Below are 126,254 nucleotides of genomic sequence, written 5' to 3' on the forward strand. Positions count from 1 at the left end.
TTTTTATTTCTTTTTTTAATTCTTATCTTAGACTCCGCACTCCGCACTCCGCGTTTTCGGAACAGCCCGGATGTCTGTGGACGGTGCCTTAGTGGACTGATCTGACGGTTGTCGGCGGACGACTGAAGTCTGTCCGAAGTAAATCATTTCATAATCCAAAACTAAAGCGGAAAATGTTTGACAGAGCTCAATTCTATACCAGTGCATATTAGATTTTCTTCTCTTTGTAATTAAACTGTAACCTAGTTTCCATTTAATTTACCCAAGTACTAAGATTTTAAAAGGTTGTTTTAGTTCCTTAACATACGGCACTCAAGAGCAAGCAAGCTTCGTGTCCTTCAGTGCCACTAGAAGAATGCAACTGTCTCATTACTACGTCCAAACGAGGCTAACCCTGCACGTTAAAAAAATTATGATATTTTTAGGAAAGGCCTATTGTGGCCGCTTTCTGTGCAGTTAATTCCCAAGTTGCAACTACCGCAAATGAAATGGGTTTATTATTGCCGAAACATTCAGATTCCAAACAGCGAAGTTACTATTGATAGCTATATTAAGTAAGCCAATCAGAGCCACTGAACTGACGTTTGTCGGAAGACGATTGAAGTCTCGCTGAAATAAAAGATTGCCTAATCCAAACTGAAGCAGAAAATTCTGGCAGACTAATTCTTACATTATTATTTTTTAAAGTAAGGAGCAAAAGAATCGTCTCGTTATCGTCAACAAGATTCCTTGAGTGGTGCTGCACTCACAGACGACACAATGGAACCGTAATCTTTTTATTGGCATAGCCAGAAAACAACGGGCGACGAAAATTCAGTTTTCGACAGAATATTCTTTTGTGGCTCATCAGATCACCGGTCTCCGAAGTCAAATTCAAGTGAGAGCAAGAAATCTAATCAGTCAACTGTCCAGGGAAAGCAAAGGTAACAAAATGAAGCGGTCAACGTTGCCTGCTGGGGAAATTCTAATTCGCAGCGATGATAAGAAAAATGAAGAGGGGGTATTTAAAAGAGAAGAGAACGTTTGGCGACGAGCGAGCGAACAGATCTACATCGGACATGAAGGAAATGCTGTCGTCCAAAGCAACTGTTCCAGTAATATTGAAATCCAAAGAAACGACGAAGAATCGGGTATCCAGGGAAATGTTTACAAGTCTTCTGTACCTTACAGTGCTGGTGAAGTAACTGAAAACAGGCCCAAAAACAAAGGACGACAAAGAAGATTCAAGCCGGCCTCTATCGCCATGTCCGAGATCAAACAAGCTGGCTTAAAGGTGCCATTTCCTCCAAAAAGAGTGCAATCAGAAATCTACCAAAGTAACACCGCCGGTTGCAATGAATTGGAGAGGCACCCGGCATCCTACTGTAACAACACACATGAAGAGCAAGTGGTCATCAGTGGTGGAAAGAGATCAAGCGGCACTGGACGACAAAGGAAGTTCAATCCTGCTTCGGTTGTGAATTTTGAGACCGAACACGCTGGCACCAAGATGTTGTTTCCCCCAAGACGTTTGCAGTCAGATACGTTCCAGAACAACACTGCTGGTTGCAACGATTTCCAGAGGAGAGACCGCGAATCCTCATGCAACAATATGCAAGAGAAAGTGGTGACCTGTAATGACGAAAACAGAGCCAGTGGCACTGATCAACAAAGAGAGTTAATTCCAACTTTGTTACCCATTTTAGAGTACCGACAAGCTGGGATGAAAGTTCCATATCCTCCATTAAATTATCAGTCAGATATCCACCGACACAAAGCACCAACTTACAGTGAATCCCAGGGAAAATCCTGTTACAATACTACTGAGGAAAAAGCCAGTCGTGAAGCCAGTTGGAATGAAACACAGAGGAAAGAGCACAAATCGTCATATTTTAATACAAATGAGTACCTTGTCTTCTGCAATGGTGCAAACAGGCCCAATGGAATTGCACGACGTAGAAAGTTGAAACCCTCTCCTGTGGCCATTTTGGATAGTGAACAAGTTGGCTTGAAGGTGCCGTTTCCTCCAAGAAGTATGCAATCAAAAATCGTCCACAGTAACACAGCCAATCGTGGATTCCAGAGAAAAGACGATCGAACCTTCTCTTACGATACTCACGAGGAGCAAGTCCAAAACAGACCAAGTGGTGCTGAACGCCGTAGAAAGTTCAATCCAGCTTCTGTGGTCAACTGGGAGACTCACCAAACTGGCTTCCAGATGCCGTTTCTTCCAAGACGTATGCAGTCAGATGTCTCCGAGAATAACGCCACGCGTTGTATTGAATACTCGAGAAAGGACCATGAAGCCTCCTTTCACGGTACTCATGACGAGCAAGCCGCCAGCAACGGGGAAATAAACAGGCCCAGAGGTATTGCACGGCGTAGAAAGCTCAATCCAGCTTCTATTGTCACGTCTGGGACCCACGAAGCTGGCTTTCCTCCAAGACGTATGCAGTCATATGACTTCGAAAACAACGCCACTGGTAGTAATAATATCCAGAGAAAGTACGGTAAATCCTTGTGTAACAATATTAGCGAGGACCTGGTCACATGCAATATTGAAAAGAGACCCAGTGACACTGCACGACGTAGGGAATTCAATTCGGCTTCTGTGGCCGTGTCTGAAAACCAACCAGCTGGTTTGAAAGTGCAGTTTCCCCCAAGATGGGAGCAGTCAGATGTGATCCCAAATTATGGCTCTGCTATTTGCCAATTACATCAAAGAGAAGGCCACGATGACTATTACAGCTGTGTTCACGAGGAACAAGTAACCGACATTAGTGAAAACAACGCAAGTGCCATTAAGCGACATACAACGTTTAGTTCAGCCTCGGTTGCCAGCGAACAAGTTCGCCTTCCATTTCTTCCAAGTCTCAATGACCGGCCTAAACGCCATCCAAGAGGAAGAACGCCAAGAGTCGCCGTGTGTAGTGGCGCTGAATCTGCTGCTCTTGAAAGTGAGAGGAGAAGGGCTCGGGTTTTCCTGAGGAGATTTGGAGAAAGAAACATACCAGACACTCCACACAACCAGCATTAAGAATAGTGACATCATTCCAGTGAAACTGCTAGGTGTTAACTATTTAACCTAAAACATTGTCTGAAAGCAATCGAAACAGTAGGTTTTTTCCGGCAATTTCGGTCGAAAATTATGTACTACGTCTTAAGGTAGCCCTTTCGTGCGTCCGAAACTGAAACAGAAATTAGGACCGTCGGGAAATTAAATTCTGTGCCATTTGTTATTTCTAGAGGCACTTGCAGTCTTCCAACAGGGACAATGAATTCTTAATTTGTGGTAAGCACCATCTCATCTCGTAACCTTTGAGAAGTTTAAAACTGGCTTACGGGGAGATTTTTGAGTTCAATCCTCTATACACGAACCACAATTACGTTAGTCTGTTAAAGCAAGATTGTTGAAATCTGTTAGGATCTGCGCGACAATTTCGGGAAGGAAACCAGTGTTTGAATTAGTGAAAATTTTAGTCCACGGATCTAGCCAGGACCCCATCAACTGAGAGGGAGAGGTTTAGTTCCTTTAGATCATTTGGCTGGGTTACAGATTTTCGAATTGAACCCTTGCCATTATTCAACGGTCACCTTTACCGGTTTCTTCCGACTTTTACCTCGTTCTAATTTCTTACACAGTCGAACCCTTATTAATTTGTCACCCTCGGGGAAATTAGAGGTGGCCGCTTAATAAGGGTTTGTTTACCTTGAATATTTTCACCATCGGGTTAATTTTTTTCAGTGAACATGGGAGTCACTTCAAAACAATTATGATAAACGTGTGTTTGAATGTTTTTATCACTCGTCAACCTCTATTTCGCACTCTTATCTGCCATCGCCTTTTCCAAAACAAAGTTAATTTACGTGTATTAAATTTTGGGTGGCCGTTTAATACGCGTAAAGACAATACAAAAGGCCTCATCGGGACGACCAAAAGGTGGCCGCGGCCGCTTTTTAGAGGTGGCCGGTTCAAAGTGGTTCCATTTACAGTATGACAATAATTTCGGTATTTTAATAACTGGCCGCTTAATAATAAGGGGTGACTGCCTCATAGAGGTCGACTGTGTCGACATTTATCAAGTTTTATCCAGTTTTCTGGAGTTTGTCGAGGTTTTTTGTCGATATTTGTCTACTTTTATCGGTTTTTGATTAGTTGTGTCGAAAAATTATCCAGTGTCGTCTAGTTGTATACAGTGTTACAGAGATAAACTATAATTTCTGTCAGGTAAAACAACTATGACTACTCGCCCTAGTTCACTATTAGCGAAAGTCAGTTTGCCTGCGCCTCGTTTACGATTCGCTCATAGAAAACTCGGGTTCGTAGTCTATTTGTAAAAACAAAACAAAAAAACGTAAACATAACCAAAAAACCTCATTGTTGTATTTAAAGTGACAGATGACGACAAGCTGTGGATGTGGTTCTTCATTAAATTTTAGTTGATGAGAAAAAGAATACAAAGAGCAAGGAGTGTTTTGAAAAGAGCAAATCCCCAAGTGACGACAAACGAGGCTGTCTCTATCCCCAGGGGATAAAGGGTCTGCATCTGTTTTCCACGAAAATGTTCAGTCCCGGAACAGTTTGACGTTTCCTCATTGGGTGAAGATGGCATGACTGTTTTAGTCACGCCACGTTTTAATTAACTCGTCGTTGCTTGCGCCGGGTTTCGATCATACATACATTTATCAAACATTGACAAGCGGAGATAGCCCCCAAAAGTACTTGGTTCTGGACCCTCAGGCAACACCTTTTTACCACTAAAAAGAGCGTATTATTATCTAAAGTATTTTTGTAGAGGCTCTCCCAAAACTTGTTCAATCTCAGAAATAACGCGCTGACACTGCTCTTCGACATCAAAGCACTCATCTGAAACGCAAAAAAAGTATCGAGTTTTAAGTCAAAGCCTACAGCTTCCTCAAGCAAAAATCTTTGGCTAGCTTGCGTGACTTACCTTCCATAAGCTCCGCTAAGAAAGGGATAGTCTCTGGTAAAAGCACCATGAAGTCCTCCCCCAGTCGAGCGTGGAAGCCCTCTAACACTTTCAGTGCAGCCAGCCGAACCTTGAAGAGTAGTAGATGAACAACAAAGATAACATGATTTGTCAGCGTTTTAATTCTCCACCCCAGAGCGATTCTCTTTTGCGCATGACTGATGTCTTGCATATTCCAGAAAGCGTTAGCATTAGAGCATTAGCCCTTATATTGGAAAAGGGGGGACTTTTGAGGCCAGGGGAAATTGTTTCACCTCATCGGGGCTGGAAAGCACGAGAATCTCTGTTTACAATATTTGACTCATTAACACAAGCAATACAGTTTCTGATGGAGCTACAAAAACATTAGTTCTGGATATTGAAAGGGAATAGCACGATTAACTGTCCCGGGGAATTTGAGCCTGATGTATTGAACACGTTTTGTGCGACGCGGGTTTAAAAACTCAAAATTTCACAACAAGTGTATGAGCTCGTTATCGCTTTTGCCATTCAGAAATTTTGCAGTTTTTGAAAGCCACCTTCTTCTCGAATATTACACCCAAAGAGCCAAAAATTTCACAATTACTAAGTTTCACAAGCTCTTTAAATGTTTGTTGTCAATTCGTGTCTAGCGTGATGCCTGCTCTGCGCGAAGTCGTATGTTAATGAGAAAAAATGTTAACAATGACGTCAGCAAAGATTCTCCTGTACCTAAGAATGCCCAGTCTACAAAGAAACAAGCCTGAAATAACGTTATTCAAATACAAATCTAGCTGAACTAAAACTTACCATTGCAGAACTATGTCGGGTTTTCAGTAGCACCTGATAGTTCAAAGGTTTCCACTGCGCATCGCTGCCAGAAGCCATAGCAAAGTGAGCGAGGCATGGGGCCAAATGGTTAGAAAGACGCTCTTTAAATTTCTCTTCACCTCCTAGTGAGTTTTCGATCTGATCACAGAAAAAATAATCTTATCAGCAAGAGCACGGATAAAAGATTTCGCGGTTACAAAGAAAGAACTGCGCACGACCACGTCATCAGTATGGAACATTTCGAGTCTAATTAGGACGTCTCTCGAGGGAGAGGGGAGAAGGGACAGACGAATTAAGCGTGCGATGCCCCCCCCCCCCCCCCAAAAAAATTACCTTTAGTCGGGCTTTCTTCACTAAATTTGTACGCCATCTTATTTTAACCGTCTAGGTTACTAGGCTTGCGTTCGAGTTTTTCTTCTTCAAACCCTTAAAATGGCCCAGTAAAACGCACGCAGTATTTTAACGCATCATATTACTAGACTGTTGCGCACATGCTTTACACGTCTGGTCTCCCTGTGGCACCATCCAACATCCCGCAACATGTGTGCGACAATGTTGCAATATGTTGAGCACAATATGTTGAGCACAATATGTTGTACACGTTTGGTGTCCCTGTGACACCATCCAACATCCGGCAAAGGGTTGGCCTCACATGCGACAATGATGCAATTAGTTGCGTTTAAATGTCGGAAGCGTTTGGCCAACCCTTAACAGTGAACCCCAGTGTACGACCCACAACTTGTGACTCAACTCTGTCTATCACTGTCTTACACTACAGCCATCTTGTTGGTATTATTAAGAGGTTGCATTTTCGTGACAGTGGCGTCCTAAATAGCCATTGGTTAGTGCTAGAAGTGTCACGCAATACCGTTACGCGCGAACGAGCAATACCTGATCCACAAGTGGCTGCATCAAGCACTGAAAGCGATCATTATCCAGGAATCCGTGTGTGTCATACATGAAGCATTTGTGCAGACAATCTAACACATAGTTAAGCAGTGAGCACGTCTTCTGTATTCCTCTTTCTTCAGACAAGTCTGGGAAAAATGTTCCCTCTAAGGAAGCAAGAAAAATTTAAAATATCAAAAATTTACATAATTTTCAAGAGTAATCAATAGCTGATTTGCCCCAAGGTGTTTTACTTTTGATGCACACAACAAATCAGAGACGGAGAACGGAGGTTTCCGATGTGGCCTACAGTCTCGGCAGGCTCAAATTTTGTGTATAAACAAGTGTGTTATTTCTAAATTTGTTTCTTATTTTTTGTCTAACCACCAGAATGACATCAGAGGAATACAGCATTACGAATAAATGAATATATCAATCAATAATCAACCGATTATCTAATAATAAAACATTGATAATACAATGACGTCTCTGATCAGTGATAAGTTACGACTAGAATACAGGTAAAGAGGCATTCTATGTAACTGACGGATAAATGTCAGCATTTTACAAAATGATAGTTCCGGTTTTCCGTAATCAGTTGGACCAAAAAAAAAAAGGAACCTCGTCAGTTTGAGTTGATTCATGAAACTACATTAGTACTAGCCTCTTGCAGGCGTTCAGTTAGTTGGGGCACAGCACGAAAAACGGCGAGCGAAAAAATAGGGCAGAAGCGCTTCTCTCCTATTTTTGCGTTCCGCCGTTTTTCGCGCAGCACTCGAACTGAACGCCTGGAAGAGGCTACATTATCTGTACGTATCGATTCCCGACTGACCCAAAATCCAAAAAAGTGAGATAGACTGGACGTTTACCTGTCTTTGAGATGTTCGTGGCATCTAGCAGAGAAGCACAGTTCTTCACAAGATAACCAGCAAACAGGACAAACAAACCTTTCAGCTTCACAGCCACACTAAAGGAAGACAAGCAGTTCAAAACTGAAGTCAGCTCAAAGGTTTTCGAGATCTTTCCAACCCAACTGAGGGGGATGGGTAAAGTAAAGTGCGTGACGAAAAGAGTAGAAAAGAAAGTGTGATACTGTGCTAATTTATGTAGAGAATGTACAAGAATGCACGTATAAGAATGTGCACGAATGAATAAGAACTTGTATAAGTATGTCGTAAATTATCCGTCCTTAGTCGGTTGAGAGATGGAGAGATGTAACTCGACGGTTACAATCTCTTTGGGATTTGAGCGTTTCTTCTTTGAATGCTCTTCTCGTGCTGTTAAGCTGGGGGAAAAGAATGAAAGACAAAAGGAGGGGGGAAGACTGACAAACAGAAGAAGAAAGAATCCATGGTCAGCGGGTGTAGACAAATCACTTGACGAGTTAACAAGAAAGTCTTTGAGAGTGAAGAATGATCATTGCAGTTAATTTTCCAATTTAAGCAATTGGAAAGAAGAAGCCTGAAAAAATCAGGGCTTCAACGGGATTCGAACCCGTGACCTCGGCGATACCGGTGCGATGCTCTACCAACTGAGCTATGAAGCCACACATTGGGAGCGAGGTCAATTAATTGAGTTCATAACTTCACATCATTTCACTCCTCACGGGAAGATATGAACTCAATTAATTGACCTCGCCCCCAATGTGTGGCTTCATAGCTCAGTTGGTAGAGCATCGCACTGGTATCACGGAGGTCACGGGTTCGAATCCCGTTGAAGCCCTGATTTTTTCAGGCTTCTTCTTTCAAATTGCTTAAATTGGAAAATTAACTGCGATGATCATTCTTCACTCTCAGCTGCAACCGCAGTTCATATATGAATTATTTCATATAAACTTCACATCATTTCACTCCTCACGGGAAGATATGAACTCAATTAATTGACCTCGCTCCCAATGTGTGGCTTCATAGCTCAGTTGGTAGAGCATCGCACCGGTATCGCGGAGGTCACGGGTTCGAATCCCGTTGAAGCCCTGGTTTTTTCAGGCTTCTTCTTTCCAATTGCTTAAATTGGAAAATTAACTGCGATGATCATTCTTCACTCTCAGCTACAACCGCAGTTCACATATGAATTATTTCATATAAACTTCACATCAAGAAAGTCTTTGTTGGAGTTTACCTAAAGAGACACCTCTCCCAGTGGAAAGTGGCGGTTCTAAGCTTTCACATAGCAAGTAAAACAAGAAAAAAAGCAAGGAATTTTCTTACCTGTCGCAGAGACGATAGAAAACAAGAAGCCGCTCTTTCCGGGAAGAAGCTCTAGTCGCCCAGTCTATCAGCTGTAGCAAAGAAACGTAGAAGTGATTTGAATGGCAATGTGATTTCTCCCTTAGATTTCGTTTTTTTTAAAAATATATTTCCAAGAGAGCGAAAGACTGTATTGTCAGCATCAAATAAAAGTAAAAATACGACAGAGAAATCGACACCAAATTAAGTTAAGGTACTTTCTAATAAAAACACTTTTTTCGGACTCGAAAAAATTTAATCTCACCCGTAGAAACATCGGTCTAAAGGAAGCTTCTGAGAGCTTGACCACAAGACACAGGAAGGCTTCAATCACACTACCTTCTGCTTGGTTTACAAGATCATCGTCTTCCTGTAAAACAGACCAGAGAATTTACCATGAGGTAACAAACAACTACATACTTTCTTGTTTTGACGTCACAGCTTGACTAGCTCCGGGTCCTAACCCTCGCGGTTTCTGACCCAACCGGAAGTGAAATTTTACGTTTTCAGATGGCTAAAACGGGGTGAAAAAAGACCGATATCATTTTTTTTCGATTTCCATATCATGATCTCATGTAGCTTCCATAAAGCAAATAAAAAATATGTATATCTGTCATATACACTTGAACAATTTTCTTTGTGTCTGTCTTAGACGTAATACCCAACAATTTGACGTCACTTTCGTTCTAAAATTTCAAACACTTGCTTCTTGGTCGTGGTGAGCTCTAAAATCCAGCGCTTCTACGAACAAGGTAAACAGGTTTGACTGGTAAGTCTTGATATCTTCCTTCTTCATGGCGTTCACACATTCTGCAAGCACGTTCATCAGTGTCGCGACACACTCCTGCAACACAACACAATGAGCCCTTAGTGACTGACCCCAAGGGAAACAGTGAATTTTGTTCCCCCGAGACCCTCAATTGAGGTCGAGGGGAAACAAAACTTACTGTTTCCCGTGTGGCCAGTCATCAAGTGTTTTGTTATACCTCCCAACTCAAAAATGGAGCAAACTGCGACAAAATTATTTGCTTGACGTCGGCTGGCGCACACAGATTTGCCGCGGTTTCAAGGTGCACGACCTGATCACATGCGAGTCAAAAGTTCAAGTAGTTGTTTCCCTAGGGAGTTAGGGAGTACGTGAGTTCTGACCCATGACACGTGACACCTTCAATCGGGACACGTATTTGAGTTGTGAGGTATAACAACAGGGCTTACATAAAGGCTGATAGATGGAGTCAGAAATTGTCTAGGTGGCAAAAAGGTGCTAGCGAAGCGAGCAAGAAAATGTCATTGATTAAATGATGACTTTACAAATCAAATAAGAGAATTGCGACTCACGAGCGTGGGAAAAAGAGAAAATCTGAGTCCCCGACGGTATTCAAACCTGTGACCGCCCAGATACTGGTCCAGCGCTCCAGTCACTGCGCTATGGAGACTCATAGTGAGCTGAGCCAATTACCATGATTGCAGGACGGTCTCTGAGCAATGACTGAGAGTTTGGCTAAAACAAATACCTACTATGTACAGTTTCTGTTACCTTCTGTTTGGTGACAACATTGTTGTAACACTGGGACACGGCGGTAATCAAAACCCGGGGTGAAATGTTACAAGCCAGCTCTTTTCTGTACGTAAGAGAAAGACGCATTAGAACCTACATTCATACCAGGTACATCAAACGCTTGCTCTAGTCTACAGAATTTATTGGGGATCCCGAGCGAGCCTCATCGTGGTTTCAAGTTTGTTCAAAATTTAATCCATCTCCATTTTCTATGCCTTAAGGTTATTCCACTGAAATAGAATCTGCACTGAGGTTTTTGTGAAACTTTGCCTATTGATTGTTTATATTAGAGGAACTTAAATTTTGAAATAAAAATGAGGGGTCCCCATGTTCGTTTAGGAGCAACAGCACCTTGTTTATACCCATATAAATCCTTATAATAGCACCATGATTGTAGTCACGATTGCTTGCCAAATTAACGTTTCCGACGATTGCTTTTGTTCTACACCGAGAATTGGTCCATACTTATTTCACACAGAGAAATTCATTACTCAATTCAAAACAACAGAAAAAAAATGATAGGTCACCATACTCGTTTGCGAGAAAATGACGATTTACCTCTATGGCGAGGTCCAGCCGTGAAGAAAAAGCCGCCATTTTTTAATGCGCGCGCGCTAATCACGCCTTAAATTATGCGCAGTAGGGATGCGCAATGCAATACTGGGGAATGACCTTAAGTGATCCTCACTTGCTAATGGGTTCTTTTAAAATTTCCAGATGATAGTCAATCAAATTTTTCTACAAGGGTTAAACAGAACGTTTTAGACCACTTACGAAGACGCAGTGAAAACTTAAGCTCGGTCGGTCATCACTAGCGACGCAAGCATAAGCATAAGACACTTATGCGCTAGTGAGGACAGCTGCGACATAAGCATACGAATATCAAAACTTTGCGTTCTTCTTATGCTTATGCTTTTGCTGATGTCGCGATTGCGTCTAGTGGGGACATGTTGGCATAGGCATAAGCGAAAGACTTTCAGCAAATCAACGAACACTTCATGCTTGTACCAACCATGTCCCGACTGAACATAACACCAACATGAGCATAAGCATAAGACGAACACTTATGCTTATGTCGGACCATCCCCACTAGCGCATAACCTTCTTATGCTTATGCTAGCGTCGCAAGCGAGGACAGGGCTTAAGCGATGGAAAACTCCCATGATTTTCACTCAACTGTTCACTCAAACTATGAAACAGATACTTACCTGAGCAAAATTAATCGATCCTTTAATTGTACTTCAACAGACGAGTGCTTTGTAACCTCGGCTTGTTTCTGCTGGTCCTCAGTAGCCTCCCCTCCAATAAGCGATGGTCTCGTTACCTGCACCAAAGTATTATTAGTTACCAAATGGATGAGGATCAGGGTTTAAGTCTAAAAACTGCTGAATTGCATCAAAAGGGATTTTACAATAACTGCAGAGACTCTCGCGCACTCATCGGCTAATTTTTATTGTCAATAAGCGGACGGACACATGAATTTATGACGCAACGAGCGCCGAGAGCGGACAATTTGACGATTTGTTGTTGCAAAAAACAAATTGACGGCAGTTTTTCATTCGTCTGTCTTGTCACTGACAATGACTTTCGTCATAACATTGTCAAAGGAGTCTGCGTATCCACTCGGCTATCGCCTCGTGGATCCACAGCTACTTTAACAATGTTATGACGAAATTCATGATCAATAACAGGACAGACGTATGAAAAACTACCGTCAATTTGGTAAAGTGACAACAATAGTCTAAAAAATCGAATAAAAGCCAAAGAAATAAATTAACCACAAATTTGGATAAAGCCAGTTGACTTTTCGAGCAGAGATACTCATCGTAGCAACTTATCTATAGTCTGATTGCCACTACAACACAAATCCTATGTCCCATTCACACCAACTAAACTAGGTTCAGGTTTTTTCAATTTGTCGATAACGCTTTCCATTCATCTTGAGAAGACAAATTTCAAACCTCCTTGCTACGATATTTTAATCAAATGGGTTTTAACCTTGTTTAGTTGTGGGTGCACACTGTATGAGGAACTAATTTTTAACCTTGTTCAGTTAAACCACTTTTAAATATGTTTAACTTGTTCGTGTGAACAGGGTATTAGTTCTGGGAAGTTTCCTTTCACATGCTGTTAAGACATCTTGTTAACAATAAATTATATTAGTTCGTTTTGCCAGTTAAGCCTGGAAACCTCTGCGAATGACAGCGAACAAATCACCAATTTTTTAAGCGGGTGCAACTCGGAGAATTCTTGAGTCTAACAAAATCAAGCCCAATAAAGATGAAGACCAAATACTTATTGACTCAGTTAGGTCGTGCTGGCCGGGAAAATACTTCATTTTGCCGGTGTCATTTTGCATGCACCTTGTTAAACTCAGTCCGAGACCCTGAGGGAAATAACTTCCGTTCGGTCCTGCCACTGAGTTAATCGGCTCATACAATTTCGATTCCGCTGTAGAGAACCCACCTGAATTAAGATATCCACTAAGTAAGGACTGAGAAAGTGGGGTAACGCTTCGGTAGCCTTACACAGAGCTGTCACGCAACACAGCGTCAGAAGATTGTTCCTGAAAAGAAACGATCATTACAAGTTAAGAATTATAAATTATAAATAAATAAATTCCTTCCAGCCACAGATCCCAATAAGTAAAGTACAAATTATTCCTTACGGGATTGGTTTAGGGTGTTAACCAACCATATACCGAGAGCGCTCTCTGTTCAACCCAAAATTCCAGAACTTTCGAAACGGGGCCAAATGGTACAAAAATCTCCTTGGAAAGTTCGCGGAAAATCTGAAAATTGTTAAATTTCCGAAATGCGAACCATCCAACCGAAAAATCCAGAAATTGAGGATGAAAATCAAATGGAACAGAAATTCCTGGTAATAAATTTTCGGAAATTTGGGTATAACTCACGGGGTCGCCCCCTTTTTCGCCACTGGAAGTTTTCGGAAATAAAAAACCAGAAGTTTCGGTTGAATTGAAAGCGTCTAAAGATTTAACTTGCTATATATGAATACTAATTTGCCGGCGCACAAAGGGATGTTACATGAATATGACACAACGCCATATGGCATCGAGAAAATCATATGCTGTTCAAAACAGTGAGACATGACGTGGTAGAGACAATTGCGAGCAACACATGTCCTTGTGTGAAGAGTACATTGTTACTAATAACTTAACTGCTACGAGTAACTGCGTCTTGTCACTGCACCGTTGGTTGCACTTTGTAACTTTCCTTGCTTTTGTAGTTTATTCTTGTATTTTTTAATTTTAAACCCATTTCATTTAACGGGTTGACTTCCTTCTTGGTTATCAACTCGTATGATTGACATAAAATACACCGATCAGTACTTTTCAGATGGTGCGTCATAGAAAAGAATCAAGTTCATATTTATTAATTTAACAGACAGGCCAATGTTTGCGCCTCAAGCAACTCTTACGCTTCTTTCGTGCCCCCAAACTCCCCACGTGCACCAGAACTCGATGAAGTACATTACAGGGCCATTTCCTTGTTATGTCTTGCCTCCGTGTCAAAACGAACCTTCCTGCGAAACCAGTCATATGAAAAAGCGTTTGGACTACAGGTTGATTTTCATGCAAATCAAACTCATTTTCATATCCATGATATGACAGGTTTTGCAAGAAGACTCGTTTTGAAACAGAGGCGACAAAAGGTAACTCGGACATGGACTATTGCTTAGAAATGCTTGCAGCCTAAAAAGTATCTAGGGATAAAATGAAAGCATAGAAGGGGTCAGTGACGGGGATTTGGATAAAAATGGAATTTAAAATTTAGGTTTAATTTTCCAAGTGCGTACAGCAAATGAATGTTCTGTACCTTTCGTTCCCAGTCCTTTTGAGTAACTTGATGACAGACGGCACCAACTGGGGTAGGAACGAAATGCAGTGTGCCTTTAAACCGCTGACCGCTTCTGCTGCACAAAGCAAGGCACTGGAGGCAACCTACGAGTCAGGAACAAAATATTGACTTAACAACTGCATCATGCTGTATGGAAGATGGGTGCCTGAGATATCCAGGGGCCTCCACTGTGACCAGCCGGGCCCTAGACAGTATAACGCTCCCATGGCTGGCAATCCCCACAACCCAGCCATGAGCTCCCATGCAGTCTTCCAGGCACCTGTCACACTGAGTTAACGGTGGAGATGGAGAGGGGAGGGGCAGACAGATGTCGATGAATAGACCAAAACGACCGTTCCAGGGACCGCCACGCTGGAACACGCTAGTACAGTGGCGAAGAGCACTGAACATACAATACCATATGAATACCGCTGACCGAAAGTACTAGCTACTCTTTGTTCTTAACTTTGACAAATTGTATTTAACAGCATATAAATAACAGAGTGGCTGCGCGATATTGGTCCAGGTTAGCATTATCCTATCACAAGGTTTACCATGAAAAGGTTTACCATGAAAAGGTTTACCGGTGAGGACCTGGTGAAATGCCCAATTCTTGCTGCGATACGCGCCTGAAAAGAATCATGGCAGTTACAGTCAACGGTGCCAAGTCTAACACCCCATTCACACCAACTAAACTAGTTTAACTAAATCAGGTTTAGGATTCTACAGTTTGACGATTTCGCTTTGCAGTAATTTTGAGAAGACAAATTGCAAATCACCTTGCTACCATATTTCAATCAAACTACCATGATTTCCTGCAGGCATTCTCGTAGAGGAAATTGAGCATTGTTTACGATTCGGATCCTGCAACACTAACGTCACTACAGATTTTTTTGTCTACCGATACTATAAAACGCTTATGCAGACCACTAAAGGAAAACATAGATCTGAGCTCAAAGGAATTATGATACATCACCACGTTCTCCCAACTAGCCTGAGAAATTTATGCAAGACAGTAAAAGAGAGCCAACACTAATTCACCTGTGTATTAGCATCCTTGGAAGAGAACACCTCAATTGCTGCAGACATCACCTGAACATACAAATTAATTATTAACATTATTAGACGAGGTTGAGCAAAATATCGTTATTTCTCAGTGGCGAGCAGATCTATTATTTGTCGAACCCGAAGGCTGAGTCAAATACCTGATCTGCGAGACACCGACAGATCACGATATTTTGCGATAACCGAGTTAAATAATAATAATTTTATCATTCGATCACCAAGTTCGTTTTCATATTTAAATCACTCTCTGACAGTTAGCTCAAGGAAGCGGTCCACCATTTTTCACACAAGAGCTGGATAAAATTACGCATGAGCAGAATTGTATTTGCAGATGGTACTACGCGTAAGCAGACCATTATTTGTAGCCAGTTACTTGCAGATCATGCAGTGGGTTCTTGGTTAGTGAAAAGGAAGAAAAAATGCATCGAACGATAATAATTATTACTGAACATTATTGCGCCAAAGCATAACGACGTTTATACAGTACATAGAGAATTGGAGTGACAAAGACAGAAATACTAGGCCGCGAGAGAACTTCATCGAAAATTCACCAAGAGAGTTTGTTTCGTTAGGAGCCCGTTTGCTTTATCCTAAGGTGATTCAACTATTTTATGTCTCCTTCTATTGGTATATTTCCTGCTATAGGGTTTTGTTATTTATTCTGTATCTATTATTTTATTCTGTATGTTAACTACAGTCATTCCCTTTGTTCCAAATTGCGGTGAAAGCGTTTAGCCTAAGTTCATGAAAAAAAAAATCTTGGAACTTTGCTCTTTTTTGCAACGAGAGAAAACTCATTCGCGATATGAACAAAGCAGCGTTTGTGTCACTGTTTTAACTTGAATAACCTTCATTTGATCAGACAACAGGGTACAGACAGATTAATTGACAACAGATCTACGTACCTCTTTAAACTCGCCAGGATAATCCTTGCACAGCAATCGTGAAAGAAGCTTCAAACTGTACAGTGCTGTTTGTTTGTTTATAATGGACTCCTCACTCTCTCCAGTGCCCCTCGATATTACCAGTAGCTCGGTTACTAGGCTCAGTAGTGCCTTCACCTGTAGATACCAAATTTTACCAAGAATATTTAACGTTGTTTCTGTCAACAAAACAACATCTTGCTTAGAGACAGGTGGACATTAAAAAGAATTCAGAAAGAAGAAAACTTATCTCAGGACATTAACACTAGAGGCAGTTGACAAAGAAGCTTCCCCCACTGCCGGTTAATGTGTTTTTGTACGCCCCTAAACGTGTTATTAAACTTGTTTATGATGTTTGCTTTTTGCCAGTTTTGTTTTGCCCTGTACTTCAGACGCTAAATCTTGTTCCCTGTTCGGCCCATTTATGTGACAAGACTCAAAGAATAGTTACGTTGTTCTTTGTTAAATGCTTAACGTGTGTTAATCGAGTAACCGAGAGGCAGAGAACTTCTAGCTTCATAAGTGTTCTCCACACTTCCTGGCTGCATCCATAATTCGACGAACTGTGCTAACTCGTGGGCTTTTACCGTCAACACCGATTATCACAAATTACATTATCGAACATTCGGAATTCACCCGGCAGAAATGACTGCACTGCAAACTAACCTGTCAAAAGAACACTTATGGGTCAATAGACTTGATAAACTATAAGAAATACCTGGTCACTGGGATAATTGCCAGCACTGTTACTCAGTTTACTGTTCAGAAGTTCCATCGCTTTGCGTCTCACTGTACTGTTGTTGCTGTGAAGAAGCTTCTTGATGACATCAAAAAACACTGATGCAGGTAAAAGGAGATTGACCTTTGAAACAGAAGGCAATAAAATAACTGGTCAAATGTTACCTCATAGGTGATTTACGATTGAACTTAGACTGAAACAGGAGGTTTGGTATAGCTGATTTTTGCAAAAAAATTTCGGACGTTTGATTTTCGGGCAAATTTCAGACAACAATTTCGGACACTTTGCTGAAAAAAAAATTGAAGCCTACAAAACACGAATTACACTGAAACAGCATCTGTGAAAATGATAGTTTTTCTGCAGCCTCAATGTTTTAAGAATACACCGACGAGACAATAACAAATTCTATCACGGCGTCATGTTTGTCAAGCAGTGTTCGCTCCATAAAGCCCGGCATAAATGAAACTAAGAGCTTTGGAGCTACTTCAAGGGTTATACTATACTGTAAATATTTCAGACGGCTTTATTTTCGCACACTTTTTTGTCCGAAAATAAAATTGTCCGAGACATTTTGCAAGTAATGTACACACAATTTGTGCAAAACGATAGTTCGATTAGACACAACTCAAACGGATCGAATATTTAGCAATCAAAGTTGATAAAACAGCTAGATTTGATTGGATTGTGATCAGTAATCACGCACAAATTCTGAATTAAGTTCAATTCTGTTTATGTGAATGTTTAACGATGTTTAACTTGGCCAGTGAACAACCTCACGGTTTGAGCATCTACAAAAGTTCATAGCAATTTTTTTTTAAGTTCGTCGTTTGTAAGCCGTGGTAATCTTCTCCATCCTTACTCATCCTTGTTCCTATATGGTTTATTATTACCTCTTTGGTGTTTTTCTATCCTAGTAAACAATTATTTTCAGGTTTCCTCCAATTTAAAGACAATTTTGTACGTGGCTAATATAACTCAAAATGCCGTAAATGAGCTTTCTTGAGGCAAGAACGTACTAGGCAACCGTGACACTAAACGATCTTGTATCCATAACAATGACAGGCAAGTGATGGGCAAAATTTAGAAAGGGCCACGGTTCTATAGCCCATTCGGCTTCGCCTCATGGGCAATTGACCCGTAGCCCGCAAGGGCTACGGGTCTAATTGTTAATTAGTGTGCAGAGGTTGGTGTGGTCGACAAAATTCAGTTGCAACGTTTCCTTGTTTCTCCGAAGTTTTGAAAGAACATTTAGAAATGGACAGTCAAATTCCTAAGAAAACTAAAAGGACGGCATTTACGATTTCTTGAATTAGAAAAGTTCGAAATTTTTGAAAGAAACTGATAAGCGCGCGTACACAACTGCAAATGTCAAATTGACAATTCAGTCCGAGAGAATTCTCTAAAGCGTGAAGCTTAAGACTAAGACCAGAAATAATTGGAATCGTTATTTGAAGGAAAGTCCACTTAGAATTCTACAAAAACAATTAGATTATTCGCCCTCGATTTCTATGAGGTGATAGTTGATAAGGCCGACGGCCGAATCAACTATCACCTCATAGAAATCGAGAGCGAATAATCTCATTGTTAATTATTGCAGACTAAAAGCTATAGACTTGTCCCCAAAGGTGAGGCCACATCTCAAGGTCACAGGAAACTAAAAGAGTCACAAAGGAGCCTTCTTTGAATGGGAAGGTGGGTGCAACATTTACCACAAACACCTAGTAGACACTTTGCGTGATTTTTGATACCTTGTCAATAATTTCATAGGTCTTATGCAGCAAAGCTTTCCAAAATTTCCCAGTAGCATCCTGCGATGCTTGCTCGCCATGTTGTGCCGATTTCGTCATAAAGTTCAAGGTATCCTCTAGAAGCCTGAGGAGAAATACATAAAACACTTGAAGAGTTGAATGTTGCTGAAAAATGCTTTTACAACATGTAAGAAACAAATGCGAAAATCTCATTCCAACAGGTTTGCAAAAGGTCACATAGCAGTTAACTCATATGCTTTGCTGTGGTCCAACATAAAATAATGGACAAAAGTCTTCGGACAAATTTCCTTTTTTATCGCTTTTACACACACGCCAGACGCGAATACAACTTCAGCTGCTCAACCCCAACCAACTTCAGCTGCTCTCCCCTCAACCCAGACACAATGTTGAAAATTAGTACCTTCTCCTGCGTCTCAACATTATATAAGGTGGGTAGGTGGGGAACAGCATTGCGTTTAAAAATAATTAGCAATACTTGTCTCAAACTTCAGTTCAAACTTCAGTTTTAAAACACTGTTCATTCGTTAAATTACTGTACATCAGTGTCTCAACGACTTTTGTCGACGATTGTAGGTCAAGCTACTTCTAATGATTCTATCACAATAGATTCGCCTCCTAGAAGAATTTACCCCAAGAAAACAACAACAACAACGACAAGCAAAAGAGATTACCTGAGGAAGAGAGAATTTAACATTTCTCCTTCAACGTGGACCTGTAGTACAAGATCGAACAGCGAGGGTCAATCATTAAAATACAATCAAGCACTTAGCAGAAAATATTTAAGAAAGAATAAAAAGTCAGAAACCGTGCCCCGCGATTGCCAATCCATGTGTTTTCGACAATTTATAACACAATTATTATCTTTAACACACTGCTCAATTTTCAGACTGCATTAAATTTTGTATGGATTTCCTTTAAAAATTTTTGAATTCTTAAAAGCTTAAAAGCTTTTGTTCACAACCTAATGTGTCTCCGATGTTTTATTTATAACACATAACTTATTACTGACCTTACTGACAAACTCCTCGCTGTCAAGAAGTGAAGGAATGAGGCTAAGGGAAGTGTATTTAAACTGCCTGAGGTGTTTAGCTGAGTGGGTGTCCACGTCAAACAGAGGTGTCACAGCCAGAAAACTGCTGGCACCCTTTCTAGACATTCTGAGCTTGCGACGAACTGTAAAGAGTCAGTCGAGTCATAAGAATAAAGGTCTTAGACATGATAAACAAATAACTTATTGAAAACAGCTTTAATCAGTAACAAATTACATAAATCAACTTTTATCACCTAATACTCCAAGACAGCATCTCTACAGGGTGTGCCTTACAGAAAAGGAATTTCTGATTTTCAGTGGCATCCAGCATCAGAAAGGTACTCAATTCATGTGACTTTTTTTTCTCAGGAGGAAATTTCCTTCAAACACGGGGAATACACATTTCATCACACACTGGATGTTACAGATTACATACGGTTTCCACAGTTTGAACCAGTGGCAAGTAAAATAAAGTACATTAACCACCTTTGTACCTTCTGGTTTTTCAAGTGGTAGCTGATCAATGTACTGCAACAGTTTTAACATAGCCTCCACCTATAAACAACACAAACAACTGTTTACAACACATGGTTACAAGCAGGATTGTCAGAAGTAGTAGTTTCTGCCGTCGAAAATCATGATATACTTAAAATACCAAACCTGATTGGCTATTCCTCTAATTCGTCAGAAAAGATGGCAACTTAGTCTGCAATGCAGGCGTATTTTAGCGAACGAGCGCATTTTGATCAAGCAAGCGCCATCTTGGATTCAAAATCGGAAAAGGCTTGGGGAGATACAAAGAGGCGTGGCAGCCAATCTACTCGATCGCGAGCTAATACTGATAACAGGCTAACTGCAACTCAGTCAGCTCCTCCAACAAATGTTGTTTTACAAATGTTTCAGTTAAACGCAACTTCCTGAAAATCGCAAATATTAGTACCCAGCAGCAAAAATTAACTCCCGCAAAAATTTGGTGCCACACGGTAACCTACAAACCTAATTGCTTAGACCACTGTAGTTCGTGTTTCTTAGTACAGTGGAACCCTGTTAATCCGGTCACCAACGGGCCACAAAAGTCTGGCCGTATTAACGGGGTGGCCGTATTAAAGGAGTTCTTTAAATAAGAAAATGACTGATTGAGCTTTTGTTCGGGCCAGAATAAAGTGGCCGTAAAACGGGGTGGTCGTAAGGCGGGGTTCCACTGTATAAAATTACCTTTTGCGCTTTCTCACTCAATGCCAACATTTTCTTTCCTTCAAATACGTTACCTGAACGTTTGCATCGAAGCTGTTGCAAAGCCTTAAACAAAAGTCTGCTCCAAGCGGGTTTTTAACAACTGCAGTCTACAACACAAGAAAGCAGATGTCAGTTAAATGATTGAAGTTTGCTCACTTAACCCAAGTTGAATCAGAAGGGTGTTCACTTCTTCACTTCCAGGAGCCACTAGTGAAGTGCTGACTGGAAACCTTTTTTTTCTAAGAGCCACTAGCGAAGTTTTAAGTGAGGGAAAACGGGGGGGAGGAGGTAAACACTGCTAATGGTGCACGTATATACCTTCACTGCACTTCCTTCAGCCAACTAAATTTCTAGTAAATAAAACTTGACAGTGAAATAGCTAATTGAAAGGCATAAAACATGAATTCTTATTGGACAAAATAGAAATAAACAACAAAATAATAAACATATAAATTACAGTATTTAGAGCCAGCCTTAGCTGGTTTTCAGGCGGGTCATCTATCGAATCGGAATTTTAAGGGCTGGTTTTTTGTGGAGGAAGGAAAACCAGGGAACCTGGAGAAAATCCCTCGGAGCAAGGCGAGAACCAACAACAAACTCAACCCACATATGACACCAGGCCGGAATAGAATCTGCGCCACATGGTGGAAGGTGAGCACTCTTGCGACCGCGCCATCCCTGCTCCCCAGAGTTTCATAGTTTCAAGCGAAACCTCCTCGATATGCCCCGGAAAGAGGGTAAAAAAATCGTTTGCATTACATTTGCACAATACTGTGCTCATATTAAAACTAACCTGGTTTTCATCAGGAGTAGCTTGACTATGAACAACGTGTTTCTCCAGTAAGAGAATGACAGCCGTGTGAAGGAACTGGGTTGAGCCAACAGTGCAGATGAGATGTGTGAACAGTGGCAGCTGGCGGTGCTCAGGAATGTGAGGTGACGCGTCTACAAACACTCTTATTAACATGGCCACAATGTCATTGAGTGATATAGAGTCCTTTTTAGTCAGCTGTGGTAACTGTTCTCTCTCACCTGCCTAGAATGTAACATTCATTTCAGACTCCAAGCAGGATGTTTACACATGCTAAACTGTAGACTAAATGCTGCCTACTTCAAGGAGCTCAGTCATGGCACTTTGAGTTATTTTGCCGTGTACAAAATTGAGGAAAAATAAGGAAACCTGAAAATACACGAAGTAGTTTACTAAGCTAGAAACACACCAATAAAGGAACAAGGATGGTTAAGGATGGAGAAGATTAACATAGATTACAAACGACGAAGTTGAAAAATTTAGGCTGAACTATTCAAGTTGCAGAAACCGTGACATAGCTACTTTAAGGATCCCATTTTCATTTTTTTCCACTAGTTTGTGTAATTCTGGAGTTAAGATGGCTTGCTATAGTTTAGACGGAGCTGGAGAAATGAGCCTAACTTTTTACTCTTGTAAAATGTTCCGAGATGATTTTCCTTTCTCTAATAATTATTACTGTTTGCTACAGTCCAAAAAAAAAATGTTTGTGAAACTTGACCAATCCAGAACCATAGCACACGCAATTCGATCCTGCATAAGGTCTTGGAACAACTATCGTAAGCCAGCTTAAATACGAGAAGGGAGCTATTGAGCTTTACCAATCTCGTTGATTGTGGCAACACCTAAATAGATGAGCTTTTTATCATCGTGTTGAGGCACTGCTAATAGAGTTACTTTTACAAACTTCTCCTGTGTCTGTTCTCCACCTATCATATCATGTGTAAGAACAGAAAGTACACAATATGCACATACTTGAATCAAGGCTGGAATAACTGTGTCCAATGTTTTAGTAATGACTTCAAAACTGTAACTGTCATCTTGACGCACAACACTGGCTCCCATGAACGTGAATATTGACATCACGTTATGTAACACCTTTTCCTGGAATAGAGGAAAGAAACAAGTAAAGCTCCAAAGGAAATCACAACTATCTAACAAACAGCTGCAACAGGATGGAACACATCTTAGCATGGTTGCAGTATATTGTCAGAATATTAAACACTAAAGATAACAACACTTCTAAGTAAAAACAAGCTCTGTAGTTGGTGGCTTACATTGTATAATGAAAAAATTCTGTAATTCTTTAAAAAATGGGACAGCCATTACCGGAGGAAGCATGGCCTTGTGGTTAGGATGCCGGACTTGAAATCCGGATTTCGCAGGTTCAAGTCCCGCTCTGACCACTTAGTTAAAGTTGTTTCTCAGTAGAACCAAGTTCAACCCCTCGGTCATGCTTGTAAATAGCCAACTGGTCTGCCTCCTGCCTGTTGGGATTTTTAAGCCTGTTATGTTTATTTGAAATATTCGATTCTTTCAATTTAAGCGCAGCGCATTGACTACTATGAGCATTCAACATTTCAACATTATCAGTTCAGATTTGGTACGCTATTTGAGATTAGGAGTGACGTTACTGTATGTACATGTATGACGTGTGCAGCTTACAACTTACTGGGAAGAGTTTAGCTGCTGTGGCAAGAAGCAGCAGGGCCTGGTTGTGTGTCTGTGGGCTTTCTGATGACCTTATACACTGAACTACCAACTCCACATCAAACTGGTCCTCGGCAATAAGATCTACAATGAAAGAAACAAAAAGGTGTAAAATGTGTCATCACGAATCCTTCTAGATTGAAGTGTACAGTACGTGCTTTGTAGCATTGTAGAATGGAGTGTTGAAGATGAAAATCAAATTTTCCTATGTAACATTTTGAGGGCCCAAAAAGTTATCGTGAACAGCTATTAAATTTTCCCACTTGTATGGAGCAGTTTTTAATTAAGTGCCATAAAAAAGGGTGATGTAACAGCTCTCGTAAGGTGTCACATGAATGGCTTGCTACCCTTTGAGAGAACAACAGAACAAACAACAGAAACAATACCCCAAGCCCTAAAACAATAACAGCTGCTAACATTGAAGAGAATTACAAGCTTGTGAGAACTGCTACACTTCTGTAAAAAAACCTTAAGTAATCACTCTAGCCAATCACAAAGGACACAGACAATCCAATGAACCAATTAAATCTCATTAATACAGTTACTGATTGATTGCAACAACATGTAGCTGATGCAAAGTGCGGGAAAGCGTGTGCAAATGAGCTAGGATTGATTTTGGTTTTACTTCTGATTGGGTAAAAAAGTGGCGCGAGTATTTGTAAGCCAATAGTGTAGCGTAAAGATGCAAAACAAATTACTTTTTGACACTCAAGTGAAAACCGTGCCTACTGTTAAACCATTTATATTTGTTAGCCAAACAGAAAACTAGTATGTGAATTCTCCTGTTTGGTTATTGAAGCCATTTCATCACTTATATTTCTCAAGAAAATCAGTCTGCAATCATTTTCTAAAAGTCAACACCCTTTTCTAGTTCTGTGAGGCTGATTTAGACAGTTTAGACAGTGCCACATCTGACCAACTGAATGACCAAGTCAATGACAGCTTGCAAATCAATGGCAAATTGTTCCATGTAAATCAAACTTTCCAAATGCTTGCAATTGTCTTATGATGACATGAACAACCTCACAGGATTTTCAAATTTGTTTTAAAATCCTGCAACAATAAGTGTAGCATGAGGCAATGTTGTTTTATGATGAAAGGAGCCCCTAAAGTAATGTTGGTGTGAAGCACACAGTACAGAAAATCACGTGCAAGAGTTGTGCCTTCTTAGATGGGCCCTTGCACTGTGGAAGACTTAAATCACCCTTCAAATACCACCTTGGTTGGCGACTATTGCAATCCCGCAATCCCGACTTATAAATATCTATACATTGTGGGGTCCTGCACGCATTATATTTTTACTTTATGGTATTGAAACCAACCTGAAGGAGAAAGGCTGTTGTTTGGAGAAAGTCTGTGACAAATACTGTTGATGAGAGTAAAAACAAGCTGCATGATATACTCAGATGCTGTCTGGCTGTGATCCAGTTCCACACACCTGATAGAAAAGAAAACCATGTCCATCACACTTCTGAGGTAAACTACATAATTTATTTAGTCCCTCTCTTTAAGAGAGTCAGGCTCTAATTAGCCTCCTTGTAGATGCTCTTTAGGCTCATCACGCTATCTTTAGAACTCTGGAGGAAGATTGCGTGACAAGCCCAAGAGGCTTTACATGTGGGCACTACTTACATGTAGGACATATTTGACATTGAGCGCACATTGCATTTTTACCAGAATAGTCCATCTAGATGACTCACTATCATCCTATGGCACCATCCTGCGACTTGTAAGTACTAAAAATATCTTATTTTAAACCAAGCGCAAGGGCCGTCCTGCGAGAATGTGGGCCCAAGGTCTTGACAGTAGGGACCGAGTGTAGTGAAGTCCGCACAAAAATGGAAATGTTTAGGAAAAAATTCCACAATCACAGACTGGAAAAAAGTGCGCAATTCTGATGGGAGTCGCCACTAAGCGTATACTCACATCTAATGTTAAACAAACCAGAGGGAAAAGAGAGTTGGGAAAGAAAAATGTTAAGAAAGAAATCTTTCTGTATGTTTAAGGCAAGTTCTTTCAGAGACGTACATGTAAGCCATAAAACAACCCAAAAGTCTTAAAGAGCAATCATGCAGGATCATTAGCGGCAGTGCCGGGTCCGATACTGAGAGAACATTGGACCGTCAATGGAGCAATCTGATTGGTTGATTTTAGTTATTGGCTGTCTGAACTAATTAAGTAGTGTAATAAAAACATGTGTACACATGCATGCATAGGTAAATTAACTTTTCTAATGTACCTTGCAAGGGTAGCAAACAGAGTTGGCAGTAGTCTGTGAGGTTCATCGATGTTGATCTTATGTTGCAAAAGCTCAAGAATGACCGTCACTCTGTGCAAGTGATGTGTTTCTTCATTATCAAGGTCATCTTCGTGAACTTGCCGCGCCCTTCCAAAAAACAAGAATTACATTGTACAGAAGTTAAAATTGCCAGAGGTCAAGTTAAACGTAGAGTCACTACAGAAACAATGGGAGATAAAGTGACAATATAAACATGTCACACACTGTTAAGACAAGGATCTATCTAATTTTGACTATTTGACATTGGTTGTTTACCTGATGAATGTGCATGCATACAACTACATTGCTTGTTTATTGAACAGTAATCAGAGTAGTCAACTACACGTAACGGTAGTTAAAGGGGAAAGGTCATGCAATTTCAGAGCTGATGAGCTGACCACAGAATTATAGACGGAACATTACAATACCGACTTAAAACTGTAAAAAACTGAAAACAAACACAGAAAAGCCAGAATGGATTGCATTTGAGCAAACTTCAAAAAAGTCAGGTCGCTGTTTTTTAAGCTGATCTCAATTAGTATGAAAGTGCCATTTATAATGCTCATATAACATCTTCATTTGTTTATATGGCCATGATTACCCATAAAAGACTTTAAGTTGCTCTGTCTATTGGAAGTTAAGAGCTCCTTAATAAACAAAACAAACAGGATGTAATCTCAGGGCCACAAACCTCTTTACTTTCTTCTTCTTTGGTACATTATCTTTCCTTGCAATTAATTTAAAGATCTCCTCAGCTATCAAGTCTGCTGTTAAACTAAGCTGCAAGGATAAAGAAAATAAGGTTACAATTTCTTAGCATACAACAATGTTCATTGGCAAGATACAACTACATGTCATATACATGGTTATTATTATAGACACAAGAGTTTTATTGGAAAATATGCCCCCTATAAAATTCTTACGAAACTACATGCGGGAACTGAGTGGTGTGTTTTTTCATGATTATCCTTACTAGTGAGGCTATTGATATAATGTTGTTTCCTGCTTTTTCATGCCTGAAGTTATGAATTTTATTTTCTTGTGTTAAAAACAATATTTTACTCACTAGCATTGTTTTACCACTTGAAAATAAAATATAATCTTTTGCTCTACCATAATCCTCTATGTCCTAACTACAGTCACTAGAAATTCTGCTCTCTTCATTGCGATTGTTATGGGGTAAGACATGCATAGAAATTGTGAATTGTTCACGAAAGGCATTTCATCAAAACAAAATGCAGACTTATCCCAAGCACATGTAAGTACAAGAAAGTCTTGCAGTGTATGAGAAACTACAGCATGTGTACAGATAAATGGTGAGTGCATAACACGCACTAAACCTTTTAATATAAGCCAGCGTACAGTCACGCAAAAATTAATAATTATTAACAAATTCAAGTCTTCTAACCTCCAGTAATGAATTCTTGACTGCATTTCCTATGATAACATCTTTTGTTTCTAGCAGAGTGTCAACAAGAATCTTAAACAGATGCTGTTTCACCTCCTCTGTTGGGATTGCTTGGAAGAATCTGTTCGAAATCTGAGAAATCACAAACATGATCGTGGAACATGTAATCAGTGAGAGCGAACAGCTTACGCTTTGGATGAAGTTAAATGCAATTTAATGGAGTTAACAACAAAGGGCATCTGCGTTCCTATAGTTATCAGTGGTGTTTCTGATAATTATGTACATGCACCAGGATTCCACGTGCTCCTGGACTGAGACGTGTTGGCAGCCTTCACAGCGATAGCATTTAAAGTGAACGTTGTTTTGCATGGTAGCACGTCTTCAAGTATTCCCCCTCCCTTCCCTCCCTCTTTCCACTGTTAATTCAGTGTGATGGGTGCCTGTCTCCCATTCTGCCTCGGGGCTCATGGCTCGGTTTCCAGGATTTGCCAGCCATAGGAGCGGTCTCCATCCAGGAGCTGGCTACCAATAGTGGAAGCTCCTGGATGTCTCAAGCACCCAACCTCCATTTAGCGATGCAGTTGCAATTTCTGACCATTGAGTTGCTTAAGATTACAACTATTCAAGGTTTCCCCTCATATGGTCTAGAAATGTATTCTTTTAATATGCATGGTTCTCATCAATTTAGGGCGAAGAGGGCTAGTTCCATGAAGCAGACTGCTGACACTTATTCACCTGCCAAAGGCACAAACCTCTAAGGAGGACTGGAGTATTCTTCCCTCGAAAAGTTTTGAAATTGAGAGGCCCTGAAAAGCTATTTAATACATTATCTTGGAGATATTTCCTAAAAAGAAATCAATTTTGGAAAAGGTCAAAACGTCAAGAATATTAAGGGTTTACAAAGACTTTTTCGATTTTTCCCCTACAGCACTTGCATAATTGAAAGTGTACACCACACCTGACCATATGCCTCCTCTCTAGCTACAGCCTTGACTGTCCTGAGACAAGGACAGTCAAAGTTCAATCACATTTCAAAAAGTCTGTGTTTTCCCTAAATTACCTCTTTTCAACCTACATATGACTATTATTTCACGAAAAGTAGGCAGCTCAGAAATCAAAGTAGTCAGTTTTTCAGCAGACGGCTGGCACTTAAAAAGAACCCTGCTTACGTTCTCCTCACCTGACCAAGTGCAGTCATTATCGGTGCTGGGTGTCCAGGACAGACAGCTGTTCTCAGCGACAACACTCTCAATAGCAATTTCCAACATAAAGAACCCACTTGTAGAAGAGCAACAGTAGCTGGGCTGTACTTTTGCACTATCAGTTGCAGCAGGATACCCTCATCTTCACCTAAGTTGGCTGCACTATCCTCGCACTTGTCTAAAAGTTGTTCAAGCACCGGTAAAATGGTCTGTAGCATATCCTGCATAAAAGGAAGAGCCATTCTAAGTTGATAAGATCTATGATCTATCCTGCGACAAGCAACATGGGATAAACCAAAAAGTGATCAAAGCAGGAATTTTTCAAACTCAAGCTACAAGTTTAAGGTTATTGTACACCTTTAGGGGTGTCTGGTGTTCAAGCGATATAGCGCGTCTGGTTTAAACCATAGATATCAAACCCCTTGTTGTTCATATCTCAAACTATCTACATGTACTATCATAATCTGAGGGCAAACAAAGAAATTAATCCCTTTGACTTGTAGATTTCAAAATGTGATTCACATGCTCGCATTTAGACGTCATGAAAAATTGGAGAATACAATTGCAATATTACAATATTGCAAAATTCTTGGTATAGTCTGATGGCCAGCTTTATAAGCTAATTTCAAAGAGGGGTTTAGGTATCTACAGTTCAAACCAGAAGCACTACATCACTTGAATCTGAGGCACCGCTAAAGGTCTAGAAGTAATGTTAATAATACTGAACAGCACTTATTTCAAGACTATTAACAAATACAATCATACACGTACACACATGTACAGTGTAATGCCATTTTACATTGCTCGCATTTGTAGTCAAGAAGAGGTTATTTATTATGATTATAATTTATTATACATCACGTAAATCTTATAATCATAGTCCTCTTGAGCTCTCCCAACTCCCTACATGCATCCCTATGAACTATTTTTTATTAACACTGCTAGCATGTAATTATGCACAATTCATACCTGTGTAACAACATTCCTCAGAGATGACAGTATAATTCTTCTGACAAAGGATGGTGTTTCACTGGATACTACATACTGTAAAAGGAAGTTCAATGTGTTCTTGACAATCTTCACGTTTGGAGATGGCTTGGAATGAGGCTTGCCATATGACACAAGAGGTGCAAAAAACTCACCAAAAACTCTGTTACACATCAGGACCCAAAAGAAGAAAAATAGATTTAAGTTAAAATTAATAATCTGAAATGTTATGAAAAGTTATCTATACATTAAGCATTTCTGCCGTTTTTTGACACTCTAATGACAATCTTTTAACAGGGCTGTCAATAAGGGCCATAACCCATAACACCTGCAACGGCTGAGTATGTTTGATGGGCCCTTGATGTTAAGGGTGAACTTGCCTATAGCTGGTACAATAATTTGTGCAAAAGGTAACAAATTTGTTACAGCTGTGAAGATCAAGGCTACAGTTGACTCAAGACTTACTGACAGCCAAATTTTATCAGGGCTATTGGCAAATACACTGTAGAGCAGTTTTCAATCACGTACAATGTCTTAAAACCAAAACCAAAGTAATTACTCTCTAGGCCAATCACAAATGACACAGACAATGCAGTGAACCAATCAAAACCCAAAGTAATCACATGTAGCTGACACATTAGCACAGGGAAACAAGTGCGAGTGAGTCTCCACTGGTTTTGGTTTTACTTCTGATTGGATGGAAAAGTGGAGCAAGTTTGATGCAGAGTGCAATGCTCTGACCATAAACTAGTACATTCCTACAGACCTGTGTAACTGCTCAGGGTCAGCTGACAGCTCCTCGGCATTGTCAATTAACACATCAAGTACTGCAGTTACAGGACAAGCTTGGACAGATAACAGTTGAGACTTGAGAATCTTAAGAAAAGCAATGGCTGACTTCCTTACTGCAGAGATAGGACTACACAATGGCACCAAGAGGGAAGGAACAACTGCAAAGAAAAGACCATGTTAATTCACATAGAACAAAATAGATGCTATCCAGTCAATCACACTAATCTATACTTGGTAATGCATGATTGTAAAAAGGGTAAATAGTACATGTAATAAAAAGAAAACAATAAAACACGATGTTAGACCTAAACGAAAACCAACACTGTTTAAACAATTTAATTATCTATGCATTTTGACCATGACAGAGATAATATTGTTATTTTGAGCTGAAAAAAATTGAAACAGTGTACAATTACATATAGGTAATTGTGCAGTCAACATTTCTAGCTTATTTTTGAAAAATACAAATTATAATATAATTAAAATTATATACAACATAATAGTGCAGTAAATGCAACACAGCTGCCTCAAATTCTTAGTGTAACCTTCATGAGATAAAATTTCTGTCATCATAGCTTGTACAATGTGCCTTCTGCAATGAAAAGCAGAAGATACAAGCTACTGGCAAGATTGTATTTCACAAAAGTTACACTATAGTTACACAATATTCATTGTTAGTATATACCACACAAGTGAATAGTACTTGTAGCGCACGCTGATTGGCTAGCTTGGAGGTGATTAGCCAAGTACTATTCACCTTCGAGCATTGCACGGCACGCAAATTTTTTTGTCTGACCATTTGTCGGTATGTTGTCACAAATAAAGTTACTCTTTGGTCTGCTAGTTATTCAGCTTGTGTGGTGTATACTAAAACAATTATTCACCTCAGTGTTGGTGAAAGTGGTTGATATTTACCTCGCTGCTTCGCGGCTCAGTAAATATCCACCACTGTTCACCTCCACTTCAGTGAATTGTTAATTATTCATTGTTATACTGTAAAAAGCATTAGCAACCTGTACATGTTGACTTGGACATTTCCTTCACTGGTTTTCCAGACATGGATGCAACGCAGGCATTTGCAATATGGAGACACTGAACCTGGAGAAGACCAGACACCCCATCTCCTCCCCTGAGGGGATTTTTGCACCAAAGATGTCCCAGAAACTTCAACAACACCAGTTTGTCTGCCAGATGACACTAGAGAACATTCAGGGAAAATAACAAAGTTTTAATTGAAAAGACATCAGTGATCATCACAGTCGAGATTATCATTGTTGTCTTTACATCATTATTCTTTCTCTGCATTTCAAATTTAAGATCACATATTCATTTGATATTATTGTTCAGTAGTAACTTTTGTCTTAAATTTACGTATGGTTTTCATGTACATGTATAATCTGTGCAGAAAGAGTACTGTTGGCTAAGATATAGTACTGACAATGAAATACAACTGTGAATAGTATCTAGAGCAGAGCAGAGCAAAGCAGGATAGGGTAGGGCCAAATCAAGTGAGGTGGGCTGGGTGGGGACTGAATAGGGTTAAGCTGAGTTTAGAATATTATTACATTTATTACCCAGGCAGTGAGGCCTGGGTTTAAATTTCAGCTTTCTTTTTTTCCGCATTCAGTCACAAATCGCCGTCTGGTCTCTAAAGCACATGCGCCACCTGTGCATGCGTACAGCACATGGAATTTACAGAGGTTGTCATCGGAAAAAGTTAGCACGGATTCCATGATTTCTAGGGCGATGAAATCACATACAAACGAACACACCGTTCAAGGTAGACCAACACTAAAGGACGTTAAACGTTTTCGGAACGGGTTGCTGCAAGCCTTTCGAGAGATCAATTTACAAGCGAACATTTTGAGTGAATCATGAATCATGTTATACCAAAGGAGTCATCAACCAGGGCTATCAACTCTTCAACTTGATAAACAGCATCTTCAGAAGTTTCTTCACATTTTTAGACGTGATCGTGAACCAAGCAGAATCCCAGCACGAGCTCAAGAACTTCTGAGCAACAAGAGCAGAAAGCTTAGAGAATTTGTTTACAAATTCATCTGTTCGAGTACACCTAAGTAAAATGCTCTGAGAAAGTTCGTAAAGTATAATAAAGATAAAATCTCGAACTAAACGATATTCTCTCGTTATTTGCTTGTAACAGAGTTATGTGTCTTAACAAGAGTGAAACTCATGTAGCAAATTATTGTACATTTAAGCTGAAAGAAACTAATGTATGTCAGTGACCCCAGCAAAACAATTCTTGGTTTGCACTGTCACACAATGCTGACGCAATAAAAAATTTATTCGAAAACCATTCAGTGGATAAAATCAAGAAATTGTGATGTTATAGGAGATTAATAAAGATGACACTCCTCGAATTTTTAGGTCTGTGCGTTTTCCCAAGCTCAGATATTCATTGAAATATTTTGCACAAATTTACAGAGACCAGTAGGGAACCGCCATGTTGGTGTACCTCTACGGTACGCCTACATTGCGGCCGGAAAATATTGTAAACATCTGGAACTTACTTCGGCTATCTAGGCGACTGATTATCTGTACTGAACAAACAAGCATTTACAGAAGCACTTTTCCTAATACTTTAACTTCTAAATGGGCTAAAAATCATGAGACAAGTATATGATTTCGACAACCGTGTTCGTAGGTCTATGTCACGCATCGCCATAACAATGAAATTCAAAATGACTCGCTTACTTGAGAAATGCAAATAACAATGACAAAGGCTAAGGAAAATAGACTGAAACGTTTATAGGTTGATATAAAGACCTTGACTCATTTCACACCCTAAAGACTTGCAAATGAGTAATAAGCCATTAATCGATTCCAAGAAATACAATCAAAAGCAGAACAGCTTAAGCACATCAATTTGATTGAATTTCGTACAACTTCAAATGCAGAACATTTAGCTCAATTGCAATATAGCTATTGCTGCTCAGTATAACGACTGCCTGGGTACACACAGCAAAGCGTCTTGTTTAGTATAGCAATGAACAATTTCCAGTTGCAAAAGTATATTAAATCAAAAAGGACTCCAATGTTACATGTTAGATACATGAACTGTATGGATTTCAACCAGTTTTGGAAATAAAATCTTTATTGCAGATGAATGTACATGTAATCTTATCACAAGTCAATAAAGTCCAGAAATTACAATATAACTCACACATACCTCAAATAGATCTTGAAGCAATTTTTTAAACAACACGTGGTGTGATGTTGAAGTGCCACTCCCAAATGCCACTACCTCAAACAGCGAAGTCAAGAGCTGAAACAAGAACCAAACTATATGTACATAACTCTATAAAGACTGCAGTTTGAGATCACAAGCCTGGTTCTCTAACTACTCAGCTAAGCAGCTTTCAAATTATGGAGAGAGAGGTGCAGATTATACTGAAAAGTTCCAAAAGCTGAGGTTGAAAAATTGAGGTTTGACTGTGAATTTTTTTCTCAAGAACACAAAATAAAGGTCCTTTCCAACCTTGAACTGTGGACCTTTGAAAGTTGACTTTAACACAACTATCTGACCTTAAATGCTTTGCATATGCATATACAGTAATTATACTCTTAAGCAAATGGCAGGAGAATGTATGTTACGTGAACAAACAAACACACTTACACTACTTCAATATAGACCATCTGTACCAAGATGTCTGATACCAAACCCCTTAAAATCACACTACGTAATTTATAACCCTCACCTCCCCAAAAACAGACAAAGCTCAATGAAAACAAGACATACATGACCTGCACACTGTACAGCTATATAGTCTTTAAATCCCAGGGAGACAGGGTGACTCCCAAATGCATGTAAGAAGGACGGGGGTGCTCATCAAAAAATTTGAAAAGAGCCCCTAAGAAATACCAAGATCCTGTTTTGAGGGCATGAATTTTATCTCCAGTCATATTTTTTTCAGCTCGGTACTCTAAAAGGTATTGCAAAAGCTCCCTTAGAAGAGGTACCAAAATCACTTTTTTAACCCCTAAAAAAAGGTATGATGGGCACCCCTGTCCTTTTTACCTGCGAGCCCCCCACCAGGCTTTAAATCCCTTCATCCTTTTTACTTGCTTACCTTACTGTACATGCCTTCCAATTGACTGCCATCCTTAACAGGCCACCAGTGTCCTAAGTAAGCAGACAAAACACATAACATTGTTTTATTTTTTAGTACATGGGGCTACTGAAAATGGAACTTAGGCAAAGTTAAAATCAATTAACGCCCAATTCGCCAGTGGAGGGAAGGTGCCTATGAAGCCCAAAGGCTGCAACCGCAGTCACATCCCCAAGGCACTAAAACACCTGACTGGCCTGCCCAACCCGCAACCAAGCCACGAGCCCCCCGCGCCAAGCCCCCTACAGGCACCCATCACACTCAAGCCAGATGGCATTGGTGGAAACCAAAAAAAAAAAAATACTGAAAAGAGGGGGGGGGGGGGGGGATAGGGAGGGAACGCTGAGAACTGCTAAACTATAATTCAATCCACAGCGCCACACTGACAGAGCGAGGAACACACTGCGAGCACATGGGACGACAACACATGTACTAACCAAAAATACTGCTGGACAATATCAACCCCAGGGCTCTCACGACCATATGACTGTTGCAAACGCTACAGAATACACCAAATGCTAAACAAACACTAACAGATGGCCAGGGCACTAACAAACGCCTACAAAAACGTTACTGACCAGACTTGCTCCTGGTCATAAACTATGTAAAATTTCATTGAACTATATCAAACGCTACAGAACGCACCGAACGCTAACCAAACGCTCACAGACAGCCAAGACACTAACAACCGCCTATAAAAACACTACTGACCAGACTAGCTCCTAGTCGTTAACTATGAACACAGGCTAAAACTATTCCGGAACACACAAAAAGAATCTGGAATGAACTAATAAGTATGTGATAAACCAATCACAGATCGCTAACTCATTAAGTTGACTTCACTGTACTGAATGAGTATTTACCAACCAATCAGGAAGTAGGATGAAGACAGGTCACCAAATTTGAACTCAATGAGCAGAAGTACGACTTCTTTAGTACAAAATAAACCCAGTCAGTACGATTGTGAACTTAAAAAGTCTGCCAACAGCAAATCAAAAGCTAACATTCAGAATGAAGCGTTCGTGTTCAGCTTTGCTCACCAAAATATGGCAAAGAAGGTATTAGTTGTCAATCATCGTTTTCCTTAATAAAAGTGCGTTGATAAATTGTAGTGCGAAAAGTTGTCCAGAATATTATATCCTAAAATGTTGCATATGTCAAGAAATTAAATAATACAGCATTTAAGTCGTATCGATGGCAGCACTTTCGGCGAAAATTGTGCTGTCCGTTGATGTATTTTCAACTTAGGATAAACGCGGCCTCAATCGCCTTGGGTTATCAACAACCTCCCGAGACAACCTACAATCCGGCAGAAACAAATATCTCAATTATTGGAAAGCCGCTATTTCTAGCTTAGTTTAACCTCGCATTTAAGTCGGAATTTACAACTAAATAAATTACAGTATCAATTCTCATTCTAATTTACCAGAGCTCTGTATTATTCACGCTTGCCTTGGAAAGTCAGAAAACCCTGCCGCCACTAGCGCATCGAATTCAAGGTTTTAACATCCATCCTCATGACTCGAAGCATTAGTTTTCCCTCGATGTATATGATATATTTCCCCTCACTTTCGTTGGATTATCAATAATATTGATACACTGGAGAAACACAAGTACTCGAGCACAGGTACATGTAAGTTTTTAGTCGTTCAGCCTTTGCACAACATTGAGCACGCGACACGCAACGAAATTCGAGACTGTTCACACAAAAGAGTACGTCACTCAACAGTACGTCACTCTTCAGGAATGAATGTGAAGGTGTCATATGACTTAATTTAGTGCCCGAAAACTCTCACCTTAGTACTAAAAGCCTAAATTTCCACTTGATGAAATACTTCTGGGACTAAAAGTGACGTTGCAAGTAATGGCTAAGTAGCTTCTATAATCGTTTTGAGGGGAAGAACCAAGAATATAGTAAACAAGTTATCATATTTCACAGACAACAATTCGTCCCAACACCACGCACTCTATTTCTTTGTTTGTTACCACTGATACTTTCTACTCGGTAATCTTGGTGTGAAAGAGCAAGTGATGGCAATGTTCTTCAAAAGGTCCGTGAAACAGCTCAAAGCATCTAGCGCAGAGCAGTGCTTATATTTTATTGCGAGAATATAATAGTTCACAATACAGGACCACAGCTATGCGTGTCTATGCCGCCGTTGTCATGCTCAGTACTCAGTGAGTGCAAATGATACTTTTTAAGTAAACCCAGAAGAAGACTATCAAACATCGACAGCTTGACTGAAGATCGAGAATTATGCTTAACATTAAGTCAATCGCTATCTCGTACTCAATGAGTACAAATTATACTCTTTACATGTAAGTAGAACCAGTAGTAAGACTACTAAACATTGACAGCTTGACTGAATATCTATAATTACAATTGAAAATTAAAAGGTTTCACGATTTCCTTTTTAATTACTTTACAAATTGCTACTTTTAAAGAAGGCTACCGAAGATCGGAAATTACGCTTAACATTAACTTAGTCGCTATCTCGTACTCAATGAGTACGAATTATATTCTTTAAGTAAACTAATAGCAAGGCTACCGAAGATCGAGAATTATGCTTAACATTAACTCAATTGCTATCTCGTGCTCAGCGAGTACAAATTATACTGAGTTGGTGATGTCATACTCAATGAGTACAGTAGATTTTTTTTGTTGTAGGAAAGCGAATATTTTTAAGCCGTGTTTCTAAATAAATTTTTCATCTATTCATCGCGGTTGAACGCACTGAGTACATGATTACGTGACGCAAGGAACTGCTTGGGACATAAGAAGTATTAGAAAAGCACTAAGTTATAGCCGAGTGCTGCACCAGTTTCTCGGGCCGAATAAGTCTTATTCAGTTTGTGTTATACTCTGCATTTCAGGTAGCAAAGAAAAAGAACAAGATATAAACAGGGAATAGAAAAAGAAAAGGCGACCAAGAGGAAGCAGAACAAAGCAGAAATATAACGGCAAAGAGAAATAAAACAGCTTAGCAAAGAAGTTGAGGTTGCAACCGTTTGTTCTCTGTAACCGTACCGTATTGCTTTTTACTTACACAGTATAATGTATAGTCACTGAGTTTCACATCGCCAAAGATTCAACTGCAAGCAAAATTCTTGGTCTTTGCTCATTGCTGTTCTTGACAAAAAAGAGCGGTATAATTTGTACTCATTGCATACAATGTCACCACAGATTTATCTTAAAGGATAATGTTCGGCGGTCTTCATCATAGAAGCACGAGGCATGATGCTAAGACAGAATAAACCCGTATCAGTGACATTTCCAGGGCCGCTTATTCGGTTGCTTAGCTTTATCAAGATTTAATTCTCCTCTGGGTCTTTTTATCGCCAGGCAATATATTGCAAACAAAGTGGTGCTTATGTTTTAATTTGTACTCAATGAGTATATGCCACAGATTTCTTGTGTAGCACAATTCTCGGTCTCAATTTTGCCGACCTAGATCTGATTGCGAATAAAGACAGTGTCACTGTAGAAGTTGCGAATAGAGCTGTACCGATCTTTTTTGACTTTAAAAGTAGTAATTTGTAAAGTAATTAAAAAGGAAATCGTGAAACCTTCTAATTTTCAATTGTAATTATAGATATTCAGTGAAGCTGTCAATGTTTAGTAGTCTTACTACTGGTTCTACTTACATGTAAAGAGTATAATTTGTACTCATTGAGTACGATAGCGATTGAGTTAATGTTAAGTGTAATTCTCGATCTTCGGTAGCCTTGCTACTAGTTTTACTTAACGAGTACAATTTGTACTCATTGAGTACGAGATAGCAATTGAGTTAATGTTAAGCATAATTCTCGATCTTCGGTAGCCTTGCTATTAGTTTTACTTAAAGAGTATAATGTGTACTCATTGAGTACGAGATAGCAATTGAGTTAATGTTAAGCATAATTCTCGATCTTCGGTAGCCTTGCTACTAGTTTTACTTAACGAGTATAATTTGTACTCATTGAGTACGAGATAGCAATTGAGTTAATGTTAAGCGTAATTCTCGATCTTCGGTAGCCTTGTTACTAGTTTTACTTGAAGAGTATAATTTGTACTCATTGAGTATGAGATAGCGATTGACTTAATGTTAAGCATAATTCTCGATCTTCAGTCAAGCTGTCGATGTTTGATAGTCTTCTTCTGGGTTTACTTAAAAAGTATCATTTGCACTCACTGAGTACTGAGCATGACAACGGCGGCATAGACGCGCATAGCTGTGGTCCTGTATTGTGAACTATTATATTCTTGCAATAAAATATAAGCACTGCTCTGCACTAGATGCTTTGAGCTGTTTCACGGACCTTTCGAAGAACATTGCCATCACTTGCTCTTTCACACCAAGATTACCGAGTAGAAAGTATCAGTGGTAACAAACAAAGAAATAGAGTGCGTGGTGTTGGGACGAATTGTTGTCTGTGAAATATGATAACTTGTTTACTATATTCTTGGTTCTTCCCCTCAAAACGATTATAGAAGCGACTTAGCCATTACTTGCAACGTCACTTTTAGTCCCAGAAGTATTTCATCAAGTGGAAATTTAGGCTTTTAGTACTAAGGTGAGAGTTTTCGGGCACTAAATTAAGTCATATGACACCTTCACATTCATTCCTGAAGAGTGACGTACTGTTGAGTGACGTACTCTTTTGCGTGAACAGTCTCGAATTTCGTCGCGTGTCGCGTGCTCAATGTTGTGCAAAGGCTGAACGACTAAAAACTTACATGTACCTGTGCTCGAGTACTTGTGTTTCTCCAGTGTATCAATATTATTGATAATCCAACGAAAGTGAGGGGAAATATATCATATACATCGAGGGAAAACTAATGCTTCGAGTCATGAGGATGGATGTTAAAACCTTGAATTCGATGCGCTAGTGGCGGCAGGGTTTTCCGACTTTCCAAGGTAAGTGTGAATAATACAGAGCTCTGGTAAATTAGAATGAGAATTGATACTGTAATTTATTTAGTTGTAAATTCCGACTTAAATGCGAGGTTAAACTAAGCTAGAAATAACGGCTTTCCAATAATTGAGATATTTGTTTCTGCCGGATTGTAGGTTGTCTCGGGAGGTTGTTGATAACCCAAGGCGATTGAGGCCGCGTTTATCCTAAGTTGAAAATACATCAACGGACAGCACAATTTTCGCTGAAAATGCTGCCATCGATACGACTTAAATGCTGTATTATTTAATTTCTTGACATATGCAACATTTTAGGATATAATATTCTGGACAACTTTTCGCGCTACAATTTATCAACGTGCTTTTATTAAGGAAAACGATGATTGACAACTAATACCTTCTTTGCCATATTTTGGTGAGCAAAGCTGAACACGAACGCTTCATTCTGAATGTTAGCTGTTGATTTGCTGTTGGCAGACTTTTTAAGTTCACAATCGTACTGACTGGGTTTATTTTGTACTAAAGAAGTCGTACTTCTACTCATTGAGTTCAAATTTGGTGACCTGTCTTCATCCTACTTCCTGATTGGTTGGTAAATACTTATTCAGTACAGTGAAGTCAACTTAATGAGTTAGCGATCTGTGATTGGTTTATCGTATACTTATTAGTTCATTCCAGATTCTTTTTGTGTGTTCCGGAATAGTTTTAGCCTGTGTTTATGTTAAGTTTCACTTAACTATATGTAACTGCTTGCCAGTGGTCCATCTGATATGGGGAGCAGGGAGGGGGGTATCAAGAGGAGTTCCACCAGGGTGATGCCATGTGCTCTGCTTGCAGTGTCTTGCTCACTTGCTTATTTGAATTTCCCTCCCTCCCTGAGTCCCACTCTGGTACAGAATGTAAGTACTGGCATATGGGTAAGTATACCTGTATCTACCAAACACATGCACAATATACTGCATTATTAACTAGTTGTACCTATCGGTAAGTGCCAACGAGCGAATTGAGTTAGTAAACAGGAGTTGATTGAATTTTGTAATATTTATTTGGGATACTTCTAGTATAACAGCTGTTAAAATCAATTTCTTCTAGTTAATGTTTCAAATTATTGCCATAATTGAACACAACATTGTTTATTTTTCAACTCGGTGAGTGGACAAAACGCTGAACACTTAATTTTTTGTACATTTAAAAATCCTCCGTGCGGGACCTCGTTGGATGATTATTTTGCCTACCATTCTGCTTTTTGAGGCATATACATCTTGGATTTGTTGTGATTGAATCGTGCAATTGTTAAAGCTCAACAAGACCCAAGTTGTTTTCTGGAATGAATTCGAGTGTTGTTTATTTGATTCAGGGTAATGCTCAGGATTTGTTCACCATCCATTTCATGAATTATTTCGGTAAGCAGTTTGTCTGACATTCTGCTTTTTGAAGGTGAATGTAACTTGGATTTGTTGCGATTGAATCGCATAATTAGAAAACCTCATTCAGGTGTTTATCCTAGCGAAAGCGTTCTTTGAGAGTAAATTTCAGTCAACATGTTGACAGCTCAAATCGAACCAAAGAGTTCTCTTCTGACGATCTCTGAGCAAAGTTCTTCAAATTAAAAGAAACTTCAAACCAAACATATACCATTAATCATTTAAAAACTTACCGTGAATCACCGAATTAATTGCAAAAAATCCTTTCAAAAGATGTCCAAATTAAACAAACAACATTGATAATCTTCATCATATTACATGCAAGCTTGTTTTTCACTGTTCTCTGCTCAACACTTTTGTCTCCGTGAAAACACGTTAAATCGAAGTTACATGCACCTCATTGATCCTTTACTAACTTATTTTGCATTTTAATTCACCTTCAAAAAGCAGATGCTGTGTCTCTATGTCCAGCAGATGGACAGGTTTTTCAATGTAATCCGCGTCCGAATTTGGAAGGCTTCCGACCAGTTGCTGTGGTGTAGTGGTAACGGGTATCGCTTGCCATGCCGGTGACCTGGGTTCAATTCCTCTTGGGGTCGCCTCTCACTGCCGGACACAGAGTATTTTAAAATACCTGTCCGGCTGCCGGACATGTAGCCACAGGGAAAAGCAGAATGTCAGACAAACTACTTACCGACATAATTCGTTGAACGGATGGCGAACAAATCCTGAACATTACTCTGAATCAAATAAACAACACTTGAATTCATTCCAGAAAACAACTCGGGTCTTGTTGAGCTTTAACAATTGTACGATTCAATCACAACAAATCCAAGATGTATACTATGCGCTTCAAAAAGCAGAATGGTAGGCAAAATAGTTCAGCACGCAGGAGAGCTAAACAGAGAGCTGAACAAATATCAAAGCCCCGTAACGTCACAAAGAAAAATAGTGTTCTGATTGGTTCATGCGATATATCGACAACATCCGGCTACATCCTAATATGGCCAAAAAACTATCACTGACGGAACTGGATTACACGAAAATTGAGCTGAAAGATCTGAGACTTTTTTCTGCATAGCCATCAAACTACACATGGCTCTATATCCTTCCGCCTCGACAGGCTTGCGTTTTCGCTTGCCTGTCTCGTTGGCAATAACAATTGACATTTATAATATCTTAACAACAGAGGTGGCCTCTGTTATCAGCCTGGTGATTTTTTGGAGGTCTCCTCTTGGTCTTTTGTTATTGTTATAATAATAATAATTATTATAACAATAACAAAAGACCGCAGTGTGGCAAATAAAAGACAACGGCAATGATGAAGATGATGTCCGGAGGTTGGCTGGTCCAGGTTGCCATATTGAACTCCTTGAGATTGCTGCCCTCCCCTTCTGCTACTTTCAAGACACCCACCCTCCTGACCAATATCTCGATTGGCTTGGAGTTCAAATGGAAACAGAAGGGGGAACTGGGGAAAAGGAACTAGACATTTTACCCTTTGAAATAATTATACATTTATACTGATAGATGGAAACCTCGCAGCCTTGTGACGTGAACTGGACTCAATTATTACAGCCTCCTTTACAACAAACAAAATGGCTACATGCAATGAAAGCCCTAAACCTATGAACCAAAACCATATTTTTCTTGCATGTAATCTGTAATTAGCTGAATTATGTTTATTAGCTTTCAAGTGCCAGAAGTGTATGCATTTCCTTGAACATTTTATGGTTGGGGAATTTATCAGTTCTTACCAATTGAAGCTTGAGAGTTTGCTGGGATGTTCTTTAACAGATTCCCACACAGCCAAAGTGTGATGGCTCCTTTGGCATGATTTAAACGTTTAGTACTGTGTTTGCCAAGAAATCTAAGCAGGCTTGTTAGGAGTGGTTTTGGAACAGTTCCAGCTGTCTCCTGCTCAGAGTCTTCGCTCTAAAATATAAATGAAACTTGTAAACAATTAAAATTCATTACTGATTAGAAGCAAACTTCACAGACTGCCTTATCATGTCTTAACCACCGTCATACAAAAAATACAGCTGAACAGCTGAGCAGCCTTTTACTTTTTTAAAAAACACATTTAGTTAATTCTTGAGCCAACTGTTTCTCTTTCTTCACAAGAGAAACCTGAATTATAATTTATTATTAACAACCAGTGCATGCAATCATAGAAATCACTTGGATATGAATTGACAGTGCTCTGTCATTAGTGCAGGTGTTCATCCCTTAGTGTACCCGTACATTAAAATAATCTTAAATGTGCCTGTTGTGGTTACATGCAAGTAGGATGAATGCAAGATGAGACAACAAGATGGGAGAGGAAAAGATGGGGAGCATGGTTGCCACAGTAGTTAGAGCACTTGCCTCCCACCAGTGTGGCCCAGGTTCAATTCTGGCCCGGTGTCATATGTGGGTTGAGTTTGTTGTTGATTTTTCGCCTTCCTCCGAGGGTTTTTCTCTGGGTTCTTCGGTTTTCCTCCCTCCACATAAACACTCCAAATTCCAATTCAACCAGGATAGAGGACTTGCATGAAAACCACCTAAGGCTGAGGTGGCTTTCTCTCTAAATATTGTAATTTATTTTTTATGCCAAAATGTACAACACTGTATAGAAATGAGTGGACCAGGTTTATTTCTTAAGATAATCGTATGTAGACTGGCAAGTTAACAATGATGTTAATACCTCAGGTGTCTCGTAATTTCCTGGAAGTCTTGTAACCCTCCACAGATCAGGCAAGGTAAATTCAGTGACAATTTGGCACAGAGTCACTTTACACTGGTCTGTTGCCATGGAAACTACCCTTCCCAGCAAGCACTTCAGGAGTGAATGGAAAACATTATCATCTGCAAGAGTCTTGGCATACTTCACCATACTTAGCACCTGATAAAAAATACAGTAGATAAAGCATTTTATTAAAAACAGAATCGTTGGATAATGCAATTCAAGAGTTCTCATTCGTTTAGCCATGATGATAATAAACTATATGAGCCATTGTATCTATTGCCTTTCTTACGACCCATCACTATTGAATGAATAACAGGGTAAATTAATCTTTGATGGATAATTATACTAATTATTCATGTTTAATTCAATAACTATCTCCACCAAAGACAATTCACAATTTAGGTTGTACAACTGTCTAGTAAATGAACGAAAAAAATGATGGCTTTATAAATCTACATGATTGTGAGGTTACAGGTCACAGGTCACAGCCTTCTGTGACCTGTGACCTGTAATCTGTAACCTGTATTTTAGCCTTGCCGGAAAAGATCAGATACATGTATTACACTTACTGTTTCTATAAGTTGTTCTTCATTCAATTTCATCAGGTTTTCTGCAAGCCAGCTGATTAATGCATTATCAGCCAAGGCAAGCTTATCAAGGTCAGAACTGTTTCCACAACTCTTCCACTCTGTCAAATGTTTTCAAAATGACAATCAATGTTACTACATGTATTTGTGAAATAACTTGGTAAAAAAAGGAAAAACTCTGAAACCCAGAAAGATATGTTTTATGTACCTTTGTTTTTGACAAATTCCTTCATTCCAGACAATAGACGATGCTGTGCAGCCAGCACCGATTTGCTAACAGTTAACGATAGTTGAATCGCTGTTTTCTGGGACTTGCGTTGAAGAAGAAGGCGAGGCAATAAACCAAACACAATCTCATCCACAAGCGATGGCACAGCACAGGTAACCCAATCACCAACCAGCAAGAGTGATGCTTCCTTGTGGACCTCTTCCCTGGAAAACAAAATTACACAGGTCTATCAATTGATTCTATAAACATTACATAACACACAGTCTTAGAATCACACCTCAAGCCTTTCTTTGAACCTTTCGGTAAGAGGACTTAGGTTAAGCTAAAGGAGTCCACTCAGCTTTGAGAGACCAAAGTCTCCTTATATAGCAGGTTAAATCTGAACTGGGAAATTGTCAAAAGCTGTAACAGGCAAGGCTTCCAAGGATTTTAAAACCTTCAAAAAGCACTTAAACCACTGCATGTACATTTAAATGTACATACACACAATGTATTATAAGAACTAACCACTCTGAAGATTTCTTGTCCAGCAGTTGAAACATCTCATCCACAAACTGTTTGCCAGAAAGATTATTGACAAGGACCTGATAATGTTAAGCAAATTAGTTAATAATGGTGACAACAGCTCTTTTAAAAATTAATGTTAAAAAAGCAAACTAGAGTGTACCTGTCCTAACGTCAGCACAGAAGCCACAACAGCTGGGTCATCATCCTGCAGCCTTGAAAGTAAGGACTCACCAATGAACTCTTTATCTTCTGACAGTCCCTGCATCCAGAAATGAAAAGCAGTACATGTAAATATTTCCAAGCACAAAAATAACCCATTGATGATACATATATTGCAATTACAAAAATTATTATCTATCATTACAAAACAGTCCTAAGAAAACACAGGCACTCATTGGTTAAAAATCGTGTTTCTATCACTTGATAGAAACACAGAACTAGCATGAGCTGTTAACGTAATGATGGCACGGGCAAAGAGAATTTACATTTTGATAATCAAAGTTAACAAGTTGTTTTCCTTGTCTTGTCACAGCGTTTTCTAAAAGAAATCGAAAACATGTTCTCCATGTTTCTATCAAGTTACAGAAACACTTGTGAAAGTTTGGGAGAACTCGAAAAAGCTGTGGAAACACTTGCCTGCGGCTCGTGTTTCCACAGCATTTCTCGTGCTCCCAAACTTCCACTCGTGTTTCTATAACTCAATAGAAACACAGTACATGTTTTCTATTTCATAAATAACTGTATTGTACATGGATTGTTGAACAACTAAATGTTGTGAGAATGGATCAATGAACTATAAAATTTTGAGGAATACATGCATATTGTACACAGCTCAACTTTACCCCTTTTTCTGTTAAAAGATCTCCAAGTCGTTTAACAGCCATTTCACGCACTTGAGCTTGAGGATGATGAAGACTCAAAACCAGTGTTGTATTTGAGTCTGGAATGACCTGTAAATCAAAATAACTACAAATTATACTATACGTATGTCAGAAAATTTACTGACCAATGAGAGTGTCAAATGAAGAGATGAGATCAAGAACAAGTTAAGTATGGAAGAAATTACACAGCATACTTATATAACGAAGGTGTTGGCAGTTGATTGGTCATGTGCTGAAAAAGGAAAGCTAATGAACACCAAAAACAGGCACTATGTACAGTAACTCGGACCCCAGAAGGAAGTCGTCAGAAAGGAAGGCCTAGGGAAACCTGGAGAGTAACTCTGGAGAGGGAAAGAGGGAGTTTGGATTCAAAGGCTGGCTGGATGCTGGTACATGTGCTGAACCGAGAAGCTTGGTGAGTGAGAACACAAGGCAGGAAAAGGGCATGATGGTGATAATATCAGAGCATTGTAAACTCAGTTACCATGAGATGTTCAGCAGCTTTTGACAAATAGAGGTGTCGACTTTCTTATAGAGGAATTTCACTTTAAACAATTTTTCACAACAATTTTAAATTTACCACATTACACATGTGGTACCAACTTCAGATAACAAAATGAAAGCAGGCAACTGTTTGGCCATAAATTTAAATGTACTGGATTTCATGAAATGACGCCCTTGCTGTAACACATTGAATTTCGAACTAGCAAGACTACATTACGTACATGTACATTGTACATATTAAAACAGTTAGAATACATGATTGCACAAATACAATTGCTTTAAAAGAAACCTCTGATTTAATTTGTTGTGGTTTGATTTGAATTTCACTTTATGTGGATTTACAAATCACGCATTTGCTTGAGCTGTAGTCATGCTTTGTTTGCCATAACAATGCATCACAGAAGGAAAATTGGTCATGAATAACAGGCTAATGTATTTAAAAAACGTGTCCCTAACGTGTTGGCAAAAATGCGCCGGTCATTTTTCGCATTAAGGGATCGTTAAGAATGCATGTGCGATGTTTGCTTACATGTAGTTCTGAGCAGTACTGTACTGTATACACCAGATAATGAGGGATGCATTTTTACTTATTGTGTTAATTATAAAGAGGATGCATCATGCCGGTAGTGTACCTGAGATTTAACTCCTGCAAGTGCCAAAGACACCAGGTCCATAGTCCAGAGGGAGCCCTCTGCTACGGCATCTGCTTCAACGTCTGCCGCATCCTGCGTACTCCTTAGTGATGCAAGGTGTCGCTCAATGGCCTTCTCCAGTTCCACTGGGTACCTTAAAAATTTACTTGCATATTAGAATACTGGTCATAGTAACACCATAAAAGTGAAGGATGATCATTGCAGTAAATTTTCCAATTTAAGCAATTGGAAAGAAGAAGCCTGAAAAAATCAGGGCTTCAACGGGATTCGAACCCGTGACCTCCACGATACCAGTGCGATGCTCTACCAACTGAGCTATGAAGCCACACATTGGGAGCAGGGTCAATTTATTGAGTTCATATCTTCCCGTGAGGAGTGAAATGATGTGAAGTTTATATGAAATAATTCATATATGAACTGCGGTTGTAAATGAAAGTGAAGGATGATATCGCGGAGGTCACGGGTTCAAATCCCATTGAAGCCCTGATTTTTTCAGGCTTCTTCTTTCCAATTGCTTAAATTGGAAAATTTACTGCGATGATCATCCTTCACTTTCATCTACAACTGCAGTTTATATATGAATTATTTCATATAAACTTCACATCATAGTAACACTATATACAAGTACATGTATAAATATGCACATTATTCCTACTATTGTTCCAGTTACAGTGTACATGTAGTACTCCAGTTGGATTTTGTACTTCATTTGTAGCATTTAGATCTTGCCCAAATCCTTACCTCTTCTCTAAAGCCTGTATCAAATCTTTGACATTTTTGTTCAAGTTTCCAATTTCACTCTTTTCTGTACCCAATGTTTTCCGTGCACTGCAATACTCCTCAAGAAGTGTCCTGCAAAAAGTGACATTATTTTGTCGAAAGAACTGACTACATGATATTGTGGCAGCAACAAACTGGGGGAGCAAATTTCTTGTGGCTACATTCATTCCTGTCCCTTGCTCACAAGAAACGGCTGAGATTCAAAGTGAAAAATTTCTATGTCTGACGACATGTACCTGTAGCTCTACAGATATAATTTTGTGCCTTGAATTGGTTGTTACTAGTATGGGATAAACTGGCCCTTGCCTCTGGTCTTGAAAACTTTTGCTGCTTTAATTTTTTTACCAGGTTAACATTAACCACCCCCCGTTCCCCCCAACAAACCAACCAACTGCCCCAAGGCCTTTGAGGATGCCATGCCAGTGGCCATGACATTTATTTTCCATAATTATGATTTTATTAACGCCCAAGTCGCTAGTGGAGGGAAGGTGCCTACGAAGCCCGGGGGCTGCAACCGCAGTCACATCCCCAAGGCGCTAGAACACCCGACTGGCCTGCCCAACCCGCAACCAAGCCACGAGCCCCCCGCGCCAAGCCCCCTACAGGCACCCGTCACACTCAAGCCAGACGGCATTGGTGGAAAATAAATGAATAAATAAATAAATAAGTAAATAAATAAATAAATAAATAAAATAAAATGCTGAAAAGAAAGGGGGGGATAGGGAGGGAACACCGAGAACCACTAAACTATAATTCAATCCACAACGCCACACTAACAGAGCGATGAACACACTGCGAGCACATGGGACGACAACACATGTACTAACCAAATATACCGCTGGACAATGTCAGCCCCAGGACTCTCACGACCATATGACTGTTGCAAACGCTACAGAAACGCTCCAAACGCTAAACAAACACTAACAGATGGCCAAGGCACTAACAAACGCCTACAAAAACGCTACTGACCAGACTGGCTCCTGGTCATAAACTATGTAAAATTTCATTGAACTATATCAAACGCTACAAAACGCACCAAACGCTAACCAAACTCTCACAGACGGCCAAGACACTGACAACCGCCTATAAAAACGCTACTGACCAGACTAGCTCCTAGTCGTTAACTATGTTAAATTCCATTTAACTATATTTAACATTTTAATACCATGTTTCATTAACCTACAGTGCAATTTGTTACTCTTATTTCATTACTTGGCTGATTAATTTCAAGCTATTCTCCTTAGTTTTGTTTAGTATACGTATTTCTCTGTGCCCATGAAATGCATTCAGCATCAGAAAGGTATTCAACTCATGTGTTTCGCTTTTCTGAGGAGGATATTTCCTTCAAACACGGGGAATACACATTTCATCACACACTGGCATTCACAAGAACAATCAAAATCACAGAAAGTTACCATGACATTGAAAGGCATTGTGCAGGTTATCTGTTCAATGCACTTGTAGCTCCTGTTCTTATAATGCACATAGAAAGAAAAGTTGGCATACAGTCAAATAATGATTTCTTGAACCCTCAATTTCTCAAACCTCATAATAACCAGGGCTCGCAAAAAGTGCCATCTGGTCATCCGGGACAAGATGATTTTTCTGAACAGCAAGTAACTATTCATTCTCAATTGCCTGAATGGCAAGGGCCCCACCAGGTCATCTGCTGTTGTAAATCTAAATATAGTGGAATGCCAATTTTTTGAAACTCAAAGGGAAACTAAATTGGATAGTTTGAGAAATCAGGGTAAAATTACATGTATAGCATTTAACTGAGAAGGGGAAACGGCTTTTTGTTTGAGTTATTGGGAGGTTAAAAAAACTGAGGGTTCGAGAAATCAGGAAATCTTGCGCTGTAACAAAAAGACTTAACAAAAAAACCGTATCTAAATAATACTAAGACTAGCCCAGGGCAACAAAAATTTGAGAGGTGCTTGTCCAAAGGTCAAGCTAGAATTAATAAAAGTTTTTTTTTTTTTTCCCGAACCCTCACATCTCCTTTGAACTGATTTCACTCCTGATATTATTCCTGGACTCTTAATTTCTTAAGGCTATTTTTGTTTCTCTCTGAGTTCTGGGAAAATAAGGATTCCACTGTACATGAATAAATACCAATAGCACTAGGAATCTTTCTCACTGCCACAACACTACACTTACAGTACCTGCCAATGGTTATGACCATGCCACGTTCAAACTCAATCTCCTTGAGTAATTCTAGGGCAATTTCTAACAAGGGTTTCCTATAAAAATCACTCTGTTCCTCTGTTAACATGTTTTTCACTCCAGTAGATACAAGTTGTGGAACAAAGACTTCTAACAATGGAGTAATGCCATGAGTAGACGACAGCTGATGAAGGGACTTGACCAAACTTGGCAGCTTAAGAAGAGCTTTAAATGACCTGTTATATGAGCAAACATACATGTACATGTTCATGTCTACATGGAAGAGAACACATGTGAATTATATGAATCAACTTGAAAGGAAGATCTATATACAACACTGTAAAACCTCAAAAAACTGAAACAAGAGGCCATGCACATACATGTACAGTACCTTGTTACAGGTTTCAATTTATAATACATGTACATGTAGCTTGAAACTAACAAAAGATGTCATCTGAATCACAAAAAATTCACTTAGATGTACCACCTACTTTCCCTAAATTTAATACCATTATATCAATTTATTTGACTTTTGTACAGGTCCTAAAACAATTCCATTTTCAGTTGCCTACAGCTGCACTTTCTAGTTTTGGCTGCCTGCTTACAAACTTACAGAAACCCCTTTGTTGCATGTATATGGGACCCTCCACAGGATTACCAACATAATGGTGATAACACGGGCACGCGTGCGATGACACAGCATGCTAAGCGTGACATCTGACATGCATATGCGCATATTTAATAAGGAAACAAAGAGTGTCACGGTAGCTTTTGTTTTGCATGTCTTAACACACTAAATCTTTTATTGACTTTATTTTCTTCAGCGTGTTAAAAGACACGCTTCATAGCGTGTTAAAGTCGTGTGATATGGCACGGTAGCACCGAAGAGGTTAAGCAAGAAAGCCTCTTACAGCACTGTGAAAGTTACTTAATTAATGAAAATTGAATCACGGTCGCGAAAAAAGGCGCCTGATGTAAAAAGTTCTTCCAAGCACAAGCGCTTGCACCTTACGCTGAAAGATGAGAAATGAAATAACAGGAACGTAAATTATTGAAAAAACTCAAGAGCCATTATGTGGCTCTTGAAAAAATATAACTTGTTGTTGATACAATTCGTCTTGTGAACTAACATAACAAAGCCAAAACAGCATTGAAGATTTTTACTTTCCTTCAGTGCGTAAAATGTTCGCATAATTACACTGTACTAAACATCAAGCATTCAAACTATTTAAATACTACGTAAGGCTTGTAGTTGGCACCACGAAAGAGAGATAAATCACTCACCTAAAACTCGTGCTTTTAACAGACTGCGAGCTAGGTGTTTCGATTGCTGCAAACGTGTCTTATTATGGGGTATGATTTCCGTTCGTTACCATAGTTACTTGAAACTGACATCTTGTAACGCTAAAACAGAACACAGTAAACATGGCGTGCAACGCAACGGAACGTTCTCACTGTTTAAATTTCACAACGGAAGATTTAGATCAATTAGAAAGTGTGGAGGAAATGTACTTCAAAACGAGAGAGGTTGAGGAAGAGGATGATTATTCAGACTCCAACAGCAGTTCTGACGATGAAGGCGTCGCTGATCAAGATGAGCCGGGAGATGATGCTGTCGAGCTCATGGAAATTTACGAAACCGAACGTGCTAAAGTGCAAGCATTTTACTCCGAAACCTGTAAATGTAAAATGGGCGCGGGAGAGATGGCATGTAGTGCAACGCTGAGCCTAGATGATGTCACAGAGTGTCGAAACAACTGCAATGAACTATCATCCGCTGAACTGGACCTGGTCATACTGGGAATCATTCACAGTTCCTTAAACTGTAACGAAACCAGCATCTCTGGCAGAGTGGAAAAAAATCACCAAAGCACAAGAATGTGCTTCTTTTACCACGGAAAAAGAATTTGCAAGAAAACCTTCCTATTTCTGCACTGTCTTCAATCCTACCGGTTTCACAGTCTCGTTAAGCACTGCAGGAAGAATGGATTGACCTTGCGGACCCATGGAAACTCGAAAAGGCTTCCAAGTAGTACCTCGTCTACCGAAACAGTGGAACAAGTTGTCAAATTCATTAAAAATGTAGCTGAGGAACAAGCCCTCCTTCTCCCCAGACGTGTTCCGGGTTTCAAAAGGATTGATATGAAGCTGTTACCGTCCAACCTCACAAAACACAGAAGAAGTATTTCGACATCTGTATGAGCACGGGACAAACATCAGTGGGCTATTCGAAATTCTGCGACCTGTGGAATCAGCTATGTCTGTTTATTTTGATTATGCGGCCTGCAACTGACTTATGTTTTTTAAGAGTTCCTTTCAGAACGGGGATGTTTGAAATTTTTCTTTAGCGAAGAGGTAACAGTGCCTCCGAACACGGCAAACGGTAATTATGAACACAGTCTTGTGAAGCCGCTTTTCGAAGCCTGTCTTTTGAACTTGATTTAAAACCATTGCGTAACTCCGAAAAAGTAAATAAAAAGGAAGTTATTTCGGATAGCAATAACTGAAAATAGTGTTGTCATTGGTGCCGTGAAAAGGGACCCACTGCAGAGCTGGAAATTACACTTCGTATGCTGTCACGGCTATTTTCGGCTACCCTGGGTGCCAGTGGGGTTTGTTTTGTTTTCGTGGCGAAGCTGCAATTGCGAGCGCTCAAAAGCCCAGCTTCGCCACGAAAAAAAACAAAACTTTCCAGGGAAATTCCAGTACAGCATTTTCGATCATGAAATCAAAACAAAACAGGTTTCATGTTACAATTTGTGATTCATTCGAAGATAACAAGTGAAATTTACAAAATAGATCGCCGATCTGACGATAAAAATTAGTTGCGAATGCGTGCGTGTGATTTTACTTTTTTACAACCTAAAAATAACTAAAAATATGGTCTTTCTCGCTGTGAAAAGCAACAAATAGGCTTGATTACAGCAGAAAGCTGGAAATATTAATATACTAGTATGTTGTCCCGGCTATGGCCTAATTTCAGCCGTTGGTTATCACAAATTTTTTCGATTATGAAATCATTGATCTTGCTATAAATTTCTGTGTTTTGAGAAAAGAACATGGCAAACAAAACGAGTTTCATGAGACAATTTGTGATTCATTGGAAGACAACAGATGAAATTTACAACATGAATCACCGATTCGATGATAAAAATAATATTACGAATGCGTGCTCGTGATGAAGATAGGATAATTTTTTGCGCATGCAAGTTGACACCGTTGTGACAAAAACTTGGATCGGATCAACGTTAAGAAACTCTTACAGATGGTTGCCCTGATCTCTGTCTTACTATTATTTAACACAGCACAAACGTGATATTTCACACACCAGAGTGCAATATGGCACGGCATGACACGGCTTTTGTTTTCGCATCCTTTGACACGCTGCTTTGTTTAACTGAACATGGTTCGTTGTTTATGTGTAACAAAAGAAAAATTTTAATTATACGTGCATCGTGGCACACTGCTACCATGTTAACAAAAATTTCTTTTGTCTACTGTACTAAAATAGCGTGCCCGTGTCATCACCATTATGCTGGAAATCCCGTGGAGGGTCACATATGTTACACATGAAGAACTGAATTTTTCACTTATTATATTGCTATTTAAACATACAGTACATGTGCATGTAATTTGCGTCCAGCATCAGAAAAGTACTCAACTCATGTGATTTGTTTTTCTCAGAAGGATCTTTCCTTCAAACACGGGGAATACACATTTCATTACACACTGGACTTTAAATCCCAACAGCTAATGATTATCCTCAAAAACTTACCGTTTTGATAATTTTTTCACACCTTGGGATTGACATATATAGGTGAGACAAGACAGACCCTCAATAGTAATTCTTGGTTTTAAGTTCTGTGATGAAAATGACAAATTTATATCAAAAAAGCTGCATGTAAATGGCAACAAAAATGAACACGTATGCAGAAACAACTAAATCAACTCTTTGCAAGGGGATTGATTCCTATATGTAGAAAAAAGTTATCTGACCACGTGCAGTTGCAGAAAATATCCATACCCACCCCAATGAAGGTTAACGGAAATTCTAAGGGGGAGAGGGAGGGGTTATGAAACTTAACTGGAATTTCCAGAGGGGGGAAGGGGTGGGGGTTCAAACTAAAAAACCTTCCGTGGAAGGGGTATGGAGATTTTCTGTGACAACATAATCTCATTAGCAGAGATCTGGAAAAGTTACTGTTAGAGGCAGAAGATTGTTGACTACATGAACATGTCACTCGCGTATCAAACAAAGAGGTGCCATAGACTTCTGAAATAAAACAACCTTTGTGACCTTGTGAAGCCGCTTTGGCAGACCAGTATGTGATATAAGGTATGGCTGTTTGATTGACAGAAGTCTACTGCAAAGAGCATTTTGATTTTGAAGGTCACGTACACGTAGCGGTGAAAACAGTGGTAACGACAGTTTAATGATTAGTCAACAATCTAATGCAAACCCTGCATCCAGTAGTGGCTTCAGGGGAGGGGTCCAGGGGGGCCCACCCCACCCCCCACCCTTTATTTTGGGTAAAAAAAGGGAAAAATCACAGAAGGAAGAAAAGCCAGCAGCGCAAGCAGAACAAAACTGCCCCCCCTCCCCGGCTTAGCTCAAGGTTTTGATCCACCAATAGCATCCCTCTCTGCTCTCTGCTGGTATGACTAGTGCAGCATGTTTATGTTGGAAATAAAATCTACCTTGCAAATACTGTCAGTTAGGGATTTCACTAAAGTTTCCTCCATATTGCACTTAGAACAGAGCTGAGCTGTAATCATGTAAGAGGAAGCAACCATTTCAGGTAAGGCAGACTTGAGTCCTTCCAGTAAATAAGGCAATAATTGGTTTATAAACCTCTCTGTGACCTTCGGCAACATATCCAATACGCCAACAACTGTTGATGTGTAAAATGTGAACAAGACTCTCAAGCTGGACGGCGGGATTTCCAGTTTTATGCCTTCTTTTACCATTTCACAGATAAGAGAGATAAACCCAGGATCCGAAACACAATGTTGCAAGAAAGCCGTCTTGGAGAGAGGCGAACTAGCTTTTTGAACCGGACGAAGCCAGTTCCATTTCGACGAAGGATCTTTTATCGATAACAGTTGCAGCACACGAGAAAACAAGTTTGTTTCGTGGTAGGGAAGAATACAAGTTACCAAGGTATCAACATTGTGCACATGAATCTGGTAGCGTCGTATTAACCACTCCAAGACCTTATGAGCTGGTTTCAGTAAGAAATATGGAGATAAATATTGCAGAAACTTTGCAATGTGCTTGTCTAGCTTCTCGTTGACGTCTTTCGACTGCAGGGCTCTCTCAAGTGACTTCGAGGTATCGCCAAATAGCGAATTATCGAAAGTCGAGAACGCTGGTTCGATAACTTTCAACTCTTCCAGGCCATTCAAACCGATTGAAAATACCGTTTCATTGTCAATATCAGCTGCTTCTTTAGAGTCAAAGAGCAAAGATGCCTTTTTGCTCGCTTTAGCAGTAGCAGTTGAAGGCAAACTGCCCGGAATTTGAAGCTGTTTTAGCTGCTTCGCCAAAGACGACATCTTGGATTTTCCACGTGCATGTACAAAGCTCGGTCACAAAGCAATGTTTTGTCTAAGGGTGGAGAGGGAGCGTTCCTTCATGAAAAAGCGCGCGAAATTGTCGCAGTGCACGGCTGTCGACTGGCAACTTTTACAACAACCCCAAAAGGCCATGAATTTGGCGAAAGGAATACTGAGAGTTCACAAAGAAAAATAAGCTTCTGATACGACGCAAAAATGCCACGGTATCTTGGAATAGACTATCTCACAGACGTAAGTTTTCTGCTGTGTTTCTTCCCCCAAAAAACTAATTTTAAACAAGCTTGCGTCCATCTTAAAGTTGGCTGAAAAAAATTACACCTTGCGATTCAGTTTGGAATAAGATTAAGCTATTTTCACCGGACTTAAAGCTTATTGATCTCTGAAATGATGTAGCTATTTTCGAAAAACGTAGTTCTTTATTGAAGCTTTATCATGAAATTAATTCAATTTGTTTGGTTCTTTCTGATTCTTCACTTTGTCAATTGCGACAAATGTGTCAGTTGCTATGAATTGTAGTTTATTTATTTTGCAGGCTTTGCAGCATCGAAAAGACATGCTCTTGCAAATGCTTCTCACAATACCGAGCCATTTAGAGTATGTAGATGCATATACACATAATGGAAGGGTCAGAGATGACAATCGTCATCTTCCTTGGCGCAAGGGTGAGTGAACGAAATGGCACTCTAATGAAAACAAAGTTCAGGAAAACAAGACTTACGAATGCAGTTTTACTTACAGCTAGCGTTTAGCTTAGTGTATGATCCCTAAAATCGGACATTTGCGTTTTATTGTTTACATTTTTACATCAACCGCCTTGCTTATATTTTTCAGTATCTTGCGCGTATTTTCTCACTTACACCCCCCCCCCCCCCCACCCATTCCTATTTCGCCACAAAATAGAACAGGATGGGGGGCGGGGGGGATTTGGTATAAAACTTCTGGTTCTCTTCTCACGAGCGGTGTATATGACGTAAAATAATGTTGAAACCTAGTTACAAACCGAAAACCTCACTGTCGGTAAAGAATGCGTACGGAGGTCTTTTCACATTGTCGTTTTCCAGAGAGCGGAGGAAAAAATGTATCAAAGTGCATGGGACACAACTGCGTTTTCATTATAGCTGCTCTTTAAAAAAGTAGTCAATGATCAAATTAATAGTTAGATAGCTTAGAGAGCCAACAGCTAAAATCAACGAATCAAAGACCCTTACCCCTGCCTTGTCTACTCTGACTTTCAGTTTCTAAAGTTTGGACTGAATGAAGTTTCTACAGCTCTTTTTCAATTATGCAGTCATGTAGCTTGTTTGGGCGCTTACTTAGGGAGGAAAAATGACCCAATTTTTTTACAGTACCCGTTGTCCTAGATCCATAATGACCAGTTCAAAAGGACAGATGTTCTCTAGTACAGATACATGCACATATTTTTCACGCCTCTCTCCTAAAAGAAACATTAAAAATTAAATGAAAAAAGGTGTTCAGAAATCAGGGTAGATAGGAAGTTTTGAATATGCGGTATATACACAGTTTAAACAAATCAGCGAATTTACTGGCTGGTTCGTGAGAGCTACTCAGTGCTGTATTATACAAATGTAGAGCTGCGCGTTGCAAAATTCGGGTCATTCAGGGAATCGTTCCAAATCGGCGCTTTCATCAAGAATAACTGGCTTGCCATATTACATGATTGGATTCAGGAAAACCATTTTAAAGAACATTTCAGAATCACCCAAGTTGTCAAGCGTCAGTTGCTCCCTCCAGAGACATATGTCCCAAGTAGACGATATAAAAACTTAAAGGAAAGTCGGTCTTTTTTCTCCACTCCTCTTATCTTCCTTTTAGCATTATTCTTTTTCTTTTCTGTTTTTGGTCGCTTAAAGTGATTTTTCAGCCTTTAGGAGTAGTACAATCCAAGAGCGTTGCTTGCTTGGTGCAAAAGAACGCCCTTTTCTTTGACTACGTTTTCATAAATCGAGTCATATTTGCCCGGGGAGGCTGAAAGGGGAGGTGGGGGCGGGGGGGGGGGATGGAAGACTCGGAGACTATCGTAAGGTCGAGGATGCTCGTAAGAAAAATTGACTTAAACCCCTAAAGGAGACCAATACGTGCGTGGCTGGAGCTTTATTTGACCTCTAAAAGATACCTAACCACTTGAAACGGAATGACAGCTAAAAATAGTGGCGTTTATTTTATTTTTTTATTTTATTTTTTTATTCCTCCAATGGCGCTTCGTCATGAACGCCTTAAGTGAGGCCAGAATCCTTGATTTGCACCTGAGACGACGAGCATCCCCGACCTTTTCATATGAGAGTCCACCCAGGCGTATTTGGACAAGTTTTTCAGTTACCTAGTTCTCCAATTTATCACGCCTAATATCATCTTACAGAAACTGCCTTTAAGCTGTCCAACAAACAGCCCATCGATTACCTGTCACAGATCACAGACATAAAAAGCTCCACTGAACGCCCAGAGCCTTACAGCCCAGAAAGGACTGGTGAGGATATTGTACCAAGCTCTAACCCAGACTCCCCTGTGGTATGTTTCGACGTGTGGTCTGATCTGGAAGAAGAGATTGTGAATTACGTCATCAACTCTTTGGCAACGGATAAAGAACAGTTCACACATTCCAGTGAAGACATTCATGGTGAGTGTGCAATATTTGTGTAGAGCTTGTTAAACTTCCCTTCACTAAAGTAGTCAAACGAGAGCAGTACATTTCCTGACGTGGCATCAAGGTTTTATTATCGAACAAAATAAGAAAAGTGACTCGGTATACTTTAGATAAGGAGAAACGCCACTGGTGATAAAAATATTAGGCAAGTGATATGAAAGATATCAATCTCTTACAGTAGCGAAAAGAACATAAGCAAAAGCAAAGTGGAATAACCGACCATAGACACACATACAAACACACCCCTTTCTAGCTTTCTCCTCTAGAAATTTCCAGTTTTGCTTTATACTTGCTTTCCCGATTTTTATAAGATTAAATTTGGAAATACAGTTAACAATAAAGATTAGCGAAAAAACTGAGCAACGACGTTTCGGTGTCATCCTGGCACCATTTTCAAGTTAAAAAATATAAGTGCGAAAAGTAAACTAATTTATACCAATGGTAGAGGTGCGAAATTGAATAAATTAAGATTAAGATAGCTGTTCAATGTTCATGTTCATTCCAATGAGGTGTCAAACACTGGTAATGAGTAATAAACTTGATCACAAACTACAGCCGGTGTTCAGAAGCCGTAAAATTGGCGATGATCTCAAAGTACAAGAGCCAAAACCACCTTTGATCAATCAACAGTGCGTTGTTTATAACTATATATGTGATCTGTGTGATGCAGAATACGTCGGTTACACTAGCCGTCATCTTTACAAGCGCATTGAGGAACACCGATTTACCGCCATCGGAAAACACCTTCAAAATGAACACCGAGTTGATACAGTTGGTGACCTAACTAACAACTTTAAGATCCTAAAGAAATGTCAGGGAAAGTTCGATTGCTTGATCCACGAAATGTTGTGGATTCGCAAGAAGAAACCGAGCCTTAACACACAGTCAGACTCCATTCGCGCAAAAGTATTTGTTTAGGCTTTGAACAGACACTGAACTCATTACCAGTGTTTGACACCTCATTGGAATGAACATGAACATTGAACGGCTATCTTAATCTTAATTTATTCAATTTCGCGCCTCTACCATTGGTATAAATTAGTTTACTTTTCGCACTAATATTTTTTAACTTGAAAATGGTGCCAGGATGACACCGAAACGTCGTTGCTCAGTTTTTTCGCTAATCTTTATTGTTTCCCGATTTTGGATAAAAAACAACAACAAACAAAAAAAACCACCAGTTTGGTCAAGTTTATTGCTGCAAATTTTTTTTTATAATATGACGCAAGGATACTGCTTTGTCATCTTACAGATGATCTCACGCAACACAGACTAGAAGAGCTGGAATGTACTGACTACCTTCATTCCATTCGCCAGAAGATTCCGAAAATCAGTGACTTATCTTCAAGATTAAAAACCAAACTTGTTCAAGATCCTCTTATACTGGACAGCCAGGGCAATCTCTTAGATGAGGAAAATGTTCTAAGGTCAGTAGTTTCTGGACCGAAAGAGTCTTGAAAAAGATTTATGAGATTTCTTAGTAATGCCACTTCCTGGGGAGGTGCTCCCAGAAAAATTGGGTGGGGTGTGCGGCCCGCTTCCCAAAACCCTTACCCTATTTATGACCAAAATCTGCGTTTTTCCCTACCCTATTTATGACCTGACCACTGAAAATTCGATCCCCTATTTGTGGCCGTTGCGGCTGGCACAGTTGATCTAAACATAATTTATGAAGGACTTTTGTTGATGGTCTTGTCGATAATGATGAAAAAGTAGCTTCTTCTAAAAACATACTTAATTCAAGACCAGAGACTGAGCAAAAACCATACCCTATTTGTGACCAAAATGACCAAAATCGAGGTAAGAGTTGAACCGGAACGACAGGCTCATCGTCTTTCAGTGGTGATTATGAACGGTTAAACGAAGCGAGATAAAACAAGCAGCGAAAAACCCTCGTCAAGTGTCTCAAAAATATCAGAAGGCTCGCTGCAATTTTGGTGAGATTGCGCAAGAGCCCATGAGAGTGTATAATATTTGGTGGGCAAACGATAGCAAGTCTTTCGAACTCTCATCGACTCCCCTTCCTCTCGTTCCGGCTTAATCGAGCCCCTATTCAGTGAACTGACCAAGAGATTATAGTATAAACTTCGAAGGAGTGTCCTGTACGCTCTCAACTATGGCAACGTCTTAGCAAACACTTCTGAAATTAAATAAACGCTCAAACAATGAAGAGATTCCGCATTGTTTTTCATTCTACGATATTTTTCTATTGTTAGAGCGCTTATTTCGGATAAATCTGAGAACCTAGAATGGGTTAACAACGGAAATAGCGTTTTTTTTTTTAATGAATACTACGCTTCATTTACAGAATAGATCATCAAGCGCCTTATGATTTGAGAAGTAAAGAGGAAAAAAGACACATAGACAAAGAAATATTCTTTAAGATGATGCCCAACGATAGAGTGGACGAGGTAAAAAAATGTCACTAAAAATTATAACATAATTAAAGAGTTGATTGTGAGCTTCATACTTACAAATGAATGTGACAACCAAGATTTTTACCTTAACAAGGTGTGCATCGGTTGTACTACTCTGTTGTAATTCGCTATATGGGCTATCTTCACTCCATAGCAGCCCTCTAAAAAGAGTCGACTCGACACTAATAATATTGTTAGAATTCATTTAAATATGTACAGGGTGCGACGAAAACAAATTTTCAGGGCCAAGATCTAATTATGATGTACCGGCCCGAAAAACATTCTCACTAGCCTCGCCAAACAATTCTTCTCTTGTACTCAAGGAGTCCTGTAACTATGAATTTTCTCAACAATTTTCCCAAGAAACCTCATTTGCCCATCGATCAAGTGAAGGACAGAATCCACTCGCCCGGATGGAAAATCCACCACTGAACCCCAGGCTATCGGACAGGACTTTCGGTGCACGTTGCTTGTGTACTGAATCGCCTATAAATTCTGAGCTGCTTCCGCTTCAACTTATGCTAACTGCCGATATCATACGATGGCAAATTTTCCGGGCTACGAATCAGTCTTTCATATTGCCCTCCAAAGCTCTTGGATTTGTGTTTCACAAGATTATCGTGAGGTCATCGTTTTCGAAAACCTCATTTTTTTTTTAAATGTTTTCTGTCCACACAAAAACAAAAGGCCGAATGTTTTCAAATTTCTCCGGTTTGAAGAAAGAAAGAAATATAGAAATAAAGCTGTGTTTTCAAATTCATCCGGGGTAATGAGGACGGCACCTACATCGTTATATGATTGAGTTGTTTTTGTACGCAGAATAAGTTCACAAATGAAGCCAAGGAAATAGAAGACATCGTTAGCCCGGTGGTTCCCTCGAAGAAGTCACTCTGTGTGGAAGAAACACAACAATTGCTTAAACTGCATGAAAACACTGATCCAGAAGGTTAGTTTTGTTGTTGTTGTTGTTGTTCTTTATGATATCACTGAACATGAATTACGTTCCAAAACTGTCGGTGTTAATTTGGTCGGGCGCTTAACGACAAGGTTCACGGGTGTGGCAGTTTCCTTTCTGTAACGTAAACGCGCCTGCTCCTCTAAGTAAACTCTAATGATTTTAATTGTATTTTAGGGGAGAAATTGGAGTTACTTGAACAGCAACCGGTTAAAGATGGTGTTGAAACCTTCTTGGATGAATCACTAACAGCGTCTGAGAAAAACAATGAAATAAAGAAGACTGACTTTGTCAAGCTGAATGACGGTAATCTTCTAAACCAAAGGGACATCGAAATGGTCTGCTATTAACTCGTCCGTGTTTGAAACAGGATAGCTACTCCTTGTTGTTTTGAGCTCACGTGTGCTCTTTTGTGGCAGTTATATATCAAACACGGGTGACCGTGTCTTACCACATTTAAAAAAAGAGTTGAAAATACGACGCGCAGCGAGTATTTTTGACTAACTTCAAGGTGTTTGGAAATCGGTTAAAACACTGTTTTGAGTGCTTGATATATCTTCTCAATCGAAACTAAATCAATAGAGTAAAATCGTAAAAATTTATTCTTATTAAGATCAGATATCCAAACACTTTCATGGTCATGATTTCCTTTGTATAAAATTGATATTAATAATTTTGAGAAAGTAGGGATAATGTAATCCACCATATAAGCCGCATTATGTTTTGCAAACAATTTCATCCCGTGATTAGTGTTACCCGCGCGTCTCAAATTGGGTTCAAAAGGGTGACCTCAAAAAGCTATAATTTAAGCCTTCAAAGGGCTAGCGTCCAGACTGAGTTTCTGCAGCAGTGTTTCAGATTGCTTTTTCCCTGTGCAAACCGCAGTAAATAGGCCATTTTACAGTTGTATGCTTAGTTACTTAGCCTATGAATGCAAGCGAGGCTGGAGGTGGCCTTGCTTTGATGCAGACTTCTCTGCTCTTCTCATTTATATGACATCTAGTTAGCAAAGAACAACTTGATTTACACAACAACAGCTGTGAGGTCTTTATCAAAACGAGGTCACCTGTAGCCTCGCTGCCATTCAAAGGCCAAGTCATTGAACAGACAACTGTAAAATAATCTACTGCTAACCTCTTAAACGTTTGGGTTCAACTTTGCCTTATTAAGTTGAGCCACAAATTGAACCAGTTCTCCATGTTAAGGGGATGAACGAAGTACTTCCAATCTACTGAAAGAACAGCAGTTATTGGAATCGCCAGCCCATCTTCCAACTGTCCCAGCTAACCACGGCATGAATAAGAAGTTTATCAGTAGTTTGGAAAGTTTTGAACAATCGGCAGAGATAAACAGGTATGTTGTCTTATAGAACATGTTACAAACAAGCTGAAAATCAACTGGTACTAATCAGTTAACTGAGAACTTTATTTAGCTGTTATCATAGAGCGGTTTTCACTTCATTTGGGTGTCGAAAGTAACCAGACAATTACTTTGGTTTTGGATTTGGTTTTACTACGGTTTGAGCTTGCCTGAGTAGTCTAATTGGTGAGTAATTGATTCTCTTTTGGGTTTTACGACACTCAATTGAAAATCGCTCTAACTGTTATTGGAATCAAATACCAGTGAACGGATTAAAACATTTAGCTAAGCCTTGTCTCTTGAAAATACTCGAAGACATCAATTCCTCGCCGTTATACAGAGTTGGATAATTCTGATCAAGAATTAACTTTTGATCCACCTTTTAATTATCTTTTCTTTCGAACTATCCCAGGAAACTGTTTTCAGCCTTTTGTGACGAAATCATTTCTTTGAAGTACGACTGTGACTGTGCATGACACCTTTCGCTTTTAAGTAATATATCAAACACGAAAGACCGTGTTTGACCACATTTCCAAACACCGAGAAGAGAGCGCAGCGGAGTATTTTTGACGAACTTCGAGGTTTATTGGAAGTGTGGCCAAACGCTGTCTTGAGTGATTGATGTATCTTCTGAAATGAAACTAAAACTAAGGAGAAAACGGTGAAACAAAATCGTAAAAATCAATGCTAATTAAGATCAGATACACAAACACTGTCACGGTCATGATTTCCTTTGTTTAAACTTAGTGAATTATAAGTTTGAGAATCGCATTTAACAAATGAATTTTGTTCTAGTCCACCACTGACCCCAAGCAAGATAAAGCAGTGTGTTCAAAACATATGGGAAAACGAAAAGTTACTCTTTAGTGAGCATTTGGCGATGGTTCTCCCTGGTGAGTCTTACACATATAACTTGCAGAAGGTTGAGAAAATATACGATAGTCAAGCTATACTGTTAAGAGTATCCACCAATAACAGTGAGGAAAATTGTATTGTTGATTCAAGAGCAAAGCAGGTTTCAAATAAGTGCCTTGTAAATCATTCTGGTTTAACCGCAAAGGATAAATACAGACAATCCAGTGAACCAGTCAAAACTTGAGTCAAAGACATATAGCTGACGCGAAGCGCGGGAAAACGAGTGCGAGCGAGCCACAACTGATTTTAGTTTTATTTCTGATTGGATTGCAAAGTAGCACTATTGTTTTTTTTCTTATACCACACGCTTAAGGGTGCAATGCTAAAAACAAACCAAATACGAATTGCGTTCAACACTCAGGTGAAAATCACTCTTAAAATATGTCGGCGACTGGTGACGTGTCTTGTGTACGTGCCGACAAAAAATGAAAAGAGCGCTTGTTAGTACATGAATTCGAACAATTGAGCAAGCCGAGTTCAGGTTCAGTCTGATAGAATTCGATAAATGTAACAAGTTTCGCGCGCACGTGACATTTTTATGAACAAGTATTTTTGACTTAACTGGGTATTTTAGTTCAGTATGTAGCTAAAAAGTTCTTAAGTTCAGAGAATTTTGAAGCGAAACGTAGAGACGTGGTGCATACAAACGCATATTGAGTCTCAGGATACGTCGCTGTGAAAGTCTGAAGCGAAAGGTCAAGAAATAAAACGCGGAGTTTTCCAACTGCTTTTGCTCACGTTTGCTGGCTCACAAAGATCGTTCAATAATAGAAGCCAGGAGTGCGTCTCCTTCAAGATTTGGGGGGCTAAATATCCCCACCCCCATAGAGCATGAACCGTGGCACAATATCACAGGTTGTCGATAGATTAAGAACATAGTTTTTTTCACAAATGCAATATTTTAATTCAACATACTTTAGGCAGCGCAACCTCGTTCCCAGGATCTCTCATCTTACCGCCCCCTGGAGCGCCTTAGTCATATCTTCTCTGAAATGAAAACACCTTGCGTTTTTTTTCTTTTTTGTAGTGCCTAATACGTCGTCAGAGAAGAAAAAAGGTCACTCCACGACTTTAGTCCAGCTGGCAATAAAGAAGCTAATTTTATCAAAAGAATGTTTGGACGGAAAGCTAGAGTTGGGAATACCGTGGAACCCACTAGCTATGTCAACAATAGAAATGGAGAACTGCCAGAAAAACCTGCACAGGCTTTCATCATGGAGCAAAGACAAAGAAGAACAGGCTGGACAACTCGACAGACACAAAACCTTATCATATTCAAGGGAAAAGTTTCAAAAAAGCGGCATTCACGGTGAGGACGTTAAGTTTTTGAAAGTAAGACAATGCAGAAAATCCAGTGCCTGTTCTGTTTACTCACTGGTTGGTCGAAAGCGCCAAACTAAATCATTTGCTTTTTGCGGTTTATTCTTTCGGTTTTTTTCTTGCTTCTTAATTCAGCAATTCAAGCTAGACATATTTTAGCGTCTACGGTTTAACGGGTTTCAGTGTAATGGCAAAAATCAATCCCAATGAAAACATATTTTTAGCCAGAAACATCATCGTCCCTTAAAGTAGCTTCGATCCAGAGGCCCGTTTCTCGAAGGTCCCAAAAATTTTTCGCACCCGGAAAGCCATAGCAATATCTGGATTACAGAGCTGTTTTATTCACATATTTACATATTCTTAACACGATCAGTGGTTCTCTTCACACAAGAAGTTTCAAGCGTATACGCTTCTCCGTTTTTAGATGCAGATGAGCTAAAAATGGCTTTTCGGGCCCGAAAAGTTTCCGGGACTTTCGAGAAACAGGCTCCAGAGCTGTTTAACGCGTTTCAAGTGCTTTTACAGGGCCGTTCTGAAAACTACTTTATGTGAGATCGCCCCCTGTATAAATATTATCATTATCATTATCATTATCATATTCGTTTTTTCACAGGGCTACCTGCATTCTTGTTTGCCTGCGCGACTAATACTGACGTCTGGCAGGGAATCGTAGCGCGGGCGCCTTGGTCTGTAGTAAGCGCCGTAGTAAGCTACCTCGAATTACACTTAGCCAGAGCTGAGACTGAGTACGCGTTAAGGGCACAAGCTGGAGAGGGACGATTATTTAAACGTTCTCTAAGTTACAATTGGTTTGTGGCTCAATTGAGGTCAACACGAGAGTCCCTAATGACCGGGCAATGGGTTAAGTCAATTAGGACCGCAGTGAGCTTTACTTATTCTGCAACTATACGAGTGCACCATACGCATGTATCTTATCTATAATTCACTTTTTATCTCTTTTTTCTAGACGATGACACTTCTGGAGGTTTATCGAGAGGAGTATCCCTTTCTGAAAGTCAAGCAGAAAAACAATCAGGTAACAGGAAGATAAACCTTATAAAATTGTTGTGCCTTTGCCAATCTTTGAAGTCCCAAGTGTCATCATCGTCAGTTTGCTTCTTTCAATATTAATACATTGTAAAGCACAAAACTTTTGAGAAATAAACTCCTCAACTATATAGGTCATCTCCCTTCCAACTAAACTAAACAATTAAACAGAGTTCATGGTGCGAGCACAGGATTGAATGTCCTGAAATAAATTTCCGTTTAAATTGAATTCTCTTGTGATTGGTGTTCTTTCTTCTTAAGGTACATGTATTGAAAGAAAGCAAACGTGTGCCGCTGGCGAGAACTGGAATAGTTTACCTGTTGCTTTGAACACGCCTAAAAGTCCAGCAAACGTGGTCGCATGTTCGACGACCACCAGTCAAATTGCGATACAAGGTGACTCAGGGTACAAAGATCAAAAGAAACTTTCACTTCCAAAAAGAACAACACCCTCTGCCTTTACGCAAACTTTTGGTGGCATTGAAGACTTCTTTTTACTGAGGGACGGTAAAGCGGACTCCTTGAAGTCATCGAAGAATGGCCTATGCACTCCACCTAGTAAGAGAGAACTATTACAATCAGTATATATAAAGTTGCATATAACTTATAACCGAAAATTAATTTATGAATGATCCATAAACTGCTTAAATCTGCATTTAAATTATTCTTATTGTGTTTAGCACATTTTGTTTTCGTTCTATTCACAATAAATTAATTTTAAGCGAAATATAAGAGTTACCACGTGCCTAGCCATTTTAGTAGGGGGTTCAACTGGAATTCAGGGCCGGATTGTTCCAAGTCCGACTAAGCTAACCCAGGATTAGCAAGAATTTTGATTTCAGTTTTGTAACTTTTTGGTGAGGTTTTCTATATATATTGTTTGTCTTTCAGTTTTGATCTTTGGTCTCAAATTACACAAAAACATGAGCGGGGGAAAACTAATACTTCGGTTAACTTTTAATCCTGGGTTAAGCCTCGTTTTCACTAGCGGCGCAAGCACAAGCGCAAGAAAAATAACTGTATTCTATGCAACCATTAAAAGCTTATTTCTTTGTTTTAGAAAAAGTGGTCAGGGCGGCAAAGGTTCGGCCGTCACTTTTTACTGCAGACACAAGTGCACAGGACTTCGATGGCGACAAAACTAATTCCGCTAAACAAACAACAGATTCGAAGTGTCAAGACCAAACTATAACTGTTGATCTTTCGGGTGAGTTTCAGGAAGTTTTAGACGAGCTGTTAGGACGCGTAAAACCGCTCCTGTCCAGGCTTCAAGGAAATGGAGTTATTCTACAGACCAAGACGTTATCAAACTTAAATCCAGACTATACCAGATTCGTTTTGAAACAAGCCCAAATGTCTGTAAAGGAAGGAGATGCTGACAGCAAGGAAAGTCAGATTTATCGTCTAACTGTGTGCTTACATGCACTGGTCTCATCTGTTGATATTCTGATGCAAAGTGGTCTGGAAGCCGTACTAGGTAAGGTGTAGCTTCACACGAGGAGCTATGCTCTGTTGTTATTGACAGTCAAACCTCTATGAGTTAAGATTGTAAACTGCTCTCGGGTGGAAAAGCTAATTTAAGCGAAAGCTTGCAATACTAACCAGCTCCCATTAGTAAATATCTTTGTTTAGTAGAAAAGTCGTGATGATCTCTGATAATGTAGCCGCACGGCGTTGGTCTAATAGTGAAGTCTTGGAAACCACTGAGTTGCTATACTAAACGACCAGAACTATCATTTTTTATTTGTGCCAATTTGGATTTTTGGGCTCTTCTGTTCCTTTATAAACATTTGAACAATCTTCACTTTGTACCTTAGCTTTTTTCTGAGCAGCGAAATTTATCTCTCTGCATTCCAGCAAGGTAAATTTACACTGTTAATTATCTCAACTTAAATTAATCATGGTTATCTACATCTATTTTAATTAACCGTGCTAACACCTTATGAAATAGGTATATAATTGTGAATGAATGAATGAATGAATGAATGAATGAATGAATGAAAGACTTAATTTAAGTGTCACAGAGTATTTAGCTTAAAAAAAACTAACTGTGGACACTATTTACAGATTCAGATTGTCAGATTCGGATTCACATTTAAAATAGCAAGTACATCGCCATGAAGGCGAATATGTCTCTTCTACATGCCGTGTAGTTTTGTGGTGCTATTAGCATAGGAAGAAACTACATGGGTACTTACAGTCAATATAGTCGATTTACTAATTTTTATGCATTCTTCTTTTCAGCCTACTTAAGTTCAACCCAGGAGAGGTATGACCACTTGTTAGAAGGAGCACTGGATTCAACACGTAGATATCTCTTGGAAACACATTTTACGTTTCAGCAGCAAAAGATTCTTCATCCCAAGCTTTCAAAGCTACTCAACATTGTAGGAAGATGGAGCAAAGAACAAGAGACAAGAAACGTAAACTCCGCTATCATCACCTACACTTTCCCTGAGAAGATAAACAAAGAAATCATGGACACACTGTCGGGGCTACACGGCATTCAGGCCACGTTATACAAGTCAGCCATGAAAGTGAATACAATTGAAGAGGAAGGCCCAAACGTAGCTGTTTACGTCGTTAATGGTTTAGCTATAACTGAGGACTTTCCATGGGCTAGATTTGACCTTGTGTTGGAATATGACCTGAGTGGAGAGATGAAAAGAGAGGAGCTTTCTCGCAGCACCAGACTAAGAGCACATATTAGCCTGAAGACACTAGCAAAGGCTCTCCTGGATAAACAACCGGTCGAATGCAAAGGTTGGTGAAAGTTTTTTCTCATTTTTTGCAGCTGTTTACTCCTTCTGAGACTATCTAAGCTTCTTCCTGTTACTTACACTCTGTACTGAATGTATAAGAAGAGTCGCAAACTCTTCGACGGCTACCCTACGTTTCTGAAATTTTAATGATTTAAATGAACTTTAAAATGTAACAATGGTAGAAAAACTTGAAGAAATACAACAAAACCGAAAGGAGAAGAGATAAATGCATTGGGCCAACAGCATAAAAGTAATCTGCGTTCGTTATGTCTACAAGATTTCAATAACAAATTAAGAATATCATTGACATTTTTAGTTACCTCGCGTATTTATATTATCATTATATCGTTTCAAGGCTCCACCGGCTGAGAGACGCAAAAAAGGGCTATGGAGACTTTTTAACACGTCATCTTTTTTATTCTGTAAATATTTATATGGGGGCCACTGGTTTTTCAGTTATTACTGTCGTGTGCTACCCTCAATAAATAAAGTTGACGATGATGATGATGATGATGATGATGATTATTATTATTATAGACGAGAATAAAATTATATACGATATCCCTTTAGGCACCAGTGACACTCAACAGAAGGAACAGCAAGACCAGTATATTTTCATCGGAAGCGAGAAAATCACACAGAATAAAGACCTCCTACATCTCCTGGAGACAAGTCAAAATGTCCTGATCTATGAGAGGCGCAACACTCAAGCCATGTCTAAAGATTCCTTAAGCAGGATGTGCCTACAACCAGACGTGATGATTGATGAAAGGACCTGTATTCAACTGCAACATCTTCCATCCCTCGCTGATGAGAGAGAATACGAAAGACTGAGAGATACCGTGCTCTCACTGTCTCTTAAATGCCACAAGTGCTGTATTATTATGTATTCTAGCAAACAACCAGAGTAAGTAGCTATACAGTTTATATTTTCAAGGAATATAACTGAATTTTTTTCTATTTTCCCGTAGTGTTTGCTACAAGGAGTGGATTTTTCGAGCGAACGAAAAAAAATGGGTAAATTAGTGTTTCAATGCTTGAATGTTAAAAGCTAAATCAAACTTATGTGAGCGTTTCGTTAGCCGTATATAACTCGTGTATTCATGAAGGGCTAAAGTGGTTCAGTTTTCCATTGTTTTCCAAAAGTAATCCCAGGTTACCCTGGTTTTGCATTTAATATGTGCTTTGTACCTGATATAAAAGACTCACTCAACCCACTAAAGACGAAATCGAAACCACGCGCACTTTCTTAAGCTTATAGCTATAGAGCGCGTCCATTGGCAGTTCGCGTCTTCATGTTTTTACGACACTTGAAATCCAAGCTGGCGTACATCTTGCTAACTCTAAATGAAAAAGAAACAAAGGCTAGTGATCTGATTTGCAAGTGGGATTTAAGAAGTGCTCTCTTCGTTCTCAGGGATGCAATCCTTTTGGCTAGCACCAAGAAATCCAAAGCGTCGAACGTTCGGTCACCGCTGACCAAAAACGCGCGGAATCTGGGGATGGGATTGGAAATGAGGAGTTTGGACCTTGAGTAACACTTTTAGCCAGAACGCGAGCAAGAGTTATGCGGGCGTTTTCGAAAACTCGATAGATTACACGAAGACCTTTCGATTATCACTGTACACAGTCAGAGAAACGAATGCAAGAGAACTCCAAGGGTGTCATTGCTTTCATAGTACCGATCTTTTTACCTGGTAACAACTTAACACGGAAAATGAAAACATGCAACACCAAAACTCCGGGCTCGATAATTCCCGGAAATGACCTTTTTTCTCCTTGGTGTCTTGACATAATATAATTCTAAGATATCTGTATCATTTTGCAGCTATGCATTCACCAGAGATGTTCTTCGCCATTTGTCCATGCTATTTGCCAGCTTTGCGCATTTTCAAAAGAGTGACTTTGAGGTGGAGATTCTTTATTCTTTCACTATCGAGGACACTGCGAAGCTGATCAGGCAGACAGGAGACAAAGCAAGATCACAATCTACAGTGTGGAATAAGATGGAATGGCCTAAACGAAAATGGCTTACAAACGAACCTAGTGCGGTGAGACAAAAGGGCCGGAGTTTAAACAAAATCTGAAAAGCCGTTGGTCCAAATCCAACGTAAAGGAATAGTTACCAAGTCTAAGCTAAAGGCCGAATAGTTACCATGTGCGAAAAAACACATCTGTGTGTGCGACAAGATATCGATGATGTTCGAAAACCTTAAACCCCGTCGACACTACGCCGGAGGAATTTGAAAACGGAGGTTTCACTCTGAATAGAAAACGCATCAAAATGTTTTCCCTCCACCCTACGACGGAGAAATTTAAAAACACAACAATCACTGTTCTTTTGGATTTGTGTTTTAGGAAGACTCGGTGGGAAAGTCACAGGAGCATCGTGACGCTGTTGTTTTCGAAAAGCTCCGTTTTCAAAATGTTTTCCGTCCACACGTAATCGCAAAGCTGGCGTTTTCAAATTCCTCCGGTTTGAAAAGCGTTTTCGAAAAGCTCCGTTTTCGCGACGGATTAGTGAGGACGGTAAGCCTAACCGTACAAATAAAGCTGCGTTTTCACATTTTTCTGTGTAGTTTGCATGCTGCTTTAAGCAACCTTCAAAAATTTCCGGAAAATATTCGGAAAATATTCCTATTGCCGAAGCTCCGGAAAATCTTCGAAAAATGATCGAAATCTTCGGAAAATCGTTTCCCACCTTCTAGGGGTTAAAATAACTGGAAAAGCCGGAAACTTCAAATCTTTGCGCACTAATCTATTCTTTTTTTACCGTAAGACCAGTTTGTGGGCATAGATTAAATTAGTGTAAACAGAAGCTGTGGCTTGACCCAGCCCCTAAACTGTTACCAATCTCTACAAAAAAACGACTTAGTAAATTTTAGAGTTGTGTTATTGTTAACCAAGTGTTGTTCACTTTCGTTTTCAGCACGAGAAGTTTCTGCTGTCATTTCCATGTATCAACTCATTTAGGTATATATGACTCGCGTATTTTACTAACCTTAATTACTACTAACTATCCACTGAAATAACTGAGCTACCTGCCCTGCGTTCCCACGAGTGAGCACTCGATTCGATAGCACTTCGTCAACTATTTCAGTATTTGCTCGCAGAGAAACTCGGGTTGGTAAATTGTTACATTATCACTAGTGAAAAAATCCGAGTCAGCATACTTTATTGCACTCTGACTATGCCTTTGTAAGTTGCTGACGAGATTTCATAGCAAAGTTCATGCAATCTGATAGGTATTTAGATACGACTCAGTTTTTGGGCCAGGTTAATGGGTCTTAAAAGAGCTACATCACGGTTTACGCATCTTGAAAAGTTTAGCCTAGAATGTTCAAGTTCGTCATTTGTAATCCGTGTTAATTCCATCCTTAACCATCCTTGTTCCGTTATGGCTTATGATTATCTCTTTGGTGTTTTTCTATCTTAGTAAACTACTATTTTCAGGTTTCCTTCAATTTAAAGGTAATTTTGTACGTGGCCAAAATATCTCGAAATACCGTGACCGAGCTCCTTTAACCATGCCTGGCGTAGACACGTGACCGGGCGTCTTACGAGATCGTGTTTAATGTGGTCTTGCTGTGGTCTGGTCTTGGTAATGCTGAGGACTTACATTGTAACCTAGTTTTCTTAAAGAGAATTGCTGAAAGCGGCTGAATAAAGTGAGCAAAAATATAAATTTTATACCATTAATCGTTACAATATAAAGATTGTGTGCTCTCAAATAGTCATAATTGCATTGTTTTGTTTTAGTGCTCAAGTAATGCTAACGGCTGCACCACTGGCTGAACTGTTGAAAATGTCGAGAGATGAATTAAAGGAAACCTGCCCTTGGATTCCGCAGCGTATTCTTGCAGTAAGTAGACTGTGTATCTTAAAAAAAAACTCTTAATCCCTGCAGAGTTAAATGGCTAAGATGGCTTTACACTGTGTTGTGAGAAACCTAGGTTGGCCATGAGAGTCACAAATCTGATTCTCTCAACCTTTCCTGAAGAGAATTACGGGAAAAGCTAGAAAAGCTCTAACGCTATAACTTGAGGATCAACTCTTGATTTCCATTCTAGCCAGATCGAGTGTTTGATTTGAGGAGTCAATTGCTTTGACCGTGTTAAAGCAACTTCTTATAAATTACCAGAGATATGAGGGATTCGATGTAACACCGCACGGTACTTCTTTATTTTCTTTTCAGGAATTTTACAAGGCAGTTAACTGGTGTTCTGAACTGGACGGCGACCTTTCAGCGTATTCAATTGTTCAGCCGTTAAATCAACTGTATGACCCAATACCTGTAGGATACAAGCACTTCACAGTGGAATCATCGACCAGTCAGATGGCCGTGGCCGCCTCAGACGTCACCTCTTCACCGGAAAGCGTAGTTTCTATCAGAAGCGTTCCTGTGGAATACACTGATTACAGGCTTGATCTTCCACCAGTAGTCATCAACACACAGCCACGACAAGAAACCAACAGAGACACTGCAACCGGTAGAATCTATTGCAGCTGCTCAAATGATATCTCTGAGCCTATAAATTTGTCAGGAAGTCTAATAGAAGATCAATATGATTCCCTACACAACGTCAACCAAAGAGAAGGCGGTGGACCTCCTCGCGGACCGTTCACAAATGTTCCTGCTGGTGAACTACGTGGAACAGAATGGAGACCTTCGTTTTTAAAAAGTAGTTCTTCAAAGCAGTGGGTGAACCAAGTAGATGCTGACTTAAAACGATGTATTTCCAAGGAAAAGGTAAATACAGGTAGCGCAAGTATAGAGAATGCAGTGAAAACCCACGTGTAAGAACCTAGTAGTTTAAGAACCTGCTGGCAGAAATTGACCATCAGTTAATACCCCAAAGTATAAGAGCCTGTTTAGCCAAGCAAGACAGAGCAGGTTCTTATATCTAGGTTACGGTTAAATTGATTTTTTATTGTACAAGAAAATACCTAATATAGTTGTGAATAAATACTATTTAAGGACCAAACCCAAGTTTATCTCTTTTTCTGGTAATCAACAACAATATCTCCTTCATAGAAATCAATGACGCAATTAAGAACTTACGTAACCTAAATTGCCGATAACTACTCCAAAATGCACTGACCAATTTCGCCAGACTTCAAAAAATGTAGTTTTTAGCACGCTGGTCTATTCTGCGCCTCAAAATAAGAAAATCTCTTATCTTGATCAGTATACACCAATCTATCAAGTGTAGGGGATCATTTTACTGTGTTGGAATTTTATGGGAGTGGCTTGTACGAATAGAGGGTGGGACAAGGAGGGCGGGAAAGATAGGGAGGGGGAAAAAAGAGAAGGAAAAATTGAAGGGTAAATGGACGGAGAAACAGAAGAAACGATAAACGGACAGACAGACGTATGACTGGTGGGCAGGCTAGCCTATGGCTGACTTGGTTTAAGGCCTTGGTATAAGTTTGTATTTTGTTAAATCTTTCCGTTATTTCGTTAGTCTAATTTGCCAAAGCTGCCCTACAGTCAGTACAACCGTCAAACGACTGAAGACTATCCTGTGACCAGTCCATATTTTACTGAAGTGTACGGCTCCTTGCGATCGCGACCCGAAGACTTTACGAGTCAGAGCCGATGTAGAGACGGAAACATCGAATGCCTGACTGATAGCAGAGAAGTCGACTTAAATGATCCAATGAGAGTTGACATGGCCATGTCCTCTAACTTCCCAAGAGTAAGAAAATATTCAGCACACCCTCTAAGGCGCCAAAGAGAAGAATACTTTCCTGAAGTGTTGTGGGATATAAACCGTTTAAGACAAACGCACCAACAGCCGGCCGATAAACGTGGACAAGACGAACCGCAAGCAGATCTTGGAAGAATGGCCGAAAGAGATGTTCCTAGCAAACGCACAAGGTTAGAGCCCAAAGAGACATAACGTAAATTTATCATTTAACCCACGATATTTCCTTTGTGTGATTTATCAACAGTTCATGCACTGTACAATTTTACTCAGCCTGGTCAGGGGTGAGATTGCACGTGAGCAAGTACAATTTTACCCCTGTCTAAACGTGAATTATAGATAGAACAGGCAAGATCACAACATCGCCGCAGGAAAACCCATAAAAAAGTCTTGCCAGTCTGGCGAACTATTGAGCCAAACACTTTTTGTCTCTACACTTTCGCTGTTGTTGTTTTCCCTGGTTTTCTCTCCTGGTCACGCCGAGGAAGCGAAAAGACAGGAGATGGAAAAACTAAAAGAAAGAAAACTATTTTATTTGGTCAGGAACACTATCTAAAGAACCGATCGCATTTGCACTGGGCAGTACATTGAAATTGTTAGCTATCGTCACGATACGGTGGACGTCATTCTGTCAAGCAAGACACGGGAAAATTGCGAGCTTATCTACCTATAGTTAATATCCAGACTGCATTTTAAACTCTTCATGTCATTCGTATTTGACTAAATAGGCAAGCTGTGCGCGTGTTAGACCTTGGAAATGAAGGCTCACGTACGCTTCCCACGAAGGTGGGAATAGCTCAGCCACAGAGGCGAGCGTATGGCGTGACTGGACATCACCAGCTCATGCTAAGTCAATCAAGCCAGGTGCTGGGAGAGAACAGTGTCGCCAGTAAACACAAAAGATTTAGTCTTGGTATTGAAAGATCCACAAACCCTTCTACGAGAGGTGTTCAACAGGTAACGTACTACATATAATAGCCAGTACTTAAATCTTGCAAGGATGCTTGTATTGTTAAACAAAAAGCTGCAAGAGAGAACTGTGTTTACACGAACAAAGTTTACCGTTTCCTTGTTTTTACGCGCACGTCTTTTTTTGCATTAGCGCACATTTTTTGCATTAGCGCACATTTTTTGCATTAGCGCACATTCTTTGCATTAGCGCACATTTTTAGCATTAGCGCAATTAGCTTCAAATTATCGTGATATACTCGTTAGATTATCCACTTTTGAAACGAAGATATACACCGACTCGTTTGTGATGTATCGACCACTCAAAGCGGTCTATATTAGCAAAACAGAGATCGATTTACGACCTATATTAACACAAATCAAACGGTCTCTGCTCTATCCATTATATTCTATCAAAAGCAATTTGTAAAAAAAGGTCATTAGCTAGAGAGAGAAAATGAATAATAAGGTAGACAATAGTATTCTGTTTACAATTTGTGAGGGTTTCATTATTTGAGGCATTCGTTGTGATGTAAGGTGGGAAAAAACCTCTCCGGGACAGAAGTAACCAATGTTTTGACTAATCTGATTACAGTCATCCAAAGGGGAATGTGAGGTACCTGGAATACCACCGTCACCGGATGGTGAGTAAAATAATGTCATTGCCAATAAAACAACTACACTTTATTTCTTAAATACAGGAGTAAGCATGCAAGCGTACAGGATGGATTATTAAACAATATTTGATCAGAGTTCTACAGACTAAAATATCTTTGTTGACGTCTTCAGAGCCAGACGAATGGTCAATATTTCCTTCGTACCTATCCTCAAAGAGACGAAAGCTGACTTATGAAAAGATGCCTGGAGTGGAAAGCGGTCAAACGAAGCTTGTATTCAAGTATGACCTGTAGTCTGTTTCACAGTTGGTACAACAATTTTGAATTACAAGTGCAGACTCAGAATCATCTTCCCATTCCCATTCAAGCAAGCCTTCTTTCTTAACTTTTACCAATACAATTAAATTTGCTACACTGCAACTTGGTGTTTGATGTGATTCTTTAGCAAAAGGCGAGTACAAGAGTCTGGCGTGCCTTGTTTGGAATCAACTGAACTCTTAACTGTCCGTTGTGTCATCAGTGGGCGGAGTTTGTTCCGTGGGTGGGGGGTGAGATAAAACTCTGTCAATCAAACCAAAGTCCTTGGCCTCCTCTGGGGACATGAACTTATCTCTTTCAAGTCCTTTCTCTGAAGTACGAAAAAGAAAAAAAAAAATGAATGAGTGAGCGAGTAAAAGAAAATGGCTTGGAGAAAACGGAAGCATATACCACAGAGGGACAATTAACTAAAAGAAAACCGAATAACGAGGCCACCCATAGATAGATTTACAGGACCAGGTAAACCGACGCCCTTGCCCCAGTCATTGTTTCTGTTTTCGCTTTTGTTGTTTACAGTCATAATGAATACTCGAAATACCTAGGAGGAGAATTTAACCAAGGACATTGCCTCAGTCATAATTTTTTTTCTGGCTACGGCCCTGTTTTATTCACTGCTTTTTTCTTTCTTTCTTTTTATTTTTTTGAAGAAATACTTATATCATAAATTTCAAGTGACTACTGGCTAAATGGTTTGCTCGTATTTTTATCTTAAATAGCTGGCCTGTATCTTTATCTTAAGAAAAACAGGATCTTACCTATCACATCAATTGGTTGACCAGTGTGTTTAACATAAATTTTGTTGATTAGATTCTTCAGGTTAAGGATTTCTTCAGCTTGAATAGCTATATCTGTAGCTTGACCCTAAAATGTTAAATGTAAAGAAAACTTTAAGACATGCTTCTGAGAAAACCTCTTTTTATTAATAGCTATAAAGATTTATTTTGGTAGGACTTTCTTTCGATCCTATATCTCCAGGTTTCCATCACCTGTTAGTTTCACAAATAGTTTAGGAATACAAAACTATTCTCAAAAGGATCTCTGGCCTGCTTTGCAGGCGTTTTAATGTTCACAAGTTATCGGTATTAGCTCGTGATCGAGTACATTCACCGCCATGTTTAGCCTCACTCCTACTCCCTAGGGCACCTTCTCGTTTTTCCCCAAGCCTCTTGCAAGTTTGAATCCAAGATGGCTCTCGCTCGCCAAAATGAGCCTGCATTGGAGGCTAAAGGACCTCTAACAAAGACATTTTTAGAATGGTGACGAAATCCCTTGGTTGACAAAATAATGACGATGTGTAGAATTAACTGACGTGTTGAATAATTTTTCTGTGAAATTAAACGCCAATAAGTTGAGCCGAAACTCCGAGCAAGAGAGAACACGTTTATTAACTGAAGACAAGAAGGAAATACAATGCAAACGAAACAGGCGAAAGCGGCAACAAAGGTACCAAGCAAATTATGCGCGGACCGTGAGACAATGAAACAATGAAGTAAGCTAAACGACAGCATGCACAATGCATCATGCTATGCGAGCTAATGGCGGGAACTAAACAACAATGCGAAATACGGCGAAAGGCTAAATCCAAAATGGTGTGCATGTAGGATGTCAAACCACATGTCTGAGCAAAGTCTTGTTAACTGCAAAGAAATGATTTCCAACCCATTCACAGTTTGGTCAGTTTGGCATGAGTGTTAATCATACAAACACATTTTGTGTGCTCATTGTGTAACCAGCAGTCAAATATTGTACTGAAACAGCTTTTTTTATATTTCTTGCCACTACAAAAGTTGAAAATTACTTTAAACGGTATCACTTGTTATAACTTATACCAGTCCCACACCATGCAACATTACAGTCAATGTAAAAGTCATCCATTCTTCCAAATTTTCCAACCTGCATGCAGATTTCTGGACTGTTTCCAGACACAGTCTTTATTTAACATAATCTATCCTCTTGGTCTAAAATTTGGAAAGTTTGATGCAAACTCATCCATACTTTCATTGTGCTTAACATAGAGTGACTGTAAAACTTACCTGAGCTCCACCATGTGGCTGATGAACCATAACCCTAGCATGAGGTAAGGCATGCCTTAATCCTGGGGTGCCTGCAGTCAACAACAGGGAGCCCATGCTGCATGCCTGACCTATACACCAAGTTGAAATAGGTGGCTGAATGTACTAGACAAGAAAAAAAAAATACAGGAGACTACATGAACAAATAAAATTGTGTATAACTAAACAGGAATTCTAATGTTATACAATGAACATTATTCTAATCTACAGTATGTAAAACGAAATAGGTTGGAAGACCAAAATTAAAAAAGAACTGCAAATGTACAAATGTTATGATTCTTGAGTGTCCCGTAGGCCCGTCTATGATTGACAGATAACATTTCTAGCAACCGGAAGTGTCTCATAAATTAAATGTTACAGACATGCTTTACCGCTCACAACTCTTGCCATCTCTCTTTGGGGAGGAATCTAGACCAGACTCTATAGAGGCCATCCTTTCACACCACTAAAACTTCTTACCTGCATTGTGTCATAAATGGCCAACCCTGCTGTAACAGAACCACCTATCCGGTTGAAAAGAAGCAAAACATGACTGCTTGAGGGATGTTTTTAAATATCTCATTCATCAATGGAGTGATAAATGAATATGATCATTTACAATAGGCCCTTTGCAACTAAGCCATCACATAATCTACTTTTCATAAAATTATGGGCTGCAACTTTAACAATGCCAGAAATGAAAAAAAGCATGTCAAACATATCAAAATGGCCAACTTTGAGGCCCCTGGCATTTAAAAACAAGATTTTATGAGTACTGCTCAGAGATAAGTGACCACCACACCCTTAACTTGTGTGTTTTCTTTGATTTGTTAGGTAAACACTTTTTAAAATGCATTAGCCTGTGTCACTCATACCCAGTGTTTCTTTTGTGATATATTGCTCATGAAAAACAAAACACTAGTTGAGCTAAAACGAAGCAAAATCACTAAACCAAAGGATGTCAACAAGAAAACCATGAGACTCAAAATTGAAATCAAAATATGCGCTTCTAAAACAGCGTTGTTTGCAAATTATACAACATTTAACAAATTGATACCAGTTTTTCATGCATCTGTCCTGTTATTGATAATGAATTTCGTCATGACATTGTTAAAGCAGCGGTGGATCCATGAGGCGATAGCTGAGTGGATCTGTGGACTACTTTGACAATGTTATGACGAAATTCATTGTCATTAAGGTTACGGTATACCTTTAGGAGTGTCTCACGTGCAAGAAATGTAGCATGCACAGTTTAAGCGGTAGATACCTAAACCCCTATATCAAATTAAAGCTTATAGAGCTGGCTATCAAACTATACCAAGAATTTTGAAATAAAATGAATTGTCGAATTTTTCACGACCACTAAATGCGAGCGCCTGAATCACCTTTCGCAAACTACAAGTCAAAGTGATTTTTGTTTTTCGCCAATTTCATTTTTTCCTCAGTTTCAGGACCCAAAGTGCTTAAAAAACGTGTCTGCGTTTTGCCATATTCAATTGCAGTAAAAAGTTACAGACCATTTTCGAAATAGGATTAAAAAAATGCAGAGTGTTCGTACAAAAAAACGCCCTTGAAGAAAAAATACTTTGAAATTAACAATTCGCAGACACGTTTTGGTAGTTTATATGTTAAACTAGCTACTGTCCAAATTTGAGGGAAATTGAACAAATTCCCTTGGAGTTGTAACTCTTTAAAGTGTCTGCTTCAAGCAAAAAAAACTATTCGAGAAAACAGCACTAAGAAAAATCTGCTTTGCAAACAAACTCCGCCCACAAATGCCTTCAACTGGGTTCTCAGAAAACTGAGCCAATCAGTGCAGGGAAAGTTTACTACCATTTACCTCCTGGTGAATAGAATCTCGAAAATACCCTTGTGTTTTGCAATGCGCTCAAGGCGCCAAAGGCGGAGAGATAATTTTTCTGTAGCTCGCTTTTTCTTGAAGCTTTTTACTCTGGCAAAATGGGGAAGACAACAAAGGATACAAATGCTAGAGTAGCTAGGCGAAGAAAACAGATAAAAGAAAGTGCGACAGAGCAAGTGTGCATGGTCAACTGTGCATGGATAATATTGCAATGCGTCTCAAAGAATACAACGATTTGTCGATATCGGATTCATCGGAGTCTCTGTCAACATCCCTGTTATTACTGTCAGGTTCCCAAATTTTTACTTAACCTTTCTTTTCTCTTATCTAGATTTTTTTTCCCACCTTATATGATAGCTATAGCTTCATCCGCGTGGTGAACATTCACTTCTTCACTCATTGTTCACTGTTTTCGATTTTTCGAACTGGTCCATGTTTTTAATGTGGTCTATCGTTACTTATAACTTAATAGAATTACACCTAATACCAAAAATGCTTGGTAGTCAGAACAACAAAGCTGATCAACTGAGTAGTCAATTTGTGACATCCATACAGGTAATTCCCACGAAAATCGTCTCGGTTGATTGCATACGCGCCATAGGGCTGTCAATCATGTAAACTTTTACTTCCGGCGAAAATGTAAAACTGCCATTTCTCCGCCAATATTTAGTCTTTTACAAAAAATTTTTTCAGGAATTAGAGATTATTCTCTGACCACTACTTTGACCCAAGAATCCAAATTTGAAGAAAATTGCAAACCTGAAGGTATACTGTAACCTTAAGAGGACAGACACATGAAAAACTGATGTCAATTTGTTTTTTTACGTGACAAATTGTCAAATTACTCTCGCTTGTTGACGCTTTGCATAAATTACAGTATAAATTCATGTGCCTGTCCCCTTATTGACAATGAAAATTAGCCAATGAGCGCACAAGAATTTCTGCAGTTATCGTAAAAAATGGTACTGCTAGCAGTGTAAATAAGTCTCACTGATGTTAAAGTGGACAGGAAAACTTGCACAAGTACAGTCCACATAAAAAAAATGTGCAGCTGTTCTCAGAGAGGTCTTAACATGAAAAAAGTTTTTTAAAATGGCTGCAACCCAGAAGCAAGAATACCTCTGGATGCACCCTTGACCGGAATAATTCTCCCATATGCCCAGCAAAGACTCTAAATGTTTTTGGATACCTGGAGTGCTTACCATTTGGCCAAAAAATACAGAAATTTTGGTTAAAAGTAAAAAAGAACAGCGCTATTTTCTGGGTAATCCAGTAGTCCTCGTTTTTCCATTCACAATAGCACGGCAGAAATTTTCTTTTCCATTTGATTCATTTTCCAGTTTCTGGTATCTCATAAGCAGAAAACAATCACAGGAAATTGTAAATGATAAGTGCCATCTTGCTTGACTGGTTTGCTGATTTTGGAAAAACCCTGACCATTATTCAACTGTCATCCTAACTGGTTTATTCCAACAAATGGTACTTAAGCACCCCTGGTAAATACTCTTGTTTTCAACTTTCCAATTAATATGTACCTGGGCTGTTGATGTACATATGAACAGGTGTTCTACCATTCTCTGACTGTAAGAACAGTAGCTGAGCCACAACAAGACTGGAAGTCTCATCTGTTATCTACAAAAATAGCACAGGAAACATTTGTTAGTTGCTGTATAACAGGAAATCCATAAATACATGTAACCTGCTTACATGGATATACATTTAGTGGCAGACTTGACCCCAGTCGTCTTCATACAACTTTATACAGCATGTAGCACAGAGCAAGGTGAAAGGGTAGGATGAGATGGGTAGGGAGAAAGAAAGAGAGGGAGGCAATGATTTTCCTCTTTCCCCTTCCCATCACCCCTTGCACCCCAACTTTGTGCCATGCCACGTGTCTCATGAAGATGAGTCTGCTTTATGACTAGTTTAGTGGAGTTTTAAATCATTTTATTTTTGGACAGAACTTTATATTTAAAATGTTTTGACTGGTTTGATTCATCTGTAAGGCCTCAGCTTTGGTGGTTCAATTCTCAAAATGGATGGATATCTTGTCATTAATAACTTACCGGACCCATAACACATACTATCCGCTCCTTCAAAAGACGAGAAAAAATGTCATATGCTCTTTCACCTCTACCCTGAAAAAATATATAGAAAGGTAAGTATATGAATGCATACATACATGCACACGTATATTTCAGTCTAACAAGTTGTTTGTTTAAGGTTCGCACTTGTCAGATAACACCTCTGTCAATTCCAAACCTGTCGTTTACCACCGGGCATTGGATGGGCATGTGACATTTGCTTTTCAAAGTAGTGACAAAGTCAGGAAAATGAGAAAACAAATTTGTCCAAGAATCCAGCATCGAGCACCAACAAAACTGTTAGCCAGGGCTGCCATTATGGGCTGTAACCAGTAAAACCTGTTACGACTGAGTATGCTTGATTTTTCCTTCTTCATGCTATGGGTGAAATTGCCTGTTACTGACAGAATTCACCCACAAAGTAACAAGTTTGCTACAGGTGTCGAGAACAAGGCTGCACAGGTGACTCAAAACTTGATGACAGCCCTGTTAGCTATGCAGGCTACAACAGCTCAAGTTTATCATCATTTACTGAATTGAGGCCATCTTTGTTTTAAGTCTATTCCCTCATATATGCACATAGCAAGCCTGACATGCATGCTGTCTGCTCAAGTGAAAATTGAAAGCATCCTCTATGAAAGATCGACGAAAATCGTTCTATCAAATGAATGAATGTGTATCGATTTTCATCGATTAACCAACGCAATCGATTAATTAAAATCGATAGTAAAGATTACATTGACTGCCTTGCAATGATCGATTTTTATCGATTGGGCAAGCCGGATTGAACGATGTGTTCAAAAGACCCACCGGCCGGAAACGATGAGGCAGAAATGGGACATGTATCTTTTCTACAGTCATGTCGCCTTAATTGTATTCCGCTTGTTACTTAACTGGACAAATGACAGAAAAACAAAAAGCTTTTTAAGGCTTAAGGCCTCTGCTTCGAGCCCGGCTTCGAGTCAAACATAGCTGAACCCTACCGTTTGTTCGATCACCATAGGAATCAGAAATTGCCTCCTGCATGATGTATGGATCCCTCTAGATAGCCTAGAAATGACCTATATAGAAAAAGAAGGATATAATGAAAAATTTCCCCAAAACATTTTGAAGGAAAATGCTCCTCTTACGCGAAGGCCTTGTCGAGCAGCCATTTTCATTCTGTGATTACGCCGCTGGTCAATGTCACTACTGACTCTCGAGGTCCAGTCTCCGCCTTTAACTTCCGGACACCGCTGTCACAGTGATATGTGTATCTCCGTGATATGTGTATCCCCGCACACATATCACTAGTGATATGTGTATCCCCCGTGGGGATACACAAAACACTGATACTCGCCTGGGCATTCAACGAACAAAATGGCGGCTCGCTGTAAAGAGTAGGAGAAACCAGAAATTAATTCGCGCCCAATGGAGCAGTTCCAACCGACTCGATTGTATATCTCACTAAAACTTCGAACAGCGGATAAACATATCACTAATTATTTCATGGCGCAGTGATCTGTGTATCCCCTAAACACAGCCGTTACATTGGCTTTCTACCTAATCGAAAAAAGGGCCAATTATTGCCGAAATGTGCTGGCGCAGTGATATGTGTATCCCCATAAACACAACTGTTATAATATAGCGCATCAACCTTGTCAAAACTGCTGGCAATATTAGCACCCGACATTTTTGCACGGCTTGGGTTTACTGGAGTTTGAAACTCGATTATTCCACTAAAAACGCGCGCACGCGTGCACGGGATAATAAGGGATACACATATCACTGATTATTTCATGAACTAGTGATATGTGTATCCCTGTGGACACAGCTGTTATATTGGCTTTCTACCCAAGAAGAAAAATGCCCATTACATTTGCATTGTCAAAACTGACTTGCTAGAAATATTCACACCCGGCATTTATTCATAGCTTGGGATTTCTGGAGTTTCACTGACCTCGGTTGTATAAGACTGCATACAGGGGATACACATATCACTAATTATTACATGGCGCAGTGATATGTGTATCCCCTGAAGACAGCCGTTATCTAGGCTATCTACCGAAGAATAAACGTCGATTAATATGAAACTTGCTAGCAAAATTGCTAGCAAAATTGCTAGCAATTCACCGCGCAATTAATATCGTCCTAGAAATCCCGTGCCGTGAAACTTAAATTGAAATATATCTAGATCCATTTGGTGTTCAACTTTAAATTCATTGTATCCTGCTAGCAGAAAACCAGTTAGGATAAGAACACAATTCCAGCAGCAGATACGTAAGCTTTTTCAACTACAAAAATTGAGATTTGCGTTTAAAGTCTGTTTGGGTTAGTCGTTCGTCCAGTAAGGGACCGGACGACGAGAGCGCTTTCAAGGAGGATATTGCTATTTAAAGTAGAGGGGAGGGGGGTGGAGGATACACATATCACTGGCCGCCATTTTGGAGGGGATACACATATCACTAGTGATATGTGTGCGGGGATACACATATCACGGGGATACACATATCATTGTCGGTGACGACAGCTACAATGTAGTTTCCAATCCAGTCTCTTTACTATCCATGGGAGCATGCATGAGAAGCCGACAAAAGTATGCATTAGATAACCCTGGGGATACGGCTGATGTCCACAATAGTTCTTTCATTCTTTAAATCCTTCACACACGAATGGCGGTCAGGAATTGAACGAGACAAACAAACTGGATGCATAATGCATAGATTAAGAGGAGGAAACAACTCCCACATCTCCGAATATCAGAGTTTGTTATCGCAGAACAAGTTTAGATTACTCTTACACAACCGCATTGTGCCTGTAGAAGCTCGCGTAGAAGCTGTGAAGAAGTGTATTAGCCCAGATGATGGATTGTGGGCAATCATCAAGGAATGCTTGCCCAAGTAGTTATTCGGAAGAACAGAAAGTTGACAAAATCTGCAACGTCATGTTTCTGTGCAACGAGTGGAAGTCGTCAAAAGGTGGTTTGTCCACCTTCAACAGAGAGTTTGCTGTCAATTTGGCGAAAACATCGAGTGATAGCATCAAGGTTCACTGTTACGTCTCGCAGAGCGATGAGTTGGATAGAGAAGACGCCAAACAACACGGAGTTAATTTGATCACGGCTCAGAGTGTTCCTGGATCTTCCGATCCGTTGGACTGGTTGAAAATTCCACCTCCGGAACTTCTATGTCCTGACATCGTGATAGGCCATGGAAGAAAGTTTGGAACCCCTGCGTTCTTCATCGTCCGAGCGACAAAGTGCAAATGGGTACATTTCGTCCACGTTTTTTGTGAAGACCTAGGAAAATTCAAACGAACGGAAAGCGATGCAGTAGATGCAATTGAAGAAAATGAGAAGAAACATAAAGATGAAATTGCTCTGTGCAAAGCAGCAGATGCAGTGGTCGCTGTGGGTTCACGACTACAACAGAAGTACGGCAGAAGTCTGCCAAATGTTAAAGTAGAGATGATTACCCCTGGGATTTTGGAAAAGTTCTGCAGTGAATCAACACCGCTGACTAAAGTGGTAAAGAAATTCAATGTTTTTATGTTTGGCCGAGCAAGCTTTGAGGATCTAACTCTCAAAGGTTATGACATTGTTGCAAATGCCATTGGCTCCCTTGGAAAGAAGTTTGAGCTGACATTTGTTGGCTCATCTACAGGTGAACACCGAAATTTAGAACAGTGGTTTCTTGGCAACTCATGTATAAGGCGCAACCAGTTAACAATCCGTAGTTATTGCAACGAGCAAGATGAGCTTAGAATGATGTTCCGTGAAGCAGACCTAGTAACATTACCATCTCGCACTGAGGGATTTGGATTGGTTGCCCTGGAAACCATTTCTGCTGCTGTTCCTGTTCTTGTGTCTGATGAGTCTGGAATAGCCATTGCTTTAGAGGAGGTAGAGGGTGGAAATTCTGTTATTGTTGAAACAGATAATGCGGAGGAATGGGCTCAAAGGATCAAACAGCTGTCCAGCCAAACACCTGAAGAGAGAGAGAACAATGCCAAGCTGCTCAGAGAGAACTACAGGAAGACTCACTGTTGGAGCACAGAATGCGAGAAGTTCAAAAGAGTGATTCATAATTTAGTGGAAGGGATACATGTTATTATTCCAGATGGTATGTATAATTTGCATTAAGATTTCCCTCCTTACACTGTCCTTACTAAATCTGTTTTGTCTGCTTATGCGCTGATCAGTTTGAAGCTTCAACATCCCCCCCACCCCCCCCCCCCCGCCCAATTTGAACCCCAATTTGAACCAGAAATGTCAAGTGTTTCCAGGGGAATACATATGGTTGTTCTAGGTATGGAGAAGTTTGAGGCAAAAGAAGTCGCTTTTGTTAGTGAAGGCTGATAAGCTGAGGGCAGCAAAAGCTTTACAGCATTTTAGAAGATTAATGTTTAAAAACTAGAGTGTATTTGAGTTGAAGCTTGAATAGTCAAGGCAATTGTTAGTCGATGTGCAGGGAATCACGGTCACTGATCTTGCCTTTTTCGTTAGTTGTTGTCCACAGAACATGAACTGCTATTGAATAGTGAATGAACAAACTCTGTAAAATGTACAAAAACCTCTCTCAAACAATATTCAATATAACTCATTCAAGGGTATTGCATTCAGTTGCTAAATGTGTCTAGTATCTTAAATTTTTTACACTGTGGTATGATGCTCTAGAGTGAAAAACGGTAACCCAACAGCAGCGCCAAAAACTAATACGTGACTTTGCGAAATTGGACACATTCATTGATCACACAAGGAATCCAGTTCAGTTAAAACTTGTTCAAAAGTAAATCTACAATCAAAATGGCGATTTTCTTTCCTGTGGTGTCCACAGGACTGGTTGAAATATCTTCCTAAGAGGCTTGCACTGCTGCACTGTCCAGTTGTGATTCTTTGAGGAAAAACTACAATCCCTGTTTTCATTTATGATCTTCAATTTACACTTTAATGTACCATCAAATCCAGCACTTAGGTAGGGCATTTGAACGCCATTTTGGCCCATGAGGACAGAATTTGAATGAGCCAATCTTCAAAAGTTCATATGCCCAGGGGTTGCCGGGGGGGGGGGGGGGGGGGGATGTTGAAGCTTCAAAGTGATCCATGCATTATATATTTGAGATTAAGTTCTCCACTTGCCCATATTTTACACACCTATAATAGGGGTTCTGTTACCATTTTACAAAATAAGGCCTCCCAGGGTTGATTCATTTTTGTGCATAACTGTGACCTTGATGGTAACGCCATATTTTTTAGGAAATAAGGCTCTCAAGAGTCATTAGTGCACGGAAGAGCAGCGTAAGAACATATGATCAAGGGAGTGTGTATCAGCTAAGCATTGAGGACATACATTGAGGAAATTTTGGCTATAAAAAGAGACATTTTAGTGGCGAGAATGTTGTGTATAATCTTATATTGAAACATTGTTATGTGAATGTCTTGATCTGGAAAGGTAGTTCGTACACTTTTTGGTTTTAAGATTTTAGTTTCAGCGGTAGGTGGTATGAAGAATTTCTTCACCAACAAGATGTACATATATTTGGTGGAAATGATTTCTTCTTTTTCCTCACTTTGTGGGCATTGCAAAGGAGGATTTTCAGATACTAAATTCCAAGAAGTTGATATAGAATTAAGAAGACCGAAGTAGAGGGTGAAGGGTGTTTGAGCTTAAACTTATAACAAAAGTTTGTAAAGGACAGAAATTTACCGTTCTCTTAAAGGAGATCTTCGATTCGTATCATATTTTGGTCAAACCAACTTTTGCTACCATCAAATGTTAACCAGATAAACATTTATTCTTACTATTAAACACAATTCAATTGCACAAACTAAACTTTAAAACAATGCCTCGACAATGAATCTACAACAGTCCAAATGTCCATGCCTTGACTATGGATCTACAGTAGTCCAAGTAGTGGTGTCCTTGATATTCAAAAATGTCCAAAAGAGAAAAAAATGATCTCTACCGTACAAGCGGAGGATTAAAATTCAACTTTTTTGAGCAAGCAAAAAAGTGCTAAGTTCTGATTTAATATTAGCGAAACACGTACGATAACAAATCTGACACAAATGAATTACGTAACACAGAAAAAGTCTATTCAAACACACTAATGAACTCAATTAATTTGCTGCCACACTTCTCATTTCTCTTCCCTCCCTTTCCAAATCCTTTTACGCTTCCAACTCACTCAAGGAAGGTTGCATTACTCCCTGTCTTATTAAGTGAGTGTGAAAGGGACAGTCCCTTTAAAAATAAGGACTGGGATTTTGGCGGAATCCAGCCGCAATCTTGGCGGGAATCCCACCAATATCCTGGTGAGATTTTGGCCGCCGGGATTTTGATTCCCGCCGGGATCCTGGCAAGATTCTCTCTGGGAAGTGAAATTCCTGGTGGCTAAAATCTCGCCGGCTGCCGCAAATCTCACCAAGATTCTCGCGGGGAAGCCAAAATCCCGGTGGCCAAAATCTCGCCAGAATCCTACTGCGAATCTTGCCAAGACTCTCGCTGAGAAGAAAATTCACGGCAGCCAAAATCTTGGCGCGATCTTGCTGGGAATCTCGCCAAGATTTGCGGTGGGAAGTGAAATTCTTGGCGAGATTCACTGTGGGAATCTCAGCAAAATTTTGGACATGCTGCCACAAATTTCTTTTGGAGCCATTGTGTTTCATATAAAGGTTAAAACTTCCCAGTGTTTGTGTGCTTGATAGTAGTTAAAATACAGACAAAACTAACTTAATTAATTAAAAATGTAAGTAAGTAACAACTTAAGTATACATATAGTCATATGGCAGTTAGAATTAATACCACTTGAATACGTTTTTAAAATGTCAATGACAGAAAAACGGTGGCAATGATTTAAGAACTAGAAATTCTGGCAAAATTCATGGTGCAAAGTTTGAAGTTTACAAACAGCTGGATAGCGAGGAAAACAGACTGATAAATGACTCTACTCAAGACAACATGATTTAATTAATTAACTAACAGAAAATTTAGTCACAGTTGTTTAAAACACCCTAGCTCGTGTACAAAAATTGGTATGAGACACTTTACGCCAAAAAGAGATATACATACACAGTTCCATTGAGGCTAGCTTGAAGAAGTCTTCGTGAAATTTCTCGCACAAGCAATCACGTAATTTATAACAACTTCAACAAAACAGCTTTTCCCTGCAGAAAGGTCGTTGCTGAAGCCTTGAAGTAAACAAACCAGGCAAACAAACAATTTTCAGCTCTTCTGATGTGGATTTTTTAAGAGCACTCGAAGAAGCCCTCAAACTTTCTCAAAGCCTTTCCCTCCTACTCGCGGGATGGCGTGTGCTATGTCACACATGATTTTAGTCAGCCAGTTGTATTGCTGGGTTAACGACCTTGGTGGGAAGATTCCCCTGGCAAGTTTACAAGAAGATCTCCACTAAAGAGATTTGCCAAATGCTGTCACAAAGAAAATTTTCAACGCCAAATGAGTGTTTATATTACAGGCAATTTTCAGAGTTTGCCATCGGAAGATCATCACTGAGTGATGGTCACTGGAATGCTGAGAGCAGAGAGGTAATCCTATCTATGGACTTCTAAAATTAAAATCATGCAGAAATTTCAAAACAAAGAAGCTACCCACACAAAAGTTAACAAAGATCTTTTTAGAGCAGTCGGCTAGTCGTCGCCATTAAAAGCTCCAGTTTGTCTAGACGTGACTGGCATGTTTATAGATAAAACACGTGTGGGATTTCGTCTTCATGGCTTGCTTTCGACATGCTGAACTGTAAGATTGAGTCGTAGTAAGTATTAAAACTTTATCTAGATATGGCTCACGATTGTTTTAGAGCAGCACTTGCTTCCAGAGTCAAAATCTCAAGATCAGGCTTAACGCACCCTCGCTGGGATTTACATTTTGGCCACGAGAATGTGCCACTTCTCAGCAGGAATTTCTTTGCAAGATTTTTTTCTCGGCAAGAATTTAGTTGTCGCCGGGAATACCACCAAGATTTTGCTTCCTGGCAGGATTCTTGCCTGCATCCCCGGGGGGGATTTTTTCTTGGCGGGATCCTGTCAGTACAGATTTCTCTGTGGGATTCTTCCTGAGATACACTGCGGGAATTTTTTTTCCCCAGCAGGGATCCTGCCGGGAAAACGGGCCAGCTCGGTGGGATCCCGGGACCTATTTTACAAGGGCAGTGTCACGAATAGTATGCTTTTCAAACTAATTTAGTTCATAATCCTCTTCATTTTATGCCATTTCTTTGTTCCCACTTATGTAATTGATCATATTGCATCTAGATTTTTTTTTTATACCTTTCATATTACGCCTTTTTTATAATTTATAAATTCAAATGGATGTTTTGAATTCTATTTTTAATAATGACCATTATTTAATATAGACCATTAATAGTTTTCTGCCCAAATGTCATACCCCATGTCATACATAAATCTCTGTTTTAAGTCTTCTTTCATGCCAATTCATGCAGCCATGTAATGAAGTGTCTCCTTCTCATCAGATGCAAATGGAGATACAGCTTCACCGTCTTCCTCAGATTACAAAGAAGCAGACAGTGACAGAAAAGGAGATTTAGCAACAGCTGGACCAAGAGGTTTGTGTTTCTCCATGTACAGTATTGCTGACTTCGTAACTGACATTTGTACTGATGATGGATTATACCTAACCTAGGTTAAAACAAATTAACCTAAGTTGAAATCATTCTGTGCTAAAATTCATTTTGGTAACTATGAGATATAAATAAATACCATTTTTTTTACCAGTTTGTCAAAGTGGTAAGCCGTTTGCACAGTGTTGTCATGGCCACTAATATTTTGACATCACAAAGATATTTGTACTTGTCTTTGGTAAAATCCATGTATCAACAGGTTTTACTGAAAGTTATCTCCAAACATTACTGGGGTGTCTGTGATACAATATTTAAGAAAAGAGGCCCTCATTCTAAAGCATTTTGAGTGACAACAACAACAACAACAATTTATTTGTACTGAATTGTTTCTTTTTGTAGTAAAACATGGCACACCCACATTAGATGAATTAGAAGAATTGGGTGTGGAAATTGCAGAAAAGTGGATAAAGCTTGGGCGTCGCTTAGATGTCAGTGATGCAGAACTTCAAGAGATAAAGCAAGGTCATGACCAACTGTCTGAAAAGGGATACCACATGTTAAAGCACTGGAGACAAAAGAAAGGTCCTGCTGCAACCTACCAGGCTTTGTGTGATGGGTTAAAACATAAACTAGTTCGGCGCCAAGACTTGGCAGAGAAGTTCTGTTACACCAATGGTAATTATAGTCTACAATATTTAGCATGGGTGTACTGGTCTAATGGTTTTGAGTGTGCTAGAGTTTGGATCAAACAGACATTTATGCCCTGGTGTGGTCATTGTTTTATGTTTTTAGGCAATGCAGTTTACCCCAGTACCTCTCTTAATCCATGCAGATGTTACTATCAAACTTATAAAACCGTGAACACCAAAAATATGTCTGGGATGTTTATTGTGTTATAACCAATCACAAGCAAGATCTTCAGAGTACAGAAATCACAGAAAGCGGATGGATTCATGATCCATCTGTCATGGAACTATTAATTTAGTTTTTGGTTTTCACTAATTGTCCCAAGAGACACCCTCAGCCTTCATACATGTATATTATGGAAGTTCTAAATAATCGCTATTCTTTGGTATCAAGTGCCACATATAGTACTTAGCTTGAGCAAATTTTAAAAAAGAATTGACAAGCCAAAGCGTACAGTTACTCAAGCGAAGTGACAGTTGCTTTGAAACAGCTATAAGATAGGGATGGTTAAAAATTTAAAGTTTTGCTCTTTTTGGTAACCTTGCTATCATCTTTGGCAACTTGATCTTTATACAATCACAATCCATAAGGTCAATGGATCCAGTGATTTGTTGATCTAAAGACTCTGGAAAGATTAATGATGATAAAATGCAATTGTTTCCTAATTTTGGAATAAGTTATGTCTAACAGTAAACACCTTCATTGTTTACTGTTCCTTCCCAAATAAATTTGCATTAGATGTATACATATTACAAAAATTTAAGACTTCCATTTTCACGAATATTCCTCATGACTTTTTGTTGTTGTTAAAATAACAACCATAATTTGAATAACTGATTTGGATCATTTTGCTTGAGTGATTCAACTGCTGACCCTGCTGGTCATACAGTCACATCTGCCCAGCACAATGCATAATGGTTTGTGAAAATAGTTTTTCACTTTAAAAATATCCTAAACCCTTGTTGCAAGTGTTTAAATATGTTGTAACAGCAATTATTTAAATTCTTGATATCAAAAACAGAAAATTTTGAGACAAAACAAATTTGTTCCATGACTGACAGAAACTCACCTGTTTTATGTGGTTGAATGGAGGGTGTCTCTTGGGACAAAGTGAAAACCAAAAACTAAATTTATAGTTCCATGACAGATGGAATGCATCTGTTTTCTGTTGTTTCTGTGGTTTAAGATCTTGCTTGTGATTGGTTGTAACACAATAAACATTCCAGACATATTTTAGGTGTTGATGGTTTTGCAAGCTTGACTGTAACTTAAGAGCTTCTGCCTGAGAGACCGGGGCAGACTTGGAAATGAAGATCGGCCAATTTCGCTTAAAATTTGTACACAAAGTCGTTATGTGGACTTATCTAATATGCCAAAGTTTCAGGTTCAACGACCCTTTTTTTAGCCGAGATCTGGATATCAGCCCCTCAGGGGTCCCCAGAGGCTGATTTCAGTATAATTTTGGCCAGTTTTCAATCTCTCTTTTAGCAACATGCAACTGATTTCAGACAAAACCAAAACCATATTTGTAATGCACTATTCTTAGGCATTTATGGGTGAAAACATTAGCTTACGGGAATTTTTCGTTAGACCATGACTGTTATCACAACTTGGTCCTATTTGAAGCATATGGGAAGCAATCGGAAATGGCCTGTTTTTCAGACCACATATTTTCCATGCCCATGTTTTATATCGTGAAGTCTTAGTATCCCTGCAAAGTTCAGCCCTTAGTTTAGTAATATCAAGAAAAAAATACTAAGGTTGAGGCTTTTTTACCAAGAAAAAACTTACAAGAAAATAACTAACCAGGCCACTTTTGGTTACAGTTTCAACAAAGCATGTCTGTAAAAATCAGCCATTTAATTGCGATTAATACCTTTTTTTCTTCGAAGTCATGAATTAGAGACTCTGAAGTTAATTGTAACCGAAAAGACTTACCGTTAATCAAAAATTTTTATGTGATTTTTTAGGACCGATCAGATTTTGGTCCGGCAACGGTTATAAATTTTGTGGAAGAAGTCTTGAAAATTACAGATAATGGAGTCACTGTGAAAAAAACATATATATACCTAACAATCCATCTCTTGCCGGTTAATCACAATGCACCATTGCATCTTTTTTGGTCCAAACTGCAATATTAAGTTTATTCAACCCGTTTAACGAAACAAGTCTGTGGCTCCGAGTAATGAAGCGCTAATGAAATCAGGAAATAAGCCGCCAAGCTTTGTGATCCCATTTCGTATCATAACCCACTTGTCAGGGAGTTCTTTTCTGAAGAAAACAACTTATCAATCACTAAATGCAATTACAACGTCTCTCATGACACTACTTTAAAATCGCTTTGAACCTTAAGGAAAGTTCGAATATAATTATAGCTAATTGTCTAATACAAAATGCAGTCTTGCTCTTCGAGTCTATATGCAAAGTGTCTGGATAAATTCACTTACTATAAATGCTTACCTGGCTTCAGGTTTAGAGGCATGTCCCTTTCTTATAATCGCTTAAAAGTGAAGCAACGTTAAAAACCTTAGCCTCAGTGATAAATTGGATGTGAGTGCATTGTTGCGAGTAATGAAAATTCAGGTTGATTCATACCGTGCATGGCCTGCGGCCTCGGGCAGCATTTTCAAGACCTTGGTCACAGTTTTTCACCATACGGACCTCCCAGCCGGCAAATAACATATATATCCCCAGGATGACCAGTATGCTTGCTGAGGTGGTAAGGTAAGTCGACACAAGGCCCAGTGCCTCATACCTACCGGAGCTTAAATTGGTTATTGCTCTTCTTCCCTGAACAGGATGATAATCACTGGCTCCCATTTATACATCTGGACGGAGAGAGGCATTGTGAACGAAAATTGCCTTTCCCAAGACGATATGGCAGCACCCTAGTAACCAGGAGCGCTCGATCCGGAGTTCAGCCCGCTAACCATTAGGTCGTGACCGTGCTATGCACTAGGCAGTTGCCAGTTTTGTATAGAATCCGACTGTGTTACTACGTTACAGGTTTACTTCAGTCTGTCGTAAATTGATGAAATGCAACTGCGAAATGAATATATGGCCAGCACGTGGACATCTTGCCAGCTGGATTGTTTATTTACAAGAAAAAAAACTATCTGCGATCAGATAATTAAACTTATTAAATCTATTCAGTCTGTAAGTGAATTTGTTTCATTTGAGTGTGCTTCAAAGGCAGAGGAGCGAAAGTCTGGCTATTGCAATTTAGTCTCCTGGAAAACTACATGTAGAAACATGAGTATACGGTGTCCCTTTTTGAAAGAAGATGACATAATTATGTGGGGCATGAGATAACAAGCCATCAGAGCCTGCTGTGACTCTCCCAGTAGCGACATTTGATCGAGATGTTACCCACCTGATGGTCAAATTAAAGTGGGCACTGGTGGTAATAAACTGGCCGCGTCTCACAGAGTTGACAATTTCTCTGAATGGAAGTTAAAGTATGAATTAAAGGAGATTGTGATTTGCCCACGTCACCGCTGAAAATTCACCTGTTTGCGTGACCAAAGTGGGGCATGTCAACACCCTTTCAATCAAGGAGAAAAAAGAAATTGAAGAAACCGAAGAATAGATTACCGCTGACGTTTCAGATAGAATATTTAAGGAGTTCAGCATTGTGATAACTACAGCATCCCTTAAGTATCCTAGGGTAGAGTGACTGCATGCATGTTCATCAGACATAAATTCATTTTTAACAGAGAAACAACAACAACATGATATTAAGAGTAGATTCTGGATCATGGGTTCAAATCCCATCTGGGACTCGGATTTTTTCCGAGTATACGTTTCTCCCAGAATTTACACTTAAAGATTTTTTTACATGCTTTAATGTCTTAAATTCGTTCCACTTGTTCAAGGATCGTTCTTCCATCATCATCTGCATACATATTTGAACAACATATCTCTAACTTAAACTGTCTACCCACCCACAATTCAATTGTCAACATTTTTGATGCCATATTAGATGTTGTTTCACTTGAAAAGTCGAAAGGGCTTGGAGATGAATTAAGTAGTTTCACATGCCCCCTATTGTATCACAAGGCTTACTTACAATCTCTATCATAATAATGGTATTCGTATTTAGAATCGATACCAAAGAGAAGCAAAGACCGAAGCTTCAAGGAAAGCACCTCTGGGTGTGTCGTAGTTAAGTTGAAAATTTCAGTACCACTAGTCACACAAGGTATTTGTCATCTTCTGGCAGGGAGAAGGAGAAAAAAACTCAAGGCTTAAAATTCTAATAATGGTGAATAGTAAGCTATGAAGGCACTTGACGTTAGAATGTCATAAATTCCAAGACATCCATCATTTTGAATCTACCAGTCTGGATTTCATGACTATTCCATGAAGTCAAAATATCGTTTTTGCCAATTATAGCAAAATTAAATGAAAAGAGAAAGGGTACTAAAGGAATGAAAAAGTTGCAAAAAACTATGTTTGTCCCAAGAAACATCAATAAAAACAGAGAATGAGATGAGAAAACTTAAACTTAGGGTAATTATGCCTGACAAAACAAGGTTGCCATGGAAACAAGGCAGAGTCCCATAAATAAGGCTTTTTTGGGCTCAGCTTTTCCCACCTAACTTATATACTCAGTAAACAACTTGTTTCATTGTATTTTGAGTACTTTCCTCATTATCAACGTTTAAAGTTTCCCCCTCATCACCTTCCAGTCCCCAGGGTACAGGGTACAAATGCTGCATAAAATTTAGATTCAAATCTGTTAGTAGGAAAATTAATTTCTAGTCTTTGGTTTGTAAATATATTTTTTCTTTTAATAATTCACTTCGAGATCATTAATGGTATGCTAATTTTGTGGCTAATGTCAAAAAATCTCTCCTAATAAGGAATTAAGACTCTGGCAGGAAGTGCGTAGTAGGTAATTTCTCATGAAGTGTTTCGTAGTAAAAAAGCCTCAACCTTAGTACTTTTTTCTTGATATTACTAAACTAAGGGCTGAACTTTGCAGGGATACTTAGACTTCATGATATAAAACATGGGCATGGAAAATATGTGGTCTGAAACACAGGCCATTTCCGGTTGCTTCCCATATGCCTCAAATAGGACCAAGTTGTGATAACAGCCACAAGCTAATGAAAAATTCCCATAAGCTAATATTTCTACCCATAGAAGCCTAAGAATAGGGCATTACAAATATGGTTTTGTTTTTGTACGTTGTTAAAAGAGAGATTGAAAACTGGCCAAAATTGCACTGAAAATCAGCCTCTGGGGACCCCTGAGGGGCTGATATCCAGAACTCGGCTAAAGGAAGGTTGTTGAACCGGAAACTTTGGCATATTACATAAGTCCACATAACAACTATGTGTACCAATTTTAAGCGAAATCAGCCGACCTTCATTTCCAAGTCTGCCCCAGTCTCTCAGGCAGAAGCTCTTAAGATCGCAGTTGCTAATAAAAACCGAATATATTAGGAAATTAGTTCTTATCCAATAGAGGCAAGGCTCTATACCCTTGGGACAGGTACATGCTGTCATTGCAGTTGAGTGGAGTTTTGCACATGTTAATTTCCCAAGCCTCTAAGAGGCATCAGTTCCACCAACTTGTGCTGGTAGGTAATATTGTAGACGATTCCCACGAGATAGTGTGACCAGGTTGTAAAAGAAGTTAAATGCAATTTAACAGAGTTAACAAAGAGCACCTCTGTTCCTGTGGTAGACAGCGGTGTTTCTCCTATATGTGCATACACCAGGACTCTTGCACTTAGATGTGTTGGAAGCCTTCACAGCAATAGCGTTAACAGTAAAAGTTGTTTTGCATGGGAGCACATCTTCAAGCATTCCCCCTCCCTTCCCTCAATCCCTCTTTCTACTGTTAATTCAGTTTGTCAGGTGCCTGTCTCCCCTCCCACGTGGGGTGTCATGGCTCAGTTTCCAGGATTTGCCAGCTATGGGAGCAGTCTCCATCTAGGAGCTGGCTGCCAATAGTGGAAGCCCCTGGATGTCTCGGGCACCCAATCTCCACTTAGCAATGCAGTTGTTAATGAATAAATCGGTGGTCATTTAGCTTGTTTAATGGAATGTTATTAACATTAAAAAAGTTGGTATACATTGCTCATGACATGAAGAATGACAGTCACACTATCTTAACTTTATATCCTCAACGATTCTTGTACAAATGGAGCTGTACTGGCAGAAAGACATGTGACCCACTTTGCTGACAAAAAGGACGAGAGTGGCAGTGATGAAGCAACAGGTAATTTGTGCTATTTCTGTAACCGTGTGGAACCCCGCTTTATCCATGCTTTATCCATGCTTTATCTATGCTTTATCCACGCTTTATCCACGCTTTATCCATGCTTTATCCATGCTTTATCCATGCTTTATCCACGCTTTATCTATGCTTTATCCACGCTTTATCCATGCTTTATCCATGCTTTATCCATGGTTTATCCATGCTTTATCCATACTTTATCCATGCTTTATCCATGCTTTATCCACGCTTTATCTATGCTTGATCCACGCTTTATCCATGCTTTATCCACGCTTTATCCATGCTTTATCCATGCTTTATCCATGCTTTATCCACGCTTTATCCATGCTTTATCCATGCTTTATCCATCCTTGATCCATGCTTGATCCATGCTTGATCCATGCTTTATGTGTGCTTTTTTCATGTTCATCAATGCTTTATCCATATTGCTTTCTCCATGCTTTAACCATGCTTTAACCATGCTTTATCCATGCTTTATTCATGCTTTATCTATGCTTTATCCATCCTTTATCCACACTTTATCTATGCTTGATCCACGCTTTATCCATGCTTTATCCACGCTTTATCTATGCTTTATCCATGCTTTATCCACGCTTTATCCAAGCTTTATCCACGCTTTATCCATGCCATTTTATCCATGCTTTATCCATGCTTTATTCATGCTTTATCCACACTTTATCCATGCTTTATCCATGCTTTATCCATGCTTGATCCATGCTTGATCCGTGCTTTATCCATGTTCATCCATGCTTTATCTATATTGCTTTCTCCAAGCTTTCTCCATGCTTTCTCCATGCTTTATTCATGCTTGATCCACGCTTTATCCATGCTTTATCCACGCTTTATCTATGCTTTATCCACGCTTTATCCATGCGTTATCCATGCTTTATCCATGCTTTTTCCATGCTTTATCCATGCTTTATCCATGCTTTAGTCATGCCTTATCCATGCTTTATCCATGCTTTCTCCATGCTTTCTCCATGCTTTCTCCATGCTTTCTCCATGCGTTATTCATGCTTGATCCATGCTTTATCCATGCTTTATCCATGCTCTATCCATGCTTTATCCACGCTTTATTCATGCTTTATCCATGCTTTATCCATGCCTTATTCATTCTTTATCCATGCTTTATCCATGCTTCATTCATGCTTTATCCATGCTTGCTTTATTCATTGTCTTATAATTTACAGGGTTGAGGTGGGGAGAAGAGGAAAGTTTTTACAAGAAGCAAAATGACCCATTTTCAAAAAGGCTACTTCATGTTGAGAACAGCGGATAATGAAATCAGTATCAGTAAACATATAAAAACAAACCTGAGATAGAGGCAATGAACTTGCTTATAGACAAGAGAGCATATCTATCTTTGAAAAGCATGCATGGGTCCTCAAGGAAGAGTATAATACTCACATGCAGTAAAATTGTTAGAGCTCTAGGTCATGTTGTTGTTCTACTGCATGTTAGGGACCAGCCAAATTTACGGGCTGTGAGGATGATTTTGCCCACCTGGTTTGACTATTAAGAGTAATGTTTTTCTTATAAAGATGTTCAGTTGAAAAATATTTGGCTGCCTGTGAAAACCAGTTACCCTCCTGCTGAAACTGTTAATGAAACCCCTGCAGAGCAGAGAGGGGTGGGTCATCAGTTTGTTAGCCCTTGGAAAGGGGTAGGTCATTCAGTTTTTTTTCTTTTATAACCTTTATGAACTATACTTTACTCAGTTACATCAATAAATGTGTTATTATCTGTGCGTGGGTGTGTGCATGCATGCTTGTAGGGTCATTCAGTTTTTGGCTACCCATGGGGTGGGTCATCTTATTTTATAACACAAATTAGGACACATTTATACTTTTTTTACAATCAAAGTCTTGATGCTAATGGAACAGTTGGCCACACATAAATTTTGTACGCATCAAGCCGATATTAATATCAAATGATATTAAACCAAAACATCTTCATTCCTTCTTTGTATTATGTAACTTACAAGATGTGAATCTGTACGAAAAGTAAGAAGTCTAACAGAATGAGCAAGCAGGAGTCCCTGTGCAGAAATTTTCCAACTGACTATGCTCCTTCGCCATGTTAGTCTCCCGGGACTCCAAGCGGCCAACTTGTGTCTACATGCTATTTATCCACAAGGGTACAGGACTTATGTTCATGGATCTGAGACTCACACTCAAAGTTTGCTGGCAACCTCGTTCCCAGGGTCTTTGATCTTCCCAGCCCCTGGAGTGAGATGAGAGACCCTGAGTACGAGGTTGGTTTGTTGGTTGTGTGAGTCCCAGGACTCACTACAACCTTCTCTAGATGGATCACTATTCCACATGAAGCGAGACCAGAGGCAGAGAATGCAAGGGGTTGTTGTCAAGTTTTTTTTGTACAGTTTACAGACATGACTTGAAAGTTGCAAGAGTAAAGGAAAACCATATTATTTTTAGATCCTTTAGTATTATTGTAAAGAAATATATCTAAAATCTAAAATTTCACCAAAAGTTAGCACACAAACATTTATGTGACTTTGTTGGATTATGCAACCAAAAATATCGTGTTTTATAGGGGGTGGGTCATGTAATTTTTCACCTTCATTGAGGGGTGGGTCACTCTGTTTTGTGCCAAATGGTAGGGGTGGGTCAAGTGTGTTCTATTCAGCACATTTTCAAATGCTCTAGCCCACCTTAGATTTTATTTAATAATCCTCTTCATTTTGTTTTATTTTCCTCTTCATTTTCATGTTTTGTATTCACATGTAACTTAAACTATTTTAGACTTCCTTCATAGCATAGAAATAGCGTTTTTCCTCTTCTTTTTTCTTCTTCTTGTGTGTGCATTTGTGCTCAAGTTTTCTTGCTGACCTGTATTTTATTTCTATTTAATACTGATGTTAACTGGCTGCCTGGCTCCGCTAGCCCCTATGGTTATTCCAGGCAACTAGTACTCTAATTTTTACTTTTAATATTTTCATTGAAATTGTAATTTTTTCTTTAGCAAGAGTGAGTACAAATACAGATTGATTATTATTATTATTATTTAAACCATTTCTTTGTTCCTACGTAGGTTGTATTTATACCCCATTTTTATTTACATCTTTTTATTGTTAATTGTAATGGATGTTTTGAATTCTATTTTTAATAAAGACCATAATTGAATAAAGACCATGTTAAGTAATTTTCTGCTCAAATGTCATACCCTGATGCCCTTCTGATAAAAAACCTCACTGAAACCCCTGCTTTAAGTCATGTCGATTCCTATCCATTTTAATGAAACATGCAGCCATGTAATAAGATCTCTCCTTCTCATCAGATGCAAATGGAGATACAGCTTCACCATCCTCTTCAGATTACACAGAAACAGACAGTGACAGGAAAGGAGATTTAACAACAGCTGGACCAAGAGGTTTGTGTTTCTTCATGTTCAATACATGCTGACTTTGTAATGATGTGTGCACTGATCATGGTGCAGAAGAGCAACAAAGCTGTTTAGGGGAGTGTTTGATTGACCTTGTTCTGGAATAAGAGTATATTCTGGATTATTCCAGAGTAGCCATTCTGACGTTAAATACCTCAATAAAACCCCTTAAACAATAATTCAATTTCTGGAATAATTTAATCCTTGGATGGATTCTCCTTCAGTGATGCACTGAGCTGTTTTCTTCTGTATAAAGGTTAGCAAAGGCGCAAACCTAGACCATTTGTGAGTACATGTATCAAACTCTATCAGTGGATCACAAAGCAAAATCAATAATTTATATTAATGTAGGTTTAATTGGTCTGCATCTGATTTGCTTGAGGGCTTTCTGATATAAATTTCTTTTGATTGTCTGTACTGGGGTAACAACATGTTTAGAGCTCAGGCACCTAGCTACCTCTTTTTCTACTGCACCTGTGTATATTTTTCTAGTATGACAAAGAAATCGTATAAATATTGATTTTTTGATGTGACTAAAAAATACTACTTCCAGTGTTGCAATCACAGATAGAGATTCTCTAAGATTTTTTTGCCTACTTACTGTTGATTTAGAAAATCAATAACATGACAGCAAGTGGGGTTGTAGCGCGAGCAGTAATGAACTTTAACATTGCAACTCTGATGAAGGTGGACAGAAGCCATTGAAAATTTAGAACTGAAAAGAAAATTAACAGATCGCAAAAAAAAATTCTTAGAGATTGAATTTTTGAATGACTGATTTCTTCTTTTGTATTTCCTTTCATCAATAAGTTCGTTTACATCATCTCGTTATGCCCATTGTTACATATGGTGCTGTAATAATAGCAAATACAGTATTTGAATTCTCCTCAATTCTCCAGTGCGTTTCCTGTCTTAAAAATTTCATTATCACCTTCGGGAAATGCTTTGTTAGCTTCTATTGTTCATATTTAAGACTTTTTGGAGACTTTCATGTGACAATCTTCTCAATGTAAATTATTTCTGCCGTCAGACATGCTTACATTACCAGCTTCGAGATAATACAGCATTCCCTGTTGCATTCTTACTCTGGGTGACATTTTAAAAGATGTTAAAAGATTTGTCCAGGATCGATTAACATTTTGGCTTTTAAGCATCATATTAGCTTAAAAGATTTTGATTTGAGCATCGTTGCTTTTAAGATTTCGATGTCAATATTTCCCAGGTTAAAACCTTTCCATTTTTTGACTCCACAAAGATATCCACAAAGGTATCTTGGTGTAAATCTTGAATGAAAATCATTATCATGCTGTGTTACTCTATGAAAACCTGCCAAATGTGTCCTTAAGAGTAGACTCTGAGAGAAAAACAATACTTGGTCCTTGAAAAGGGAGCAATTTTCTGAGTGAACCCTGTGTTGGATCATTCATCCTGATCTGGATCATTCTAAAAGAATATTGCGTTCCTTTTATCAAATGAAGCAGCCACCATTTTTATTTGTTGTTTTACAAAAGGCTGCAATTTGAAGAGGCAGTTTCATGATTATTCCGGATTGTTTCAATATTCAGCTCTCCTGTAAGATTCTTCCGAAAATTAGAAGTAGATTGAGAAAACTTCCAAGTAGCTGGTGAAGCTGAGTGGACGTCATATCCAGTGCACTTATGTCCAGGATTGAGCGCAAGTATTGTTTCATTAGTACTTCATATTTGGCAGGGTTGTTTGACATTTTCATATTACTTCATATTTTACAGAATTGTGTGTGTTTTTGAAAAAAGCCCTCAACCCCCCCCCCCCCCGCCTCCCTTGCTCAAGGTCTGGATCCGCCACTGATATGTGCAAAGCGTCTTTATACCCTTCATTTATACAATGCTAATCTTAAATTTAGAAAAGGTCAGCGCTGGTGTAATAAAATGTGAAATGACCACAAAGAAAAGAGTTAAAAAACCAGCAAGAAATTAACCACAAATCTTATACAGAACACAAATGAAAAACCACTTCTGTCCCGATAAATCAACAGAGGAAAGAAATTTCTGAACACCGGATAACGATTACAGATGTCATGCACCATATGGGGCACCCGCTGTATACCCGGATGTTTGGAATACATTCCGTTTATACCAGAATTGGATGATACATGTAGTAGCTGAATCAAACAGACAAACAGACACGGCGTAATTCCTACACTTTTATTCCAGAATGAGGTCAATCAAAAATGAAATGCACACTAAGTACGGTTGTTAGGAATAAGCGGAAAATTGTCCTGGCGATCGTTTCCTTTACATAGGCTGTAGACAGCAGCAGTCTACATGAATGGCAAACTACAGAAATGTTGTCCTTAAATTTGAACTTAACTTGCTCTTAGGAACAATATGCTAAATAAATCATTACAGTACAGTGTAATGCTACTTAATACAGTTACATACTTAAGACATTTTCTAATTTTATTTTTCCCTTAACTGTTAAATTTCTTGCATGATCATTGGCTGATTTCTATTGTCAATTTACAATATATTCATGCTTTCGCTAGTCTAGTCCCTGAACTCTCTTTTAATTTCTACTCTCTACTGAACCCTGGTGCAAGAGGAGAGATTCAATGATACCTTGCATGCATATGTTCAGAATGCCACCATTTACGCCACTGAAAAATAGAAATTAATATATAAGCGTGGAGCTAGGAAGATTTGTTGACACAATGGTGGGTCAGCAATAGTGAACCATATTTTAGCTGAGTCATCATGTCACATTACACCTAGTCTCGATTTCCGCCGTTCTCTCGGGTCTGGTCCTCGAGTGTCCTCCCCAAGGGGAAAGAGCCCGGACTCCTCTCCCAAACAGCAACTGGTAATCGAGGCTACACATCAGGAGGAGCCGAGAAGCCTTTTCGGGTACTGAACAAATCCTCATGCAAAAGTGGTGGACTTGTTTATTGAAAATTTTAAACGTGCATATATCACATAATCATACCTTGATTTAGGCTTGGCATGGTTTTTACACGCGTTTTCATTCTTGCACGCATAGCAACTATTTTTTGGCATGCCATCTCTCGAAAATTTAAGCACAACTGATTTCTCTACGGTCGAATTCAAATTTAGTCATGAAACATCAAACTAAAGTTGAGATTATCAAGTCATGCCGTGAGAATTAAAGCGACTGTTTTGAATGCGGACCAATTCAACCTGAAGTCAGACTATTGAGAGCTGATTGACTGCACTCAAGTCGTTTGAATTATATATCCCGTAAATTGGGAAACGTGCAATGTCCCCAGGAAAAATAGCTTATTTCACAGTTTGACTGAGGTTTCAGCCGTTTAAATAGCATCTATTTTCCGCAATACACGTAACATGAATACGGGTGTAATCAGTAAAAATTTAGTTGTAAACATTTTGTAATGAATATCAACGCTAGGAAAAGTGATCTTGACATTATTATCAAGTAAGAAATAAAAAAAATAATGCCGAGGTTCGTTTTTTTATATAAATTATGTACAAGTGAGGTATAAATTTTAAACAGAGTTATATTTGTGACATTATTTGATATTTTGTAATAACCACCTAGATCCGTCTTTGAAAGGCAAGTATCAAAATGAAGAGACCGTACTACACTCTGCTTCAAAGGGTGGTAATGTGGCCATCATCGAGACAATGCTGTCACGTGGTTTTGATATCAATTCAAAAGATAGTGATGGTGACACTCCCTTGATGATCGCGGCTGTGTCTGGCAAGATGGAGACCGTAAACTATCTTTTAGACAAGGGAGCAGATGCGTCTTTGAAAGGCCAGTATGGATGGAACTTACTGCACATGGCCTCCAATGGTGGTAATGTGGCCATCATCGAAACAATGCTGTCACGTGGTTTTGATATCAATTCAAAAGATCGTGATGGTGACACTCCCTTGATGATGGCGGCTGTGTCTGGCTAGATGGAGGCCGTAAACTATCTTTTAGACAAGGGAGCAGATGCGTCTTTGAAAGGCCAGTATGGATGGAACTTACTGCACATGGCCTCCAATGGTGGTAATGTGGCCATCATCGAAACAATGCTGTCACGTGGTTTTGATATCAATTCAAAAGATCGTGATGGTGACACTCCCTTGATGATGGCGGCTGTCTCTGGCAAGATGGAGGCCGTAAACTATCTTTTAGACAAGGGAGCAGATGCGTCTTTGAAAGGCCAGTATGGATGGAACTTACTGCACATGGCCTCCAATGGTGGTAATGTGGCCATCATCGAAACAATGCTGTCACGTGGTTTTGATATCAATTCAAAAGATAGTAATGGTGACACTCCCTTGACGATCGCGGCTGGTGTGGGCAAGATGGAGGCCGTAAACTGTCTTTTAGACAAGGGAGCAGATGCGTCTTTGAAAGGCCAGTGTGGATGGAACTTACTGCACATGGCCTCCATTGGTGGTAATGTGGCCATCATCGAAACAATGCTGTCACGTGGTTTTGATATCAATTCAAAAGATAGTAATGGTCACACTCCCTTGATGATCGCGGCTGGTGTGGGCAAGATGGAGGCCGTAAACTATCTTTTAGACGAGGGAGCAGATGCGTCTTTGAAAGGCCAGTATGGAAGGAACTTACTGCACATGGCCTCCAATGGTGGTAATGTGGCCATCATCGAAACAATGCTGTCACGTGGTTTTGATATCAATTCAAAAGATAGTAATGGTCACACTCCCTTGACGATCGCGGCTGGTGTGGGCAAGATGGAGGCCGTAAACTATCTTTTAGACGAGGGAGCAGATGCGTCTTTGAAAGGCCAGTGTGGATGGAACTTACTGCACATGGCCTCCATTGGTGGTAATGTGGCCATCATCGAAACAATGCTGTCACGTGGTTTTGATATCAATTCAAAAGATAGTAATGGTCACACTCCCTTGATGATCGCGGCTGATGTGGGCAAGATGGAGGCCGTAAACTATCTTTTAGACAAGGGAGCAGATGCGTCTTTGAAAGGCCAGTGTGAATGGAACTTACTGCACATGGCGTCCAATGGTGGTAATGTGGCCATCATCGAAACAATGCTGTCACGTGGTTTTGATATCAATTCAAAAGATAGTGATGGTGACACTCCCTTGATGATGGCGGCTATGTCTGGCAAGATGGAGGCCGTAAACTATCTTTTAGACGAGGGAGCAGATGCGTCTTTGAAAGGCCAGTATGGAAGGAACTTACTGCACAAGGCCTCCAATGGTGGTAATGTGGCCATCATCGAAACAATGCTGTCACGTGGTTTTGATATCAATTCAAAAGATAGTGATGGTGACACTCCCTTGATGATCGCGGCTGGTTTGGGCAAGATGGAGGCCGTAAACTATCTTTTAGACGAGGGAGCAGATGCGTCTTTGAAAGGCCAGTATGGAAGGAACTTACTGCACAAGGCCTCCAATGGTGGTAATGTGGCCATCATCGAAACAATGCTGTCACGTGGTTTTGATATCAATTCAAAAGATAGTGATGGTAACACTCCCTTGATGATCGCGGCTGGTTTGGGCAAGATGGAGGCCGTAAACTATCTTTTAGACGAGGGAGCAGATGCGTCTTTGAAAGGCCAGTATGGAAGGAACTTACTGCACAAGGCCTCCAATGGTGGTAATGTCGCCATCATCGAAACAATGCTGTCACGTGGTTTTGATATCAATTCAAAAGATAGTGATGGTAACACTCCCTTGATGATCGCGGCTGTGTCTGGCAAGATGGAGGCCGTAAACTATCTTTTAGACAAGGGAGCAGATGCGTCTTTGAAAGGCCGGTATGGATGGAACTTACTGCACATGGCCTCCAAAGGTGGTAATGTGGCCATCATCGAAACAATGCTGTCACGTGGTTTTGATATCAATTCAAAAGATAGTAATGGTCACACTCCCTTGATGATCGCGGCTGCTTTGGGCGAGATGGAGGCCGTAAACTATCTTTTAGACGAGGGAGCAGATGCGTCTTTGAAAGGCCGGTATGGAAGGAACTTACTGCACATGGCCTCCAATGGTGGTAATGTGGCCATCATCGAAACAATGCTGTCACGTGGTTTTGATATCAATTCAAAAGATAGTGATGGTAACACTCCCTTGATGATCGCGGCTGGTTTGGGCAAGATGGAGGCCGTAAACTATCTTTTAGACAAGGGAGCAGATGCGTCTTTGAAAGGCCAGTATGGAAGGAACTTACTGCACAGGGCCTCCCAAGGTGGTAATGTCGCCATCATCGAAACAATGCTGTCACGTGGTTTTGATATCAAGTCAAAAGATAGTGATGGTAACACTCCCTTGATGATCGCGGCTGTGTCTGGCAAGATGGAGGCCGTAAACTATCTTTTAGACAAGGGAGCAGATGCGTCTTTGAAAGGCCGGTATGGAAGGAACTTACTGCACATGGCCTCCAAAGGTGGTAATGTGGCCATCATCGAAACAATGCTGTCACGTGGTTTTGATATCAATTCAAAAGATAGTAATGGTGACACTCCCTTGATGACCGCGGCTGTGTCTGGCAAGATGGAGGCCGTAAACTATCTTTTCGACAATGGAGCAGATGCGTCTTTGAAAGGCCAGTATGGAAGGAACTTACTGCACATGGCCTCCAATGGTGGTAATGTCGCCATCATCGAAACAATGCTGTCACGTGGTTTTAATATCAATTCAAAAGATAGTAAGGGTAAAACTCCATTGATGATCGCAGAAGGTCGTGGTAAAGCTAAAGCTGTGAAGTATCTACTCAGCAGGGGAGCACGTTAGTCTTCTACTCGTCATATTTATATTGCCGCCATTTTTAAGACGGCACATTAGCAGTTAGTGGTTTCATGCTTAATGTTGTGATAAAATTAGTGAGAAATTTTGGGAACTTGTGTAGAGTTTGAACTCACATATTTAGGGTTATTAAGGCCATGACAGAAAAAACAATTCGTGTAAAAAGTAGGATATCCATGACAGTGCGGTGCTTTTTTATTCTTTAGTTAACTGTGTATATGGATATACATGAGATTATTAATTGTGACGACTTTTCATAGATATGTTTACCTTAACAGAGTTTCCGTAGATTTGTAAATGTTTAATCAATATGTTAGTCGATTTGTATTTTGTTAAAACGGAGTTTAATTTAGTGTATTCCTTTTTTACCAGAGTTTTAGTATATTTGTAATTTTTACACAAAGTATTTGTATTTGTATTTTTTAATGGATGTTATAGCAGACTGATTTGTATGTTTGTAAAACAGGTGAAAGTTTTAACGCGAAAAAAATCAGTGACCTCAAAGTTGTTGGCGAAGACTTCACTTAGTATGTCACCACTATGACACTGATCTTTCAATGCAATAACTTAGTACTTAACTGCAGTAGGACTCAGGAGTATCAGTAGTTCATAGAGAGTGACCATCCGTGGGTAAAATTAGCTGCGAAAAGAACTGGGTTTTTTTTTTTTGAGATTTTATTAGTAGTTAACTTGACATTGACATTTACAGTTCAAAGTACGCAGTAATTAAATAGTGTACATTAATCTGGTTAAAAGTTTGTAATTTTGAGCAACATATTGACAATAATTTTACTTGAGGAGACGCTACCGATTAGTAAAAATATGCGCACTAATTAGTTAACTAAGGCAAGGTAAAACGAAACTACAGGAATAGGAAGAAAAACAAAGGAAAAAAGTTTACAGAATATTACCATGTTTTATTAAACATTGTTATTTTGTTTACAATACCAATTTCGCGCGGTATATTAATTTTTTGTTTAGAAGTGCTACAAAGCTGCTAAAATAGACCACGTTTTTTCATGCAAGGAGCTATTTTGCAATAATTTGCATATTATTCAGACTATATGTGTTCCATATTCTCAAGATTCCGTATAAGATCATGCTGTATGATAAAGTGACGGCTTCCTTAGTTTTACCAACCCGCTAGTTTTGAAATACGCTCCAAAAGGATGACATTAGAGAGCAGTGTAAACACGTGATTGATGGAGCCTGTCAGTCAAACATTGAGGGCTTACATCATGATTATGTATTTTGACTCTAAAGGGACTAACATTAGTTGGAATATAAGAATGTTGTGAGAATCTTGTATTGAAACATTGTTATTTTTATGTCATTCTTTATTTTGAATGGTAGTTGATAAACGCAATGAATGTTTTCCTGACTGAACCATGTCTTAAGATTGCTCTCTGCGGTGGGGGTGAAAAGACATATTGAACAGAGTATACATTTTGGTGGAAATTGTGTTTGCGCTATTTTTGGTTTTGTCGTTTAAAGTTTGCGAAGAAAAAGTTCGTTTTTGTATTGCTCCATTTCTTGGGGTTGGGATAGACTTGATTGATCCAAAATAGAGTTTGAAAGGGTTGTGTTGAAATTGTTTGGAAATTGATTAAAGGATAAAACATAACCGTTATTATCAAGGAGGTCTTGAACGCGTGTAATGTTGCTTTCCAACCAATACTTACAGAAGAGTGGGGAGAGTGATAATTTCGAAAGGCGTATGTTGAACTTTGTCTCAACACTTCACGGAGAGACATAATAAGCCCATAATGCCCCGTCCGAGGAAAATACCCGTGATAGAACGATAGTAGATTTATACTAATTAACAATTAGATTATCACCTCATAGAAATCAAGAGCGAATAATCTAATTGTTTTAGTAGAATTCTAACTAAAATTTTGCATCAAATAACGATTCCAAATATTCCTGGTCTTAATATTAAACTTCTCGCTTTAGAGAATTCGCCCGGACTGAGTTGTCAATTTGACATTTTCAGTTGTGTGCGCGCTTATCAGTTTCTTTCAAAAAATCCGAGTTTTTTTAAATTCCGGAAACCGTGAATGTCCTTTTTCAGTCTTCTCAGGAATTTAATTATCCATTTGGTTTTAAATATTCTTTCAAAACTTCGGAGAAACGAGAAAACGTTGAAATTTTATCGACCACACCAAGCCACTGAACACTAATGGCTGATAGTGTGCAATGGCTCAGCCAATCAGGTTGCAGCATTTGCATTAGTGCTCAAGTAGAATTCTACCTGTTAGTATAAATCTACTAGCGTTCTATATAGCGTTCTATCTGCGGGACAATAAAGAGTGAGTAGCGTAGCCAGTCAGAGAACAGCATTCGTGATAGAACGCTAGCAGATTTATACTAATTAACAATTAGATTATGAGCTCGAGATTTCTATGAGGTGATAGTTGATGAGGCCGAAGGCCGAATTAACTATCGCCTCATAGAAAACGAGAGCGAATAATCTAAATGTTTTAGTAGAATTCTAACCGAAATTTCCTTCAAAGAACGATTCCAACTATTTCTGGTCTTAGTATTAAACTTCACGCTTTAAAGAATTCGCGCAGACTGAATTGATTGTCAATTTAACATTTTCAGTTTTGTAAGCGCGCTTATCGGTTTCTTTAAAAATTTCAAGCTTTTTTAATCCAAGAAACCGTAAATGCCCTCCGTTTAGTTTTCTCAGGAATTTTGTTTATTCGTTTGTTTTCAAGTGTTCTTTCAAAACTTCGGAGAAACGAGGAAACGTTGAAATTTCGTGGACCACACCAACCCACTGCACACTAATAGGTGATGGTTGATGAGGCCGCAGGCCGAATCAACTATCACCTCATAGAAATCAAGAGCGAATAATCTAATTGTTTTAGTAGAATTCTAAATGAAATTAACTTCAAATAATGGTTTCTAGTTATTTCTCGACGTATTATTAAACTTCGCGCCCTGGGAAGATCGCTTTGACTGAATTGTCATTTGAACTTGCAGTTGTGTTCGCGCGCGCGTCATCTTTTTTTAATAATGGCAAGATTTGTAAAGTCAAGAAACCATAAATGAAGTGCTTTTAGGCTTCTCGGAAATTTAATTATCCGTTTGCATCAAAATGTTATTTAAAACTTTGGAAAATCGAAAAAGGCGTCGCCATTTCGTGGACGCCCTCCAGCCACTGTACATTAATGGCTGATAGTGTACGGTCACTCAGCCAATCAGATTGCGGCATTTGCATTAGTGTACTAGTAAAATTCTACTAATCTGTGATAGATAATGAGTAGCGTAGCAGTGTACCCTTGCTAACAAAATAATAAATAATAATAAAAGCTTTATTTAAAACTGAAAGATCGATCAGCGAAGTCCAGGAGGAAGATGCTGGTATAAACCGGTGATCAGTATCTATAAATTACATGGTAAAAAACGATAATCAATTAAACAATACTAAAAAAGAAAAATAATAATAATAATAATAATAATAATCTAAACACTACATTTATGATCAGTCTTGTCTGAATCACTAAAAAAAATTTAAAAAGTTTAGTTTTAAAAATTTTCAGACTACTGCAGTTTCGACGGTCGTTTGGGAGGTCATTCCATTCCTTGGTAGCAGCGTACATGAATGTGGACTGGCCCATAGCAGTTTTAGTTCTAGGGAGATGAAGTTCTCTGTTGTCTCTCAAGACCTTACCACGGAGGTTGGATCGTAATACAAAATAGCCTTGTAGTTGCCTGGGACAGTTATAATCGTTCACGATTCTATAAACTAACTGTCGACGCATAGTACGCCGCCTATTGAATAAGGTTAACAGACCAAGCTTCTCTCTCATAAACTGTGTGCACGTTAAGTGATTTGTTCTCAAAATTATTGTCATCGCCTGATTTTGCAGCCTTTCTAAAAAATCAAAGTTCTTCTTGCTGCAAAATCCCCATACGGTGCAACCGTAGTCTAAAACAGGTAGAATTGTTACTTTATAAATCTTCAATAAAATAGCAGGGCTAAGAAAAGATGAAATTCTGTTTAAAAGTTTCAGTTTGGGATAAACCCTGGAGGCAACATAAGACACATGATTGTTCCATGATAACGACTCATCTACCACTACGCCAAGATGCTTAAAATGCTTTTGTTGTTTTAAAATTGAATTTCCATAATCAATCAATCAATCAATCAATCAATTAATCAATCTTTATTTGTACTCATTCTTGCTAAAGAAAAAATTACAATTTCAATGAAAATATTAAAAGTAATAATTTGAGTACTAGCTGCCTGGAATAACCATAGGGGCTAGCGGAGCCAGGCAGCCATAGAATATGTTAATGTCCCTGGTGGTTTTAAGTGCATTGTGGGACGCAATAATCATGGTTTCCGTCTTTTTTGTGTTACAAATAAGGCCATTTCTGCGGAACCAGTGTCGTACGCTCCTGAGGTTCTGAGGTCCTCGTTGACGGCCGCTTCTTGGCGTTTTCGAAGTGTCTGTGAAGAGGATTTCGATAAAGTTTTGAAAGACTAGTAGATTTATACTAAAACAATTAGATAGTGATTATTCGCTCTCGATTTCTATGCGTGATAATTGACTTGGGCTGTGCCCTCATCAACTATCACTGGTCCGACTACCGCCGAGCGGGCGGTAATGAAATCAAATCGTTGAGCACAGTTCAGACGGTAATCGAATCAAATCGTTGAGCACAGTTCAGACAACATAGTCGGAAGCTGGGAGGAGCCGCCGAAAATTTGATTGACGGTAGCGAAAAACGCATTTGTCGGTTGAGCTTTGAATTTTAGAGTCCGCATGTTATTGAAGGGCGCAGTAAGGTCCCAGAGTAGGTCTTTTCGTGCAGCGTGAAACATGCTTAAACAGATGAATAAGTGAATGGTAATTCATTGTAATTGGAATGTTAACGAGTCAAGTAAAACAAAAATGATTTTCCAAGGGGTAATTCTCAACTGAACTTCGCAGTGTAGTGGTATAGAAGAGAGACTGGTAAGCGAGAGGTATGCTAAAGGTAAGTGGTTCGAGACCGGCAGGGGCACAAGAGAAAAAAGAAAAAAAAATGTACAAGGAGCCTGGGTAATATGGAGAAGAAAAAGAGAGAAGAATGGAGCTAAATGAAGAAGAGAATCGGCGAAAAGACAACGCGCAACAGCGCGCAATGAAATCCTCTTTTATCCATACAGTAAGTAGTAATTATCAATGCATATCTTCAATACCTTAGGGAGTTGCTATTGTCTTCAAAAACAATCGAGCGCATACATAATTAATCATTATGCATGCATATTAAATGTATAAATGTATGTATTGCGACTGACCTCCTTTAACTTGTGGTATCCTAGAAACCTTACACTTTACGGCTGCATAACATTTTCAAAATCCTTAGCGATTTCCACGCTCGTTTATAACACATCTGCCCTAACTTTTCCACCAAAATTCACTGCCATGGTAAATCAAGCAATAACACAATTTGTATGGACTGAAGAAAGCTAAAATTAAGTACAGAACAATGATAGGACCGAAAGAGCAAGGGGGCCTAGACATGCCTGATTTTCAAATAATTAATGATGCTCTTAAAGTTGTTTGGATAAGAAGATTAAGTGACAGCAATGGAACCTCAAGTTGGATTCATATCCCTCTTTGTTATCTACAACCAGTTGGTGGGCTCTTTCTCTTGCAGTGTAATATGTATTTCTTTTAGGTGTTTAATTAGGTTGCTTTGTATAAGTTCCCAATCAGGCCTTTATAGACCACTCCTTGTGAATATCACACCACTTGACGCCGACCACTATTTGTTGCATTTTGTTGTATTTTTTGTCTCCTCTACTTGTAATAGAAATGTTCTCTATTCGGCTGAGCGAAGCGAAATAGAATAGAATTTGACTTAAAGCTACTTAAAGTTGATATACCGATTGATTTTAAAAAGAAGCTCTGTGCGCCTGGCGAAGAATGAATTGCAGTAGTCCTCATACCTTAAAGCAGGTATTAAATGAAATTGTTTGGAACAACCAACACATGCAAATAGAAGGATGTCCAATTTATTGAAAAAATGGCACGACGCTGAACCTTTAGAAAAACGTTCTGAAAAGGATAAGGATAAATAATCTTTCTCGCAAATCGGCAACTAAATTCTTTGTTAAAAGTAAATTCGTTACGCCTACAGCTGAACGAGGGATGAAAGAAGCCAATCTAAAAGGAGATACAATACAACTCATTTATAGTCTTCCGTTTAATGTTCATTACCAAAGACACTAGACTCGCCATTTTCCAATACAAGATAATTCATCACATTCTACACACGAATTCGACCCTTTTTAGAGATTCAATCAAGGAACATGATAGATGTCACCTCTGTAGCGAAAGACAATCGTTAACCCATCTTTTTGTTACCTGTTCTGAAACTCGGCTTTTTTGGTCTCTCTTAACTAATTGGTAGAACTCCAAAAACGGAGATACGATCAGTCTCGTTAAAAATGAAATAATCTATAGCGTGACTGATAACTTCGCTCGTCGTCTTGGCTTAAACCTCTGCATGATTATAGCCAAATACTATTTATATACTGCTCCAAGAAAAGAAGAAGAGTTTTATTTGGATGCCTTGCTAGCGATCCTGACAAATAAAATTAAAACTGAGAAACACTGGGATAAATCTAGGTCACAAATAAATATGTAAGAAAGCCACCTACTGTAGCTACCGTCCTACATGAAAGAAATGTAAGATATTAATAAATTCTAAATGATTGTAGTATTGTAAGTTGTTAGTATTGTTAAATGATAATTTATCGGTTAGCACTGTAAGTAGAGTAGGCAATTTATGTATGTAATCAAAAGAGTATGATCATATTCTCTTGATGTAATGTAATGTCAGTTATTGTTGCAATAAAAAAAGGCTTTAGTAGTGGTTTGAGTCCAGGAGTATCAGTAGTTCGTACTGTGTAATCGTCCGGGTGAGGGTAGTTCTGAAAAGAACTGTTCTTGGTGAGTCACAAACAGCAGTTCTTTTCAGAACTACCCTCACCCGGACGATCACACAATACGAACTAAAAAAAGGCTTTAAACAGAAGCAAAGCTGTACTTTCAAATCTTCCATTTTCAAATGTATATTATTCTGTTATTATGCGAGCTACTTCTGTTGTATGGTAAAGAACAGCCAGTTATTTTTACATCACCTATGAGGCTTAATTAAGTACTAGGTTGGTGTAAAATAGCACTAGACAGGAAGCTTAACCTGTCCTGGACTAAGTGTGACACCTGAACACCTCCCTCCCCACCCCTGATGAGTAAAGTCATTACTCTGAATTGTGGAGAGTTGAAGTTCCAGACTGTTACTTAAAAAGTAGTAACAGCCTGCCCGCTTGCTTATTGTCAAAACAAATCTGTACTATGGGGCTATGTCAAGACTGCAGCGAACCGGTCACCCTCTCAGACACAATCATCGACGGCAGAAACCAAAGTAGAAACTTTGTAGCGAAATATGGTAGGTCACTAGACGGAGCGCCATTCCATTCATGGTCAGACATGACGCTTGCTGATCAAAACCTCCAGTGTTGCAGTTGTCAGTAAGCTGCATAGAATTTGGTTCACATGGTTTATCACAACATATTTGTTATACGTTGTAAGTGACTTAATACATTGTAAATCATTTTAGACCAGGCGTAGTTGCCCTGTTTTCCTCATCGATCCTACACGTAAATGCAGTAATGCTGCTTGCCCCTCATTGTTCACTTTCGCTTTCTTAACCTGTGCAAGAAAACTAATTAAAAAAAAAAGAGTACTACATGATCTTTCTTGGTCCACGTTTTCTAGACTTCCGAAATTGTGCAAGTTCTCCATTCAATGAGATACCTTGGACATTCCATAGTGGGAAAATTGCTTGGCCAAATTGGAGTATAATTGAAATTTGTAATTTTTAATTGTAAATTTAACCAATATTATTGACACGTACAATGATTTCCCTCATTTTGAGCTATAATAGCGAAGTGTGGGGTGTCTAAATAAGATTAGATTTTATGTCTTGGACATTTCACCAATTGAAAAAGAACCCTTACAGTTTTGTAAACGTTACTTATAAGTTAATAAGACGGCATCTAATATTGTATGCCGGTCTGAAATTGGTCGATTTCCTCTAAATAAATAAAAACATTCTCAAGAACATAAGTTATCTTCAAAATGAGCATCAAAACTATCTCGTCATGCAGTCGCAGATAACAAACAATTATTGGATGAGGTTTTTGTGATATCTGGAATAATGTAGGTCGAGGTAAGTGTTATCAGCCGAAGCCGAAGGCTGAGGCTGATGACACTAACCGAACCTTGATTATTTCGGATATCACAAAAACCGAATCTCATAGCTGTTTAATTATACATTGTTTTAATGGAAATAACGACAAACGCATTATCGCACTGAACACAGTTTATTTTCGACAAGCCATGTTCCTACGTGAACTTGACATTGCTCTTGGAAATCAAGCATTGCGCGCGAAACCTGCGGATTATTCACTAATCTGCTAGCAGATTAGTGAATAATCTGTAGACTGCGCTGTTTCCCAGAATTAAATGTAGGCTTTTAGCCAATGAGAAGACAGATAGTGACTACAATGAATAATAATGTCAGTTGTGGATTTTCGCCGTCATGGTAACAACAGTTTTTATTCAATTCCAATCTTATGAAGCGATTAAATTATTATATCACCTTTAACTTTAATCATGACACGTAAGCTGACGTTCAGGTCACGCATCTTGAAGAAGACATGAAAATGAAATATATCGTTCAGTAGAAACATCCCTTTGTAATTCGCAAAAACTGCAATTTTATTTTATTTTTATCTGCAGTTATACACCCTCGATTTATTTATATTTGACCACACGGAGCATACGATCTTATTGAGTAGGAAGAGAGTATATAAATGAATGAATGAAAAGAACGAATAGTTTACCTTTGTCTCCTGTTGTCATCTCTTACGCGACCTTACAAGGAAAACCGCTAGCTACATGTTCTGCGTAACACTGTAGCGCTAAACTCGTACCTAGGCCTTTTAGCGCCGTGCAAAAAATATTTTGGTTGATATATAATTGACAATAGCCTGATTCTCAGACGTCCGAGCTTGATCGCGGCCCTTTTGCTTCACCTCTCTCCCTAGAGGGGGAGAGAGAGAACCCAAACATTTTGAACCCAATCCGCCCGAGGGGGAGTCCCATATAAAAAGTACAGGAGTGTCCGTCAGAAATTTTGAAAAGAACCCCTAGGAGGTACCAAGGTCCTGTTTTGTGGGCGAAGAAAAAAAGCCCTCAAAACACTGTTTTCAGAGGTTTGTCACCAGGATGAACTTAATTCCATGCTTTTCGAACCATTCATAAGTACGTTCGAACACCACTTTTTTACACTTAGGGCCAGTTATTCATTAGGCTGATTTAGCAAGAGAACGGCAACGTCACTTGACGACGGTGCGCGCAGAACAAACACCCAAATATGGTCAAATTAGAACAGAATCCAGATTATTCCGTGCGCCCTGCAGTCGTCATCTAACCATATTTGGGTATTTGTACTGCGCGCGCCGTCGTCAAGTGACGTTCCCGTTCTCTTGCTAAATCAGCCTATTAACTATTGTGGCATGTGGCCTCGAAAAGCTCATTTTGGAAGTCAAACTGCGAAGTCCTTTCACGTGGTACTAAAACTGTCCCACAGAGTTGTTTTACATATAAATGAATTATTTTGATGGTATCAAGAAATCGACAGCGAATAATCTAATTGTTTTAGTATAAATCTACCAGTCGTTCAAAACTGTCATCTAAATCCTCTTCACAAACACTTCGAAAACACAAAGAAGCGGCCCCCAGCGCACGCTGCTAAACTACTCACCATCTATCACGGAAATAGAACGTGAGTAGCGTAGCCAATCAGAGAACGGCATTCGTGATAGAACGCTAGTAGATTTATACTAATTAACAAATGGTAAACGCTATAGCGTGCACTATTGAGTTATGGATGCACGCGGGAGGTTGCTAAGCACGAGAGAAGCGTAAGAGTCGCACGAGGCGATAGCCGAGTGCGACTCTAGCTTCTTGAGTGCTTAGCAAACCTCCCAAGTGCATCCATAACTCAATAGTCCACGCTATGGCGTTTACCATTTGTTTTATAACATAACATTGAGACATTGGAACAACAGAAGTCCTTTTATTGAGCTACATCACAAAAAAATGTTCGTGTAGTCTTACATGACAAGAGAAAACAAGCGCGCGAAAATTCATTCATGAAAACCGACTGCACACCAGTAACTCGATAAAGTTTCATCTTCAGACAACTGTGAAGACAATTTCGCGTTTCTGGCAGAACAACGTCGGCCATTACTTTGGAAACAATGTCTGTCAAAAGATTTGCTTTGTAAACATTAGCACACACGTCAGCAGCGTACACCCATGGGCAAATGGTAGACGCTAAATTAACCAATCAGAGCGCGCGCTTTGCTTTAGTTATGTTATAAAACTCGATAGAAACACAGAACTGGTACGAGCTGTGGACGTAATGATGGCGCGAGCAAAGAGGATTCACATTTTGATAATCAAAGTTAACGAGCCTGACAAGAAATAGAAAACATGTTCTCCGTGTTTCTATCGAGTTACAGAAACACTTGTCAAAGTTTGAAAGAACTCGAAAAAGCTGTGGAAACACTTGCATGTGGCTCGTGTTCCCACAGCATTTCTCGTTCTCCCAAACCTCCACGTCCACTCGTGTTTCTTTAACTCGTTAAATATCATTTTCTCAGCCAATCCGGTGAGAAGTTACGAAGAGCTTATTCGCGGGGGGTGTAAAGTTTTAACAGTCCCACAAGCCACTGCGACATGAGACTTGCTTCCGGTGTCACAGTGATATGTGTATCTCCATGATATGTGTATCCCCGCACACATATCACTAGTGATATGTGTATCCCCCGTGGGGATACACAAAACACTGATACGCGCCTGGGCATTCAACGAACAAAATGGCGACTCGGTTGCGAGGTTCCAACGAGCGCTGTAAAGAGCAGAAGAAACCAGAAATGAATTCGCGCCCAACGGAGCAGATTAGGATTTCTTGAGTTTGGTTGAGTTCCAACCGACTCGATTGTATATCTGACTAAAACTTCGAACAGCGGATATACATATCACTAATTATTTCATGGCGCAGTGATCTCAGTGTGTATCCCCTAAACACAGCCGTTAGATTGGCTATCTACCTGATCGAAGAAAATGGCCAATTATTGCCGAAACGTGCTGGCTGCTTACTCGCTACGACATTTATACCCAGGTTGAGGTTTGCGGAGTTTTCAACTCGAATGTCTAAATATCTAAACTGAAATCGCGTGCAGGGGATACACATATCACTAATTATTTCATGGGGCAGTGATATGTGTATCCCCAGAAACACTACTGTTATAATATAGCGCATCAACCTTGTCAAAACTGCAGGCAATATTAGCACCCGACGTTTTTACACGGCTTGGATTCACTGAAGTTTGAAACTCGATAATTCCACTAAAAACGCGTGCACGCGTGCACCGGATAATAAGGGATACACATATCACTGATTATTTGATGAACTAGTGATATGTGTATCCCCATGGACACAGCTGTTATATTGGCTTTCTACCCAAGAAGAAAAATGTCCATAACATTTGCATTGTCAAAACTGGCTTGCTAGAAATATTCATACCCGGCATTTATTCATAGCTTGGGATTTCTGGAGTTTCACTGACCTCGGTTGTACACCGTCGCCGACCGCATGGAGGGGATACACATATCACTAATTATTACATGGCGCAGTGATATGTGTATCCCCTGAAGACAGCCGTTATCTAGGCTAACTGCCGAAGAATAAACGTCGAATATTATGAAACGTGCTAGCAATATTCGCAGTATAGCAATGTATACAGCTTGAGACTTAACATATCTTACAAAAAGTGGAACTTAAAAGCGGGTGCAGGGGATACACGAGTGCCACTAATCATTTTATGGCGAGCGGGTCGAAGCAGTGATATGTGTTTCACTCCACGAATAATTCAGATGCAAACAAGGCGATGAACAGTGGAGAATATGTGTTACTCGAGGGGTGAGAATGCACCGCGCAATTAATGTCGTCCTAGAAATCCGGTGCCGTGAAACTCAAATTGAAATATATCTAGATCCATTTGGTGTTCAACTTTAAATTGACTATATCCTGCTCGCAGAAAACCAGTTAGGATCAAGAACACAATTCCAGCAGCAGATACGTAAACTTTTTCAACTACAAAGTGAGATTTGTGTTTTAAGCCTGTTTGGGTTAGTCGTTCGTCCAGTAAGGGACCGGACGACGAGAGCGCTTTCAAGGAGGATATTGCTATTTAAAGTAGAGGGGAGGGGGGTGGGGGATACACATATCACTGGTCGCCATTTTGGAGGGGATACACATATCACTAGTGATATGTGTGCGGGGATACACATATCACGGGGATACACATATCACTGTGACACCGACAGTCACGTAACGCACATAAAGTCAAAAGCAGATTGCGATCAAACGAGTATGTTTCAGAGAACAACACATTTTTTTGCTGCATACGATTGCATAAAAAAGGTCTGTTTTGAAAAACAGTGTCGGCGCTGTTCTAAACCTTGTTAGTTCTTCACTGTTTGACCGACGCGACAGCGATAAACCTGAGAAGTTAAATATTTGTGTTTCACCGTTCGATCGACGCGACAACATAAACCGGAGAAGATAAACATCTCGCCCCATTGTGGCCATAGAGCAATTCAGCTGATAACAATTGAGTTTTTAATTTCGAGGGGTCTTAGTTTTCGGGGTCTGAGTTTTCGTGACACCCGTTTTTCCCGGCTTTCCCTAGACTACCTCCAAATTGTACGGCCCCTTGCGAAGACTGGTGACGATCATATCGAAGAAAGCACCGAATACAATGAAGTAAGCACCGAATATAATGAAGTAAGCACCGAATATAATGAAGTAAGCACTGAATATAATGAAGTAAGCACCGAATATAATGAAGTAAGCACCAAATAAGGAAGTACCGAATATAATGGCCTTTGCACCGAATATAAGGAAGAGAGCACCGAATATAATAGTGTTAGTACCCGTAATAATGAAGAAAACACCAAACAAAGTTAGAACCGAATATAACGAAGAAAGCACCGAATATAATGAAAAAAGCACCGAATATAACGAAGAAAGTACCGAATATAACGAGGGAAGCACCGAATATAATGGAATAAGCACCGAATATAATGAAGACAGCACCGCATATAAAGACATAAGCACCGAGTATAATGGAATAAGCACCGAGTATAATGAGTTAATCACCGAATATAATAACATAACTACTCAATATAATGACATAACCACCCAATATAATAAAAAAAAAGTATCATAAGACAGTTCTGGCGTTCCATATCCCCGCCGTATCCCCGTGATATGTGTATCACCGCACACATATCACTAGTGATATGTGTATCCCCTCCAAAATGGCGACCAGTGATATGTGTATCCCCCACCCCCCTCCCCTCTACTTTAAATAGCAATATCCTCCTTGAAAGCGCTCTCGTCGTCCGGTCCCTTACTGGACGAACGACTAACCCAAACAGACTTTAAACGCAAATCTCAATTTTTGTAGTTGAAAAAGCTTACGTATCTGCTGCTGGAATTGTGTTCTTATCCTAACTGGTTTTCTGCGAGCAGGATACAATGAATTTAAAGTTGAACACCAAATGGATCTAGATATATTTTAATTTGAGTTTCACGGCACGGGATTTCTAGGACGATATTAAGGTTACTTCCCACCTTCAGAGGCCAAAAAAATCTTTTTTTCTTTTATTTGACAAAATTTAAGTTCGTCATTTTATCTAGTGTTTCCAAAAGAAAAACATTAAAAATCTCAAAAAGCGGCCGAGTTAATTAGAAAAAACGTATTTTCAAATAAAGTTAATAAACTAGGAAGGTGTCACAATCTTGTCAACGGGCGAGAACCCTGGGGAAATTTTCGCGGCAAACGCTCATCGCTCGTATTTCATGTCATTTGCATATTTTTATTTACATCACGCACTTGACAAAAATTCCCACGTGGAAGCTCTTTACGCTAACTCCTATGGAAAAATCAAAAGCAGAAAAAAGGCCTTGGGTAAAGAAAACGAAAAAACCGCCTCAAAGAAGAAAGAAAAAGCTCCATATTGTCAAGGAAAGAAAAAAGAAAAACCTTGCTGAAAGCGACAAAGGCCCTTGGTTTGGCCAAACGCCTTCGACAATCTTCGGCGTCTGCTGAAGATCCGGAGCGTTCGAATATCCTTGGAGCAAGTAGCTTAAAAATCAAAGTTAACGTCAGTGCAGGCTGCGAACAAGATTCTTCGTCGGAATCTGGTGGAAGTGATGAAGAAAATGAAACCTACCCAGGGGAACTCATTTCAGCAATAAGGGTATTTCTTAAGCTGTCCGTCGATTCCTTAACGTCTTGTTTTTCAGCGGCACATTTTCCCCCTTTAACCTTTTTGGCGCGGGTTTTGCCTTTGCCTTTGCCTTTGCCTTTGGCGTCTTTGCCCATTATATAACGTCGCCGTCCTGAATTGAACTCCACTGAGCGAGATAAAAAAACCATGTTGCAATGCGATGCTTTTCCCGGGAAATCTTGATCTATTGTCATAGGCACTAGGAGGTCCTGTTGTTCCATTGGCTTGCGGTTTTATTAGACGTGATAATCTCCGGGCGTGGCGCGAGTTGTTCACGAACCTTTACAAGCTAAAATCTCGCATTTGATTTTCGGAGGAATACATCCACTTTGAGCGAATTTATAGGGTATGCAGATTTGTCGGATTTTCGTGAAATTTTGCCAGAACATTCCAGAGATAATGACAAACCAAAGTGTGTCGGGAAATTTTGATATTTAACACATTTTTCCCGTGGCGTCCATTTACGCAACACGTCTCGCATATTTTTAGCTACTCCAACTTTAGAAGTGGATATCTAGACAACTAATCAGAATATCGAAAAAGCCCGACACACTTTCGTTGATTGATGCCTTGTGAATAAGACTGTGCAGCCATTTTGCTCGTACTGCGGAATCCGATACCCAATAAATTCAATAGAAGAAGCCTCGGTCGTTTCACGCCTTACCGCCTCCTGACACTTCCTAAAAGAAAACTTTGCTGAAATTGTATTTTTTTCGTAAAGTACATTTATTAAGCTTTCTTATGATATATAGTTTGTTGGGGTTTTATTGAAACTGGCGCGCGTACGATTTTTTTCCCGAGGGGCACCTGCGAAGGTGGGAAGTAACCTTAATTGCGCGGTGAATTACTAGCAATTTTGCTAGCAAGTTTCATATTAATCGACGTTTATTCTTCGGTAGATAGCCTAGATAACGGCTGTCTTCAGGGGATACACATATCACTGCGCCATGTAATAATTAGTGATATGTGTATCCCCTGTATGCAGTCTTATACAACCGAGGTCAGTGAAACTCCAGAAATCCCAAGCTATGAATAAATGCCGGGTGTGAATATTTCTAGCAAGTCAGTTTTGACAATGCAAATGTAATGGGCATTTTTCTTCTTGGGTAGAAAGCCAATATAACAGCTGTGTCCATAGGGATACAAATATCACTAGTTCATGAAATAATCGGTGATATGTGTATCCCTTATTATCCCGTGCACGCGTGCACGCGTTTTTAGTGGAATAATCGAGTTTCAAACTCCAGTAAACCCAAGCCGTGCAAAAATGTCGGGTGCTAATATTGCCTGCAGTTTTGACAAGGTTGATGCGCTATATTATAACAGTTGTGTTTCTGGGGATACACATATCACTGCGCCATGAGATAATTAGTGATATGTGGATCCCCTGCACGCGATTTCAGCTTAGATATTTAGACATTCGAGTTAGAAACTCCGCAAACCTCAACCTTGGTATAAACGTCATCGCGAGTAGGCAGCCAGCACATTTCGGCAATAATTGGCCCTTTTTTCGATTAGGTAGAAAGCCAATGTAACGGCTGTGTTTAGGGGATACACAGATCACTGCGCCATGAAATAATCAGTGATATGTTTATCCGCTGTTCGAAGTTTTAGTCAGATATACAATCGAGTCGGTTGGAACTCAACCAAACTCAAGAAATCCTAAGCTGCTCCATAGGGCGCGAATTAATTTCTGGTTTCTCCTACTCTTTACAGCGAGCCGCCATTTTGTTCGTTGAATGCCTAGGCGAGTATCAGTGTTTTGTGTATCCCCACGGGGGATACACATATCACTAGTGATATGTGTGCGGGGATACACATATCACGGAGATACACATATCACTGTGACATCGGCACGTAACCCGTAGAAATTAACAAAATTTAGAAAAGAAAAAAAGAAAAAAAGAGTACATAGAGATAGCCATGTTTGCGTTCCAACTTATAACGGGAATAGTGAATATTTCTCACAGGAAACAGTAAGTTTCAAACCAAACACTTCTATTTTTTTTTTTTTTTTTTTCTTTTTTTTTCATACCGCTTGGATTAGTTAATTATTAAATCTCCCTCGTGGCGGGGCCTTCGCGCCAGTTTTCAATTTTCTATAAAATGTTTAAGCAAGCAACCGGAACGATGATCCTGCTGGTATACGTTGGATCAATAGTGATCTAATCGGCTTTACATATAAAATGAAGAATACAAAAGCAAAAACCGACACAACTTCTGGTTCTTTCCGTTGTGGCAAAAACTGTGCTACTTGTCCCTACATTTCTCACGGACTTACTACATATACCTTCTTTTCTACCGGGGAAACGCGCGCCATAAAATTCAACCTGACCTGTGACACTAAAAACCTCATCTACATGATTCAATGTAATCGCTGTAATTTACAATACATAGGAGAGACGAAACGACGATTAAAAGACCGATTTAATGAACACCGCCGTACCATAGATAACCCTAACAACAAATCTAAACCTACTACAGCCGCCGAACATTTCCTGTCCTCTCCTAACCACACTGCTAACGACATGCAATTAATCCCCATCGAAAAAATCGTTTCTAACCGAGACTCTATCCGTACGGCCAGGGAAGCTTTTTTAATTCAAAAAGGCAGAACAATTGATCCTAATGGTCTGAACATCCGCGAAGAAACATATTAATTGTTTCCATTTGTTTTCTTTTATTATGTTCTTTTATCATGTTATTTTATTTTACCGTATGCTTATCTTCAATTTACACGATCAATTACTTTTGCGTAGTCTGGTATTACGTAAATATCGGCTACATAAAAACACGCACCAATGTAAAATCTTCCATTGCACCTGAAGAAGGCTGGTTTGGCCAGCCGAAATATAGTACACCTTCAAAAAATCATTCTACGTTTTGTCGGTTTTTGCTTTTGTATTCTTCATTTCAATTTTCGTTCACTCACATTTCGAGACCAGACATGGCGGTTCAATCGGTTCGACCTTCACGTGCTTTTTACGTGTTGACTTTTTACGTGGCGACAGTCACGCAACGCACATAAAGTCAAAAAGCAGATTGCGATCAAACGAGTATGTTTCAGAGAACAACACATTTTTTTACTGCATACGATTGCATAAAAAAGGTCTGTTTTGAAAAGCAGTGTCGGCTGCTGTTCTAAACCTTGTTAGTTCTTCACTGTTTGACCGACGCGACAGCGATAAACCTGAGAAGTTAAATATTTGTGTTTCACCGTTCGATCGACGCGACAAAATAAACCGGAGAAGATAAACATCTCGCCCCATTGTGGCCATAGAGCAATTCAGGTGATAACAGGAGCCATAATCGGGGACGGAGACCGTAAGCGCGCGCCATTTCTAGTATTGGGGTTGTCCCCATGATATGGGACAATAATTCTATTTTTAGAACAAATTGCGCCATCGCCTCAGGCACACGCGCGTACATGCTGCGAGGATTTTTGCGGATGTCGCGCGGGGGAAATGGCGTCCGAAATTCCCGAAATTTTTCATGTTTTTCAGTTGGCCCACAACTCAACGCGTTTACGTCTGTTGGAATTTTGCTTAAGTATTTTCGTCGTAAGCTGCTCCAGTTTGAGTGAAGTAAGACAGTGTCGAATTTAGGTATGTTCCGCTGTAAGCTTATATATATCGCTGACCAAGTTGTGTTCCGACGGATGCTTCTTTTACATGAACTGTACATCATTCCACTTTAAATTTCACATATGTTGAAGATTAACAGCTTTTCCATTACACAGCAAAAAACTAGCTGGATATATTTAGATATAGCAGAGCTTCAGGACTTCATAGTTTCCTAGGTCCTCTTGCCACACGCTTGCGAGGAATTTGCCA

At 39.4% G+C, this 126,254-nt stretch overlaps 5 protein-coding genes across 6 annotated transcripts; 3 read left to right on the forward strand and 2 right to left on the reverse strand.

The window, feature by feature from the left end:
* Positions 1-4,341: 4,341 nt before the first annotated feature.
* LOC110051427 (HEAT repeat-containing protein 1-like) lies at positions 4,342-55,313 on the reverse strand. The gene is made up of 45 exons (XM_089286539.1): positions 54,420-55,313; positions 53,497-53,582; positions 49,721-49,957; positions 47,517-47,627; positions 46,755-46,908; positions 45,580-45,687; positions 44,898-44,996; positions 44,738-44,814; positions 44,210-44,433; positions 43,984-44,102; positions 43,373-43,570; positions 42,444-42,621; positions 34,329-34,381; positions 33,428-33,523; positions 31,251-31,434; positions 30,212-30,395; positions 29,428-29,608; positions 28,437-28,679; positions 27,257-27,388; positions 26,540-26,628; positions 25,810-25,956; positions 24,893-25,008; positions 23,533-23,654; positions 22,836-22,964; positions 21,846-22,088; positions 21,085-21,159; positions 20,311-20,371; positions 19,796-19,959; positions 19,458-19,498; positions 18,766-18,889; positions 16,997-17,140; positions 16,261-16,416; positions 15,332-15,382; positions 14,270-14,394; positions 12,897-12,996; positions 11,639-11,754; positions 10,410-10,494; positions 9,579-9,716; positions 9,138-9,242; positions 8,855-8,925; positions 7,517-7,614; positions 6,651-6,814; positions 5,739-5,897; positions 4,932-5,040; positions 4,342-4,846 (listed from the first exon to the last, which is right to left on the reverse strand). The coding sequence occupies exons 1-45, from the start codon at positions 55,275-55,277 to the stop codon at positions 4,755-4,757; spliced, it is 6,546 nt and encodes a 2,181-aa protein (XP_089142665.1). The 5' UTR covers positions 55,278-55,313; the 3' UTR covers positions 4,342-4,754.
* A 180-nt stretch (positions 55,314-55,493) lies between these two features.
* LOC110060247 (uncharacterized) lies at positions 55,494-76,428 on the forward strand. The gene is made up of 23 exons (XM_089287405.1): positions 55,494-55,529; positions 55,831-55,960; positions 57,676-57,933; positions 59,213-59,387; positions 60,269-60,371; positions 61,197-61,323; positions 61,510-61,638; positions 62,538-62,685; positions 63,487-63,584; positions 64,634-64,915; positions 65,894-65,962; positions 66,235-66,531; positions 67,034-67,450; positions 68,218-68,736; positions 69,306-69,642; positions 70,564-70,786; positions 71,665-71,708; positions 72,495-72,597; positions 72,931-73,485; positions 74,201-74,616; positions 75,172-75,400; positions 75,987-76,035; positions 76,181-76,428. The coding sequence occupies exons 1-23, from the start codon at positions 55,494-55,496 to the stop codon at positions 76,300-76,302; spliced, it is 4,866 nt and encodes a 1,621-aa protein (XP_089143531.1). The 3' UTR covers positions 76,303-76,428.
* Positions 76,054-84,023, reverse strand: LOC149113897 (uncharacterized). The gene is made up of 8 exons (XM_089286550.1): positions 83,453-84,023; positions 83,306-83,383; positions 82,305-82,376; positions 81,774-81,870; positions 78,858-78,901; positions 78,360-78,503; positions 77,082-77,187; positions 76,054-76,636 (listed from the first exon to the last, which is right to left on the reverse strand). The coding sequence occupies exons 1-8, from the start codon at positions 83,480-83,482 to the stop codon at positions 76,506-76,508; spliced, it is 702 nt and encodes a 233-aa protein (XP_089142676.1). The 5' UTR covers positions 83,483-84,023; the 3' UTR covers positions 76,054-76,505.
* A 542-nt stretch (positions 84,024-84,565) lies between these two features.
* On the forward strand, positions 84,566-105,271 carry LOC110060230 (uncharacterized). Of its 2 annotated transcripts, XM_089286547.1 has the most exons (7): positions 84,566-86,422; positions 90,792-90,884; positions 91,299-91,574; positions 97,746-97,817; positions 99,377-99,498; positions 101,133-101,225; positions 104,790-104,817. In XM_089286547.1, the coding sequence occupies exons 1-6, from the start codon at positions 85,162-85,164 to the stop codon at positions 101,205-101,207; spliced, it is 1,899 nt and encodes a 632-aa protein (XP_089142673.1). In that variant the 5' UTR covers positions 84,566-85,161; the 3' UTR covers positions 101,208-101,225; positions 104,790-104,817. The 2 variants fall into 2 exon arrangements, with proteins under 2 accessions (XP_089142673.1, XP_089142672.1); XM_089286546.1 differs by lacking the exon at positions 99,377-99,498 and having other exon boundaries at positions 84,570-86,422; positions 104,790-105,271.
* An 875-nt stretch (positions 105,272-106,146) lies between these two features.
* LOC149113898 (uncharacterized) lies at positions 106,147-109,610 on the forward strand. The gene has a single exon (XM_089286549.1). The coding sequence runs from the start codon at positions 106,223-106,225 to the stop codon at positions 107,966-107,968; it is 1,746 nt and encodes a 581-aa protein (XP_089142675.1). The 5' UTR covers positions 106,147-106,222; the 3' UTR covers positions 107,969-109,610.
* The last annotated feature ends 16,644 nt before the right edge of the window (positions 109,611-126,254 follow it).

The sequence above is a fragment of the Orbicella faveolata genome, unplaced genomic scaffold (genome assembly GCF_042242905.1).
Source record: "Orbicella faveolata isolate gen_17 unplaced genomic scaffold, um_ofav_v1 contig_14, whole genome shotgun sequence".
NCBI lineage: Eukaryota > Metazoa > Cnidaria > Anthozoa > Scleractinia > Merulinidae > Orbicella > Orbicella faveolata.

What these genes read in the sequence shown, in the direction of transcription:
- LOC110051427 (XM_089286539.1), bottom strand. Translation starts at nt 55,277, where the DNA reads ATGTCGTCTTTGGCGAAGCAGCTAAAACAGCTTCAAATTCCGGGCAGT. An exon ending in TGGAAGGCATGTACAGTAAG is followed by an intron (nt 33,524 to 34,328) that starts GTAAGCAAGTAA and finishes TTCTTGTTTCAG; the next exon opens with CTCTTGACTTCGCTGTTTGA. An exon ending in TTAAATTCTCTCTTCCTCAG is followed by an intron (nt 18,890 to 19,457) that starts GTAATCTCTTTT and finishes ATTTCTCCTCAG; the next exon opens with GCTTCTAGAGGATACCTTGA.
- LOC110060247 (XM_089287405.1), top strand. Translation starts at nt 55,494, where the DNA reads ATGCCACGGTATCTTGGAATAGACTATCTCACAGAC. An exon ending in TCATCTTCCTTGGCGCAAGG is followed by an intron (nt 55,961 to 57,675) that starts GTGAGTGAACGA and finishes ATCATCTTACAG; the next exon opens with AAACTGCCTTTAAGCTGTCC. An exon ending in TGGTCTGGAAGCCGTACTAG is followed by an intron (nt 67,451 to 68,217) that starts GTAAGGTGTAGC and finishes TCTTCTTTTCAG; the next exon opens with CCTACTTAAGTTCAACCCAG.
- LOC149113897 (XM_089286550.1), bottom strand. Translation starts at nt 83,482, where the DNA reads ATGAAAATGGCTGCTCGACAAGGCCTTCGC. An exon ending in TAGTATGTGTTATGGGTCCG is followed by an intron (nt 81,871 to 82,304) that starts GTAAGTTATTAA and finishes CTATTTTTGTAG; the next exon opens with ATAACAGATGAGACTTCCAG. An exon ending in CCATTTATGACACAATGCAG is followed by an intron (nt 78,504 to 78,857) that starts GTAAGAAGTTTT and finishes TTTCTTGTCTAG; the next exon opens with TACATTCAGCCACCTATTTC.
- LOC110060230 (XM_089286546.1), top strand. Translation starts at nt 85,162, where the DNA reads ATGATGGATTGTGGGCAATCATCAAGGAATGCTTGCCCAAGTAGTTAT. An exon ending in TGGCAGTGATGAAGCAACAG is followed by an intron (nt 97,818 to 101,132) that starts GTAATTTGTGCT and finishes CCTTCTCATCAG; the next exon opens with ATGCAAATGGAGATACAGCT. An exon ending in AACAACAGCTGGACCAAGAG is followed by an intron (nt 101,226 to 104,789) that starts GTTTGTGTTTCT and finishes ATAACCACCTAG; the next exon opens with ATCCGTCTTTGAAAGGCAAG.
- LOC149113898 (XM_089286549.1), top strand. Translation starts at nt 106,223, where the DNA reads ATGGCGTCCAATGGTGGTAATGTGGCCATCATCGAAACAATGCTGTCA.